This window comes from Chelmon rostratus, chromosome 17, assembly GCF_017976325.1.
Source record: "Chelmon rostratus isolate fCheRos1 chromosome 17, fCheRos1.pri, whole genome shotgun sequence".
Taxonomy (NCBI): domain Eukaryota; kingdom Metazoa; phylum Chordata; class Actinopteri; order Chaetodontiformes; family Chaetodontidae; genus Chelmon; species Chelmon rostratus.
Window position 1 is genome coordinate 22895364 of NC_055674.1, and position 121223 is coordinate 23016586.

Below are 121223 nucleotides of genomic sequence, written 5' to 3' on the forward strand. Positions count from 1 at the left end.
GTGCCACCAAGATAGTCTCTGTACACTTTACAAATCAGTCATCTGTTTTCGTCAGGATTTGAAAAGAAAAAACAGTCTTTCTGGCAGCAGTAGCCAGTGGAATCCACAAATTAACATTATTTTTGGCAAACTTTACAGCCTGAAAGTGCAGCTTTAATTGAGTAAACGGCATTGAAAACGACACTGGAAAATCGAGGTGAACGAGTTATGGAGGGGATTCCTACGACTTTGAACGCAACAGCGGACTGGGGTGAGCTCAGCCCTCCGCGCTGGTCTGTATCGATGAAGTTGTTTCAAAGATGGCGGACTTCCTGCCGTCCAGCTCCGTCTTATCTGTATGTTTCCCTAACTGTCTCCTCACAAGCGGTGAGGTAGAACAGTTGCGGAAATCTAAAGAGATAGATAAGTGTATTAATCGAGATAAAACTTATGTAAAAAGGTTAGTAAAGATCTTATTACTTGGAGCAGGCGAGAGCGGCAAGTCCACTTTCCTCAAGCAGATGCGCATTATCCATGGGCAGGACTTCGATCAGAAGGCCAAAGAAGAATTCAGAGCCACGATTTTTAGTAATGTTATAAAAGGTAAGGCTACACTTTTCACCCACTGTATTTCATATGTTAAAGCTGGCTTGTTTTGACCTCTGCGTTGGTCTACTTTCGGGTGTGAGGAGTATTGAGTGGGAAGTTGGTAGCCATGCTAGCTGCAGCTGAGCCGAATGAGGGGCACTTTTCTGTGTTCGACAAAGCTAGTGTGGTTAGCTGGTGAGGCGACCAAGAAACGCCCATGTTGTTTGTGTTTGTCTACACGGTGGGACCGAAGGGGACGGTGGCGCGTGCAGGGGGGGTCATTTTGCTGTTTGTTCAGAGCCTCTCAAAGATTCCTTATTTTCTTCATGTTAAGTCACACACAGCGTCCTCAGTGTTTGACATTGCCCTGGTGTTTTCCTCATGGCTGCTGTTAGCACCGTGCCGCTCTGTCTTGCATCTAGAGAACATGACACCAGAATCCTTTGAGAAATGTGCTTGTTTACTGTAAACTTCACTATCGTCAAATAAAAGCAGGGGCAGACCGTCCTAACGGAACCACAACGTGACTGCACGCTGCGAACCTCCTCTGAAAGTTGACACATTTAGGAGTGAAACTGCACCCTGAATCAGTGTGACACCGAATGAGTTTTTAGGAAACCGTGCATCATCTCACAACTCAGGATATGCGTGTGTTTGCAGGTTGTGCGTGTGTTTGCAGGTTGTGAGTTGTACAGTGCTGAAATGCATAACATGTAAAGTGCTTTTTGAATTACGTGTGGTTTCAGTTGTAATCCTGGTCTGGGTTTCTGAGAAGTGTGAAATGTGTGGCGGTTATGTTCTAATACATGACAGGTTGGTCTGCAGTTAATACCGCCATAATCGCTTCACCAAACTTTCCCTCTTCATCAGCATTTGGCAGTCTGCTGTGTCATCTGCTGAGACACTCTATTAATGAGCCAGTGAGGTTGCACATTGCTTAGGGTTGCACCCACAACAATGCACATGTTGCATTATGGGACAGCTGGCTTTTGGTGTTCAACCAGTTAGTTGTGGAGAGAAATCACATACAGATACTTAAGCTGTTACCTTAAAGAGTCAGAATAACCACAGATGATCATGACCAAAGTATACCTACTTGATGAATCTGATCATTTAAATTATGGTGTCACAGATACTGTTAGGGTGTCACAGATCAGCCATACTATTTGACATATGAATGTGCTCTGCTGGGGAAACCTGGTGATATTGAATTGAATTGAGAAGGTGCACAGCCTGATCAATGTTTTTGTGGCTTGTTGGTTTTTTGCAATATTGAGCTGTGTCACGGAAATGACTGTTCATATAATGTGGGTTGTTGTGTATTTTTTCATTAGACATTGACTTTGAGAGTACTTATGAGTGGTTGGTCTGCTTGTATGACAACACCCCTTCTCCTCTCACAATATCAGCAACACAGCTAACAGCATCGATTACCTGTTTTTGTATGTTCATTAAAGTCCTGCTGCTGTTTGCCTGTTTACATCACAATGAAAACCGTTAAGTTATATAAAATGTCTAAAATGTAGATGTTCTGCCAGCTTCCTGTGGCTACTTGGCACTAAATGACGTACACAGTTGTCTTTGCAAAAGAGCTTTACTGTGAAAATCAACACAGTACTTTAAAATGGGCCAACATTGCTGCTATGCTCTCTCATTTCTGTGTTTTTGCTCATGCTTCAGCCACATTATTTTTAACTCCTCGTTGGGTGGCTGGAAACAGCGCTGTGGTGACCCTAGATAGAGTCTACACAGTATACTGCATCAATAGTTTCGAACCATAGTCCAATGTGCTATGGCTGCTGATGTCTGTGACTAATGTCAGGTCCATATTAGGATTAATCTGCTGGATTGTTATGAAAATCTTAGTTGCAAGCATGTTGCCTTTTGCTGAAATTCACTGCTCTTTAAAAGAATAACATGGCACCTTCATCATGATTCATGTAGATCCACCAGGGCAGACACATTACACCCTCAAATTCTGCTAGAACGTTTAAATAATGCAACTGGCCTCGTGGCTACATAGTGTGTAACGGGGGACATGGGGGACATGGGGGACACTGACTGACCACTGTTCAGCGAGCATGGACAGAGCTAACCGGCACGAGAGGCTGCAGTCAGACTCTCTTTCTCCCGGAAAAACAGGGAGTCTGGTGGAGCTTTGACATCACTAGAAGCAAATTTATGGCCCCATGAGAGTTCAATGTACTAAACAGACTTGCCTGTTACGTCTCTGCTTCCAAACTTTCAAATCCATCTAACTTTTAGCAGAAAGAAATAAAAGAAGTACATTTGGTATAGAACTCAGAATAGCTGTTGATCTCTCCTGCAGGATTTTTGGCAAAAAAAATGATTGAATGTCATTTCTCTTTAAAGCCGGATCCTGATTGACTTAATGTTTATAATGAAGCAAGGGATGTCAGTTTTGTTTCTTTCTGTTTTTTAACTAGTGACTAGTTAATTCTGAGGTGAGGAGCCCACTGGACTGCATCTACTGGTCACGGATTCTGTAAGAAATATATTGGTGTGGGTCCATGTGTCCTGGTAGATTTCAGTGTTCTAAACAAATGGGACAAATTCTTGTATCATCTGTGTTTATGGACAGTTTTCCCATATTTTTGAGTCCAAGTGACAAATGGGGACAACAATTCTTGAAATTGATCCAGCACTGAGCAAGAGAGCTGCAGCCGGTGGCGGGTTTCTAATGTAATCCCTACACGCGTTTGTGCATTGTCAATGTACATCTGCTGAAAGTGTTTGTTTTTGCCTCTGACAGGCTGTGATTGTTATTGGAAGTGTCTGACAGCCCTATGGAAAGGATCCCTTCAGTAATGTAACCTTGTCAAAAGTTTGTTTGGTCCAGCAGCAGCAGTGGCGGTGCTCTGAAAGTGATGCATCATAAAGTGAAGTTTGGCCCTGTTCTCAGCACTGTCCCCGTTTTCCACTCGCTCCAGTTTGCAGGTCTGGAGAACTGATGTCAAACGTGCGTCCATCTGTACGAGCTATTTTTTTTAATTTATTTATTTATTTTTTTAGTTTTGCAGATATTTTCCCCAATTTCTTCCAATGTGGAACGTGAATCTGTTTGAATTTTACAGCAGATATTTTTTTTTCAAACAGATCATCTGACTTTGCATATACAGCCACAACGTCTTCAATGACTCTGTGTCTGGCATCTGCCGGTGTGGTTGCACTTGCTGAGTTTGTTGAAGTGATGAACTCTTGCTTGTGCGCTGCCTTTTGAAGTGGGACACCAGAGACACCAGAACATATCAGCATAGTTTCTTTTTCATGTTCATTCAGCCTGTGAAAAAAAGGCTTGGAATGGTAGAGAAACCCCTGATTTGTATTAACTGCATCCTCATTTTGGCTATTTCCACAATGCTCAGTGTTTTACTGTGGCTTCTGTTTTTGTTGTCATCAGTTTACCATCCATGTTTTCTGAAGAAATCATGGTCCCATAGTCATACCTCCCTGCCACCTTCTCCTCATACTTCCCTCCAAATCACGCCCACCCCTCCAACTCCCCAGACCTAGTAGATACAGAGTAAGGAAGAAAATGAAAGCACATTAACATGAGCAGAGCACATGCAAACCTATGTACAGATATGCAAAAACTAAAATCAGGACATGAAATAAACATTTTCCAAACTGTTGTCCTGTGGCTTGCATAGACACATTTGCTCGCTCCGTGTCGCCAGTCACTTCCTCCATATGTACACAGGAAATGCATGTTTGCAGGTGATTTAGATATCGTAACAGATGCTCTGTAGCTGTGCTTGAATACGACAACATTTGGGTGGCACATGGGTTGGTCTCATTCATCACTGTGGGTTTGTGTGAGGGGAACTTGTTGGTGGCAGATTACTTATCATGGATATGGTTACTCATCCTGGTAATGTTGATAGATGAAGATAATCTATATTTACAAGGCACAGTCATATTTACCCATATTTATTTCTAGACATGTGCTTTGAGTAACATGCACGGTGGAAGTCTGTTGGTGGGAGCATATTGAATCATCATGAAGTGTCATTGACCTTTTGATTTTTTCCATCATTGTTTATGGGCTGTGTACTAAGTGTGCCAACAAATATTCTAAATTCAAATATCTAATGAAATTGTTAAAAAAAAGAATCAGACATTGGATTGTGAAAATTAATATTCTGTTGTGGGAAAAAGCAGCTGTTCTCATGTGAGCCTTGGTAATGGCGCTGAATGCGAGTCACACAACCAGGGTTTCTGTTATCTGGTAATTATCCCTTTTTTTTCTTTTTTTAATACAGTGAAACTCTTTTAATGCCTGACATATATCAATCTCTCCGGTCATCATGTCCTTTGAAAAGAATTCCTGAGTTAGATGTGAAAATATTCCAGCTGCCTCTCTCTCGCTCCTCTCCTGATCTGGTGAATTAAGAGTTTGGACCAAACCAGAGTTAGTGATGATTGTTGAAACAGTGAAAGTCGAACCAAGAAGGTTTTGGTGAGTTTTGTTTTGTGTCTGTTGAGTGAAAATGAAGTGTGCTTTATGATTATCATTTCTGTTTCTGGTTAAACAAAAATGATCTGACTCTTTAACAAAAAGGGATCTCTGTAGGGATCCATTCCATAATGTCGCTCGACAGTAACAATCTGAGCGGTGCACACATGCCTGGAGGGATTACATTACTGCCCCTTTCAGAGGTGCTGGCTGCTGCACTCGTGCTACATACTGAAAAAAATAGTTGTCCCCATTAGTTACTTGGATATAGAAACATGGGAAAATAGGGTCCATAAACACGGAGAACATTTGACTGGAATTTCTCCCATTCGTCCAGGACATTGAAGTCTTTCCGGCACCAAACTGAAACTGCACACAACGTCACTGCCATTGATTGAAAAGGAAATGTAGGTCGATCTAGCAGGAGTGAATAATTCAACAACATGGTATAGGATGATTTTGTCTGTAGATCTTTTCAAAGACATACCTGTACAAGTAGAATGTCTCATTGCATTGGTTTGCCCTCTTATGGACATAATGTGCAAAAATAGATATTTGAATGACTTGAACCATGTGGGTTTTTTTTTTTTTTTTTTTTTTTTTAAAGGAATAATCAAACATGATTTTTGGCCAATTCCAATGTAGCCCCCACTACATACTGTGCCACCCAGTTACCGCAAAGTATAATAGGTCTGTTTCCACATTTGGACATTTGACTGTTTGTTTTTTGCTACGAGGGAAACTGTGCTCTCTCACCACACAGTTTAATAACACCTCTCTACTACAGCTAAGATAAGTAAGTCATCAGTCAGTGTAACTACTGACCTGTTGCATGTATATATGAGTTACAGTAACCAGGTTACTGCAGTGCATGTAAACATGTTTGATTACCTGCATAACTTTATTTCTTCAGACTGATTGTGGCCACTACCTTGGCACAGGGGGGTTGCCGATGCAGAGGCTCTGGCAAATGTAGGGTCATAAAGCAAAAAATGTTGAACCTGGCTCGGCTTTTGCCACAGCGCAATGCAATGTCTTCCAGCGAGGCTCTTTGTAAAGTGAAGGCTATGTGCTGCTCCGTATTGATCATTGAAATCATTAGTTTGTCAGTTAAGTCTTTGCTCTTTTATTAGCTACGTCATCATGCTGCAGCTTCAGTGCTGAATGTAGCAAAGTCTGCTAAAGTGAACCATGCACTGATGCTGCCATCAAGCATGATCAGCGAATCAGCTGACAGCACAGTTAGCAGCCGTGCGAAGAGACAATCCATAGTGTGACTGGTTTCTATGGCTGAACTGTGAACAGCACACACATTTGATTTCTTCCACTGAGTGGAAGGTTGCTGATTTCATATCACAGATGATCAAAACCTGGAGTTTCACCTAAAGCTGGAGTCTGTGGTGGAAATGAGCAGTGGGCATGGACAGTTTTTCTCACAGGTGAATTGTGGGTAAAATGTAATCAAAAAATCGTAAGTTTTGATGAAAGAATATCTATAAATATCACTTATCACTTATCTATATCACATCTTTCTTGGGTCATATTTCGGTAGCGGTCCTGACGTGCATATTGGTCGTCCGACCTGGGTATAGGGGCGAAAGACTAATCGAACCATCTAGTAGCTGGTTTCCCTCAGGATAGCTGGAGCTCAGAGTCTCTCAGTTTTATCAGGTAAAGCGAATGATGAGAGGCCTTGGGGCTGATCTCAACCTATTCTCAAACTTTAAATGGGTCAGAAGCCCGGCTCGCTGGCTTGGAGCCGGGCGTGGAATGCGAGCCGCCCAGTGGGCCACTTTTGGTAAGCAGAACTGGCGCTGCAGGATGAACCGAACGCTGGGTTAAGGCGCCCGATGGTCATATTTTATTCCATTTTATTGCAGGGCTGTTTTCATCTTAACTCCGGTAACTGTTTGGTGGCAGGTCCACTATTAAAATGTGGTCTGAGTTCCTCACATGTTGACGATTTGCAGTCTGCAGCGGCATGGAGTGGCCTGTTTCTCAGGCTGATCTCCAGTCTGATTGCTCCCTTTTATCTCTCCCCTTCTATATAAGATGGGTACCTTTGTGACAGCATTAAGTGTTTACTTATTGAGTCTTAATTTTGGTGAGGTGTATTAAAGCTTGCAGTTAGACTTAGTTTTAAAATGTTGAGGGAGGCAACAGTGCAGAGTTACTCCTGACCCATCACATGCTCCTGCCTGAGCTCAGAGGTGATTGGCTCTGCACAGTGTGAGATGAATAACAATAAGGCGATGACTTACCAGAGAGAGGAGCTTCTGTTTGTGCTTCCATGATGTCACAGGGGTTGTGGGGGGCAGTTGTGCGTAAACTCCCTTTGAGTGCTAAGAGGGAAGTATGATGTGCGAGGCTGGAAAGGCTTGTTCAGTTTCAGTTAGAAGCGACTGACGCTTGTGTGGTTGAACTGAAAAGGAAACTGTTTGTGTCAGTGTCATTTCAGTGTAAGTGTTAAATCAGGTGGGGTTAGGGGCAGTTTTGTTCACAAACGGGGGAAGCAGCAGTCGCATCTCTCTGTGACGCACTGTTGACATAATGGTTACGCGTTTAATTTTGTGTTGTAGCAGAGTAGTTTAAAAACAGGTGTTGATTTATTATGCTGCAGTGAGATCATCCACCATGGTGGGAGTGTAAAGAAAACCCTGTGATTAATGCAACTACAGAGGCCTGTTCCACACGTGACCATGTACACACAACGTAGACAGTTGTTGTGGGTAAATCAGTAGTTATGTACTGGCACTAATTTGCAAGACAACTAGTTTTAGTTGACAATTGGTGATTGAAAAGACAACAACCAATTTCTTTTCCCCGGCCAATTTTAGAATGATTGTTAAAAAGTATTTACTTTTTTTTGTCTTTTGAGGCAAAATGTATTTCTGAATTGTTAAGCAAATCCTTTGAATCCACTTGTTACTTTTAAAATATCTGTTTCCTATTCAATATTGTAATATAATCCAGCCTCAGTTCTCCTAGCCAGCCGCTGTATGTTGGTACTTCCACACATCTGGCAGCCCCAGCTGTCACTGGGGAATCACATGGCAGCCTGTTTCACGGGCGCTGGCTGTCGCACTCTCAAGCAATACTGAATTGAAGTTGTTGTCTCCACTAGTCACTTAGAAACAAAAGCGTGGGAAAAAAGAGTCTATAATCAGATAATAAGTGACAGGAATTCCCCCCGTTTGTCCAGGACTGCACCTATCACTGCATGCACTGGGCTGGAGGTCACCAGTCCATCACCGGTCAGACACTGTCTGGCAATAAAGAGTTTCTTGTATGTTAACTCAAAGTTTTGTGTGGTCTTTAATGAGGCAGCAGTTGGATTCATGGTCCAAAACAGTGTTAATTTCATGTTCTTACATTTGAACAGTTCCACACTCAGCAACAATGAGAACTGTAATAAGAGGATGTGAATTGAGATGCATAGTAGAGACAACTTCCTACTGGACCTCCTTATTGCACCCCACAGTGACTTTAGGTTTTGTTGGTGTGTAGCAGAAATATCACAGCTGACCAGGTGATGCACATGTGGATTGTTTACACAACGCAGTGTTGGCAGAAACACTCTGCAGTGGTAGTTGCATTAGTAAGAGATGTCTCCTTGTTGCACTCTTTCTTTAGAGACCCTTGCGACTCAATGAAGCCACTAGTGTTTGTTTGAGTTGGGCTTTGGTGCAGTGTTGTATACTACGAGCCTGCTGGCCCAAGCCTAATTATGGAGGTATAGTTGTAGTATAATACATGCGTTATTGTTTAAAACAAGTAGGACCTGATCTGCTTACCAAGGATGATATCAACATTTATATAGGGATGGTTGTAGAGATGGCAATTTCAATGAGCATCCTACAAAAACATGTAAGTCATAGGGGTGGCCTGGTATCCAAAACATTTAAGACACTGATCATGAACCCCACTGCCCTTAGGTCGCATCCGGTGGGGGATTGTTGTTGCATGTCGTTGCCCATCTTCAGCGCTCTCCCTCTGTCTCTCCATGTCTCCTGATTTCTGTACTGTCACTATTTGCTGTTGTCTGGGGGCATTCTTCTGTCCAGACAAGAGGTCAGATCATACACACTAAACCCATATACACACAGAATAATAGTTGTTTCTATTATCAGTTAATCTATGGATTTTCTTGATTAACTGACTGATATTATTAGTATAACTAAAGTATGAGCTGAATCTGTAGTTCCCCTCTGCTTTACAGATCTGTATAGTGAGTTTCAGCTCATTGTTTAAACTTTACTGTTTCAGTAGACTCTCCCTGCTCTCAGTGTTGTTTTCAGCCGCAGCAGGCAACTGTTTTCAAAGAAAAAGCCTTAAACAGCTTCTGTGAACTAGCTGCTCAGCAGTAAATAACAGACCAACACAGTCAGAACCTAGCTGGTGAACATAATCTACCATTTAGCAACTAAAGAGCCAGACAGAGCTAAAAGAGAGTAAATATTAGACTTACAATCATCAGGTGGACACAAACAGTCCATGTGATTGATAATGCTGCTCTGTAGCTGCTGGATGTGCTGATTGTCCATATCATTTTAAAAGGTCGTATGTCAATGTAATGCTCACAACTTGTTTCTGCAGCCTCCAGGTGGCCAAAAAAATCTGTTATTGCAGCTTCAATGTGAACTCAAGAGCCAGTTTTTTATGATCCACTTCTACAGTGTTGAAATTTTATTTGTTCAATGTTAAGCTACAATGAAATGCTGAGAAAAAAGCAAACCAGAAAAGAATACCAGATTAGATGTAACAATGAACATGTGGGGGGCAGGATTTGAACCCCCTGACTTCAAATATCATACTGTATGGTTCACCTCCCTGCTAAATGTATAGATAAAAGTTTCATTTTGTAACTTTGCCATTTTAGGAAATTTATTCCTCATAAAATCCAGCTGCAACAGTTGAATTGAACAGTTACCAGCTTAAGTCCGCTAAAATGAATGTTCCAGTAAAGCACTATGCAGTAGCAATCTGTGCCGAAGCCTTCAAATATAATAATTACAGATGATCTTGTTTTGAAGAGGGTAGAATGATAATTGAGAAAAAAAAGATTTTCTGTGTGTAGGGAATTGAGCATCTAAATGTATTTTAGATCACCATCGTGTGTAGAAATGAAATGATATAATCATTAATCGACATGAAGTGCTGGGGTTGTTTCTTGTTGCATGTCAGTATGAAGCACTGGTTTGCTCCAGCATCCTGTTATCTCCCCCAGTTGTGAGAGGAAAAAGTGTTTGACTGCTCATGTGTCGTCCAGTCCAAAGCAAAGACAGGAAAGTGCACGAAAGCTGCATCTCTCTGCAAAGGAACTGAGAACACACACACACACACACACACACACACACACACACACACACACACACACAGCTGAATTAACCCACATGTTGCGGACAGCCAAGGAATATAATGCATTGTCAGAGCAGGCCTGTTTGTTGGGGTGAAGCAGAGTTCACAGAGCGGCAATGTAAACTCACCTCAGCTCGCTGCTCATCTCTGCTCACTGGTGCTCAACCTAAATGAACTTTTTCTTGCCGTTCATCAGTATTTCACTGGATTTCTTGTGTAGTTCTATGTTTGTAGTATAGAAGTTCAGTGTTCTGATATCTGGGAGGCTTTGTCTTTGCAGTGTTCCTTCAGCACATGTCAGGACTGAAAAAAGCTGTCATATGCTGTAATATCATATTCAGGGTGTCTCCCAGGAAAGTGGTTATTGGAGGTGGTATGTGCACCCACCTTGATGCAGACTGTTGCCTAGTGATTATCAAACTTCAGTCTGGTGACCTGCAGTGGAACGATTGATTGGGTTTAACTTTTCCTAACCTGTTAGCAATCGGGAAGTTTTCTTCTTTGCAACGTGCAGCTCTTATTGTGAAGCCAACGTACCATGTGGTCAGTCACCTGCAGTGCCGAATGAGACAGATTTTCATCTTTGATCTTATTTTGTTTCAGTGGGGAACTTTTGTCATATCAAGGGCGGTTTAAATCACACTTTGGGTCAGTCAGTCTTTAGCAGAACTGTCTTTGCAAGTCAGTTTTGAAAAGAAGTGCTCACAGTAGTAGGTTGTCCCTAACAAAGATGCAGAAAGGCGTAGCAATATGTGAAATTCCTTTTGTTTACTTTTCATGTCATGAAACCTGTCTCCAAATGCCTGAAGGAGTTTTCACACTCAGCAAGTGCACAGTGTTTCCTCTTTCCAGTTGCACTTGCCACAGCTTTAACACTTCAAGCCATTTCTGATGATTGATACTTACTGTATGTGTGCCCGTGGCAATAAGCATATCATTTTTTCATTTTTCAATTTTAATTGTCTCATGTGACAGCTGCCTTGTTGTTGTTGTCTTCTTGTTGAGTAATGAGAATTTTGGTACTTAAATATGGGGCCATGGGCCACGAAAGATTGAGAAATCCTGCAGTAATCCTGTTATAAGCAGCTTTAGCCTTTGGGTAGCTTGGAAGCATGTATGGTGTTTAGCCTCTGTGTGTGGTTCAAGTGTTTGCATGTGATGTGGATGCCCAGTGATTTGCTATAATTGCACAGATTGTTGGTAATGTTACTCTCATGTAAATCCAACACCATCAGGATACCACTGAATCAGCAGAATTTTGGTAAAGGCAGAACTCCTCCCATGGCACTCCAGTGCATGTGTACAGAAACTTAGGCTGTCATGGAATCTGTAAAGATGTGGATGCTAGTAAATACATTACTAGAATACAATTCTGACAAGCGTTTTTCTCCTGCTCAAGGTATTCGAGTGTTGGTGGATGCTCGAGAGAAGCTACAAATCCCATGGGGCAAGCCATCCAACCAGCGGCACGGAGACACCATGATGGCGTTTGACACCCGATCGGCAATGGCCCACGGTCACGGCATGGTGGAACATAAAGTTTTCCAGCATTACCTGCCATCCATCCGGGCCCTGTGGGCTGACGAGGGCATCCAGAACGCCTATGACCGCCGGAGGGAGTTCCAGCTGGTGAGTGAATCTACACTGCGATGCTGTGTCAAGTTCAGAGGGCTGTGTGGCATCGTCCACATGTGTGTGAAGTGGATGAAGTTCTGCTGTTGCGTATTGATTTAGCCATATCTCTGACCCATGTAGCGTATGACGTTGCCTTACAACCCCACTTCACTGATTGCATAGTTTGACAACCATAAAGCTTACTTTTGCCGTTTTTGCATGTGACTCTGGGATGTCCAGTGGTTGCTTTTTGAGCGGGCTTTCAGTGTACAGAAGAGCATTGACAGTAAGCGATAAAGGCTCTTCCTCACAGTTGATGGAGCAGAGCTGCAGCTGCTGAGCACACACAGATGGACACAGACAAGCTAATGAAGGGCCGCTTCTCTCCCTGCTGTCCCTCTGCCTCCCCACACCCTTCCTTCCTCCATCTCTCCCTCACCACTCACCACAAGTTTAGATTGTGGTCTAACAGCATCTTGCTCACAGGAAAATGATTTGTGACTGTCCTGCAGGGAAATTACCTCGCCAAGCATCTGTTTGGAGGAGCTGAGATTCAGTTAGTCTTTCTAATGTCATTCAGTTACTGCAGATATTATCATTTTGAGATGTTGTTGTTTATAAGCTCTCCTCCAAATGCCACTTCACCTACTGATTTCCTATGTTTCCAACAGCAGTGTTTTATTGCACTGTTAAACAAGTCACATTATGGTCTGTAGAAGGAGAGAAGGAAGGCATTTGATTAGTTTTTCTTGTCAGCTTCTGCCAGCATGCTTTCACACTCTGCCAGCATGAATAACTTCATGACTGTTCCACTGTAGTTAACGAGGTGTATTCAATGTGCATAAAGTGTATTATATCAGAATATTACTGATATTGCAATGTATTTACATCAATATGTGACGGTGCTGATGAGTTGGTTGCATATGTGGGAGTGAGTTAATATAATTATTATTATTTATATATGGTAATGTTCACCTTTCAAGAAAAATAGCTGAGCTGCTACATAATACAAGAAAGACCACACACACTCTGACAATATGGCATTGAAATTATATCGTGATGTTGATATTTATGTAAAGCAGTCAACACCTGGTGACATTAACATACAAATACAAGCAACTGGTCAACATTTAACTTGAAACTAACTCTAATCAGCTCAGTGCAGACTGTGTTGGGTGAAATATGCAGGGCAGATTTTTTTTTTTACTCATCCATCAATCTATATAAATGCAGTCCCATTACCATTTAACATTTTCAGTCGTGTCTGTTATTGCCGAAAAAGGTCAGTTGTCAAATACATCAACATGTTGCGTTATCATGATATGACTTATTTTTGTCACATGAACATTGTATTAGAATGAAAATGGTTAACAGTTGGCTGCTCGTTCCAGCTTGTCAAATGTAAATGTTTTCTGGTTTTCTTAATCTTCTGTGAAAGTAAACTGAATTTCTTTGGGTCTGGGCTGTTGGTTGGACAAAAAAAAGACATTTTCAATTGTCAACATGGCCTCCTGGAACTTGTGATGGCCATTTTCCCCCATTGACAGGCGATTAAATGATTAATGGAAAAATAATTAGTTGAATAATCGCTAAAAAAATTAACCAGTAGTTGTGGCCCCAGTCTATAGACAAGCACACTATCTGTTGAGGTCTGATCACATTTCAACCTGACTGTGATGGATTGTGTCCAACTGCATCTACAGTATTTACTGTACCACAGCTCTGCACATTTAGAGCAGTCACAGTGAGTTTGTTTTTCCCTTAGTGGTGCTGAGGGCGTGCTGTCACATGACAAAGTGATGTTGATGCGGCTCACTTCCATACTGATGTGGAAGTGAGTTAGGATCACGTGATAAATGACATTAAAGGAGCTCAAATTCAGAATTGTGAGGAAAAGTCACGTTCTCCTTCCCTCTCTCTCTTTCTCTCAGGGGGAGTCAGTCAAGTATTTCCTGGACAATTTGGAAAAGCTCGGACAGTCGGTAAGTGCCTCCCACTGCAGAGGCTCCAGCAGCCACAGATCCCCAGCAGACAGTATGGCAGATGGCAGATGGGTGTGATAGCACACATAGTTTGTTGAAAGGAGAAGTGAAACCAATGGTCAGGTCTCCAACTGGTTTGTTCCAGTGTGCACACACTATATTAAGCACTAAGCTCACCAAATGTTTCCCTTCTCACTATGTATCATCCTCCACTCAGGTTCCTATTGGCCAATCAATGCCTTTTCTAAGAAACAAGCATAACTATTCCCAACAGAAGCAGTTCTCACCAGTCATCTCTATGGAAATATACATCTAGAAGTGCCTGAGGTGGTGCTTCCTGATACCTGAATGTGCCTGAAAATTGGTAAAAATAAAAGTTTATTTGACATCATGAGGACATTAAATCTCACGGCCACAAAATATCAAGGATGATGCAGTGAAGTCTAGTAAAAATGCTATCATATGCTCTAAATCTGTTCATGCACAGCAAAAAATACCATTACGTAGAAGTTAGAACTTTCCAATAAATCTTCTTTGGAAATTGTGGTGGTTGCACATCTTTAATGGGAAAAGGGAATTTGATCCAGTTCTGTTCACCATGCAACCTACAGAAACACATATCCATGTTGGTATTTTATCTGCAAGCATAAGTGAGCAACACCAGCTCCAGTCTGGTGGGTATGAGATCTTCTAACCCGATGAAAGTGGTCTTAGTGCTCCGACCTAACGTTTTTAATGTAGTTCAAAGAAAAACTCTGCTGTGTTCAGTTCGGTTTGCACTGGTGTGAATCATAGACTGTATGAAACATGGACCATAACCCACCCACCCACTCGTGAAGCTCAGTGACAGTGGCCCTGGCTGTCGCTGTCTCGGCGGTACCTGACTCCACCAAACTCCCGGCTAATCCAAAATGGGCAAAGAGGTGGAGCATGCGTGGAGCTGAGGCGGCCAAGTGAAGCCTGGTCGCTGAAGCGGCTAGTTGTCACTCAAAGCAGCCAGGCTCATAATCATGCATCACTTTAAGTCTTAATATAATTTAAACAAGTGAATTATATGGTGCATGCAGCTGTAACAACCTACACTGAGACAGAAGGGCAGCTTGTATGTTGTCTATGATCCAAAATCCAGGGGATACTCTTGGGTTCAATCCCAGCACCACTCTCATTAACTTGTCGTAGAAGATCTGTTTTTTATTTGTATGTTTTCCCCAGACATGTAAACCATGAACAGGTTCCTGTCCAGATAACTCAAAAACAAGAGAATTGGCCAACAGCCCTAAACTTTTCAATTCCACACTCTGTCTGACTGACGCTAAGACACATCCCAGAAAATGAACTGAAGTAACTTTTAACTACTAGCTTTAAGATGAATTTGACAGTGTCCTGAGTGCTTCCTAAGATAAGTAGCCCAGAAAGCATTGTTGGTATGCTTTCTCACTGCTGGATTTCCCACTTATGATGTCTCAGTAGCCGGTGCTCTTTTCCTGCTGCGTATGGACACCCGAGTCCACTGGGAGCACTGAGCGAGTGTGTCTGGAAAAAGGGGGGATCTGGGAAAATACCTGTTATTTGTGAGCGTGTTTGTGTGTGGACACGCACACACCAGCATGGTCTGTGTCAGCGATGAGCCGTCACCCCTGGAATGTTACGAATTTGCATCTGGTGTAGTCAGAGCACAGTAACACACACACACACACACACACACAGTCAAGCATGATTGGGAAGATTGTTCTGTCATGTTTGGCCCTGAATAGTTAAAGATACACTTGTTTTATTTGCCTTGACTTGATTGGCTAAGGCTGATCATCCCTAAGGAGGACTAACCAGTCACATACACACACACACACACACACACTCTACATTTGTTTTTGCACTGTGGTATTTCAGGAATGCGGAGTGTTAAACAGGGATGTCCCCAAAGCAGCAGCATGAACTCAGAGATCTGTCTTTCTTTCCCAAACTCTTTTATTTTCACTCATCGTGTGTGTGGTTTGAACTGTTTATATTTTTGATATCATTGATGAGTTTCTCTTGAAGATATGCATCAAGAAACAACTTGTTGAAATTAAAGATACTGGAACACATCTTAAACACATTGAATATTAAAGTTGTGATGCATATCTTTGTTGGAATCTGCAAAAAAAAATTGTCAAAAATACTAATAAATCTCTTATGCTTGCAGGATTACCTCCCCAGCCAACAGGACATCCTCCTGGCCAGAAAGCCCACTAAGGGCATCCACGAGTACGACTTTGAGATCAAGAACGTGCCGTTCAAGATGGTGGACGTGGGTGGCCAGCGCTCCGAGAGGCGGCGCTGGTTTGAATGCTTTGACTCAGTCACTTCCATCCTCTTCCTCGTCTCTTCCTCTGAATACGACCAGGTGAGTCAGCCGGAGTCTGTGCAGCGCATAAATGAACAGAGATTCATCAGCTCACTGTGCCGCTGCTGCAACTTTTCCAGTAACATTTCTGAAAAGCAGCTTTGTCTGGAGAAAGGATCCAACCGCACGTCTTTCAAGTGTCTGAAACAAAGCTGATAGGGTGGAAACACAAACAGGAACGCACTAAAGGGACGTTACAGCCCTTTTCCACTGCAGGGCCTCAAACTCAGTGTGTAACTTTAAGCCTTAATGAGTTCTGCTCTTTCTACCACTGTTCTCCACCTGACTTCCTGAAACTAAACTCGGACATTGTTCAGGAGGTAAAACAAATGCAAGTTCCAGGTATTTTTAGGCACTGACGGCAGTGCTGCCAAACATGATTTGTCACAAACCCAACGTCAGTAATCGCCATCTGACTGCTGCATCTGCATAGACCATGACAACCAATTCTTCAAAAAATAAGAACAGCGGACAAGTTGATGGTCTCACTGCTGCTGAGTCTCATTGTGGTTTGTAAAATACAGTGAAAATTCAAGTAACAAAACATCACAAGGTTATAAAAAAGTCCAGGTTGTGGGAAGCACCATGTACGACCCTGATGTCCAAAAAAAACCCCATATGTTAATCTCCTTTATCCAGTCATGTGTTCACAAAGTGGTGAACCTCCATCCTCGCTTGTGAACCACTGAGCCTTTCAATCATGATACTATCACCTGTTACCAATCAACCTGTTTACCTGTGGAATGATCCAAACAGGTGTTTTTGGAGCGTTCCACAACTTTCCCAGTCTTTAGTTGCTCCTGTCTCAACGTGTTTGAAGCATGTGGCTGCATCAAATTCAGAATAAGCAGATATTTACAAAATCGATGAGGCTGATGAGCTCAAACATTAAATGTATTCTCTTTGTAGTGTTTTTGATTGAGTATATGCTAAAAGGATTAGCAAATGATGACATTCTGTTTTATTTTACACAGCGTCCCAGCTGTTTTGGAATCAGGGTTATATGTGTTATATCCCCTCTAATGTGCTTTCAGTGTAAGTGATGGGGACAACAGTCCTGTCTTAAGATGCATTCAAAAGTTCAGCTGAAGCTCTTATAAGGCTTCAGCTGTCTGAAATAGACAAATCCAGTGGATAACAGCTCCCCTCAATGTGTTTCCCTGTTGTGCTGCAGTGGAGGGGGCATAACAAAAAGAGGGATTTTTAGAGCTGTGGAAGATGTCTAACTGAGACTACTGAAGCAGCATATGAACTTTCTCTAGATCTGTGATAAGACAGCTGTGCAATTGTTGAAAGGCAATTTTGTGATTGTGCACAGCACAGTTGAATGCAGCTGCTGCTCATACCAGACACACACTGTCACAATCACCTCTGACACCAAAACACATGTCTGCACTCCAACACCTGCAGGTGCTGATGGAGGACCGGCAGACCAACCGGCTGAGCGAGTCCCTCAACATCTTTGAGACCATTGTCAACAACCGGGTATTCAGTAACGTCTCCATCATCCTGTTCCTGAACAAGACGGACCTGCTGGAGGAGAAGGTGAAGCTGGTGTCCATCAAAGACTACTTCCCCGAGTTCTCGGGCGACCCCACGAGCCTGGCGGACGTCCAGCGCTTCCTGGTGGAATGCTTTCGCAAAAAGCGCCGCGAGCAGCAGCAGAAGCCGCTGTACCACCACTTCACCACGGCCATCAACACTGAAAACATCCGGCTGGTGTTCCGTGACGTCAAGGACACCATCCTGCACGACAACCTCAAGCAGCTGATGCTGCAGTGAGGGGACTGACCAGGAGGAGGAGGAGGAGGGATGGGTGGAGGAAAACAGAAAGTGGGTGTCAAGGTGCCTTTTTCCTTAACCCCCCCACCGCCAATACCACCACCACCACCTGCCTGTAAGGGGATTGGGTAGTGTCCCTCCACCCATGCATCCTCTGTCCTTGACATTGACGCGCTCCTCACTTTTGAACGTTGACTGTGTATTAAAGCCACCACTACTACCGCCATTCCCCCACGCTTGCTCTCGGCCTTAATGAGCTCGTTCACTGTGACTTGTAACAGCCGCCTTTGGCTCAGAGCCCCAGCCACCCTGTGACCTTGAAACCACTGTAAATGACCTCTCACCCCCACTCTCTGCCCCCGTCCACACTGTGCAGTGGACCTACCTGACATCTTTCCTGGTATTTCCTCTCTGCGTCGCTCTAATTCACACCCACACACTGTCTGTTCTTTCTACGCTGCTCTGACCACTGTTGCCAGGGAGGGAGAGGGGGAGGGGCTTGTTTTAAATTGTTACCGAGTAGCCGTCAGTCGCCTGCAGGCGCCAGCGACTGTTGCCAGGTGTTGCCTTCCTTTTCAGAAGCGCTTTTGTTCTGTCTCTGGTTTTACATCTGCTCTCCACTCGCGCTTGGTGATGACATCACTGGGCCGTGGTGGGGATTTCCTCTTCGGGAAGTGGAACAGGAATGAACAGGGCTAACACACACACACACACACACACACACACACAGATAGGAATTACTGTTCTGAAGTCCACTTAATTCTAGTTTTCTAATCATTTTGATTCGTTTGCTAATATATGAATATACTGTATGTACCTATGCATTTTTCTTTAACTTATATTTTATGGGGGTTTATACTTTGTGGATTTGTGACTGCTGATGGACTCTGTTACAGTTAAAGGGGAGGGGGGTGGGTAAGAGAGCACAGACACAAACACATGAACCACTTGTAGAAATGCTACACCATGCTATAAAGCTAGCTCGTGCAGGGTGAGAGTGACACGTTGTATTTTGCTGTTTCTCAGGGCACATTGTGAACCACTTCTTTGCGATTTGAAGAGAACCAGAACTCTAAGGCCTCTGCCCTTCCACATGAGTCACATGACAGATTTCATGGTGTCTTTTGTCTGTAAATGTTAGCAGAGAAGACTTGTGCTTTGAAAGCAAAAAAAAAAACTCTGGCCATCTTCAACCAGGACTGTATTTTACTATCTGGACAAACAGACCCACTGACCCCATTTGCACCTGTGGCCTGTATCTTCATGCACTCTCTGGATGATGAACTCTGCATTTGCACCTGGTGTTAACAAACCTTATTGTTCTCAATTCTGCCCACGTCATGATTGGATCTCATTATGCATACAGTGGTCAACGCACCAAACATGCATTAGAATCAAGAGCACAGTGAGTCAGAACAACCCTCGGGGCCAGCACAGTTAGTGCTCGGACCCTCAAAGGAGTCCGGCTTCCACAGACCATGATAACGTTTTTGTGTGCAATGAATGTGGTTTTCCCTATCCAGATAGCATAATATAGATACAGATTACATGTTAATAACGAGAGACATCAGGGCCATAATGTGCTTCTGGGTGAACATTTTTTTTATCTTGCTTGTTTTGTTGGGTTTTTATCTTGTGGGATGAAAAGTCTGCTCCAAATCCCCACAAAGAGACAGAAAGACGGCCATGAGAAGTACTCATTATGTATGTATGTGTAAAGCAGCTGACTGCAGCTGCTTGTCTGCACACCCCCCGCGTCAGGAGTGCAACCGAACACAGGAAACTCAAAGCATTGACATGTCAGGTGTCTGTATTGGACTCTTCAATCCTGCTGAGACCATCATTCCAAACAATGTTAAGATTAACAGAGATGCAGCAGTCTCTAAATATGCCAGGCTAAATTTTAGGTCATGTCTATAAACGCTGCACAAAGGTGGAGCCTGCAAACATTGTGCCTTTGGTTTGAAAATGCGCTGCAGTGTCCAGTGATGTAGCTTGTATGTTGGAACAGTGAATGACAAACAGCCAAGTAGCTAAACAGTGATGGATGATGTAGTCCAGGTTGAAAATGGCCAAATTCACACTGAAGCCCTGTGGAGTCTCCCATCCAAGCCTGTAGGTTTCATCTGTCCTGCAGGGATGAGGAAGCTCCTTCCTCTCTGTAGGACTACCACCTGAAGTGTTCCCTATTATACCACAGGTGATGAGGTGGCTCAGTCTTTGTTTTGTCGTCTCAGATCATTTTCTGAAAGGTACCGGTTAATGCTGTCCGTCTCCCCTCTCTTCCACACATCAAAAGGGATAAAGCCAGCCCGTGTGTCACTAATGAGCCTGCCCTCGTCCTCGATACAGATTATGTACAGTTCACATTGTCCTTTAAACTCTTCTTCTAATGTATCAGGATGGATTTCTCACACCAACCTCATTCTGGTTTGGAACAGCTGTAACCTCCCACACACACATCCGTGTGTCTGACCACGACTGTTACTTTTACTTTCTTTTCAGTTTTCGGATGGTGTTTATTTAAAACCGGCGGCCTGTCGTAAGGTGTTTTTTTTTTTTGGAGATGGCTGCATCACTCAGCCTCTTCCATGTGTGTTGGGGCTCCACTGCTCCGTGCTAACACTGCAGCACAGGTAGAGGGAAAGTCATTTTACTTAACTTTACACCAGACTCACACAACAGTTGTGTTGTCTTCAGTTGAAAAAAGGGCACAGTGTTGTGGGAGCAGACATTCTACACAGATCAGCGTCGCTGTGTGAGGTCATTGTTCACTCTTTATGGTTAGAGTTGTGATTTCTGATAGCAGTTGTCTGTCTCAGCCGTCTACACAACGTTTCATTGATGCATGAAGCCTCTAAGACGATCAGCGACAACTAGAAACTATCTGGTGAACAGCAGACGCTTGAAAAAAGACTTTGCTCGTGTTCCTTTAGGGGCTCAGCAAAGACCCAATTACTGCTGGTCTCATGCTCTTGATCAGTCTGATACCTGATGTAATTGCTGGATCTACAATTCAGTGACTGTACAAATGATCTGAAAGAGGATTTAATGTTAGTTACTGTTAAAGTGTTTTGTTTTTTAAAGTCTTACCAGCATATTTGCAATTTTTAGCTCCTTAACCACAAATCATTTGTACTTTATGTGTTATGTTTCTTTAATAGTTGATACAAATTGATGATCTATCAGTGTAGCACTTCCTGTCCCTCCCTCCTGTCCCTCAGCATGTGTGTGTTAGCATGGAGCAGTGAAGTCATGTGGCTGACTTTGGTGTGTGTGTTCCCGATTCCAAAAGAGGAAGCTGACCAACCAAAAGCTCCCTGAACTCATCAAACTGCAGCCGGTCTGGCTCGACACTCCGTCAGCCTGTCTGAGTGTGGGTGAGACACAAGCCCAGTGTCCCGCTCAGACGACCTCCAGCCCAGCAGAGGCCTCTTTGTTTGGATGCAGACTGTTATGTCATGTAATCAGCAGCAAGCCTGTTGTTGCACACATGCACCATGAAGTCACAGCAGAGCGGGTCTGAACCCTGAGCCGGCCTTTGTCCACGCTGAACACACTCGGTCGTGGTTGTTAGAGCACAGACAGCGTGGTGTCACACAGGGCAGAGCAGACGGCTGAGGGACGATGCCCCACATGCTGGTAGACTGCACACTCTTGAACGAAGCCCCCGTGAGGTCACGGTCCACCATCTTCCTCCGAGTTAACTTGGAGCCTGCAGCGAAAAGGAGCCGCGTCCTTCCAAAGCACTTCTTCAACTGTCATTCAGAGGACGACGGGGCTGTGTGGGACAGATTTATTCCAATTATGAAGAAAACGTTTGGATCAGTAGTATAAAAAGAATATCCAGAGATTAATTTCAAACTCTGAACAGGTTGCGGAATAAAATCTAAGATCAAAGTTAAGCATTCTGAGCTTTCATCCACATCTCACAGCCTTCTTCAGTGAATGGAGCGAGCTCAGGTTGTCATTCAGGTCTAACACCAAAGACCATCCTCTGACAGAGACCACCTGCTGCCATGGACCCAGAGTGACACCTGAACAGGCTCCAATCACTGATGAAGACCTGGAAATGTATTTGAAAGCTACAAAAAGCTAGTAAGCGTTGATTTGAGTGTCATCCTGAGATTCTGCTCTTGATTTGTACGTCAACCTCAGACCTCACTAGTGTTCACAGGTCTGATGCTCCTGCAGCTACAGACCAGTGGTGCTCTGCTGTTCGCTTCTCTCTAAACACACAAGCTTGTGCTCTCAGCCACGTCTTAAAAAGTGTCGTGAGAGCCCACACTGGAACACATCCTTCTCCATCTCTGTGTCGACACCATCAGTCACACCAACAGCACACAGTAGTCGTGTGAAGGTTGAAGAAAGAGAGCCGAGGCAGGAGTTCAGACTCCTCCACACACCTGACCAATCACTGCGTGAATGGACTCTATTGTCTGATTGTCTTTTTTTTTGGAAAGCCACGAAGGACGCAGGAAGCAGCTGCTCTAAGCAGTCTGTCTGAAAGGCTGGGACGAGTCTCTGGAGTTGTCTGTGGTCCTCGCTCTGTGATGGGTCACATGTTCACCAGCTGCCTTCCAGCTCCCGCACGGATCTGTCACCAGATCCCAGGGCGGCCTGCGGAGAGGAGCGCTCGTGTTAGTGCCATCACGCCCAGCTGATGGTGATCAGTTTTTCTGATCTGGGAACAGAGAAAAACTGGTTTTAGCCAAGAGGCCTTGTTTGCCCCCCCCCCCCCCCCCCGAGCAGTGTCTTACTCCTCCTTTTCTAAGACTCTGCCTTTGACTCTGCCTTCTAACATGTCTCATACCGTTTTTGCACACTGCATCTTGTGTATGTTCTGTGAATCTGACATTACTGCCGTGACTGTAACAGTATGAACCATTAGCCGGTGTTTTCTGGTGTGTTTGGTCGTATGTACCAGTGAGAGGAAACCAGTGTCACCGCACATAGTCCGAACTATGCGACAGCACTGCTCCACAGCCATTTGATTTGCTGTTATGTTGTTAAAAATAACCCTGATCGGACTGACTGATGATTCTCTTAACGCCAGTGTCTTCTAGAAGTTTGTCTTTAATCACATCAGGAAAAACTTTTGCAAATGATCTGCCAAATATACTGATGTTTAGTGCCTCCTTTTCCAAGATCTGCCTCTACTGTCCAGTCATGATACAGGTTTTATACTGTGTTTTAGGTTTTTTGATGCCACAAGCAGCTTGATGTCCTATAAAATAAGACATTTCTCTATCCAGTTTTTTTTTTAATTTTCAGATAGACAAGCTTTCAATGTACAGTCTAACTTATGCTGTCTTACCTTCTACTCTCCTAAATAAATCCAACAGTTTTTTAAAAAGCGTGTGTCAGTGTCTGCTGTCATTGAGTCTCTGCTCTGCACATGGCTGTTCCATACGAACCTGTTGAACCACTGTTTGGTGTATCATTCTAATGTGCTAAGCTTCAGAGCTGCAGCAATGAACCGATTAGTTCATCGCCAGACTAATTTGAAGCTATTTTGGTTCTCTGGTTCCATCTCCTGCAATTTAAGACTTTGCTGCTTCACTCTGTTTTATATCAGCCAGTGTAAGCTGGGCGACTGTTGGTCGTCACTGATGACTCACAGGAAAGCTGACGTTTATATATGTTTTGATATTTTGCAGATGAGATTAATGGAGGAATAGTGCAGATGAATTGATGATGAAAATGACTGAATTGATGAACTTTATGTAAATGGGCAGATATATTTCCATGCTGATCCAGCACCCACCAATTCTAGACTAACTACACCTGCAGAGTGTGTGACAGGCACCCACATTTTTCTTGAGTCAGTAAATCGTGACCCAAATCTTCTTAAATTTTGAAAGACCCAAATTTATTAAATAATAGTGCAGTAATACACAATGCTTTCATACGCTGTTAAACACATGAAATAAAAAAAATAGTGCAACCAGGGCTGAAATCCCGGTGAAATAAAAAGGCACTTGTCTTGAATTGCAGGCATACAGGCTTTTCTTTTCTCTTCACTTCAGCCTTTAACTAGCTCTGACTTCCTGATGCAGGCCTGAAACTTTTGCACTTTGCTTTGCCCTTATGCACGTCTTTTAAAACCTTGATTTTATACATTCAGTACACTCTATATTTAACTTTCTTTTATTACTATTATTCAATTTTACTTTTCATTTTTTGCTATGCCTTCTCTTTATTCATATTTTCACTATCATTATCTTGTGGTTTTTAATTCTCCATATAATTAAACAGAATTTCTTATTTATCTGGTGTGACTCAAAGTTATAAACCATGATTTTCTGTTTATTGTTGAGTACAAAGAATAAATAAGCCTTCATCGAGGTAAATGTGACATTTCATCATGACATTGATTTCAGGTGATGATGACCAGCCCGTCATCCAACGGTGTGACCTCGTAATCCACGGCGAAGTAATGACACGACATATTTGGCCAGGACAGGAGGCCATGAGTTATCCGTTTTTACAGAAGCTATCCAGTGAAATATTGATTCGGTTCAGCTGGGATAAGCTGGGATTTACACACAGCAATTTTCAAATAGGTCATTAAAAATGAGGAGGGAAGGAAGGAAGACAGGAAGAAAGAAAGTCTTCAGTTGCAGTTAGAAACTTTTTAATTTTAACATTTTTAAACAGGCAAAAAAAAGCGCTGCCACTTCCCAATGTGCCTTCCTGTAGCCAGTGACACTGAAAAAAAACCTGACAGACATGAAGAAAACAGCAGACTGTCACTGAAAAACACCTGAAAATCCAAGAATATCAAAAGAAAATGAAATTATTTTTAATGTTTGTGTTTCCTTTTTTCATTCTTGTGTGATGGTGTGAACATAATGTCACTCAGTCTTATGTCACATATGATGATATAATATGTGTTACTCTTTTCATACAAGCATTTGTAGAGCTTCACACAATGAAACGGCTACATGTACTGTACACTGTGTGTGTGTGTGTGTGTGTGTGTGTGTGCTAAATAGAAAAATAAAAATATATAAATCTATACATTCTTGTCACATTCTGCCAGATTGTGACCTGAATGAAATGTTAATATACAAAATGTTGCTCTCTGGTATGAATTCTGTACAATTGGAAATGGATCTCTGTCCTGCTACTGCTACATATTCAGCAGCTTTTTTAATAGAAATGTGTCCCCAGTGATCATTGTTTTAGATACCTCAACAACAGATCAGCCTCTGAATATCCGCCTGTCATCTGCTGCTCATGGACAGACGGCTGAGTGTCAGAGGCACAGCTGCTGTTCAGCCAGTAGAGAATGCTGTTCTCCTGTTTTTGGTATCATTGACTGACGTCCAGTCGATCAGCAGGTGCAGCTCTGATCACAGTTAGTGGAACTCAGCTCAGTATGCGTTCACACTTAAACAAAACACTTTCTTCTTACCTTCAGTGGCAGAGCTTTTGAAAAACTAGTCCCCCTCATGTCTGTTACTGATAAGCTGATTCTGATAGCACACAAAGTTATAGCCATGACAGCAGACGATGCTTCAAATATGGATGCTGCTTCATCTTCAGCCCGACAGCACACAGTGTCACCAATTCACTATCTGACCAAATGTGGAATATGGTCAAAAAATGATCAGAATTAACAGAGAAATTCTCACACAAAAATGTTTGAAATGTTGACCATTAACGTTCATCCTGACCTTTGTAGGAACTTGACAAAATATGACGGACTTACTAGCTTTTTTCTCCAGCTTTCAACCACATCTCACAATCTTCATTTCTGAAATGCTGCGATACAGGAACAAATTACACAAACATTTCCAAATCAACCCCTCACCTGAAGTTAAAGAACTATGTTAGCTGAATGAGAATTCATTGTATCTCCCAACCTCATGTTAGGGTTTAGGTGACAGGTGAAGGAAGTGTTTGAGTGTTTGATGGTAATGGTGAAGGGCGCCAGCACCATCAGCTTTGCATTTTATGAAATAGGTGACACATGATCAGATGGGTTTATAGCCTATTTATGTACACTGACAAACTCTCTCTGTCACACACACACACACAGAGTCCTCCACTCCCCTTGTAGAGTGTTGACCCAGTTTGTGTTGCAACACCAGTGAACACTATCAGAGACACAAAAAAGATGAAAGTTTGGAGGAGATTTTATTTAGAAAACACATCAGGAAAGCTGAACAGCACAGGCAGGGACCTGCCCATCACTCAATTAAATAAAAAAATGAAAAAGTTATATTAAAAAAGGATCAAACCATCATTGTAAACAGCTTAAATAAACGTGATGCTGCGATTAAGAAAAGGTTTGTGGACTAAACTTCAAGTCAGGTGGTGGTGGTGGTGGTGGGTGTGGAGACGATCTGAGGCTGCAGGAGGGACTCTGGGAGGAGGTACTTCACGTTACTGTCAGATCTGTCCTTCACACCTTTGCATACATATACCTGCATTTGACCATCTCTAGTTCTATATTTGACTTAGTTTACAGTGATTCATGTTCCACAGTTAACTAAGTTCTTCTGGTGTATCATGATTGCTTTTCAGTTTGTATGCCGGCACTTGTAACAAGGCCATTCCACAGTAAGTCGACAGGATAGTGACAACATGATAATAGATAGACAGTCAGTGCTTCCAGAATTAAGGATGTAAAGTTGAGGCTCATGCAAAATGAATCCCACAATCCTCCAGTACCACAGAATCATACAACACATGCTCCATGTACAAGCATGAACTGAGCTACAGCTCCTCAGTTCTTTCTAAAGCATCAGTGAACACTGCTGCAGTCTTGCTTTATTTGCCATAGTCGTGTATGAATGTGTATGAGACCATCAGAGAGGAGACAAACTGAGTAAACTGCATGACTATGTGTTCTTGTTCAAATCATTCTCCATGCATCAAACGCTTACAGGCAGATTGTCTGCTGTTCAAGAGGAGTTCTACTTTAAAGCTACAAGGTATGTGTGTGTGTGTGTGTGTGTGTGTTTGGTTGTGGAGCGTGAATTCAGCATGGGGAAAGAAACACACTGTGCAGCTCTTCAGGTGGAATGGATGCAGCGTTTCCTGCTGCGGACATGGAAAGTAGGGGTGCTGAGGGGGCTGTAGCACCTCCTGAAACCAGGTATTAAAGCCATAAATTTTCATTTCAAAAAGGTTTCATTTAGTGTTAAAACCATAGTGTTTACCATTTCTTACTGGAATACAGGCTGTGTGTGTTGGGCACAGGTATTTGTGGAGGGATATTGGTTTTGTTTTATGTCTGTTTTTATATCTATCTGTCCATTATCAGATTCCCGGTGATGCTGCCTATCACACACAAAACATGGAGGTGTTTCAGAGGAGGCCTCCTGTGGGAGGGAGGGGGAATGTGCGAGTATGGACAGTAGTCCAGTGTTACTCTGCAGCTCTCTGGTTTGTCAGTGAACTACACTGCAGACTGGGTTCTTTAGGAACAGACAGAATGACTGCTGACTCATGAGAACAGCATTTCTATAAACAGTGCTTTCAAAATGATCTACAATATTTACAATGTAACTGCCTCTGTAGTTACTCATTACACTACTTTCTACTCATTACGTTACTTACACCGACAGCAGATAATGACTAGTGTTAATGTGTCTATATATAAGGCCTATGTTATGGTTTGTAATAACAACAAATAATAATAAATAGAAAATCAGAATAATGCTCTACTATTGCCTCGGTGTTACCTTGTCTCTATGGCAGAGTCAGTTTACCTCATGATGAGTTTTGCTGACAGTCTTTATCTGTGCAGGCTCGCACCTCAGCGCTGTCTCACAGGTGTAACTGAAGTTCGTCTATTTTTCCAACCATACATCAAGTGATGTTGATACAGCATGTTTTTGTGCTGGCTTATTGTTTTAACCATCGGTGAGGTGGCTGGTACATTTCTTTACACCAGTTGTATTTAATCAGTGACTCTGAGGTCGTGTTCCCTTTGTGGAATAACATGAGAACGACTGAATGCACAAACCTGAAATCCCAATTATGAATAAATTACCCAAAAGTTATTTTAGTAATGCCTCATGTCACTTACTGAAAGTAATATGTTAGTGCACCCCCAACACTGTTTCTAAACTATGATAATCTGGTCATGGCTCACCCCCCCTCGCGTCCGGGTGCCGTCTCACCCCTTCTTCCTCTCCTTGGGGGAAAGAGGGCTGTGATCAGGCCCTGTGGGTACAGTCACAAGCGCGTTGCACAGCAACAACAAGTGGATCAGATGATTCATGGCAGAATATTTTAGTTCTTCTTTTGTCTTTGTTGTGGCGGCTAAGATTTTGCCATGACTGCCCACCATGACAAAACATTACCAGTGGAAGCACTGGAATGAGGAAACACGCCGTGACATGAGCACATCTCAGTCATGATGTTACAGAGGCTCCCGGCAGACATCGTGACAGCTTCGGGATCCATGACAACAACACTGCTTTTCTGAGACAGAGGTACTCCTGGTCAAACTGAAAACAACCTAATAATACAAAGAGGGCTGTGAAGGTTATGCACTAAGCAGCTGGAATAGAAATCTGTGGGAAATTGTTAGAGTGAAGGTGTGACACCATGTACTCAGTCTTTGGCCTCAGAGGAGAGACTGCTGCCTTCCAGGACTGAATTTCAAGCTTGTCAGAATGTGAATGAGTGACACCTGAGATTTGGAAAAAGCAGCAGTTGTGAAGACCACCCTGCAGCCTTTCGCAGTGCATCTGGTTTGTTGTTTTTGTCATCGGTGGTGTGGTTGGCTGGGTTCATATCACAGAGGCATTGTCCTGACCCACAGCCTGTCTGACCGGACTGTCCTCCAGGGCCAAGTCCACCTCCAAAAAGTCTGGCTGGTCGCTGTCCTGGGACATTTTCTCCTCTTCTTCTGTGGTCTTGCTCTGTCTTTGGCACATGCCTGACTTGGCCGGGCCGACCAGAGCCAGGCAGACGGCACCGAGGCCTATGCCCACTGCACAGGAGTAGAAGGCAGCACCATAGTTCTTTGTGATATCCACCAACACACCTGGAAGGAAAGATAAGACAGGGTTAGGATCTACAGGGAGGTTGACTGATGAGTGAAACAGAGGCAGTCACACAGTAAAGGATCTCGTACCTCCCAGTGGGGGCCCCGCTAATCCAGCAAAACTCTGGATGAAGACGTAAACTCCCACAGATGACGCCATCTTCTGGATGCCCACCACATCCTCCTCAGCCAGCAAGGGGATGTGAGTGGAGCCGACGGTGCCCATGAAGTAGCCGTAGAGGGCGCAGCAGACCACTAGGCCCCAGAATTCCCACACAATAGCGAAGGCCACCAGCACCAGGCCCATCAGAACCACACAGACCAGCAGCACCAGGGTTTTCCTGCAGCAGACTTTGTTCAGAATCACCCCGATGGACAAGCGGCCCAAAATCTCAGCCACAGCCATCACTGAGAGCATGTAGGAGGCCATGCTGGGCTCCACGCCCCGGCTCTTGCTCAGTTCGATGACGTAGAGCTGTGGGGCGAAGAAGCCAAATGTGGCAAACAAGCCAAAGAGGGAGTACCAGATAAAGGCACAGTCTTTAAGCACAGAGAACTCCAGGAGTTTGGGACTGGAGGTCTGGCGAGGACCAGCCTCTACCTTTGCTAATTCACTCTCATCCTTCTCCTTGACTGGGGTAGGAGATGTGGACAATGACAGCTCCAGGTCCTCTTTCTCCTGCACTTCCACCTCCATCAGAGCCTTGCCTTCAGCCCCTGCAGTCCGCAGGTCTACGTTTGAAGCAGAGAGGGAGGTGACACCCGAGTCCTCTGAGCCCCGGGAGACCCCTGAACTGATAGAGGTTCTGGTTTGTTCATTCTCCAGCTCGTAAACAGTCTGCAGCTGCTTCAAAGAGAGGGTCTCTTTCTCTGATTCACTGCCCTCCTTTACAGGCTCTGGCCTTATAATGATTGGACGAAGAAGAAGCCCACAACCAATCACAGAAGCCTGAAAGATGCCAAGGATGACCAGACAGTAGCGCCAGCCAATGTGCTCCTTCAGTGAAGTGAAGGCTGTGGAGAGAGGACAGCATAGCTTTTTGTTATTATCATGTACTAAATGTCCACTTACTAGCTTTTTCATGAGTTTTCAACTGCATCCTACTGTCATCCTCAGTGGATAGAGTTTGCTCAGTTGTTATTATACATGACAGGGGTTTCTACTACCTGACTACTCATGTCATACTAGTCATACTACTAAAACTACTTGTTGGCAAAGTGGGCAGGAGTTGACTGCTCAGTAATTAAACCACAAAGTCTGTATGTATTTACACAGTTTGTGATACATTCAACCAGGTGTGGCACCATGGCAAGTACTATGCATGTTATTGTCTGATGTGACCTATTGCAGGAGACCAACTGCTTTGCTTTGGTAAAGACAAATTCACTGTCACTACTAACACAACATCTCCTGCACATGTGTCTTAGTGAATGTGTTTTGATGTGGTAGGCTTTTACACTGAAACTACCAGCAAGTTTGATAGTGCTAGCAAGGTTAGCTGAGGAACGTTTTACACGTATCTTTGAAGTGCATTTAGATGTTTTTCAGCATTTTTGCTGGGCATGAACAGAACAGGTTATTACATCTCTGATAAAGCATGATGGTAATTCATCTCAGTGATATCAGCCACACTATATACTGTTCACTCTCCTACAGTATCAGAGCTGCTGATTCATGTGAAAAGCATTCACCTGGTGAAATATGGGGCAGCTTTCATTGTGAAGCCGTCAGGGATAACACGAGTGCTAACCACGGTCAATCACCAAAAACAGATCTACGAAACAAGGTGGAGGTCAAAACGGTCATTTGTGCCACTTTTGACAAAGGATCAGTTGTAAATCCTGCAGGGAGTAACGGAGGACTCAGGGCCAGCCACAGTGAGCTGTTAGCTCTACAGCAAGGTAGCCAACTATACCATACTCTGCTCAGGTCATATTATCACATGACCAAATGACAATCGAACCGTCCTCACGACAAGTGAGCAAACTCCATCCACAGACCAGATATGGTTTAAAAACCAGAAAAAGCTGGTACAAACTAACACTAACAAACAAACAAACACTAATCATTATTGTCAGTGCCACACCATGCAAGGCCTTAAAAGTCAAGATTAAAATTTGAAAATCAACTCTAAAATGGATAGGCAGCCACTGATCGGGGAGATATGACCATGATTTGGTTAAAAGTCTGCCGGGTGAACTCTAAATAAGGATTAGGGGATGAATTTCATGGCATTATATCCAATAAGTAATTATAAAGGTCATGTTTTGGCTAACTGCCCCTCTGTGACTGAACACTCACCTGGAGCAAATGCGAATATGGCGAAGGATTCTCCGGAGGAAGCGACAGAGGTGACGAGGGCTCGTCGTCTGGAGAAGTACTGGGCTAGGATGGTGACGGTGGGGAGGAAGGTAAGGCAGTAGCCAAGGCCTGCAAACAAAGAGGGGAAAAGGGGACATGACAGCCACTGGCCCGCATGGTAGGAACACTGCATGGCTAGGGTGGGTCAAGATCAAGGTGTCAGGTGACTCCTTTGTCAAAGATGGCAGGCTGTGTGAGATGATTCAGCTTTGTTACAGCTGCTGCTGAAAGACAAAAGGCATGTAAAGACAAAAAAAGAGAGACAGGGGAGAGAGAGAAGGGATTGTCAAGTTAGCTGCGGCCCATTTCAGAGGCAGACATGGTAATCACGGGGGGAGAGCTAGCAGTGCTTTCTGTCCAAGAAAAAAACAAGTTAATGTGCTCTGATACAAAACTCATTCCACCAATTTGTTCACCATCCAATTTCATTCAATCAATTTATCCCATCCTCCTCAGCCTCCTATTCCGTCAATCCTCATCTGAAAGGGAATTTAGTGTTTTTTGGGGAAATGTTTTGCTGATGTTCTGCCAGTCGTTCCTAGAGAGTTCAGATAGTGGAGTAGACCTCACTGCATGTTGCTTAGAAGAGGCTGATCACCTCTCAGTCATTGGACAGTGCTGGAAGAAATAGATTGGTTCAGATTTTGTTGTTCACACTGCTAGGAGTCCCTTTAGTTCTTTCATTACAGGCTGTTAAACAAGACAAACACATGTGGAAGAACACAACAGTCATTGTGTAAATAGTATATTACAATGACACACAGACACACAGACAGATAGATACAGCAGCAGACGGGTTGATAGATAGATAGTAGATAGATGTGGAGTGAATGAACTGATGGGGGTTGTTGTACCTGAAACAATGCCAATGGTGATGTACATCTCATTGATGGAGTTTGTGAAGGCGGAGGTGATGGTTCCCAGGCTGATGAGGAATCCTCCCATCATCACCACCGGACGATGGCCAAAGCGGTTGCTCAACATGGTGGACAGGGGGGCTGGGTGGGGGTGAAAGACAGTACAGTTATTTCATTAAAATCATTTCATCTCAGTTATATATTAGTTGCATAAACAAGTGATGTGTTGAACTGATCAGTTGTGTTATAACTGTGCAGGCTAGCTGCAGACATTCATCTGTCTGCGCTGATGACTGTACACGCACATGGATGGTGCAGTTTAGGCATAACTAGATTAAGGATAATTAGTCCAGTTGTAGCTGTTTTGAGCACAGAATAAATCTGGTACTACTACTACTGGTACTGAAAGAAATCAGGTTACTCAGGTCACTGGACAACATGTTTACATTAACAGTAGTACCTGGATACTGTAAATCATTAAATTAATTAACTTGAACATTATCTGGTTCCAGCTGCTCAAATGATGAATATTTGCTGTGTTTCTTAGTTTAAAGTTATAGTAAACTCTATCTTTGGGTTCTGGTCTGTTGGCTGGATAAACTTGAAGATGTCACTTTGGACAACAAAGGTATTATCTGGCAATTTTACACATTTTATAGACTAAATAATAATTTAACAGAGGAAATAATCAGCAGATGAAGTGATAATTTAACAGTCATTAGTTGTCCTACAAGGATGTATTGCTATATTTCTGAAGACTTTGTCCTGCACATGTCTACACTGTAAAAAGCGATTAGAAGCTTGGGAGAAATCAGGAGAAATCTGGCTGGGAAATCAGGATACAGAGACCAGAGTTCAGATTACTGTAGAAAGCTGAGAGCGACTCAGTCATGAACTGAACTGACTAAAAAGTGGCTTACTGTTTGCCTGATTTTTATTTTATTTTATTTTTTAGTGAGATACAACATCTTAGGGACTCCATTGTCAGAAGCAATGACTCAACAGTGACTTGGCCATCTGAGGTTTCTGGCCTGTGCTGTTGTGTCAGAAAGATACTCTGCTCAATGAACTTACACATGTCATGAGTTGCTAATAGGACAGAAATCTGTGTTATATTACATTATTTACTCTTATTTAATCCAATTTGATTAGCTTATCACATATGCATGAGTGTGAGTTACATGGAACATGCAAATTACTGCTTTAATGTTTTAGGTCTAAATATTTTCTAGTGTGTTTAGGCGCCAGGAAACAAGTGACTGACCAGTGAAGGTAAAGATAAAGACACAGATGGAGATGACCCATGACACTCGGCTGTTGCTCTCTCCAAACTCTTCCATCAGATCCTGGAGGAAGACACCCAGACTCTTGAGGGTCCCATAGGTGTAGACCTCCACCATGAAGAAGGCCACAGCCACAGCCCAGCCCCAGCCGCCATCAGGCACCTCTGGGTAAACATTTGGACCGAAACAGTGCTGGGAATCGGGGACCCTCATGGCTGCAGCAGGCCACCTGGTGGGAGAGACAGAGATGACATCAGTGAGCTCATTTTGATGTCCAGATGTTTGATGGCAGAAGAACTCCACAACCTGACTTGTTAGTCTAAAACAGCTGCTTATAACGGCAAAGTCCTCCTTTTCTGGAAGCCTTTCTCACATTTTACCATTTGTGCAAATCTGATGTGACTGATATATTAGATTGCATCTTATTTATTATTTTCCTGTTGTAGATAATTTGATGGTAGGGCCTGTCTTGGGCCACACACCTGTGTTAAGTCAGGTGGGGTCTATATATAGACCTTGTTGGTCACATGCTCAGTACCTCATGGATTTAATTCATTGTGCAATCACCCTTTTCTTCATCAAATGTGGACATGGTCTGTTGGTGGTTTAGGCCATCTTCGTCCCACACTTGGAAGCTCTCAGTTAGTCTCTTTTGATAGTCTAATTAGATTTTCATTTGTGTTTTTGATGATTCAGTAACCGTGTAATTTAAGATGTGGTGCAAGTGCAACATGTTAAGTTCTTTTCAAATTGATGGGTCATGTCAGTATTCTGCTAGGATCTAGTGATTCTGTGTGGCTGCAAAGTGAAAACCAACATGCTCAGAACTAATCAAATAACAACAACAAAATGTGCAGCAGTGCTGATGTTTCATCCTGTGGGTGTGGTTGCTGCCTAGAGCTGACACGGTCAGACAGGAAATGTGAACTGAATCTAATGTTCCACCCTGCAGCTACTCTGTCAGTCATCGCTGACTACTATGTCTGTAACTGTGTGAAAACTGCACACCAGAACAGTTTAGTATGTCCCTGAAAAAAGAAGTTAAGGATTGACAAGTCTTTTAAACTTCACTTACAGTAGACCATTATGTGACCTTGTCTCCAGGATAACAGTTATGGAATTTCATTAAGATGCCATACAAATCGACCGCCTTTCCTCCAGAGGCACACACCCAAAAATAAATCAGCTTTGGCTTCAGTGTCTCAAGGCCATGTCTGAACACTGTCTGCCTCTGAACAACAAGAAGAAAACATTCCCCCAAAGGAATCTCCACGAAGAACAACAATGTGAGCTGATATAGACAGTCACAAGGCTGTGTGAGCTGGAAAACACTAGCTTATCCCCTCTCACACACACCTGTGTGTACCCAAACACAATGCCTCAAACTCTTATCTAACATGGGCTGGGTATCCCTCCTTCACCTTGGGTTACTGCCTTCAGTCCTCCCTTTGGTTACATTTAATGTTATGTCATATCCAACAGACAATAGATAGCTTAACGACTCAGTTTTCAAATGGTTGACGTACAACCCGGTTTCTAAAAAAGTTGGGACACTGTGTGAAATGTAAATAGAAAACAGAATGTGACAGTTTGCAAAACACTGAAACCTCATATTTAATTAAAAATATGCACAAATACAACATGTCACCTTACATTTCATAAGGTGCCAAACATTTTCTATGGACTCCCGGACTCTTTTACATGCTGCTGGAATACGAGCAGAATGTGGTTTGGTATTGTCTTGCTGAAAAAGATGTTGTCTACTTGGCAGCATATGTTGCTCCAAAACCTGCAAATATCATTCAGCATTAATGGAGGCTTCACAAATGTGCAGGTTACCGATGTGCCATGTGCACTAACGCACCCCCAGATGATGATCCATGATTTCCAAAGCGAATTTCACATTTTGACTCATCAGACCACAGGACAGCTTTCCACTTTGCCTCGGTCCATCTAAAAAGAGATCAGGACCAGAGAAGGTGGCTGTGTTTTGTGGATGCAGCGATGAACTGTGTCCACAGTCGATGGTTTTTGGAAGTGTTCCTGAGCCCCTAGTGACGTCCACTACAGAATCCTGTCTGTGCCGGCTGAGGGCCTGAAGATCACGACCAGATAACCAATACTGGTTTTCAGCCTTGTCCCTTGTGTAGAGGTTTCTTTAGATTCTCTGACTCTTTTAATGACATTATGTACTGTAGACAATGAAATCCCCTAATTCTTTGCAGTTTTACATTGAGAAACATTATTCTTAAATTGTTGCACTATTTGCCAGCGCGAGAAATGAGCTAGAAACTCAAAGAAAATTATTTTTATTTAGGAATTTCATCTCAGTAGGCCGCAGGAGATGCAGGCAGGCAGCTCTAGGGATGAAGGTTATGGGCACTGGAACCAAATGATGGAGTGCATTTATTTAAAGGGAGGGAGGGCAAACCGCAGTGCAGTGTGCAGTGGAGAGAGGAGGAATGATGTCAGTCCCCCCTCACCGCTACACGTTACTGCAGAGCGCACACGCACGCGTTTGTTGTGTTTAGCCGATTTATCTGCGTCTGGCGTCACAACTTCGTCAGTGTGTCAATATCATCATATCAATAATAATAATAATAATAAAAATGTATTCCGGCTCAAAAAAAACCCGACTTGATGTTACTTCGCCTGTAACAAAGCGGAACAGCTTAGACTTCCGCTGCTGCCCCACAGAGAGCTCCGGCCACACAGCATCCTACAGCTGGAGGTGCCAAGCTGACATCTTACTTACCGGCAGCGCTGTCCGAAGGGTGGAGAGCAGCCTCCTGGTGTAACAAAGCCGGGGTCTCTATCTCGTCGTCATTGCATTATGGCTTTAGGGTAGCTAATTTATAACGCTAGGGCTGTTTTCCAAGATTGGCAGCGCAAACATTTACGTAGAAAATCTTTTCTTTTTAAAATCTAAAATCTAAGCCACTTTCTGCTCCTGCTGAAAAAACAAATAGACTAAAGCCGATGTGGCTTCTGTCTATTTTCGGTCTATGACTGCCGGCTGCATCTCTTCAGTGAATTATTTCCTGGATGTTTTGGCAGCTTTCTACCGGCTCAAGCCGGTATTTAAACGCGAGCGCGCAAATCCCTCGGCTTCATGAACGCGCAGGGCGTCCCTCACGAGACACGCGGAAATCCTCGGTTCTCTCTCTGTCGCCGCGCCCGCGCTGCAGCAGTGCCGCGGATTTTCCGATGCTGCGTTTTTGTGCACATGGCAAAAAAACAAAACAAAAAACACACACACACAAACAAAAAATCACCAGACTATAAAACGTTATAGCTAATGCCTTTGTGAATATAGTCGGTGATATATGCTAAATATTTATAAAACGAGCTGAATTTAATATTTTACAACAGTATTAACCCTTCTGCCAGTTGAAAGCTAATATGTATGCCTCTGTGAATGATGTGAACACACCAGGCTAACCCGGACAATATTTTTACTCGGTGTAGGCCATGTTTTATCGTCACACGTGAATGCAGCTCCAGTGCGTCCTGACGCTCGCGACAAAGCACATGCGCACACCGGGCGCGCCTCTGGGACGAACAGGTTTATTCCAGTTGAAGGGAGGTAATTCCAGTCAGGAGTCAGCATCCACCCTGCCGTGTCAGCCTGAGGTGTGTGTGTGTGTGTGTGTGTGTGTGTGTGTGTGTGGTGTTGACTTTCTTTCATAAACGAGGTGAAAATATGGACCAACTGAGGAGAGGTAAAAGAGGATTTTCCTCTTTTTCACAATGTCTCTGTCTTCTTTCATTTTTCTTCCACATCATCACGTTGGAAGGTTTGGGTGGTTTAAGAGTCATAACCAGTGGGGCAACATTTTCCCACACTGACCCAGATGTTGTCAGTTATATTCCCTGTTAGTCACCATTAATTCAAGGCAAATGTGAACACAGTATAAACCAACGGCACGTTATCACAGCCACCATGAAGCTCCCTGGTTCAGCAGAAAGTGCCTTGCTCCTGGACAGCCACTGGGGTGCAGGTGGTCCATTTTTGAAAATAAACCAGTGAAAACTATCCTATATGGTATTTTTTTTTTTCCATGAACACAATGACAATTATTCCCCACAAAGCAGACGAAAGCTCTCAAGTCAATGTATCTAATAAATCAAATGATATCAACCCATGTCTCACAGTTTAGGAGAAGAATGAAGCCAGTAATAGTTTGTCACCTTTCAAGTATTGGCAGAAATACCAAGTTATTTAAAATGCTGCAACCTCTGTGCCACATTTTCAGGCTGTGGCAAAATATTGGAAGGAACATGAAAAAGAGGCATTAGGAAGGAAAATGATTTAGATGATCATTGGCTCTCCGTTTAAGATCAGTTGAAGATTCATTTAGTCAGTACTGTGTAATTTATGAATGACTCACCTGACCCTCAGCTGTGACTGATCCTTTGACTTGTGTTGAGTGATTAGAAGTGCCCTGACCTGAAGTACTTTTCAGTTTGATGCATGGGTGTGTCTAAGGGGGTGGCCAGACAAGGTCCACCCCTGAAATCTGATTGGACCCCCAGAAAAATCAAGCACAACAACTGACTATAGGACCATAGTAGAGGTTGGCGAAACATACATCTCCATCCTTTGTGGAGACTGGGACAGTTTGTAGACAAGTATTTCCAAATGTATTTGGTGGTAAAATATGAGCACTTTGCTATTTAAATACAAGATGCAGCAATGTTTAATTCATTACCAGTCAACACTGGCATGCTGATGTTAGAACAAAATAGCCATCTGTCATATTTGGATGACTGTTCTATGTCTAATGGTTATTGTAGAGCTGTATTAAGCCTCCAAATCCTTTTGTTATATATTCTTGATAAGTGCAGGGTGGCAATATTCACTGGTAATCTCAAAACCAGTAAAAAGCCAAGACCATACTTTTTGATGTACACATACCCTACAATTCCCTCATGAGCAAGCACTTGAAAACTGAGAGGAAAAACCTCCTTTTAACAGACAGAAACCTCGAGCAGATTTAGAGAGAGAGACAGAGAGAGAGAGAGCAATATGCACAACAATGACAATTAGAATAAGAATAAAGCTATAATAAAAATAGATATAATAAAATTGTTTATGATAGCATATGGTATGTGCATGATAGTGTGTGTGTGTATATATATATATAAATATGAATAAGACTCATAATAATAAATGTTACAATGGTTATGCTTGCTTGCTGCAATTCAATTCAATTCAATTTTATTTATATAGCGCCAAATCACAGCCAAAGTTGTCTCAGGACACTTTCCATATAGAGCAGGTACAGAGCAAACTCTTTATCTACAGAGACCCAACAGCAAGCACTTGGTGACAGTGGCGAGGAAAAATGTCCTTTTAGGAGGCAGAAACCTCGAGCAGAGCCAGGCTCTGGGTGGGCGGCCATCTGCTTCGACCAGTTGGATCAAAGGTGTCGATTCATATACAAGGCGAAATACTTTGAATTTTCACCTATTAAGTCACAAATTGCTCACTGCCATTGACACCTTTGATGTCTACATCCTCATCCTTATTTATATCTTATTTTTAAATTATTATTATCAAGTGGGTCCTATTCTGCATTTTATGTTACATTAATTTGATTTTCCTGTTTTTAGGTTCATCTGAGTTTTTTTTATGTGAAGCACTTGAGCTGCAATTCTTGTATGAAAGGTGCTATGAAAATAAAGTTTATTATTATTATTAATATTAAGTTAATAAAAATCATTATTATTATTTTTTTGCATCATTTTGAGACATGATGTGCTTGATTTTTGCAATGTTATAGGTGAAAATGGCAGTCCTTGAAATTTGTTTTACATGAGCATTCAAGGAAATACTCTGATCAAAGATAACTCCCAGATCCCTTACAATTGTGCCGGAGGACCAGGGCAATGCAATTCAGATTTGCAACATAATTAAAAAGTGAGTTTTGAAGGTTTTTACATCCTTAAGACATGTTTGAAGTTTAGGTAACTGGTTTTATCCGGCTTCACTGATAAATATAAGTATAACTATAACTACTAGAGTATCATCTGCATAACAATGAACATTTATGGAGCATAACTTAAAAATGTTGTCCACAGGAAGCATAAATAGAGTGAATAGAACTGGTTCAAGCACAGAGCCTTGTGGAACTCTGTGACTAATTTTGTAGTGGATGGAGGAATTATCATTAACATGTACAAACTGGAATTGATCAGAAAAATAGGACTTAAACTAGCTTAGTGTGGTTCATTTAATGTCAATTCAGTATTTCGGTCTCTGTAATAGTCAAGTGATAATGAATGGTGTTGAATGCAGCACTAATATCTAACAAGGAAGTACACAGCCAAGTCCTTCATCAGATACAATCAAAAGGCCATTTCTCATTTTGACCAGTTCTGTCTGTGCTATAATGCACTCTAAATCCTGACAAAAAATCCTCAAATAAACTACTGTTATGTAGAAAGTCACACAACTGATTAGTAACTGCTTTCTCAAGGATCTTGGAGAGAAAGTGGAGGTTAGATATAGGTCTGTAGTTGGCTAAAACCCCTGAATCAAGAATAGGCTTTTTAAGAAGCTGTTTGATTACAGGTACTTTAAAGAACTGTGATACATAGCTTGTGGGTAAAGACAGGTTAATCATACCTAATAAGGAAGTGCCATCAGGAGAAAAACTTCTTAAAGCAGCCGAGTTGGAATGGGGTCTAAGAGACAGGTTGATGGTTTAGATGAAGAAATCATTGAAGTTTGTTGGTGAGGGTCTATGGGAGAAAAGCAGTTGAATCATGTGAGATTACTGAAAAGATATTTCCTTCCTCTGTTTGAGGTAAAGAGTGACTTTGTGTTGGTGGAGGGGACTGAAGTCTTTATTAAATCCTTTTTTGTGCCATGAGAAAAGGAAGGAAGAGGAGTGAGCACAAATTCTTAACTGTTCAAACAGGATAAACTCTTGGTTAATAGTGAAGTCAAGTTGCAGAGAAGCAATCGACACTCCCTGGTGTGGTTCTGCTGCACCACAGCATACAGTGCAGTGCAAGAGGAAGTGTCTTATTGCATTATTTTGTTTTCAAAAGCAAGAAGTCACTGAAGCACTATACTTGGGGGGCAGACACAGTCTCTATGGGTGACAGCTCTGAGGGAAGGTCAGAGAAGTGTCTTGGACTGCAGCTGCCTCCTGGTCTCAGGTCTTAGTTGTCATGGTTTTGGTTCACTCATAAACTCGGTCAGATATCGTGGACTCACTAGTAATAATGTAACACAAGTCCCAAGTCCAACATACAAGGGGTGTGTGTAAGAACAAAACTAAATCCAAGGTACTAGGTGCAAAGATCCTTCATTTCATCATACTGCAACACAAGGTTGTATAACAAAATACGAGCTGTCGTCCCTTTGTGCTACTCACAATAATAAAATTTACACAAAAGGATGAATGAACAATATGCACATGCTATGTTTGTAATGTTTTCAGTGACTTCTCTGTAAAAGTCAGTCAGTGTGTCAGTGAGAACTGAATTATTACCTTTCGTCACACAGAGTGTCTTTTCTTTCAGCTATACTGTTGAGATCCCAGTAAAATCCCAAAATAAAATATGAAATGAGATTTCACTATAGTATTCCCTGTTGATCAAATTCATAATGAGTCCCTGCAGTGATAAAGAAACATTTGTGTGTGCAGTACAAACTGATTTCTTATTGTTGCCCATCACCTCTGGGACCTGGGGTCTACTCTTCTACGCTCTGTGTTTAACTGTCAGAAATTGTTTGCTATTGTTTGTCTTCCTCCTCCTCCTCTCTGTGGGATCGTTTGTCTTTATCTCTTCTCCACATTGTGCTGTCCCTCTGGGTGTAAAGTTACATCTGGGTAGACTGGTGTTGCATATCGCTCTTTTCCCCGCCACCTCTATATGGAAGACAACTGAGACAACTGGATTTGGTGCTATGTAAATTAAACTGAATAGAGGGTTAGGAGTTAGGGGCCTAACTGTCTGACTCTAGCTTTACTAACTCCTGGGTGAGAGCAACCACAATGCCTTACTGATAAAAGAAATACAGTACACATTGAAAAGATGGGCTACAATAACATGTACACAGTGGTCTTTTCAGGGCTACTTACATAACTGCAGTCGACAGCAAGCAGCAGAAGTGAAGCCATAAAGTGCTGGGCTGGAGAACTTTAGAGTGGATGTACTGATGAAAGGATAAGCCTTAACGTCACCAGTCTTAATCTGGCCGAGTCAGACATAATGGTGATAATGATCCAATTTTCCCATATATGTGCTCCACTCCTGGAAAATTACTAATTTTAAAGTAATCATAGAAATTATAGAGTACAGACGCAGTAGCAGGATTTCTTTGAGCTGGCGTTGTTTTTTTGTGGGGAGAGTGACGACACTGAACTCCATGTAGGTGCAATATTTTGGGCTGTACACTGTTCTGATTTAAAATCAATTTCAACAAATATGTGTCCATGTATGTGTGTTATTAATGAAAATAACCCATCTTCCCCCTCTTCATCACATTTTCAGTGACCCACCACCCTCTCCCCCTATCAGAAATGAGACAGACCCCATGCTGCTTCCTTAAACATACCAGTGATCTGAAACAGCTGGTGGCATGGTCAAACACATCACAGCAAGCACAGACCATGTGGTACCTGTCTCAGTAACCTGAATGTGTCAGTGTTCAGTGTCTCCTCTCCTGTTACAGAATCCCTGCATCTGAAATTAGCCCCTGGGTTAATGATCTGATAGGTGAAAAGTAAATTGCATTTGATGCTTTTAGTTGAGACCTGGCTAAACAGCACTACTGGTGTGGCAGCGCTGATAGAGGCTTGTGCTCCAAGCGATTCAGGTGTAAATAATTAAATGAGTGATGGGAGTGATTCACCTGGTCTGCTAGTACTAAGAGAAGTCCTCAAAGTGATCTTTGGACTCTCCATCAGTTAAGCGGCAGTAAACTTGCTTGTGTAGAATGCTGTTGCATTCATTTTCATTTTTGAGCAAGAATAAATGGAGTGTGCTGACTAATCAAAGCCTAGAGAGGTCAGATTATTGACTAGATGACCGTTGCTGACATCTTAACACACCTGTGATTATCACTAGTGGCTGTACATGTTGTAAAATGTTTGCCGTGTGACCTGTGTTCAACCTGTTACTGACCTCACTTATATAAGCCAGGAACACTCATAGTCACCTACGTCAGTCATCAGAATCTTATCTATGAGCTCCTTTATCAGGAGAAAAGTGAAATACATGAAATCAAATTAAAACGAGACGAATGATGTGCTTTGCATAGGTTCGTTCTTACTCCACTCTCAGTTTATTTACTTTTTCTTTCACTTGTTTTGGTCTTGTGCAATTAGCAAAATACTTTGCTGTTTTACAAATGATAATAGGCACAAACAAACATACAGTACATACACGCCTTCTGAAACATGTCCAGGAGGCATACACAGAAATATTTAATACAGGTCAATGCAGTAAAATACAATACAAAATCAACATGGAAACAATTCAATTCTTTATCATGGACCTAAACTAAGATTAAAGATAAAAATAAAAATGTTGCTACAATAATGCAACTTAATAAAATATTTGTCAAGTAATAAAGCTATGGAAATTGTGGTTATATTGCGGCTCCAGCATGCACCTCGTACTTCCATGAAACACCCCTCAAAGATAAACTCCCTGATTTTTTTTTTCTTTTTAAGTAACCAAAAGCATCTACAAGTTCAGAAATGTCCTCTCCGCTCACAGTTGATGTTTTGAAACTCAACAGCAAGCTTGGAGGACGTTTAGAGGTACTACTGGTGCTGTGACAAAATCAGAAGTGTACCTTTAACACAATCATCGTGTAATCAGATGACCAGACTGTGGTTCTCTCTGAAATGACCACATGACATCTGCTTCTTGCTCAGTGTTCTGTTTCCCACATCAGCTTGAACATTAATGTAATTATGTTATTAATGTTATGTTAATGTCATTGCTATTTTCTCTTGAAGTGAAAAAAACTTGGCATCCTGAAAGACTTTTTTTTTTTTTTGCTCTTCATCTCACTTGCCAACGCCTGTCTGTCTGTCTGTCCATCTGTCCTTCTACCCACTCACGAGCGCCTCGCCTGGCCGCCTCCAGTCCCATCGCGGCACCAATTAATCTACCAAAACACATGAACAGACCTGTTAGTTTTGTCTGGAGGGTTTGTCAAATGCAGCTCACGTCCCAGTTTCTGGCACACAGTTAAAGGGAAATTCCGGTACAACACACACAAAGCATTCAAAACCTTCTCAGGACATTTTTCTGATATGTGTTTACCTCTGCTGAAATAGAACCGTCCCATATACAAAGAGTCAGAAATGTTTTGTTATTACTGCAGATAAACAGGAAGCTAGTTTGGTTGGCTGGCAAGTTGCACTGGAAGCAAATCAAAACTATGATTGCTAGTAAAACTGGAAATCTGCAGGAGGAATGCGCTACTTTTACCTATGGACGTTTTTTGCCGTATCAGTCATTTCCTGCATCTCTACAAGGAGGGTGGAGAGTGTTGAGTTAGCAGGACCCGTAGACAGAATGGCCACGATAATGAAAATAAGACCCAGGTTGAAAAATACCGGAATTTCCCTTAAATGTAAGGAAATATAACGTGGTATTGTCCACAGCTCATTCTGCTCATAGTAAGGTAGCTACATAGTGTGGAGCCATAGACCCTGAGTGTTAAAAATGGCTGACATAGAGGAAATCTGCATGAGCAGACAGGAGGCCTTTTCTTTCCTGCAGATGGCAAATGATGACTGGAGCTGCTACACAGCCTCCCAACTTAGGTCTGGACATGGAATATGTGACATTGCTGGCTTCCTCTGTTTGTTTAAGCGGTGGTGATTCAGACGTACGTGTCTTTTATGTCTGTTACGGAAAGATCCACGATGCTGGTGCAGTATTTGCCATCTGGGGCACGAGAGGGAGCGGTGTCACCGCTGGAGAACAGCTGTGACGGAACAATAAGATGGTAGAACAGTGTTCTCCTTTCTGTCACAAGCTGCATCACTGCTGGATTTAAATATGTTGATGCTTTAATTAATGGTCATTGCGAGTGCAGGGGTGCTCGCCTCCTCGGCTCACACTGTTTCATCATTTCATCACTTCTGATAATCCCACTGTCTGCTTTGTAATGTCCAATATTGCACAAGTACAGAATGACAGCAAGTTTACTTTGGACTCCTGTATTCCTGCTCACATTTATCTGGATATTCATGTATTCACCCATGGAGTTGGCATGTATGAAAATCAGATATATATGGAGGGAGTGCACAGTGCTTCCAGGTTTAATTATTGATTTAATAATCGTCACACATAAGAGATGATATTTAAGTGATCATTTATAACAGTACTTTAGATTAGACTTTATTGATCTCACAATGGAGAAATTCACTCTCAGCAACAGTTCAGTCTTTAAGCACTGCTGAAAGCAAATGCATGATTTTTAATCTCATTCTGCATATTTGATCTTGTGCTTGTGCTTTACAGTAATCTGACAGGATTCAGGTCAGACTTGTGTCGTATCCAGAGTGATGGGGAAATGTTACGGATCATGACCACGTCAGGGGGTCATCATGACGTTATGTAAAACTGACACACATGCGTATTCAGACACGACACCTATGTGTTCAGTTGTCATGTAATGAATGTAAAGAGGTACATGTCTGAATGGGGTATTAGTGCTTATGAGGAAAATGAAAGTAAACAAGAGAAAGTCAATGATTCCTCTGAGGATGAGGGGGTCACCTTTCTGCCATTTTTGACTATTTCTGCTCTTTTAGGATTGGTGAGTTCCACAAGCACTATGGCCGTTGTTACTGCCAGCTCCTTTGGCTATTTTGTTCGCTCTGTTTAAATCAGTGACAGCAGCCTAAATATTAAAAACACCCATCAGTATAACATTATACAGTTCAGCTGCCTGCAAAATGATCATAGAGTTGAATCAACAGCTCTCTGGAACAGTTTCAACAGAAACAGAACAGTAGAACTTTCATGAAGGGAGGAATTATTGAATTAGACTGCATCACTTTTAGCTGGTTAGACCTAATAAAAGGACTTACTGAGTTAGAAGACTGCTGCTATTTGATAGTAAAATAAATGCTGACATGTGGGACAGTGCTTTCCTCAACTGTGCCAGAGTCAGTCAAGCTGCAATCGCAGTCTTGCTTGTTTTGTCACACATATAAGTTGGATGTGTTGAGGGAGAGCTACAGCTAACAGTTAGCACTTCTGAATGCTCACAGGAGGAAACTCGTTCTCGTCGTCCAGACACACAGGTCCAGCAGCAAACTCGTGTTCTGGAATGACTTCGCCTTTCTTTGCTCCACCGTCTTCAGAGTAGCCTGGGTAGAAAGAGGTGAAGGAGGAGCATGGTCTTTACTTCACACAGGCAGACCTCACGCTCACAGCAAAGCTTGTGTGAACATTTAAGAAGTTCCCATCAGGTCAGCTCATGATTCAATTCCATTAAGGCCTAAGTGTGCTCCAAAAGACAAAAGTCAAGCTGAAGATGGAGAATGGCCTCATTGGAAAGTGGGCTGGTACATGTGGGTTTACGGGTATAGGTTTTTGTTTGACACTGGGAGCCACAGACTTGGTGGAAATCAGCTGGATTGCTTTAGGTACAGCAGATAGTGGAGGCAGTGAAAGTAAAATGTGGCCTTAACTTGTCTTTTCTGCAATACAGTTAATTAAGATAACGGACATCCTGAATGAGTCGAACTGAGAGTGAAGACTAACCCTTCCTGTTACACACACTGCAGATGTCCGAGGCTACTAACCGGTGAGGGTTGCAGTGACGGGACCAGAGGCTGGTAAGGCAGCGGTCGCAGCGTAGGATGGACAAGCCTGTGCCGGGCCTGTGACCTCTGACCCTTCCGGCTCTGTTCCTTCACCCTGGTCATCATCAACACCGAAAAGCCTAAGAGAGAAGAAAAAGACTCTTGAGTCGAGTCAATATTTGTGATGAAGCCATATTTTGCATAGTGTACCACAAGAAATGTCACTCAAGGTGGTCGAGCTAGTTTCGGATATTATGGACTGCACAGAGTGGAGGATATGTAGGAAACATCTATACTATGAGATGAAAATCTATTCTCTACTAAATCTGGCTGATCCAGACTCACTACACCTGCCAAACCAAGAGACAAAAACCTCATGAAGCTCTCTCTCTGAACAGTGGGAGAATCTAATGAGATAACATCACTGCGACTGTGATATGTATTGATATGATAAAGTAAAAGACGTACATCCATCCAACTAAAAACTCTGCTGTTTGAGGAAGAAGAGCTTTGGATTTGTAAATGTATCTTGAATAAGGTCATAGCTGTTGAAACGCTGATTTATGAATTAAAAGATTAACTCAAGGATTAACTCAGGGCCTCTCCTCCCTCCTTCTTGTTAAGCCTACTGCTCAACACCCAGCCGACCCCACCCCACCCCTGTGCAATCAACTGTGGCCTCACCTGTGTTTGTGGGCCAGCATGCACTCGCCTCCATCAAGTGGATCCACGTTGTAGATGAACAGCTGGCCGTCAGCCGTGGCCACCAGCAACCGTGGAAGCTTCTGGATTCTGAAACATCAGAGTATCCATGTCAGGTTTGGTCCAGCCCAATAACGAGTCTCAGACTGCTTGAAATCTCATCTCTCCAGGTCTAGAAACACAACAACTTCAGTATACAATCCACTGACAAGAACGCCAACACAGAACAGCTGAGTGTAATGTAAAGATGCAGCCCAGGGAGCACAGAGAAGCTCACATAGCCAGCGTGCAGACGTTCTTCTGGACGGATGTGAGGAGGTGAACGGTGGCGAAGGCCCGGTCCTGGTTCATCATGCCGGATACCTGAGCAGGGAAGTAGCTGCTGGCTGCTGAGAACATCTTCCCCACGTAGGCTGTCCAGGTGGCAGCGTCGTCCCCTCCGCTAGAGAGAGGGCAAGAAGTTCCTTTAGAACAAGTTCATCGCTCGACTTGATTTAAACTTTTGTGAGTGTGGTGAGTTCAAAACCAGAAGCAAAACCTCAAAAAATAAAAGCCAGGTTGTAACAAATTGTACTTTTCCTTAAGCACAGCCCCCAGTAGGGGACAGGTGTACAGGTTCTTGACACATGGTTAAATTCATTTGCTATGTTTTTACTGTGTGCATGCCCACCTTGGTCCCAGTTGCTCCAGTTTAAAGATATGCACCGTCTCTGTGTTGCTGGATGCGCAGAGGAAATGGCCATCAGGGCTGAAGGACAAAGAGCTTATATTGACGTACCTGCAGACAGACAGACATGCAAAGGGTGATTGAAAGTGTATAATTAACTTGAACCCTTAGAAGTCTTTTAGTTGAAACTCTGACACCATCAGTGTACTCTTTGGGATCACAGCCAGCACAGATCATCAACTAGAAATGAGTCATCAGTGTGTGATAAAGCCTCCAGGCATTAGTGCATGCATGCCAACGTGCCCGCCAGGCCGCGCTGCAGCAATGACTCCATATGCATTTCATATGATTGTATAGGCTATTTGGCACACGCAATATGATGTGTTTGAACTCTGACCTCTTCATGCCCCGGCGGAACTCAAACAGACGCAGACCTTCAGGAATGGAGAACACCCGGATGACGGTGCCCTAAAGAAACAAACAAACAACCAGTGAGGTGCCAACTTCACAGTGGTTTACCAGAAAGACATGCAGATGCTTCCTTGACATGCAACACACACACACACATATATATATATTTCTATATGTTTATATTGTGCCACATTCACTTGTAGGTACAAGAGAAAATGGAAGTGGTGACAGTGGAAGAAAAGTCCCAGAAATCACTAGATATCATATGAGAATTCATCCTACGGGAACCTTGAATATCCAAAGCAAACTGAGTGGAAATTCAGCCTTAGCACCTGAACTCCCTGCCATGGAAGCAAGTGCTCGTCCGAGAAAAATGACGGCCTTTTGGCGACAGAAAAGAAAGTACCCTCTCTGAGGCGCTGGCAAGTTTGGTGGCCGAGGCGTTGAAGGTGAGAGCTGCCAGAGGACTGTCGTGAGCTGGGATCATTGTCACTGTGTTCTGAAACAACCAGGAGGATGAGACAAGACACAGACAGACAGAGTGTTATTCCACACTGTTCAGTACGACCTGCTGCATTTCCATCCTGGTGCTGTAGGTTTATTGCCACGAAGAGGCAACAAGCACCATGTGTGCTGCCTTCTTTCTCTCTGCTATAGAGGGATCGCCGGCCACGCTGATACACTGGATGACATGTTCTTTCATTACCATAAACACACACACTGCAGTTCATTTTCACTCAATCCCTCATCCACCATCCTAATGCCCTAAATACTCACTAGAGCATATTATCAATATAATTGGACAATATTACCTTCTTATCACAGACATATAGGAGTATTGGTGTTTGGGATGGGTATGGATGGAGGCATCAAGAAGTGGCAGTACATAAATGTTAGGAAAATATTAGTAATCCTCGTCAAAATGTTTCTTTACATTAAAAATATCATACAGGCCGATCTATTTGGATTATTATTATTACTGATTAGATCTAGCTCAACATGGCTCTGGCCTGTTTATTCTTATGATGTATCTGTATACTACTCTTGTCTTCGCAGTCAAAAACATGACACAGTTTTGGGCGAGTTGGTCAAAACTTGCTGTGTTGTATGAAGCAACAGAGAGCGGGGGGAGTGTTTTCCGTCTGGCTGAGTTCACATGAACAGCCAGCGTGTGGCAGAGATCAGCTGACGTGTTTCCAGGTAAGAAGACACCTGAGGCCGTCTGAATGTGAGCAATATTCAAAACATTGCATGGTTTGGCCTGGCAGTGGAGGAACAATGAGAGCTGGTCCCACATACTGGAACGAACAGAGAAACTTTACACGTTTTTATGAAAGATGAGCTTTTCCTGGTGTCCCATGTCTTACCTCACAGTATCACAACCACTGACCGTCAGACAATTATATTTGTCAGAAGTTGTGGGTCCAAAGAAGTCTCTTCCTGCCTGAGTCACATCATTAGCTCAGTGATACCCTCCCTGCTAAGTGTTCAGCAGCTCACTGATACACTATACTGTATATTTTAGGACGTCCTGAAACCTCAGCATCAGTTCTCAGACATTGTACAAAATGGCCCAATTCCCCAGCCCAGAGGGCTTCAATAGACAGGAAAAATATGCTGAAGTCTCGGGTGTAGTACAAACAGACGGCAGGGGAGGTGCCGTCAGCGCGTCAGACAAACAAGTATCAGAACATGGAGAGAGGAGAAGACGAGCTCAGAGGAAGCAGCATCACTACGTCCCCTGAGTCAACCTGCGTTCTGACCCACAGCGTTTTCTATCTAAAGGAGGAGTCGAGACTTTCACTAACAGCAGACTTGATACATAATAAAGTGATGTGGTCACGAGTGGTCGCAACTAGAACTACATGTAGAATTATATGTAAACCTTTCAAACCTTTATGTAAACTATACATAAACCTTTGTGCATCATATGTAAAGACTGCCCGTAAAACTAAACTATACATAACAACATGTAAAACTATATGTGAATTAAGTGTAACATTATATGTACAATTAAACAACATGTAACTACAACACGTAAAACTGTAAGCCTATATGTAGGAAATGGAACGACTCAAGTGTCCTAACATCAGCATATACTTCATGCCAATGTTTAAATTTTAAAACAGCCTTCAAATTCGGACTTATCATACTTATATTATGAATTATGTCATCCCAATTGATGCTGTGCCTCATTCAAAGCCATGTAAAAGTCACTTTTTCTAGCAACTGTAGACATGTGATATATGTTGGTAATAGCTGTAATAATGAACAGTACATTAGCTAAAAGATTTAGTGACGTAATGGCATGTTGTAAACATAAAATGTTCGTACTGTGCATTAATGAGAAAGTCTATTGACTCTATGGACAAGATAGCAACATATTGTTCGTTGTATTTTACCTAGATACGTTATTACTGCACAATTTTCAGAACATGTATTGATCTAACAAGATAAAGTCATACAGTGTTATAATGAGAGGCAGTTTGTCTTAGAATAGCGTCGAGGAAGCTGAGAAGATGCTTCGTCACGGTGGCTTCAACACGCTGTTACACTGATGTTGTCATTTTACCACCAACAAAGTTATAAAGGGTGTTTGGCTGCACTTAGCCGCTAGCTATTGATTGTTTTTTTTCCTTCCAAAAATTAAGCTTTAAATATCAATTCTACTGCACATGCTCAGTGTGTCGACACTGAACTATAAACAATGCAAAATTAGCCGGCTCAATTTTTCATCACTGAGGGTGGAAGCCTGCAGCGTAAGACTTGAGGGGTTCTGTGATGCTTTCTTACCAAACTGTTGGCATCATACACTATGATCTCCCCGATAGTGGCGCTGCCGGGGTATGCCAGGAAGGAGCTGGAATGGTTGATAGAAAGAGCACAGAGACCTGCGAAGGACAAAGAAGAATTGTCACCTTTAGTTCAAGCAAAACAAGCAAAAATGGAGTAAATTGGATGTGAAAGAGGGATGAACAGGCTCAGGGCTCCATGTCTGTGTGATTACAGAGATCCAGTGGAAAGGACCCAGAGCTGATGATTTTCCACTCTAGTGACTTCCATTAGCCCCTGATTACATGCAGTGTTGTGTCACGCTCATACTGTGCAAACACTAACACATACCACTGCTGACAACTGGTATGCAGCCACTGTGTGCCAAATAAAACCAGCATGCTTGTGCTCCACAGACTTCCACCAGCAGGCACTGTGTGCAACTGGTAGCGTATGTTAAATGACATTATACGGGAAGATAACCACGCATTATAGGCAGCTATCACTAATTTTATAAACATGGTAGCTAGAAAGATAGCTAAGCTATCTAGGTTAGCTGTAACTGTATATTACCTCTGTATGACGAGCATAACATCAAGAGCGACAAGTACAGCCTTTATTTGATTGCTAAAGTTTGACTGCACATTATCAATATTATTGCTTGTTGTTATAGTGACACATCCAGCAGTTATGGAACAACAGCATCATTCATCTGGAGACATATTTGTGTCCAGCTGGTGACAACGGGTCAGTATTCATTCTCTTTTTGCTCTGTTTTGGACTCCACCAACTCCTGAGGGTCATTTCTGGCTCTGTAGCAGCTAAATGTTCACCAGCTAGTCTCTAAATGTGTCAGTCTGTCGTTTGGTGCTGAGCGGGTGGTGTACAGTGCTTTCTTTGCGATTTACTGATAAAAAAAAATTCCTGCTGGGGCCAAAACTGAAGCTATGAAAGTCAACCAGAACAGTAAAGTTGTGGGATGGAAAACCCAAACAATGAGTTAAAAGCTGCTATAAAACTGGGCAGAGCTGTGGGAAACTGCAGAGCCGGGTGATTTCTCCCTACGAACGACCTCTTTCACATACATCGTCGCAGAAATACTGATTATCGCTGCTGTAAAACAAGCTATATGCCAGGGGGCACTTCCCATGTCTTGGCATTAACGTCTCACCTGAGGGGTTGGACGGAGTGTTCAGAAGAGTCTTGAGCAGCTTCATGTCTTTGATGTTGTGGATATAAATGGACTCTTCAAGGCACACCACGAGCCTCTGCAAGACAAAGAGCATTACACGCCAATGAAACAGTCAACCCCACAAAGGCAGCTGAAAGCAAACCAGACATTTGGATTTTTAATAATGATTATGGAATGCGTCTATTTTGACTGACATTACACAAACACTGATTTCGTCATAGCACTCAAAAGCTTTAAAACCTTAACAGGGTTTGGGCTCTTCTTGGTGATATCACAAAGTCAGGGAGTTTATCTTCCAAAAATATCAAATTTAAAGCTATTAATTATCTGCATATAATATGCATAATACAAGAACAGCGGTTATCAGAATTGGGGGCTGGAACATGCTTCTCAGGGTTATTCAGAGATGCTTTCACACCTTCTTTAATACTTGTATGGATTTGGGTATGATGTGTTTTGTCCTTTCTGTTCTTGACGCCACCTGTCAAAAGGAAGCTATATCAGCTTGTTTAAGAGCCTGCAGTCACCCTTAATACCCTTTCCTCTGAAACATGCACACGCACAGGTGGGTGTCTTCTGACATGGCGTGCTTTTGCATGTGTCGTAGCTCACATCAAACTCAGAATGCACACAGGTGAGCAGGTTTACAGAGCAGCAACACGGACGCTGTCGACTAAGAGGCTCAGTGTGTGAATTACTTCCCACATGTGATCAATTCTACAGGTACATGAACACGCAAAGGTTGTGGGTGTGACGCGGACTAGCTCACCTGTCTGTTGAGCTTGACTGCCAGGATGTTGTTGGGGTAGCTGTAGTTGCAGATCTCCGTCCCCTTCTTGAAGTGGTAGATGTTCATGCGCTGCGGCGCGGTGGCGCTCACCACGACTACCAGACTGCTAGAGAACAGACGCTCCACGATGTAGACATCTGGAGTCTCTGCTGGCGGAGGACATGGGGCAAACAGACAGGCAGCGATGGAGACTTTAATGTCCAAACTATCACTTATACCCAGGAGGCAGCAGCAAAGCTCTCCTCAGGAGAAATACAGCCTTTCTAACCTCTTCAGCATCAGGTCAGGGGAAACACCTTTCATACTGCATAGCACTACAATTTATCAAGACACCATGTTTTTCTAGCAGCACAGTGCCCAGTTTTATCAAATGGTAGTATCCTAGGAGTCACGTGATGCAGGCAGTGGAGATGGCAGCCTAGTCGGAGGCTCCGCAGTCAAGTAGCTTGTTTTATTTAAACTAAGGGTTACATAGTGCTTTATTCTGAAGTCTTAGTGTCACATTTCATGCTGGAACACTCTGAAACTATATTCATATAGTCACGATGCCCAGTCAGCAGCAAAAATCCGCATCGCGACGCCAGGATGCTAGCAAACCTGGCGAAGCTAGCAAGGATAACACAGCTAAAGCTGGCGGCATAGATAAGGACAACTCGCCGTCGCCCTCTGCCAGTCCCAGCACTGGTGCTACCCCCACCGACCAGATGGCCAAGGATATATCGAGCATCTATGAACTCTTGAAGGTAACCTCAGAGACTCAAGAGCGCAAGCTGAATGCTATTCAGCTAGCAACTCAGGCTGTGGAAGCCAAGCTAGCTGAAATTGCTACGCGCATGAACAACGTTGAGTCACGCATAGATTTCCTGGAGGACGCAAACCGGGCGCTGGAAGCTAATCCTCCTGCTACTCAAAGTGAGGTGGAAATCTTGCGACAGAAATTGGACGATTTGGAAAATAGAAGCCGGCGTAATAATCTACGCTTTGTTGGATTTCCGGAGGGATGCGAGGGCTCGGACGCACTCGCGTTTTTACGCAAAGTTATCCCACAGATGCTGAACATTGATTTCCAGGGAGTCCTCGAAATCGACCGTGCGCACCGGTCCCTTGCCAGACGCGGACCCGACGGTCAGCCCCCCAGATCGATCATTGCTAGATTCCTGAGATTCCAAGACAGAGAGCGGATCGCCGGGGCTGCACGGAAGATGGGAAAGGTGCAGTGGAACGAACACCGCATTATGGTCTTCCCTGACTACTCCAAACTCGTCGCCGACAAACGGGCCGCTTTTAACCAGTGCAAACGTCTGCTACACGAGCGCCAGATCAAGTTCTCCGTGATGTATCCAGCTGTGCTCAGCCTGAGAGTGGCGGAGGGCAAACGTGAGTTCACAGACTCCAAACAGGCTCTGAAATTCATTCGCTCTCTGCCCGCGTGAGAGTATACTGACTCTTCTATCCGTAAAGTTACAGTTAACAGATACCAGTTGAATTATACAGTTTCTCATTTGCACTGCTGGACACACTTGAATATGAAAGACTGTTAAGTTACTCAAATTTAGCTTACTTCTCTTGGTTACTGTCCTATTACTCCCATCACTCTAGGTTTCGATCTGATTTTATTGTTTTTGTTTAAACACTACTATCATTAAAGTTACAGTGGGAGCAGGGGCATCATATCAGAAAGTTTTATCATTTTCCTTACTTACTGATTTGCCTTTTATAATTTACTCTCCTACTCCCTGCCTTTTGGGATGAGAAATTCATTTGTTTTGTTCTCTCCTGCTCCTCCCCATCATTTCCATTTGCATTATAAATCAACCTGAAGTTGATGAGGACCTAATGGGAATATATCTCATCCTAGGTAGAATGTACTATGCATCTTTAACTGGATGGGGGGAGAGATGTTTGATACTGACTTGCTCCAAGTATTTTGGCTATGTTTGATTATTAATCGCATATAATCCTTGTACAGTTTTCTGTACTGATGTAGCCCATACTAGCTAGTTACAATTATAGCTGCTTGGCTGCCCTCTTCGTGGGCTGTTGGACTGTTCAGAGTCACGGACCAAGTTTTCTGTGTGTTAGGTTTGGTGCCTTTTGAGCACCTATTGGTGACGACAGTTCATGGTCACCATATAGTTGTATGTATGTTTATGTGCCTTCTTTTTTCTGATTGCTTTGCCCCCCCCCCCCCCCCCCCCCTTATTTATTTATTTATTTATTTATTTATTTATTTTTTTACATTTTTTATTTTTTGCCTTTTTTTTTCCCCCTTGCTTACGTGCATGGTGCTTATTGCTCAGCAATGGTGGTCTTAACGATGGGTTATGCCTCTTATATATATATAGATATACATATGTATATCGGTCACTAGACCTACTCGATGATGCAGGCTGATAAAGGAAGGACTTTGAAACTAATGACATGGAATGTGCGAGGTCTCAATCACCCTATCAAAAGGAAAAAAGTCATAACATTCATTAAGTCGAAAAGATGTGATATAGCATTTCTGCAGGAGACTCATTTACTAACTCAGGACTCTAGGAAGCTCCGCAGAGATTGGGTCGCTCATGTCTCTGCCTCATGCTGGAATAGCCATAGTAGGGGGGTAGCAATTCTAGTTCATAAACGAATACAATTTAAATGTATCAGGGAAAGCATTGATGATGCTGGTCGGGTTCTGTTGCTTCTCTCCGAGATTCAGGGACATAAAGTAATACTAGCTAATGTTTATGCTCCTAATGTTGTTGATCCTACATTTTTTGGGCAACTAGAATGTAGACTCAATGATATGGGAGACTACCCGATTTTGATGGGCGGTGACTTTAATCAGGTCATGGACAATATATTGGATCGTAGCACCCCTTCACAGCATCAGTACAAATCAATCTCCATTATGCACAAATTGTGTAAAGCTTCTGGTCTAGTTGATGTTTGGCGGCTATTAAACCCTACTACAAGAGATTATACTTTCTACTCTCCGCGCCACAACACATTTTCTAGGATTGATTATTTCTTTGTTTCTGGATTTGGTACCTCCTCCATAGTATCCAGCTCTATTGGTAGCATTATACTCTCCGATCACGCCCCTGTATTTCTTTGTGTGGCTCCTTTCTGCAGTACCCCTAAGTCTCCCAGGTGGAGACTTAATTCCAGCCTTTTGCTTGACCTGAGTTTCAAAGAATCACTAAGAGCTCAAATTAATCTTTTTATAGAAACTAATTTGCCCTCAGCACCATCTGCTGGTGTGGCATGGGAAGCACTTAAGGCTTTTATTAGAGGTCATATAATACAACACGCTTCTTTCAAAAAGAAGTCTAACATAACAAAACAACTTAACTTGGAGAAAAAGATCTATGCAGCTGAGGCTGTATTTAAGCAAAATATGACCCCTTCAAATTTGACCAATCTGACTAGACTAAAATATGAACTTAATTCCATTTTGACTCAGAAGGCTGAGTTTTCCCTCTTCAGAGCAAGGCAAAAACATTTTGAAGAAGGCGACAAAGCAGGAAGACTACTGGCAAGATACATTAAACAGAGAGAGGCTCAGAGCACAATAGCAGCAATTAAGACAGAAGGCGGGGCCCTCACGCGTGATCCCACTGAGATAAGTAAGACATTTAGAGAGTTTTATGCAACACTTTACTCGTCAGAAGCACAAGTTGACCAACAGGAGACACAAGCATTTTTGACCTCTCTTGCTCTCCCCACCTTATCAACGGACCAGGTAAACTTACTTGATGCGCCAATCACAATTCAGGAGATAGCTGATGTTATTAGAGGCCTTCCATCTGGCAAGGCGCCAGGCCCAGATGGCTTCACAGCAGAATTTTTCAAGGCGTATGCTGAAGAGCTGTCTCCTTTACTTTTGCAGATGTATAGTGAGGCTCTGGATAAGGGCAGTCTGCCCCCCACACTTTCTGAGGCATTAATCTCTCTCATTTTAAAAAAAGACAAGGATCCGTTAGACTGTAGAAATTACAGGCCAATCAGTCTGATTAGTTGTGACAGTAAAATTCTTGCTAAGATTCTAGCTGTAAGGCTGGATAAGGTGATCACAAAACTGATCCACCCCGATCAAGTTGGCTTTATTCGCACTCGAAGTCCTGCTGATAATATCAGACGTTTAATTGACATCATGTGGACCTCTCAAAACGTGACCTCTCCTGCTGTAGCCCTCTCATTGGATGCCGAAAAGGCATTCGACAGGGTGGAGTGGCATTTCTTATTCTCCACCCTTGAGGCCTTTGGTTTTGGTAGGATATTTATCAGCTGGGTCAAACTCTTATACACCAATCCCAGGGCTTCAGTGACGACAAATAGCATAATCTCGCAGTCATTTGAGCTCCGGAGAGGTACTAGGCAGGGATGCCCTTTGAGCCCATTACTTTTTGCATTGGCGCTGGAACCTTTAGCAGCAGCTATCCGTAGGGACCCTGACTTTCCAGGTATCCAAGCAGGCAGTAGTACTCATAAACTTATGCTTTATGCGGATGATGCCCTGGTCCTGGTAACAGAGCCAGAACGCTCTCTCCCTGCTTTGTTTAAAATTATTCAATCATTCTCCAAATTATCAGGATACAGAGTGAACTGGGCCAAATCAGAGGCACTTCCTCTGACATCCTACTGTCCTAAGACCTTATTCCAACCTGGGGATTTCTCCTGGCCCCAGTCAGGTATTAAATATTTAGGTATCCTCTTTCCTCCGTCGCTGAATGATTTGGTCCAAGTTAACTTTGAGCCCCTTTTAAACAAATTTAAGATTGATATAGAACGGTGGTCTCCACTGTTACTTTCCCTCTGGGGCAAGGTTAATGTAATAAAAATGAATTGCACCCCCAAATTCAATTACCTTTTACAAGCACTCCCAGTGAAGATCCCCCCAAAATATTTTAAGCAGTTCGACAGGTTATGCAACAAATTCCTATGGAACAATAAAAGACCAAGATTAAACTTGAAAAAATTACAGAGGCCAGTAGATCAAGGTGGATTGGGTGTCCCAAATTTACTTTTTTATCATTATGCATTCAGCCTTAGGCACCTGATGCACTGGACGCTTCCTCCTGAGAGAGCACCTCCATGGTTTGGTCTAGAGAGTGGTCTGTGTAACCCACTTCCTCCTATACAGTTCATCACCATTAAGCTTTCTTTAGAGGCACGGACTCACCCTGTTATTTCACATTTGCAGTGGGTGTGGAAAAGATTGGCCTTCCTGTTCGATTTTAATGCAAACCTCCACATAGCAGCCTCCTTATGGAATAACCCTAAACTCTGCATAGGGAAATCCCCCTTTCTCTGGAAGTCATGGGCCAACAATGGAGTCCTGGTCCTTGGAGATCTGTATAATGGGAATACTCTCAAGTCTTTTTCTGATATTAAAACACAATTTCATCTGCCCCAGAATCAGTTTTGGAAGTATTTACAACTCAGACACCTGCTGCTTCACACATTCGGGTCTCTCTCAACACCTCCCCCCACCGCAACTTTTCTTACACAAATAATGAAAATTTTCGGTAGAGGTCATGAAGCTTCAGTGTTCTACTCTATGATTTTAAAACACTCAGACAAAGGTGTGTCTGGCCTTAAATCGATTTGGGAGGGAGATCTGATGGTTACTTTTACAGATAGGGAATGGAGCAGGATCTTACAAAACATGAAAAAGATGTCCAGAGAACTCAGAACCAGGCTTATTCAATTCAAGCTTCTGAACAGAGTCTATTGGACCCCCTCCAGGTTATACAGAGTCAAGTTAAAGCAAGACCCAAACTGCTGGAGATGCCAGAACGGGGAAGGTACCTTAACTCACATGCTTTGGAGCTGTCAAAGAATACAAAACTTTTGGTTTGAAATTCACAGTAATGTAACAAAGATTATAGGACGTGACATCCCCTTCTCCCAGAGTCTGTACATTCTGGGGGACCCGTCCCTACTTGATGACCTCCCACCCCATGTCGCAGAGTGGGTTCAGGCAGCACTGATGCTGGGGCGCAAGCTTATTATTTCAGAATGGAAGGCATCTTCACCCCCCCCAGTCAGCCTCTGGCATACTCACTTAGCCCAATTAGCTGCTTTGGAGGGCCTATCATATAGACTAATAGATAGAGTGGAATACTTCAATCTGAAATGGGAACGATACCTACTGTCGCTGAGCACGTAATCATGTGAGCTGTTGGTATTTTTTGCCCCCCCCCCCCTTTTCATTTTTTCTTTTCTTTTCTTTTATTTTCTTTTATCTTTTTCTTTTATTTTTTATTATTTTTTTTATTTTTTTTTTATTTATTTTTATTTTATTTATATATATATATATATATATTTTATTATTATTATTATTATTTTATTCTTTTTCTCTCTCTGATTGTCCTTGTGCTGTTTTGTCCTGTTTCTTGTTGGGTTGCTTTTGTCTTATTGTTGCTTTTTTTTTTGTTATATACTAGAGCACAAACACTGTACAGTATTTGCTTACTTTTTATATCCAATTCTCAACATTGCTGTATTGTCGCCATTTACAACATGTATACATGTATACCTGTTTTGTGTGAAAAACCAATAAATTGTGAATCATAAAAAAAATGGTAGTATCCTAGATGTTCATGCATCATTTTATACACATGATATGCAGTTGTTCTGAAGGTTTGAACCAATCTCACCTGCACAAAACTCTAAAAAAATGGGGACAACTGTGGTTCCAGTAAAGCTGCAGAGGTTTGCTAAGTTCAGGGTTCAGACTCAAACAAACTTGTACGAAGAATCTCTGCACACTTATACAGCAAAGTATTGTATTGTGAGTAAATCTGTTCTGACTGGCCACACTCCAAAGCGAGGCGAAAGGCTTGACTGACTACGCAGCGAGTTGCAAGAATAGGGATAACAAGACGCGCTGTCAAACAGTGTCTCTGTGAAGACTCTATGGTACTGAAGCTTAAGTGACAGAAGTAATGAAAAAATAAAACAAATAGCTAAATAATGACGGCTATTTTTTTCTTTTTGAACTGAGGTTACCATTACCGCGTTACATGGGTGGATTACGAGACAACAGGTCCCGTGACACAGACATGTAAGAGGCCCCACATCCCTCGTACATGAGAGCAAGACACAGAGAGAGAGACACAGCAGGACTCTTTCAGCAGCAGTCTGCAGATGAACCGCAACATTACGTGCTGCTGTCGGCTGAACTTCAGCATGTGGTTCAGAGAGGCGAAAGCTTCCTGTCACAGAAAACCCACACTGACACTGCACTGATACAATACGAAACAATACAGCACACTATACAAACTACAGGAAGCCATCAGGGAGCTAGAGATGCTATATATGTATAGATGTATGTTAATGAAAGGTTACAGGTAGTATTTACATTCTTAAGCAATAAACCATGCCGTGCCATAAATGTGCAGCAACGTCAAGCTTTCACAGATAATCTCCCCAACATGTCAGGTTGTATGTCATACAGCACACCAGACTGGACCCGACACTGCAGACTGCAGCCCAAACACACCCGTTCTGAGGAATCTCTCTTCTTCTTCGTTGCCACGGGAGGCTGCTGCCAAACACCAAGAGCACCGTGTAATTACAGCAAGCTCGGCCTTGTCTGAGCATCCAGTCACAAAAACCCCAAAAAGGAGCCTGCGAGCGCTGTGATGTGGCGCGGCAGACGTCTTGGCGGTCTCACGGCTGAGATAATCACTGCTTCGTGCACAGAGAATTCCCTTCCTCACCCAGTTATTTACGGCGTCTGGTTGTGGGTCAACACACATGCATCATAATTATGCTGAGCTCATATTGTGATGAGGTCATAAGTTTGATTTAGCAGCAACCCGGTTGAACTGGGGGCAACAGCTGTGTTTCAATGTCGGCGTTGTGGGGATGTTAAGAACATTTGCAGACGTTGGTAAAAAACAGTGCTGCACCATCAGCACTACGTGGGCTATTGAGAGAAATCAAACAAATAATATGGATGGAGAGTGCAGCTGCTCCTCATCTGTCGTGAATAGTGACGGATGAGGAGCAGGATGGTGTGATACGATGAGCAGCACTTACTGTTTGGCTGCTACATTTCACTCACTTTTACTGAGGTTAAAATTATAAGGCAGAATGAGGGTAAAATACAAAACACCCATCCATTTAACTCTCCTGCTCTTTCACATGCCAGCACGCATACTTGTTACTATGGTTACCAAACGCTCTTGCATAGCTGGCTTTGCCCAAACATTGCTTTTCTCTTGACATCTTAAAAAAACCCTGCATCTTTTGACTCATCACACAATGGGTATATTTGATATCAAACAGAAATGTGACTGAGAGAGGTATCTAGTGTCATTATGGAGATCATTCACTTCCTTTGCGTCACCAGCAAGCGTCTGTTATGGAGACAGATGAGCCTCAATAAGAGCTCAGCCAGAGAATGAACAATAGAGAGATTATACACTGAGGGTAAACGTAACCAGTGTTTGGCTCTTTCACAAACTCACGGTTCCTTTTAGGGAAATGTGAGGAGACGTGACGTGGCCTGACACGTGAGCTCATCCACAGCAGACGGGTCAGTCTGGGACTGATGAACTCCTGCCACAGCTCGGTTCAAGTAAATGCAGAAGGTTTTCACCTGGTTTCTCGTGTAAACTATTATGAATGAAACTCAGCGAACCACCAGGGACACATGGATGCTGCTCAGTGCCACAGTATTGGACTGTGTTATATGATTAGCAGGGAAATCGAGCATGTGTTCAATGACTTTCACACTCAAATGTATTTACTAACGAAATGTGGATGAATGTTTAGTCCATACTGACCACTCTCATGGATACAGTCCAGCTTTTCCACCATGGTCAGAGAAAACAGCTTGTAGCCAGTCTTTGTTCCCAAAGCCAGTGACCTGCAATACACACACACACACACACACACACACATACACACACACACACACATTATTATCTAAATTATATCTACCATCAGTACAACTGGAAAGCATCTATTCTATGTATTTCAATTATATTCTGAGCAGGGAGAAAAAATTAATCTGTGTCTAATTTTGTAGCAATGGAAAATTTGACATGGTATGATGTAAAGCAGGCATCTCAGACCGGTTCCATAAAGGGCCGCGTGGCTGCAGGTTTTCATTCCAACCCAGGAGGAGCACATCAGGCCAACCAATCAACATCAAGGGATCACTTAGTTATCAGCTGAAGACTGAGATCAGCTGATTAATTGATTCCAGCCTGATGTGCTCCTCCTTGGTTGGAATGAAAACTTGCAGCCACGCGGCCCTTTATGGAACAGGTTTGAGATGCCTGATTTTGTAAAGTGATGCATTCACTTCCACATCATCACAGTCTTCCCTGGCCCCCTAGTGGTGAACTTTGCTCTTCTGGGAACAAGGGGATCAGCTGAAGTTGGAATCAAGCAGCCGTCTTAACAAGCATAAGTGAAGTGTTTTGACGAAAAATATCAAAAACATCAACTCTTTTTGAGTACCTAAACCTAACCTAACCTAACTGTCTTTCTTCACAGGAAAACCATAGGGATACAGCTGAAAGCAACATGAAGAGTAGACCTTAAGTTAAAGGGGCATTGATTTTACACATGGAGTTCGGTTTACTCATCTCAAGGAGATCCACTCAGCCTTGGAGGACACTAGTATAATGTCTTCTGTGTAGTAGTGGGCTTTAAGGAGGCAGCGAGTGTTTAATGAAGGCAGTTGCATTATGAGAAAGGTAGGATCCAGTGTTTGGACCTTGACTTATAAAGGGGACTTCAAGTCAGGATATCTGGAATACACCTTTAAGGTTTTCTTGGTCAAAGCACTTTTTCCAAGGCCAAAAATGAACTTTCAAGCACACGGACTTGAGGAAAAAATGAACATGAGTGCTGCAGCAGGACTGAAAGTCAGCACTATTAGTAAAATATTAGATATAAATAAACATTCTGCAGTTTCCTTTTCCTGACAGGGTCTCAGCGTCATCTTTATGACTGCAGCTGACGTTTCTAATTTAAATCATGAAAAGGTTTCAGGTCTCTTTTTCATGACCTGAATGAACAATGAAAGCACAAGATTCCCAAAACTTTATTTCAACCCTCATATTTAATTTGTAGGCAGGATTCCTCACATCTACACAATCATCCTATGCAGCCTCTTGTTGCAGTGAATTGTGGGATGCACTGCTGGATTTCCAACTGGACAAGGCAGGTTTGTGTGGTTTACTATGTGGTGATTTGTGGTAATTTTATGACCTGTAGTTTTGTTTGGGACTGGGGGTGACATGCACTCCATGATAGCAGCTGAAATGTCAGGTGCCTTAAGGTTCTGCTTTATTACTTCATTCTGATTTCACCATATCAGAAAGTGTCCTACTGGATGTCTAGAAAGTGGAACTGGAACTGTAGGACACATCAGCAGTGGATGATTTCTGTATTGATCCATATTTAAATGGACCACATGAAATATTTCATTGAGAAAAGGATCTTCAATCAGTGCTGACCACAAGAGAAAAACCAGAATAACATATCGGCAAAGTGGCAGCTTTGTTAACACTCACCCGTTGTCAGAGCCCCAGTACCACTCACTAAACGTTGTTTGTTTGTCTTGTCAAACAAGCTAATAAACGTTCTGCAATTTCCTGTCTCATACCTGCTCACATTTCGCCTTGTAGAGTCTGTACGGACTCAACTACTGCTGTAGTCCTAACCACCAGTTTAACCTGTCTGAGACATTTTTCATTTTTACAGCGGTCATTGCTTTAATGTGCCTTCATTCCCCACCATGAGATCTGTACATTCCTCTCCTGCCTCGTCCTGTTTCTGAGCAGGAGGAAACCTGCAGAACTCCAGAGAAAATATAGAGTGTTTTCACTGCCCCTGCAGAACAAAGTGATAGTGTGACTTGCAGCCCTCTCTCTGATCTCCTCCCAATTTTGTAAAATAAACGAGGGTTGATTGCAATTTTGGGAGAGGAAATGAGATATTGGGAACAAGTAATTACATGCTGGAGACAAAGCATGAAAGTCCTGAGTTTGCATTCTTCTGCTGTCTGAAAACTGTTGGTGCCACATGAACAGGAGCTTAGCAGATACCTAGACAGATACATCTCAATACCTACAACCCTTCCTTTCACAGTATCTTATCTTGGATTACTCAGCACTTAAATGTGTCAGAGGCAGGCCTGTGTGTGGCATGCTGTTCATTGTGCAATGACTGGAGCTCAGCCTGCTACACATAAAGCAGCTTTCTGTACTTGTATGTCTACACTGCACTGCTCTTTAAGAAGGAGGCCTGTAGCTTGAATGTCACTGGTTTGAATCCTTAACAGCTTTTCGAGGAAGACTGGTTGTTGCTCACAGCGTAATACTCTGTGGAATATGCACCACACCCTGGATTTAGCTTTTGGCAGACACAGCCCTTGAGCAAGGCACTGAGAATACCCCAGTGATCTGGTGGAGCTGCTGTTGCAGCCGTCAACAAATGATCCCGTGGCTACACTGGGCAGTACCCAGAGGGCTGTGACTTAAGGACTGCTCCAGCAATCCAAACCTAATTCCATAAACCGAGGGCACTTGTGAGAGAAAATCACTGGGACTTGATGACTCCAAGGCCCAGGTTTGTAGCGCAGGCCTGGTGAAAATCCGTGCAGGAGCGGATTGCTTTGAGCATCTAATATAATAGGACATCATCAGATGGAAAGCTACGGACTATACAGCCCGTGATTGATGATTTTGACATGGAAAACTGGTGGGGTGTCCCTTTAACTGTGTGGACGTAAGGCAGGGTTTATCTGCGTAACAGCTGACTCCATTAATGTGGCAACAACTGAATTCCTATCACACGCTGCTGTTTTAAAAGACTAAATGCATATTCTGAAGGCAGAGTCGTATGCATTCGTCTAATTCCAGGCAGAAAGCAAGCAGGATGAGTCCTTCTGTGACTCATCCGTTATCTGCCGGCTCGCTTACGTGGAGTCTTGGTTGAAAGAGGCGCAGCCAAACCGGATCCCCGGTCCGTCCGGTCCGCCAGGCCCGCCAGCACCCTCTCCGGTCTCCATCCCGATTCCCAGCGACCTCCTTCCCTCCCTCCGCCCTGGATTGGAGGCCTGGGATCGGCTGCACCTCTTCGCTCGATGTCGGCGGAAGACGGCTCCAATTTGGGAGAAATGTGGACCGGCTGATGTGTCGGCGAGGGGTCGAGGCAGAGCCGGTGGTTTCCTCCGCTAGAAACGACTTCAAATTCAGCTTCAGGGCGGTTATTTCAGAGGTCGGTTACTCGGATCCTGGAGGAAAAGAAGGGGCAAAAAGAAGCAAAACAAGAACAGCTGACAGCGCTACGTCTCATGTCCGGCTCTTACGATTGGCTCGTGGTGAAACCATGTTGACGCTGGTTCCTATTTTGATTGGTTAGACCCGCAATAGTGTGTTTTGATTGGCTCCTGCGGCAGAGTGGGCTTTGTTTGTGTGTCGTCCGTCCATTCATGTACTTTCATTGTATCCTCAACATTTTTGCGAGAACAAAACACCACAAAACTCTTTTCAGAAAAAAAACATTGAATGTTTTTATAGTTATCGTCAGTGTAGTATTTTTTTCGTAAACCATTTTAAGATTTTTCAGTTTTGAAAATTCGCTGAGACGTGTCACTGCCTAACTTTTGTTTGATTAAATGTCAGCTTCCACAGTTGGATCGGTGGCTACAAGACGTTTTTGCACCGGTGGTAAAATTATCTGCTTTAATGAAATGACTGACTGTATGTGCCGAACTTATCAAAAGATCCTGCTGGTCCCAGAAAATGTCTTTCTTCGTGTTATTCATGTATTGGCCATACGCACGTCAACAGTATAAATGTCTTACCTTGTAATGACGTTTCGAATGTCTCTCTGTAAAGAAATTAAACATTTTCACAATAAAGCGACTGTACTATGACCAGCTTAATGAAATCTGTATGTCTTCTATAAATCTATATATCTTCATTATCCTGTGTTGAAGAAATCAAGGGGTCTTGCTGGGCCTCCCACTGCTGTTGTGTGAACAAGAATGCAGAGGAGGGTGAGCGGAGTGAATCCCCAGAAACTTCAGACACTGAAATACTGCAGTCTGACTTTTCAGGGGTCAGGATGGAAACAGTCCTTTACACCAGTGAACATCCAGGGAACCGACACTGAGATAGTGAACTCCTAAAAGTACCTGGCTCTTCACCTGAGTGATAAAATGAACTGGGTTGACAATACAAATGCACTATAAAAGACAGACTAGAGCAGACTGTATCTGCTGAGCAGACAGGTCCTTTGGAGTGCAGGGAGCAGTCCTGAGGAACTTTTTTGGCTGTGGTGGCACCAGCCGTCTTGTATGGAGTGGTCTGCTGGGGCAGCGGCATCTCGACTGCTGACTGGTTAAGAAGGCCAGCCCTGTTCTGGGCTGCCCCCTCGATCCAGTGGAGGTGGTGGAAGAACGGATGATGATGGCAGAGCTATCATCCCTGATGGAGAACATGCAGGACAGCACCGACAGCTCCTTCAGCGACAGACTGCTTCACCCGCAGAGTGTGTGAAGGAGAGATACTGCAGGTCCTTCCTTCCTACTGCTGTCAGGCTTTACCACTTGCTTTTTTATATACTGATGCCTCTTACTAATACACTCTCTCATTTTCTGTTCTGACACTGCAGATTTCTACTCTGTGGGATTAATAAAGGATTATTTCAAATTCTAACCATGATGACTTTATCAGGGTTGTTTTGTCAGACTTTGGAAAACTTCTACAGAGCTTCAGAAGACATTATACCACAGTTTTCATAGGCTGAGTAGCACTTGTGCAAACTGATGAGTAGTGATGACACTTGTGTCAGTTCAGTGAAGTGGCCCTTTAAGAGGAAGTGAAATAGCAGCAGTAGAATAATGAAACAAAAATAACGTAAGAACCCACAGAAGCACGACAAGAAACAGGAAAGTATGTAAAACTGAGAAATATGTCAATACACAGCACAGAAATGTGACGAACAGGTCATTACACAGCATTGTCGGGCCTGTAAATATCCTCTTTATTTATTTTACTGACAAATATCACAAAGCTCTTGTGCTGACATTGTTTCCCAGTTGCTCAAAAGCACATCAGTAGTTCCATATTTATACACATGGGTTCACTGTATTATGTTTCACAGAGGAGTGGTCGATACAAGTTGGTGTTGGTTGGTTCAGCTCATAGTTCAGCTTCTGAGACCTCAAGGACCGACAACTTCGGCGTCTCAATGCTGCACAACAAGAGCACAAACATGTTAGAATTGATCCTACACAGCAGGCAGCAGTGGATGATGTAACAGTGTGTTTGTGTTGCAGTTAATAGCTGATACTGGCCGCAGACATTCAATACCGATCATTTAATCAGTGCTCCCTTCAGGATGTTATCAGCATGAAAAAGCCTCTTTGAACCATGTTGGATATCATGGGTCTTTTCAATAGCATTATTCATAAAACACGCTTCACAGTTTGCAATTCCAAACTTCTGAAGAGTGCTGTATCTTCAGCATTTGACAAAACAATCTTTACTCAAGTTTCATCCACTGTTTCCTGAGCTTCCACACATACTTCATGATCATTATCAGTTTATATCACAAAAATTCAACTGAGTGAAAGTGCTTCGAGTCGAGTCTTCGTGTTTGTATTGACACATGTACCTTAAAATCCCAGACCACCATGACGCCATCCAGGCCCACACTGCTGTACTTCTCCACTCTGGCTTTTTCTCCGGACACAACACACAGCTGCCTGCGTGACACAACACAGCACATGCACATAGGGCTTAAAAGCTGAACTTGTTTTATATTGCTGTTTGACATGAAATAGTAGCTGCTGGGCATTTTGAGGAGGGAGGAAAAGGAGGAAGAAGAGGAAGAGGAGGAGACAAATGACAAGTACATGAGGGTCCATCAGAAGAACGGTCCAGACCATTAAAAATATCAAAATAATCATGTCTCTCCAGTCCAGACAGCACAATGTCTGATGGGTATTAGCAGATTTATACTTCACCCAGAGCTAAAACTCGCAACTTTACTTCATCTGCACAATATGGTATGTCTGTAGTTTACTTTTACAAAGACTGATTACTCCATAATTGACAAACTAATGTCTACATCTTCAAAAGTTTACATGAGGATAGAATTCGAAGTACTGGCAAAAGTTGTTTTTGTGAGATACACTCCTAAAATTATCTACACAGCCACAACACACAACAACATTGGCAACAAGTGTGTCTGGCATCAGAGCTGAACACTCAGCCATAGCTGTTCCAGTGCAGAACAGTTCTGCTTATTGAGATGAAAGAAAAAATCAGATAGATCGGAACGCTTGTTGTAGTGTGGCTGCAGAGACATAAAGAGATGTTCACATGTTGCCCCAGACACAAAGAATTTAAATATGGCCGCTAAAGGGAGCATAGTCCAAAGCTGTGTGTCAGAAATATGCTGATAGCTGTTCTCCTACTAGAGCAGTGGGGCACACTGCTGTAACAGAGACAACGGACCAAGACAAGTTCACAATTGTACACTTTAACATGCACAGCAACAAAAATCCATATACTTAACCTGGGATAAGTACATCCTGATTCATGTTTTTTAGATTCGCTAACAAGAGTCCCTGATGTTTTGTAGGATCAGTAAACAAGACTTTATCAACGCTGCACGTTACTTCAAAGCAGTCAGAGAGCTCATACCTCCAGCAAGGCCATGCAGTCTTCTAAAAGCTAGTTTAAATAACAGAAACTCTTTATTAAAATGCTTAATGTGCATGTGGAACCACATGGAGAATTCCCACTTTCTGCGTGGGAAAAAGTAAAACCTGTGCAAAATGACAAGTGAGTCATGATACGTCATGTCAAATTTGGGAAAGACTTGATGAAATTTGTGGATGGAGCGGCAGGACAAAAAATCTAATGGGCAGAAAATCTGGGATTTTAGAGCCAAAAAGTGACCACATGGTGGTGCTATTGGGTCCACATTCACAAGAAAAAGTTTCCACTTGTTCTTCAATGCATGGCTTAACTTTTCACCACGGTCTACAACCAGACCAGAACCAGGAGCTTTGTGTTGTATGGTCAGTGCGTTAACCTCCAGGCCACCAGGGTGCAACAACCTTTCCAGCAAATTTGCTCTGGACTCTGTCAACACATATTTGAAATATCCTGCTACAGGTAGCAATATAGCCTCCTTGGTAGAGCTGGGGGCCTTACGTGATGCTGTTCTGGTGAAGGGTGCCCAGCTCGTTGCTGTCTTCGTCGGTGGCCTTCTTGTCCAGGTTGCGAAAGTGCTGCATGGCTGACATGGTGCCCCTTGACGCCTGCTTGGGGATGTCCAGCTTCTTCACAAACTCCAGAGCACCTGGACCCTTATAGCTGAACTGGTAGGGGCAACAGTCATGACCCTGACAGAAAAGAGATTAAGGATATAAATATAAAGAATTCTATTCAATATTTGTATTACATTCAAGTTGATTATGACTGTATCTGTGTCCTTAAAGCTGCATTAAGCAGTTTGACAAAACAAAATAACAGCAAGAGCAGGAGACACATTTTGAGGACTTCATTCCCCTTTAACTCTGTGTGCTTGACCAAGCGGAGGACAAAGGTGGGCAGAAATGCGACAGTGATTTGCACCCACTACAGCAGTGTGTCTAGATGACAAACTTCAGTACAATAATAAAGGTTTAAGGTCATCAGGCTCTTTAGCTGCTAATAGTATGCTGTTCACCTGCTAGTCTCTAAATGTGTCTTTATGCTGTTTTAGTGTTGAGCAGCTAGTATACAGAAGGTTTTATGGGCTTTTGTTTTTAATTTTTTTACTGAAAACAGCTTCATGTGTGGGCAAAAACCAAACAATTCACATTGTACATACAGTCGACATTTGATCCATTGTTAATCTAAAAATATTGATTACTGCATCTTTAAATTAGGCTGCAGTATTCATTGATATTAATCAGTTAATATTAACATTAATCAATACATTATTTTTTGCTGGATACACACACACACACACACACACACACACACACACACACACACACACACACAGAGCAGGTGGTAGTTACCGCAGCAACAATCTCAGTGGGGCTGACGTAGAGCACGCTCAGCAGAGGTAGGTGATCGGTGGTCAGCTGGGTTACCCTGGATGGACAGAGGTTAGAAAGGTGCTGGTGATATAATGTCGACAGACACCCACATCGAATTAAGTACAGGAGCTCATATGGAACAAGAGACCTGGCCAGTGAATAGCAAAGACAGAAACAAATGAGGCCTGGGTGGAAAACTGTGTAGTGCTGCTGTCCTGGTTTATGTTGGAGAGGGCAGATGTGGAGGACACGTTCAGTCATAATGGTGGACTAAGTGGCTTGGCAGCTGTACTCACTCCTTGTCCTGGGCAGCGTCAGCCACAGTGATGCTGCTGTTGTGGGCCACCCAGGCCAGCTGGTCTCCACTGGGGGAGAAGGAGACACTGTGCACCCAGCCTCCACAGTCTTTATGCTCCAGCAGCATCTCCCCAAAAGGCATTTTGGCCCCCCAGGCAGTGGGCCCGGGTTTGTCCTCGATGTCCTTGATGTAGGCTGAGAAAACCCTGAGAAGTACAGCATGGAGATCTGTTATAGTTACAGCTTTCACATTTTTGGCAGTTGGGCTTAATGCTTAGATTAATGTACTGATGTACAGTTGTTTGATATACTTAAAAATGTCTTTAAATATGTCAGAATAATTCTGAAGCTCTCTTTTATGGCAGTCTGACTTTTCATATATAATCAAAGCTGTGCTAATCCATTATGACAACTCCAAATGAATGTTACTGTTGCTCTGTGTGTGCTGGGTGTGTAAATAAACCATAGCTGGCTGCAAGTTTGCCATTATAATTTGTTGATAGTCCATGTAATGTTCTCAGCTTGCTCTGTTGCCCCAAAGGGAGTAAAAAAATGAAAACAATATCTACTAATCTAATCTAATTTATAGGCGGACCCTCCATTTACACACAAGCACTGTTGTGTTAACTTACATATACAGTATAAGCCTATCATTATTTTATCATATTGTCAGTGTCAACAAATCCTATGAAAAGAACAAAAACAATGTGTCTGTCAATACTTTCTGACTTCTGTAAGACAAGTCAACTGGTTCCTACAGATGACATAAACCTTGAAAAAAAAGTAATTGCAGTAATTTGCTAAAAACATCCACTCACTGTAGCACTGTATGAAAATAGTGTGTAAAAAGTGTGTTTGTTGGGGACTATTTTCATTGGCGGATTGATCCATATCTGGGGCTCTAGTGAGTATTTGGGGTAGCAGGACAGTCTATGTTGGATTGCGTTAATACAACAGAGCTCTATGGCACAGAGGAATAAAGCATATTAGCCTTTGATACACACACAAGACTTGTCAGTAAATACATTCAGCTGGTTTTGCTCTTCACATGGGAACATATAGAATAATATAGATTACTGATATAGAGTATTGGTATGATGTGCTACCATTCAATGGCACTCCCAGAATTGGAAGAGTGAAAAACAGCTTGGCATATGCCTTATCTGGTTCACTTGGCCACATGCTGTCCTCGTGCAAATTCAAAAGTGAACTGTTTTAGTTGCTTACTGATAATTAAACAGAGCCCTAAAGTATGACTCCTTTGCTATTTGTAAGTAGAACTAAGACTCCTGTCTGCTTCCCCTCCTTTACATCACAGTTTTGCTTGTTGTCTCACCTGCAGTGGAGGTCTGCAGACCCAGCAGCCAGTAGGATGTTGTTGGGATGCCAGTCCAGACTCAGCACTGTGGAGCGAACAGACTTCTTGATGTGCTTACTCAGCCACCTGAAAGGGAGGTAGAATGGTAAAAACCTGCATTTGAACGTCCTTAGCAAATATCATGGCATGGCACGTCATCTGTGTATCAGGTAAGAAGTGACATCATGTCTAGACTGTGTTGTTTGACTTTCTTCTCCTGTCTGTTGACCTGCTGACAGGTGTCACCCTCCTCAGGCTCAGACACAATTGAGGTAAATAATCTTCAAAACCAGCATCAGTTTAAGTCTTATGTACAAAACTTGAATATTTCTGACTGATCATGCACTGCTCACCAGTCGTTCTCCTTCTCAAAATAGCAGACAGAGATGATCCGAGCTCCGCTGCCCAGGGCAAACTTGTTCTCCAGTGGTGACCACTTCACACAGGTGGCTGCACGGTTGATGCGCACCAGGACCAGGGTGGGCTTCCACACGCCATCCTTCAGAGTCCACACGTAGGCGTTGCGGTCAGAGGCACATGTCACAATGCGGTTGGACTCCGGGGCCCAGTCAATGCCTGTGCAAATAAATATGGATGCATGGATGGTACATTGCAATGAAATTACTATATTCAGGCATAACAAATGGAGAATGTGTCTAATAAATTGTGGATGATGCCAAGTGGGACCTGATTTAAGCCTTTTTTATTGAATCATTATTCCCAAGGTCAAGAATGAACTTTCACTTTCAAAACTAAAATTCATTAAAAAACAGCTGACACACAGTAAACTTCTGGCTTTTCAGGCTCTGATGTTCACACCTCATCACATATCTCTCATTTTCTCACATTTTTCAGTAGGGTATTATCAAACAAGTCACACCCTCCTCTCCTTCAGTCACTTGTTGGCTGATATAAGTTACTGTACCGGTGATTCGTCCGCTGTGCTCGTTCAGTTCATGGATCTTGACCCACTCTTTGCCTTTCTTCTCATAGATGTTCACCACGTTGTTGTTAGGACTCACTGCAATCTCTGTATAGATATATTAGCGCAGAAAAGTTAGGCACCGTAACCACTTTGTTATAGTGATATAATAAGACAGAGCAGCAGTAGTGACTTGATTACAGGTTCATCAAGTCATCAGATTCAGGGAGGTTATTCATCTGAGGAGTACGACTGTGCTCAGCAAATGTCATGGCTATCAGTCAGTTAAAGTTTATACAGAAATACAATCCAAACGTATTTATTGGCAGACAGCAGCAGTGATCATAGGGTCAGTCCTGCTAGAACTGTAGTAAAAAAAAAAGTGCATAAAACAAGTCAATGACAATTCACTGCAGTGTTCGACAACAGCTGTAATGTCAGGCACAAAAGCAGCAGTAGACATCCTGCAACTGAAACACAGTTAGATGCATGAGGCAGCGGCCTTTCAGTCCATTTCCTTTATTGATAATCAGATTCCCTGTGGTTCCCCAGGCAGCATTAATGCAATTAGAGGAGGGAGAAAATGTATCTACTCTCTGCATCATCAGTGTGGTCCCACCCTCTATTGAACCCATAGGTTATGGAGAAGGAATACAGGAATGTGTCTATGCATTTATATCCACATGTAGGTGCACATATCTATGCTTTTCTTTATAAGGAAATGCAGCCAGGCTGGTATGTTTGCTGTTTCACTTACGGGTCCTGTCTTTATTCCAGGTGTGGCAGGAGAGCGGCTCCAGGCCAAAAGTGTAGAGCGACATGTCTGAACAGAACGGGAGAGGCTGGTGGAATGTAGCTGCTGTCACAACAGCTCTGCAGATGTGCTGCTGCAGGTCCAGGGATGAGATTAGGGAGGAGGACAGTGAGACACTTTGCAAAGAAACACAGTCAGTTTGGTGTGTTTGGCTTGACAAATGAAGTGGACAATGAATTTTAAAGTTGGTGTCACACTTTTCATTTAATCATACAATCCTTAATTAAGTCATCCTAACACAAAATTGGAAAGTGGGTAAATTTACTTTATGGGCACACTGACAGTATATGTGAATGAGTTACTACCTGCAACAACTCTCCCTGTAACTGATTTGTAGCTAGGTGAGTAATGACTCTGAGATAAGAATACACCTTTATCAGGTGTGGCGCACACTGTGCAAACATGCTTTGACTGTTACGTCTGTGGTTCTCTCTGCCCTCGAACGCTAACCTGATCCTGACTGGAGGAAACAAACCTTGGGTTTTTGAATCCAGAGATGTCAGTTTGTTACAGTTTTACATCACTAAGGCAGAAGAAAGAAGTTAGTTCCTAACAGGTTGAAAGGCTTTGAGCCCAAGGAGACACTACCTCAAAATTTGACAGTACATTCCAAGCATTGCTGTTGGTGCTGTATTTGTTTTTACCCTGCCTGATCAAACAGACAAAGGCGGAGAGAATTATTGATGAGAAGCAACATCCGATACATCAGAATGTCTGAAACTGAATAATACTTTTCTTGTGGACCAGATGGACAGCGTAAATCAGTTTTACTAGCAATGAAATCTAGGCAAGCTGATCAGATGTGATAAAAACAAGGAGAGCGGAGCTCGTTTCCTACCTTTGCTGTACTGTATGTATGGGGTCAGGTTGAATTTGTGGTGGTGATGGGAGGTGCAGGGCTGTATCCGTGGACTCTGGGCAGTCGACACGAATGAAGCTGTGCAGTCTGACTGGGTGAAGGAAGTGAGTGTGGTTTTCCTGAAGGAACTGAGATAGGTGGGTGTGTCTGCTAATAGCTGTTGAGCAAGCACCTCCTCTGGAGCAGGTTTGTTGTGATAAAGCAAGATCTCTGGTTGTCTATCACCATACAGCCAGCAACAACCATCATATACATGCACACGCTAATGTGTAAAACAACCCCTTCTAGATGTAAATAGTAAAGATATAGCCTGTAATTTAGCAGGCTAATTTATTGTACTTTCAGTAATTTATCTATTCTGAATTTTGGCTATAGAGTTTTAAAAGTGGTTTAGCGCTGCAACAAGCAATAATCAGTTAAAAAATTCTTTAAAATATCACAAATACTGACAAATACAATCTTCCAAAGCATAAGGTAATGCATTCTGTTTTTTATCCAAGCAACAGAACAAAACAAAAAGATATTCCACTTTGTCTACAACAATATATAATAGAAAAGCTGAAAATCCTCACATTTAAGAAGCTGGAACAAGTGAGTGTCTGGTATCCCAAACGATTTGCTCTTGATGACTGATGAATTTCTTGACTGCTCGAAAGTAGATAAAAGAACAAAAGCTAAATAAGTGTTTCCTATAGGTCACATTTAAGGGCCTGTTGTGATCGTATAAAATGTGCATTTGTAATTTGTTAACAAATAGCTTTTTCACACAACAGGAAGTTACGGTGCCCTGAATACAATTTTTGATGGGACACTTTATTCTGAAAGAATCCGGCCGGAAGTGACAGTTCCCTGCTCTGAAGAGGAAAAACAACGAAGTCACCCGTCAGTTAATGTTTGGTGAGGATTTTCGTGCAGTTTGCAACGTGAATAGTTAGCGTTAGTTGTTCCACATTTATGGGTGCATTTGGTCAAAGCTTGTTACTTCTTTTTGTCTGTAAGGGTGTGTTTTTCGCATTGTTTTCATACGGGACTGTGGATGGCTAACAGTTAGCTCGCTACGCTAATTTAAGTGTTGGGTTAGTTATCCACTATGGCTAATCATGAAATCCTCAGGTGTAATAACAGTAACTTTTCTTTAGCATCGCATTGACTGACGTTTCGTGTACAGCCAACAAGCTGGTCGCGTTAGCCACGAAACTGTTGCTGTGTTAGCTCTACGCAGAAACAAAACGTTAATCAGATAACAGTGACATGACCTAATGTTAACTAGTGTAACGTTAGGTAACTGTTCAGTACGTTACATTTAACCGTAGCTAACGTTTACCCACTCAAGTAACTCAAGTAACTGCTAACGTTGCTGTGCTAACGTTACGGTACCATTTGGAGGTAAGGTTACCTGCACTTTTAATGGTTGGCTAGCTAATCTTAGCTACTTCCTCTGCATCTCAGGGAAAATGCTCGACCTACAAAATGTTGGTACTTTGCTGCGGAATATTTTGCATGCAAAAAGTGATAAAAGAAGTATTCAAATCCTTGAACAAATACGTCAGCGTTACCACAAAAATGCCAAATAAAAGTTCAGAATTAGAAATATGAATTTATTTAAGTAAAAGTTAAGATGTATCTGAACAGTGTACTTAAATATCAAAACTGAAAGTGACTTTACTCATTATGCAGAATTACTTTTTTCAGGTTGTTCAGATTATAAAACTTACTGATGCATTTCTGTATTGGCATTTTAAGTACAGGACCTTAGTAAATGAGTTCACAAATTCGTTGAATGATCCTCTGATTCTAGCGCATTTTAGCATGGTGACATTGAACTGTTCGTGTTCCCCAGGGCTGTTCCCCTTTGACCCACTCTCTGAACACTGTGCTTTGCGTATGCTTTCAATCAAGTACAGTACTTACAGCGAATTTGTTAACAACTTTACAGGTAATCAAATTATTTGCAGCCAAATGACTGAGTGAACCAGGGACCTTTGAGGGTCCTATAGGTCTGACCCCCAGTGCAGTCCCCTCTTTATCCAGCTGATAGTCAAGCCTTGCAGTGTTACATCTCTGTTGCCACGTGACTTATTGTTTTTACATTTTGTAGTAGACTTTTGTTTGGAGTCACACTGTACACTAATTCACAAAACCACTGATTTGTGGAAGGTATTTTTTTCAACTTAGTCATACAAACAGTATGACTAAGTTGAAAAAAATCATCATCCCAGTCTTTTGTAGAGGAGAGCACTCTTCTTTCCTTCCTTCTACTCTTTAGCGTGTTTTTGCTCACACAGGAAAGGATGGAAGTCCTTTCCATATAGATACACAACTGTTTACTTTCATTGATTCAGTTTGAGTAGTGTGTTGGGATGAGACTTGTCTCATGCTGAAAGAAAGAAGTAGAATTCCATCACATAGCTTAGATCAAATTATTTAGCTCATTGTATGCCATCATCTAGAAACAAATATAATAGTCATTACTGTTGTATCAACTGGCAGTATTTGGCAGTATCAATTCTTATAATGATCCTGGTTACATTATTTAAGGCATCAGTGTAAGTCAAAAGCATTTTCATATCGAATGCAGTGTAGCATATTCCTCATCTAAAGAGCTAAAGGGACTCTTGAGATGCTTTGAAATCCTGTTAGGAAAACCGGCATGAAACCACTGAAGCAAAGATTGGCATGATTTTCTCCTCTGATATTAAGGGTAATGCAAACTGAGGAAGAGCTGTGGTATTCTCCTTTTCATACTTGGCATGCTATTTGTAACTGTTACTTGGTAAACTCCCAAATCCACAGGAACAATTTAGCTATAGTTGCACATTAGTACAGAATGGTACCTGACAGCTTCCTGATTCAGTGCTCTTCGTTTTCATCTCCTTCCAGGTCACAAGACAAAGATGGCATCAAGCAGCGAGGAGGAGCGGAGTCTCCGGGAGTGTGAGCAGTATGTCCAGAAGCACAACGTCCAGCAGCTGCTCAAGGACTGCATCATCCAGCTGTGTACGGCCCGGCCGGATCGGCCCATGGCCTTCCTCAGGGACTACTTCGAAAGGCTGGAAAAGGTGAGCTCTGTCGGACATTGGTGTAATGAGGAACCTGTTTAGATTAAAAGACTTATTTGATTTTCTATTAATGTAAAGTTTAACACAGTTCATTAATGGAGGTTTAAGGATCCATTATGAAATTCATTTTCTGAGAATTCATGTTTTCTCTACAAGTAGTCTATTCTTCTTAGAGTGCCTCAGGTGTGGTTTCGTTTACCTGTTGCCCAGCAGGAGGAGGCCCAGCAGGTGGCTTACAGAGTTGGCTTGTTTTTTGATCTTTTTGGTTGTTTTCCTGTTTTGTTTGCTTCTTGAAGGAAATGTTTGGGTTTGTTTTCCTGCTTTGTTTGCTTTTTGCAGGAAATGGTAGGGTTTGTTGCTTCTTGAAGGAAATGTTAGAAGAGGCTGTTAAATCTAGTCTGTGGTTTAGGCCTCCACCTTCAGCACCCTCTAAATTTTCCACCCCCTACCCGAACAAGGGTCTGTATCCAATCCCTACTTTCATCTTTTGACTCTACCTCTTTATTTTCTACCCCCTACCCGAACCAGGGTTTGTATTCCCACCCTGCTTTTTTGGTGCAGTTGGTGAGAGGCAGGTGTAGATGATGGTAGTGTGGCAATCGGCAGTTACATGTGGCATCTAGGCCTGTGGTAGCATTGTAGCAGCTAACAATAGCTAAAGCGGTGGTAGTATGATAGTATCTTAGCAGTTAGTACTGGTAGCTAGCAGTTAACATTAACAGTATAGGTGAATCTAGCTTTATTGTCTTCTTCTGTTCCTCTTAGCAGGTAGCGGTTAGCACGTAACATTAGCTAAATGGTAGCATCGGAACTGTATTGTCTTCCTCTGTTCTTCTTAGCGGTTAGCATTAGCATTAGCAATAGTTAAATGGTAGCATCGGTACTGGCCACTACCTGGAGCATCTCTGGGTCAGTTGAACGTGGCGGTGCTGTTTGGATTGTGTAGGAGCAGTGTGAACTGGCACCAGGGGGGGGTGACTCTGGGACGCCGGAGTTCACTGCCTAGCCTCCTGGAGGTGTAGTGGGACTAAGTAGGCGAAACACTGTTGAAGGGAGGTTTCCACCTGATGACCCCCAGAGACGTGTTAGGAATCACTGCTCTTTGGCAGGTATAGAGGCAGATTAGAGCTCCAAGGTTCTTCACTGAGAATGAATCCTCTTTTTGAGCACAAGTATCTTGTGTTTAAATTAACATTAATGGAGGTTTAAGGATCCATTATGAAATTCATTTTCTGAGAATTCATGCTTTCTCTACAAGTAGTCTATTCTTCTTAGAGTGCCTCAGGTGTGGTTTCGTTTACCTGTTGCCCAGCAGGAGGAGGCCCAGCAGGTGGCTTCACAGCACAAATCTAGCTCACGGTCAGACTCCCGTGAGGATGAAGTTTCTCCACCCATGAACCCTGTGGTGAGGGGTCGCAGCCGGAGAGGAGCCATCAGTGCCGAGGTGTACACTGAGGAAGATGCTGCCTCCTATGTCAGAAAGGTCAGTGGTGGTAACATCAGTGTTTTCATTCACACACCTTCAAGGACCTTCATACTGTCTTCAAAGCAGCACAAATAGATATTTTTATACTGTCAACTGATGACATGTGTAATTGACATGTGTAATGATGTTTGCAGTGATGAACCCACAGCAAAATCTCACCTCCTCTGCAATGACCTTCAGCTCAGCTGAATATTTCAGCCTTTTCCTGCTCGTTTTTTGCATTTTGAGGAAACTGCTCTCATCAGCATTGTCTCCAGCAGTAGAAGGCAGCTGTTTCACTTACAATTTCTCTTTAACCCTCTGTACACTACCTGCTCAGCAGCAAACAACAGACAAACACAGGTAGAGACTAGCTTGTGAACATAGTGGAGCATTAGGCAGCTAAAGGGACAGATACCAGAGCCAAGAGAAGAGTGAACATTGAACTTCCATTCAGCAGGCAGTCATAAACATGACTCCAAATGAATGCTAATGTTGCTAATTTTGTCTGCTGTGTGTGTATAGGTAACTGGTTGCCAACACACTAACCTTATAAACGTGATGATATATTAGTTTTTGTGTATTCCCTGAAGTGTACCAGAAGAATATAAACAAGCTTTTTTTCACTCAAGGTCATCCCAAAAGACTACAAGAGCATGGCTGCCCTGTCCAAAGCCATGGAGAAGAACGTACTGTTTGCCCACTTGGACGACAATGAGAGGAGGTAATGGCACCAGTTAGTTTGATGGTAAACAGTTCTTTTCGAAGCATTTCCAGCTAATCAGCTTCTTTTCTGCCCCTCCAGTGACATATTTGATGCAATGTTTTCTGTCAACTACATTGCTGGAGAAATCGTAATCCAACAAGGTGAGTTTTCAAAATGCAGCACACGGTGATTGTTGGGTTTTTCTTCTGCTCATTCACTCATGAGACTCCTGTTCCTCCTGCTCCTGTTTCAGGTGATGAGGGAGACAACTTCTATGTTATTGACCAGGGAGAGATGGACGTAAGATCTCTTTTTTGTGTTTTTGTGCAGTTTTGAAATCCAGAAAACCACCAGTGTTTTTTTAAGTTTGAAAATGTGTCTCTTTACTTTTTAATCTGTATGTGCTTCAGTTGTTCAGTGAGGGAAATGTTAAAGGATAACTAATGAGAGGAAAACCACCTAAACCAACAAAGAGTTTATTTTACTAAGAACTAATGGCCTGATGTAGCATATTGCTCCAGGGAGTTGTCTTTCAGCTTGTTCTGCTGCCCCTTAGTGGCCAGAAAATATATTAGTATTTAACTTCAGCGTTGCACTTTGCTTGCACAGGGTTCTCCAGATACGCTGTGTAATGGAAATAGTTTAACCATATAACTTCAGGTTCAGTCTCTCTTAGCAATTGCCTGTTTGTTCACTGATATGTAGAATGAGTTCATTAATGGAGATGAAATAGATTAATTAATTATAGAAATACATTAACTTGGTTCCCATCTTCAGTGATTTGTTGCACCAGTCATATTTGTGATTTTCAGTGTCATATAAGGTTGGGGGCATATGAAAAACTGAATATTTATCACTTAACTGGCTTTTGAATGTTTTTATGTTGTGTCCTAGAAGAACACACGCTTGCTGATACATAGACCAGTATCAGACTCAGCCCTCCACCCGGACTAGCCTCAGTTCATCATGTTGTAGCGATAATAGCTTGTTGTCCCTGCCATGTCATGGGAAGCCTGGTCAAACCTGGTTCTGGTCCGTCTCTTTCTAGGTTTATGTGAACAATGAGTGGGTGACCAGCATTGGTGAGGGAGGCAGTTTTGGAGAGCTGGCTCTGATCTATGGGACGCCTCGTGCAGCTACAGTCCGGGCCAAGTCCAATGTCAAGCTGTGGGGCATCGACAGAGAGAGCTACAGGAGAATACTCATGGTAAGTTGTGCAATTCTGGTAAATGACAAAACTGACCAGAGAATTGTGGGAAATAATAATAATGTTTAGAAAAAGTTAGAATCAGGTTCTTAGTTGATTTGTTCATGTATTTATTTTTTAGGGGAGCACATTGAGAAAGCGCAAGATGTATGAGGAGTTCCTCAGCAAGGTGTCCATTTTAGGTGAGAACGTGGCTCATCAGTTGCTCTTCATCATTATGACTGACTGGCCCGTCCGTAAAGGAAAAGCTGCCATTGACCTCATGTATCCAGATGGGTGGATGTGTTGACCCAAGTGTCTTCTGAACAGAGTCTCTGGATAAGTGGGAGCGTCTGACGGTGGCTGACGCCTTGGAGACGGTGCAGTTTCAGGACGGCCAGAAAATCGTAGTGCAGGGACAGCCTGGCGATGAGTTCTTCATCATCCTGGAGGTACACACCACGTTCTGCAAGCACTAGGCAAACCAAACTGGTTGTTGCAGGACATTCGGTTTTGGAAAAGTCGTGGAAATTTATTTCATTACTATTGTAATGATTTTCACAAATCTGTACTTTTGCAGTGAGATTGCAAATTGCAGCCAGTGGAATACCCCTCACCTCACCCTCTCCTTTGGCAGCAACTGAAAATGCAAAGGCGCTCTCTAGAATCAGGGTTTGGTTTGTCCGTTCTGGGCTACTGTAGAAATATGGCAGTGCAACATGGCAGACTTTGTAAAGAAGACCCACTCCTTCTTTAGATATAAGGAGCTCATTCTGAGGTAATGAAAACAACATTCTTAATTTAAGGTGATGAGACAGGAATGAAAATATAACTATGAGTATTAGATTCCACATCTGCCAATAGTCCCCCTTAAATCCTACACACTGGCTACAGTTGTACCTTTTGTTCTCCTGTCACTTAACCAATATTTATGCAAAGTGTGGATTTGTGTAGAGAATATTTCAGCATTTAGAACATGTGAGAGGACTGACCATGGATCACTGGTCAGATTCCCACTAAAGAGTCTTTAAAGAACCCAGCTTCAGCAGGAAAAACCTCTTGCTTTCCTCGCGCCATTGTTGTGCATTATTGAATCTCTCTCTCTCTCTCTCTCTCTCTCTCTCTCTCTCTCTCTCTCTCTCTCTCTCTCTCTCTCTCTCTCTCTCTCTCTCTCTCTCTCTCTCTCTCTCTCTCTCTGGTTTGTGAAAAGGGATGCTTTCTTTTTACCTTTGGGCCACAGTTCGACTAGTGGCTGAAACAAAACTACAAGGTTTAAGCAATTTTAATAATTAGAATATTTTGTGTGAAAACGTGAACAATTTAACCTGCAACAACTGAAGGCTGCTCCTTTATCTTTTCTTTCTTCCCCCTGCCGTTAACATAATAACCACTACAGTAGATTTTTCCTGGAGAAACTGGGATGTATAATTCATTGTTCACAGTCAATCTGTGTTGAAAATTGCTGTTGATTTCTGGGATATGTAGTTGAAGATGTCTCTGTTGTGCTGTCAGGGGACAGCAGCGGTGCTTCAGAGGCGGTCAGAGGACGAGGAGTTTGTGGAAGTCGGCAGACTCGGACCATCAGATTACTTTGGTAAGTCAAACAAGCACAAGACCCTGACAGACACCTGTCATTGACAGTGCACACGCGTTTTCAGCGTGACCAGGTAGCTGCTGACAGCTTGCTGGATGGGCTGATTCGATGGATGGTGTGGATTTAAAACAGCCAGAAATATCCCAAATAAAGAGAATGACGAAGCAGGACACCAGCTGCGTTTCCATTACAGTTGTTCGCAAAATAAAAGCGATATTTCTGAAATTTCGGCAAAATGCGACTTGCAGGTGTTTCCATTGAACAGTGTTTTGCGAACCAGCTGAAATTCTCGTAAGTTCTCGGACGTCCCGCGAGATGTGTGTGCGTGCTGTGCGTCGGTAAAACTTAACACAAAGCCCTATAATTAAAAAGCACATGCATGCTCCTGGCCTTGTAGGATTGCGCATACTCTAATGCACAAATGCTGAAGGTGAAATAAAGAAATGATCTGTTAACTTAGAGTGATCACTGATTTTAATGGCCTATTATTGATCACTTTGTTATTACGCGAGGCTCGCTCTGACAGCGTCAGCTCGCGCCGGCGGAGCAGCAGCAGAATACAGGACTGTGAATTACTGAAGTGTCCTTTGAACATATTTTCTATCAGCATTATGTGTAAATATTAAAGTTAATGGCGTGCACGCGTGTCTCCCACACAGCTGAGGTGCACACACTCATCACAAGTTCATCTGACGATTAATGAAAATGGAATGATTAGATTTTGCAAAGTGCGCACAGGACGAGATCACAGCTGTCAGATTGTCTTTAACAGATCAGCCAGCATGACAGCTGGAACAGCTGTAGTGTTTTTGTCTGCTACTTATTGAGATCCAGAAAACAATAATTAAACAATTATAATTCAATACAAAATACACTACAGAATTAACAAGACGTTATATCTGACTGCATGCGGTGAGTCCGCTGACCTCGGAGACGTGTAAATGCGAAAAAGTGTTTCCATTACACTTTTGCGACACACCTAAATATCGACACGGCTGAAAAACCACCTCATGAGAGCATAAAATGTTTTTGCGATATTTGAAAGGATTTTCGAAATGTAGGTGTTTCCATTACCGTTTTTTTATTGCGATATTTAGGATTTGCGGATTTCTAGGGGCAATGGAAACGCAGCTACTGTCAGCAGGCTAATATGTCTGTGTGAACCTTGTATGACTGGTTGTCTTTCTATGTCCCCCAGGTGAGATTGCCCTGCTGATGAACCGGCCCCGCGCCGCCACCGTTGTTTCATGCGGACCCCTGAAGTGTGTCAAACTGGACCGGCCTCGGTTCGAGCGGGTCCTGGGCCCCTGCTCCGACATCTTGAAGAGAAACATTGAGCAGTACAACAGCTTCGTTTCTCTCTCTGTCTGAGCTCAGCACCCAGACCCTCCTTTCCTCCACTGCAGGGTCCACCAGTGCACAGCTCTGCTTCATTCTCTCACTTCTACTCTTTCACATGTATAACCACACCCACCTGCCCCCCACAACATCATTTTCTCTACACCTGTTACTCCTCTTTTTTATTTCTTATTTATTTTATTTTTGTGTATGTCCTCAGAAGCTGGGATTTGTTTTGCGTGAAGGGAAGACTTTTGAGGTCAGACACAGTTTAGAGTGTTGCTTCGTCACCTGAAGCTGTAATCACAATACCAAATAGACATTTGCGTGCACGTGTATAGCAGCTCAATGAAATAACGGTCGACATGTGACTGACTGTGCATTCACACTGTGATCACTGTTAGTTCAGAGGCCAGTGACAAGTTAAGAAAGATAGAATCTAAAGATGCCAAGTCAAGTCTATGTATATACAGAGCACATTTTAAAACATGCTGATAACAGTAAAATACATTCAGATAATTAGAATGGGAATATTTACATAAAATACACAGATGACATAAAATATTCTAAACAAAATATAAAGCACAATGAAGCTTTTATAGATGAAATAGCTGACATAAAAAAAGGTTAAATTAAGACAGAATATGAAAATATGGATGGGAGTAGGGGGGTGGAAGCTAATTTGTTTCACAATCAATGAAAAAATGACTGATATCGCCACATTAGCGGTATTGCAGTATTAAGTCAAAGATGCTGACAGTGTGAAAGCCCAGTTAGTTGCTTAGTGAGACCTTCACAGAGATGCTGTGGCAGACGCTTCCATGCTGACTGAGGAAGCTTTATGTTTTTGAAGCGGTACACCAAAAGGTTCATTTGTGTTTGTTGCTGCTCTTTCCTGTTTGTCCAGATGTTTTTAGCCATGCTAGCAGCAGGGTTCCAGGGATTGCAGAGTTTGTCAGTTGACCCAGCGCTTTGGTCTGGACTGAAATATCTCAGCAAACATTAGATACATTTGCCATGAAATGTGGTTATCCGCGCTCGCCTCAGGATGAATTCTAATAACGGTGGCGACTTTTCCTCTGGCGCCATCGTCCAGTTTAACAATTTCAGTTTGTCCAGTACTTGGGTTTATGACCAAATACCAGCAAAACTAATGACATTCCCATCAGCCTCGGCTGTACTGTTTAGCAAATGTTAGCATGCTAACTTGCTAAATTAAGATGGTAAACATCTGCTAAACATCAGCATACTATCATTGTCATTGTGACATGCTAGCATGCTGGCATTAGCATTTAGCTCAAAGCACCACTGCTGAAGTACGGCCTCACAGCTAGCGTGGCTGCAGACTCTCCAGTCTTGTTTGTTTGTGATTTGTCCTTTTGTCTTTTTTAACATTTGTTGTCTTGGTGTACCTTGTAGAAACACCTCTAGAAGGGTTGCCTTGACATTCATACATCACAGTTAGGCCGAAGCTACAGTACCAAGCATATAGCTACAGTATGGAGGATGTTTTTTATTCTAGAGATATGAGAAAACAAAATGCACAATTCATTTCCAGTATTCCCAGTTAAACTTAAGCATTTTCCATGTTCTGATTTATGGCTTTCCTTTACATTTTCATTAACATTTTCTCTCGCTCTTTAAATGTAATTATATTTTGGGGTATAATTCCTCATATGTAGTTGGCAGTTTTTTTGTTAAAGGATACTGCAGGTACCCAACAGACTTCAAAATGTCCAGGTGTCCTTTTAACTCTGCTGACATAGTGTGCTCTTATGTTGTTCTATTTACAACTCTGCTCCAGATCTATATATTAAGAGTAAATGACTGTACTTTTTGCACATATAATCAATGTTTATATGCTGTTAAGTTCTGATCCTGTCATTTAAAAGGGAGCACAGGTCAACACTTACGAAAGAAAAACAAAACCAGAACCAAGAACAGGTACCATACCTGTTGAAAGATCAGACTTTCTGCAGTAAATCTGAAAGACACATAACCAAACAGGTGCCAAATATGATGCTGAAATTTTCCATGTTTCTGTCTTATAAGGAACTTAATCAGAGTGTTACGGACTTTTCATTAGTCTTTTTACCTGGCAAATGAAAGGGACCTCAAAAGGCCTTATTGTTGCAAACAGTGTTTATGTAACTGAGAAACACATTCTCAATACAATGCAGAGGGGGACAAAGAGGATCGGAAACATTTTTTAAAATCCCGGACTGATAAACACACTGCTGAAGCCACGTTCACAGCCATGAATCAGGTCAAACGATGGCTTTTCATAAACGTTAAGTATTCCACAGATTTAAAAGAGAATCGTCAGAGGCTGAGATATCCTGACTCCCTGAATCCCAGGTATCCATGCTCCAGAAACACTGGATCCTACATTTCCCACAATGCAACACAGTATCCTCTTGTTTGAACCCTCTGTGCCTAGTAAACACCCACAACTTTTAAAAGCCATGTCTGCAGTTTGTACGACTATTTTTTAAATCCTTCTCCAGGCCCCAGATAAATGATATGACCCTGATGACATCAATATGATGCGATCCAGGTTTTTTTCTTTTCAGACTTGAGAACCACAGAAGACATTCTAGTGAATAATGAGTAAACTGCTCTTAATGTGTAAAATTTAGTGGAATTCCTATGTTATGAATCATCAGTTTGTAATCCAGCAATACTGTCCGTTATATCAGAAGTATATGAAAGTGATTAAATTAGCACTGGCCCATTCAGCACATCAGCTGTACTGCTCAGTGCAATACCTCAGTTTTGGTATACATCAAAAAATCTAGACTCATTTTTTCAGATATTTCACTTTGAGGACTGTAAACACATTTTTCTACAAAATCTGTATTGAAAGCAGCCAGAGTTGTTAAATGTCTGGACAGAAGCAGCCGCATGAACTTAAAGCTGAACATAGTCGAGGCTCAGTCAGAAACGTTCTGATCAAAAACATAAGTAAAGAACAGGAGGAGGATTCAGTGCAAACTTTGGGTACTTGACAGCTATATAAAGGGTACTGAGGTTTGATAGCCAGCCATAGCAGGAGGAGGGTAACAGTCCCTGCCTTTACTCACTGCTCATGCTTGTCACCCTGTTCTGCTGTTTTCTGTCACCTCTGCTCTCACATCTGCTCCCACAGTATTTTCCTGCATTTCTAAATAGATCATGTCTGTCCAGCCAGTTCAGACATCATCAGTTTTGGCTTTATTTATGTTGGGCTTGCAGTTTTTTGATTTGTTACATGTGTATGTTTCGACCAACACCCATCGTCACAGTCAGTGTTAATTACCTGTTATTCTTTACAAAGATGTCTTTATTCAGTAGTGTTGCACCCATCTGCTGTGGTGTCTCTTGGACTTGGTACTTCTGTTCATCAGCTGTGTCTTAATGATTATACAGAATTTCTGTCTTACTCGATGGTCAAAAACGAAATCAGCCAGAGCTGAGAGGTAGATATAGAGAGCAGTGTGCAGTCAGAAACCTAGCTTGTTATTTTCAGCTGTAGGTATACAGCTCGCTGTGCTCCGCTCAGTCAGACCATCAGTTTTTGTGGGAAGCCTGCAGCGAGTCTCTCCAGAGGACCATTCTTTTCTAGAGTTTTTGTGCCTTTCCTCAGATTGATTGATTGGAGTGATTGTGCTTAAATGTTGGTGTGTTTTAGATTTCTCTGTAGGATGTCCTTACAGCAGTTCAAGCAATAAAGAGATCACTGTTTTCATTGTGTGTCTTTGCTTGGTGCCTGTTCTTGGGGCCCACACCTGTGTAGTGGCCCTGAATTTAAGTAGTTTTAATACCTTTGTTTCAGTTGTGCAATAATGGTACAATATTTAAAGGTAGTGGTGGAAAAAAACTACATTTATTCAAGTAGTGGACTTAAGTACAGTTTGGAGGTACTTGTACTTTTAAACCCCTAATTTGAAACCTGTTAAAAAGTTACCAAGAACTTAGGAAGGACTTCCTGTTCTAAATTCATGATGGATTTGTGAATAGCTGGTGTAACCGAATCCTGGTCCAAACTCAAGAAAAACAAAACAACTTGTTCCCTTTTAGTTATGGTCCACTTCATCTTAAAGTAGAATTATAAAGAAACCTGAAGCTGTAAATATAAGTCACATAGACTGACAGCTGGAAGTCTGAACTGATGTACTCCATCCCACATAACCAGAGGCTCACCTCTTCAGACGGTGATGTGTGCTCTGCATCACGTTAGCACAGCTCTCACTAGTTTAAATGAATTAGACTGAACTGAGAAGCACTACAGACAACAACAAAATACAGCTGCACATCTGACCGAGTAAATAGAATATAAAATGTCCAAATTATAAAAAAAAAAAGAAACCCTTAAATGTCTAGGGGCTGTGGGCATTTGGGGGATTTGGATCTCACCATTTCTAAAATCCTGTCTATGGCTTCACAATGCTCTGGCTGCGTGCATCGGGTCATTGTCCTGCTGGAGGTGAACCTCTCTCCCAGCCTCAGGTCTTTTCCAGACTGAAACAGGTTTCAGCAGCAGTGGATGTAGGCATGAGAAGAGGACAACACGCCTTACAGGCTGCACGGCCTCCTGGTTTCTGGGGAACGATCACTTTTGGGCGCCACAGGTGCATTCTGGTTCCTGCCTGACTGCCACATAGCTAGAAGACGGACACGAACCAAAACCAAACCCAATGTGACCCCACCGAGATAAAACCGAAAGGCCTGAGTGCACAATGACCGATCAGTGTGATTTACTGCAATCCTCCTTTAAACAACAGAAGTGTTATGATGGGCGAAGAGCACATCCCTTATCAGTCTGGTTTCTAGAAGGCATTGGCCGGTGAAACACATCCTGTTCCAGGCGAGGCGGGTGTTTACTGGCTTTGAGAACCACTCTCACTCAGGGCTGAGTGAGGCTCACTGGCCCTTTAAATTCGCTCGTTCATCTCCGGAACACTTCGTGTGGGGCCGGTAGCTGCTCCGTTTGCCGCTCCAGCCCAGCAGCCGTGCACCACGAGCCTGCTTCTTACTACGGCTGCAGACAGCGAGGAGAGCAGGTGGAGGCGCGCCGTTACACACCCTGTGAACTCCACCCGCGGACAGCAGCGCTCTTCTCTCAATGCAGGCCATCAAATGCGTGGTCGTGGGTGATGGGTGAGAGTTGACTCGGTGTTTTGTGTTAGAGGGAATGTTTTCTTCAGGGAATTCGCGGCTGAGGGGGCAGTTGTTGCAGGAGGGGCAGGGCCGGGTGTGCGGGGGGGTGATGAGCCGACTTTCACTGCAGGCAGCGGGGCCTCCATCAGCCCTGATGGGTGTGAAATGTGATGTGGACTGGTGATGATGAGGAAATAAAGGGCAGGTGGGCGGTGGGGGGCACCGGCACTCAGGAGCACGTGAGGTTTTCAACTGATTTTATTTCGTGTTTTTTCAAACCTCCAGCTGTATTGATCACCTGTGTGGTGTGTGTGTGTGTGTGTGTGCGCGTGCGTGCGCGCTGTGCGCGGATAGAGGTGAACGCTGCTGGGGTTGTGCTCTTCTCTAATGATGTAATGTTGTCACACCTGCACAGCACACCGCGATGCTTCAGCAGATACTCAGTCCAGCCAGGGACCGCCGTGTGTCTGTCTCAAACATCTGCAGGCTGAAGTAGTGGAAGAAGTATTCCAGTCACTTACAAACAGCCTAACACTACTGTTAAAATACTCCATTACATGAGACATCCTGCATTCAGGATTCCACATCAGCAACAGAATGTGCTGATCTGAAAGTGAAACACTGTCAGCTCAGGCTGTTCTACCTGCAGACTGTTCTGTTGTGTACTTTAATTCAGTGTTATAAACGGATTAAATGCATTGTTCCACATTAAAGTACACAACAGAACAACTTCATTGATTCATTTAAACCAGATGTTGTCAGTCTCTGAAAGCTACGCTTTGTTATGCCCCAGCACTCGTCTCACACAGCACTGATGGACTTCGTTATGACAGACAGGAAAAGTGAATTTTTTTCGGAACAATAACTGGTATTAAGCATTCATCAGTTTTCTGTCTCATTATCTTGTAAATGTCATTTTCATGATATTGATTCCGTGTGTGCAGCATTTTGAATTTGCTCTGTGTCTGAAAGGCTCTGCAGAGATGAACTCGTCTCGCTTTATCTGCAGATCCCAAAGTTTAGCCTGTCATTATCAACAGAATGCAGTCTTCCTTTTCTCTGTCCTCCATCCTCCGGGCCCCTGTGTGTGCTGCTAGATATATGGAGTGGACAAACAAAAACAGGAAGTCCTTTCCAATGATGAAAAGCACGTCAACAAAAGGGATCATTTTGTCCTTAATTTAAAAAAAGTGATGAAGACATAATCATATTCATTTCTTTGCTTGTAAAAAATGACACAAGCCCTTAATGATCACAGTTAGTATTGAATCCTTTACCTCAGTTTTATCACACTTTTCTGTCACAAACAGGGACCCGGGCTTAGTCCCTCACCGGCCTCCCACCCACCAACTTTGCCAGCAGTGTTTGATGGATCGTAAGACGATGCCAGTAGCATCACCTGTGCATCGCACAGTTTAACTGGATTTCAAATTAAAGCCAATATTCACGTAATGATAATAATAATGATAATAATAACAATAATGCCAATAATAATAATAATTAAAGTAAGTAGCTTTTAATAGTATTTCATTTTTTGACTTCCATCTGCTTGATGCTTTGCTGTGTCCATTCCCTGTATACTGCTCTGCAATCAATTGTACTAAATCAATGGATAACTGTTGCAGCATTTCTAATTAAGCTCTAGTGATTATGTATGGGTTATTATTCTCTGCTTTCTCCAGTGCGGTGGGTAAGACATGTCTGCTCATCAGCTACACCACAAATGCCTTCCCAGGAGAGTACATCCCCACCGTGTGAGTACTGAGCTAATGCCTCCGCCTAATATAATGGAAGTGTATCATTTGCATTTAGGAGTAAGAAAGCAAGACCACATGCAGGATTACACTGTCTGTATCTCTCTAAGCTTTGACAACTACTCAGCAAATGTGATGGTGGATGGGAAACCAGTCAACCTGGGCCTCTGGGATACAGCAGGGCAGGAGGACTATGATAGGCTCCGCCCCCTGTCTTACCCTCAGACGGTAACACTCGCTCACACTCACACACACACACTTCTATGTTGGTGGTTATTATAGAACTATTTTTGATATTTAAAAGTTCAAATAAATAATACAAACCTTAATACAAGTATATGTTCTTATATCATTAAAGCATCATATGCATACTAATATCTGATTGAATCATGATACTGGATAAGATGGCTTTGTTTCAGTATTTAGCTGTGTAATTAGTCACAGTTTCTTATTTCCTTATTAAAAAGTTACTAAATTGTTTCCACCAAATAGTAAAGTGCTACTGTGATAAGTACCCTTTTAGTATTGAGTCCATTTTAAATTCGGTAATGGTGTAATTGTGTTATTTAATTAGAGAAACTAGCTTTATTTGTAGCATGCAAATCAGCCCAATACTCCCATACAAAAATCACAGAGTTGTTGAGTTTGGGGAAACATTATAAACTTTGTGAAACACTGTCAGTGACAGATCCCCTCCATACATGTTTAAAGATATAAAATACTCTGGATTATAAATTATGTCTGATGTCCAAAGTTTGACTGTTGGACACAAGATGTCTCCTACTTCACTGAAAAGTCAGCTCTCTGTGTTTGGGCACTGGAGGCTTCAAATTTTCACATCACTCTTGTCTCAGCTGAATCGTGGACCAGGATCAGCTTCCAGAGTTGTGATGTCCATCCCTTGAAATCAGATTTTTTGCCATTTTCAGTGGATGAATGTGAAAAGTCAAATGTGCCCATACATCGTGTGGCCTCCCTCACTGTCCTCTCCTTCATCTTCCTGCATGGTAGTACCTGTCTGTCTTTCTCTGGCTGTGTTTGAAACCGCCTGCTGTATTAGCAGTACATTCTGATTTGGCCAAAATGTAGCATGTAGTGTGCAGTTTGCAAACAAAAGCAAACTCTGCAGCATGCCCAAAATACCCAGATGTTGCACTGATGTGCAGTGAGACCGATTCATTAGACCCAACAAGGATACCATTACGCTTCCAGACAAACAGAAACACCAGGAGGACGAGCTCCAAAGCTTGCGTTGCATTTGCGGTGAAGTAATGCAACAAAACGCTGGTGAATCTGGCTCCTTGCAACTGTCAGATACGTGTTACCCATCTTTCAGGTTTATAAATCAACATATATCAGTTTTTTTAGAGCATAATGGGATGCTGCGCAGTTGTGGTGGTTTGCCATTAGCCGTGTTATTGTTTACTTCAAATGTCCAAAGCCTGACCTCACATACTGCAAAATAAATGAATTTAACAGTTTCATACTGCGCACTGCTATGAAAAGCAGCATGCCGTATGTACTACACACTGCATACTTTGTCAGTTGTGTAGTTGGTGGTTCTGAATACAGCCCCTGTCTGTCTCTCTGTCTGCACATCTACCCATCTGCCGCTTTGTATAACCAATGAGAATATGCTCCCTCAGTGGCTCATTTACAGCCAAATCAAGGAATTCATTGCAAACCCGGATATTACACAGGGTTTGAAATGATAGATGTAGAAATATATATACATGAATGGCCACAATATAAAGATATATGGCCTAAATATAAGTATGGATACTCAAAATACAAATATAGCTGGCCTAAATACAGTTGCCTGAATAGAAATATAGATAATTATCTAGATAATTACAGGGAATGGGCTTTTTGCTTGAGAACGTCTCGGCATACTGTAGAAAACATACAGAAAATATTAATTTTCTGTGGTATTGTGAGCAGTTTTTATTGAACTTGGACTAGAGCAGCCATGTCCAAACTATTCAATAAAGGGCCGTGTGGCTGCAGGTTTTAGTTCCAACCAAGGAGGAACACACCAGGCTGGACTCATTTAATCAGCTGATCTCCCTTTTCAGCTGATAATTAAGGGATCCCTTGATGTTGATTGGTTGGCCTGGTGTGCTCCTCCTTGGTTGGAATGAAAACCTGCAGCCACACGGCCCTTTATGGAATAGTTTGGACATGCCTGGACTAGAGACTTCATGCTGTAGTCCCAGTGCATCCCCCAGCTAGTAATGCCAGATATTAATCATCTACAGACATTTGTTTCCAAAAATCTATTCAGGCAGAAATCCCTGTGTGATACAACACTTAGTGATTCTGACAGCTGATGATAAATCATCAGGGTGTAACATTTGAAAAGCGACCAAAAACCAGGCATGTACTCCAAATGGTTCAAGAACAGCTGCCAGTTTACTTTGGGGTTGCCTTACATGGGCATTTTAGTGCTAATTCTTACAGGAATTGGATAAAAACCAGGAGTTAATGGGGGGTGACTGTTTTAAGCTGAGTCTGATGTTTAGAAGGACTCCCTACCAGCAGCTCTTACCAGGCCGTCTGCCAGTGACTGCGTCTCTACCTGCTCGGCATGTCAATAAGGCTGCTTTCACAGGACAGCCAGATCATTCCTGGTGAATGGTCCGTTTCCATTGTGCCCCTCTCTGGCTGGCATGGTGACACAGTTGAAACCCATGCTGGTGATCAATCTGAATGGTTGCTCTGACCTGGCTTTACGACCCTCCTCCTGGGTTAGATGATAGTCAGACTCTGACTTTGTTTATTCTGTTATTAATGTTTAAATGTACATAAGCTCAGAGAAGCTGTGCTCACATTTCTTTTTGAAATCCCCTTCTCTGTTTAGCTGAATGGGACTTTGAAATACGGGTCCTGAGTCTGTAGAACAAGATGTAGCCGTGTTGCTAACCAGAAAAATGTCCAAAATGTACTGTGTTGTTGTCATAGTGCGACTCTTTAAACCTGACTGTGAATTGTTCCTCCTGCTTGATTCTTTGTCCTCCCTGTGCAGGATGTGTTCCTGATATGCTTCTCTCTGGTGAGCCCGGCCTCCTTTGAGAACGTCCGAGCCAAGGTGCTGATCTCAGCTCAGTCTCAGCTCATTATTAGTACGTTTTGGACTGCATCTTTGCTCGCCATGAGACTCTGACCCCTGCGTCATTCTTTGCAGTGGTATCCAGAGGTTCGTCACCACTGCCCGAACACACCCATCATCCTGGTGGGCACCAAGCTGGACCTGCGCGACGACAAGGACGCCATTGAACGGCTAAGAGACAAAAAGCTCTCTCCCATTACCTATCCACAGGGCCTGGCCATGGCCAGGGAGATTGGTAGGTACAGACTGTGTGTGTGTGTGTGTGAGTGAGTGAGTGAGTGTCTGCTAAAGACAGGTAATGCTGAATACACAGTGTTTGTTATTATACATGCATGATACACACACTCTAAATGTAATCCACTGTCAGCTTTCACTCACAGGACCATACAAGTAATTCTGGATGTTTTAAAACATGAACATCAAATCTGGTTTATCTTTACATTAATTTCAGCCTTTTTACGAAAATAATGTGCATTTTAGATTGATTAGCTTCTGCCCAGGCAGTCAGTGGTTCATTTCTTTTCCGTTTCCAAATGAGACTGCAGACATTTGAGAATGGTTGGCCATGTGAGTGAAGGAATTTGGCCTCACTCAGTCTGTGTTTTGGTCTTTATTTGTGTTCTTGTGGACTTGTGAAACTTCGTCAGCCACAGTCCACATCCAGCCAAGTTCAGGCAAAACGACCATAAGTGTTCTCGGATTCTTTGGGACTTGTGCTGACTGTGGGCAGCCAAATAGCCCAGAATGAAATGTAATTGAAAACTGTCTTTTATATGAAAATGTATGTAATGCATATGTATTGTGAATGTGGCATACATCAAAAAAGCTGTGTATAAACGGCAGAGAAATCCTGAGGCATGTGAGGGCACAACGATTCTAAACATTTTAGAGAAGTTGTGTGGCCGCAGGTTAATACAGGTGGCAAAGAGTGACTGCTTTTAACTCTGCAAGGAGGTTCATGCTTTCCCTCACCAAACAGTGGTAAAGCCGAGGGTTTAGTTCCTGTCAGTTTGTGTCTTAACTCAACACTTTCCACGTTAGTACGCTCAATACATTTTCAAAACCAAAGCCCTCATAACTAACATGAACAATGAACTGATGAATCTCTCACTGTGACGGATTGCCTCATCCACGCTTGAATGGAGAGAATGGAAAGTAATAACTGCAAGGAGATAAAACATGCATGGTTTTGCTTGTTGTTCCATGTCCCGTGTCCTTGGCTGTCACTCCGGCAGGTGCTGTCAAGTACCTGGAGTGCTCTGCGCTGACGCAGCGAGGGCTGAAGACGGTCTTTGACGAGGCCATCCGAGCCGTCCTTTGCCCGCCGCCTGTCAAAAAAGCAGGCAAGAAGTGCAACGTGTTCTGACGGGGAGGGGACAGAAGGTGAAGCCACCGGGATGTGATTACTGTGGTCAGTCACACACGGATGGGATGCTGCCAAGTCGGGACTGCTCTGAAACAAAACAGCAATCTACTGCTTGTACATAAGGAGTTTATCTTAACTGGTTAAAAGCAGGCTGAGGATTTCAGCTGGTGGGTTAAAGATGGTATATACAAGCCTACTTTCAGAGTGCAAAGATTAATTCTGTGTGGTGTAAGCCTTAAAACGGTGCTATAAACTTGTAATGGCCTGTCTCATACATATAAATAGAAAAGATAAATAAAGGACTTAATTCATTTTCAGGTGAATATACAAAAACACTTTGCACTCTCCAGTTCAACCTTGAAACCTGTAATTAAAACATAAATTTCATACAAAACAAGGAAACAGACTAAATGTATTCCCCTTTTGCACACCTAATATTTTTTCTAATGCAGGCTAATATATGTGGATTTTGTGGAGATGACTTTATTTTGTAATGTCTTATTTGTTTTATTTTTAATGCACAGTTTGAATAAGTGGTAACCTGAAAATGCATGTGATGAGCACCCTGTTAGTTAAGCACTGTCAAAGCAGCTGCGGAGCCAGATCCTGATTGTGAGGTGATGAAGGTCTGAAGGTCCCTCATATGTTTAGAGTTTATTGTCAAATTTGATACATAATGACTCTGAGATTTCTTTCCTTTTAGATTTGACTCAAACATAATATGTGTAACTTTCAGGAAATCTTTGTTATTAATGACATCGGCCATTCAGTGAACTACATTTTACATCTGGTTGTTTGTGCTCGCATTTAAGATTGCAAACATCATCCTGAGAATTAGCCAAAAAAGTGTTGTCGCACACACGAGACTAAGCGCTGAAATGGACTGAATCCTGGAAAAAAATACAATCAAATAATAACGTACAGTTTGATGTTCCTGTATTTTATTTGTACATTGTCTCCATAGCTCAGCTTGCCTTTTCAAATTGCTCAATCAACTAATGTTAAAAAAAGCTGTGTAGCGGTTACGGCTAACTGGCTAACCTTGACTTAGGTTGCAGTTAGCCAGTCAGTTACAGCTAGTCACTTAGCTAGTTGGCCGTCCATGCCTTGCATCGCTCATAGCTGGTAGAAAGCAGTCGTTAGTTATACAACATATATGATAATGTTTTTGCAGTAATGCTAGCGAGGAAGCTAAGGTTAGCCAGCAAACTAATTTAGCTATGCTCATGTGGTGTTAGTTGCTTCGTAATCTTAGTTGATAAAATCATTTGCAAGCATTATGCTAGCCAATTTACCAGCCAGATCACTCCCAGGGCTGATTGACATTAACCACTCAAGACAGTATTTTGCTGTGTTAGCAATTCATTTACGTTAGCAAGCTAACGTTAGCTAACATTAAGCAGGTAAAACCACAATATCACAATATATTTTCCATGCTTTGCAGTAATGTTAGCTTTGACTGTAGACTTCATTTTGGGTGCTGGTCATTTGTGACGTTAGCAGACTCAGTTTCTAAGCTATTATTCTTTTATTCTTTTAAACACATTATTCTTTTAAAAGATAGATTACCAGAATGGCACCAGTTTGTACATTACAAGCACAGAAGACACACTCTTTCCTCAAAGGCAGAAGCTGCTTCCTGCTTATCTAGTGAGAAATGTTAATAATGTGTCATTAGTGAACTGTTTTTTGTGGAACTGTTATGCCAGATGTGAAAAACAGGACCCAGACAAGGCCCCCTTGAAAGGTCCCGACAGGGCACCCACATGCACTTACATAGTGAATGACTGAATAGTTGTTTTAGTGATTTATGCAGTTTAATTTTATGTGATTACATTTGAGCAAATGAGACAGGGGCAGCAAAAAAGTGACGAATTAAGTGTTTGGGATTTTGTATTTAATTGTTAATTATAATGATTCTGTATTTTCTTAAAATGTTTTAATCAATAACAACAAAGATGCATTTAACACCTAAAGGGGATGATTTGCTTTGAGTGCCTGTGACAATGCTGCCAAAAGTGTACATACAAACGCATTAAATATGTCTGAATGGACTAAAAGAATCTGCCCTTTCTTATTTTGTGTGTGTGTGCATGCACATACAGTGGCTTGAAAAAGTATTCATACCCCTTGAACTTTTCCACATTTTGTCACGTTCTGAACCACATCATAAATATATTTTATTGGCATTTTATGTGAAAGTCCAACACAAAGTGGCACACAATTGTGAAGCGGAAGGAAAATTCTACATGATGTTCAAAAATTTTCAAAAATAAAAAACTGAAAAGTGTGGCATGCAAAAGTATTCAGCCCCCTTTTCTCTGAGTGCAACTTGCCAGAAGTTGCCTGATGATTTCTGAATGATCACACATTGACCTATTGAATAAATAGAGTCCACCTGTGTGTAATCTAACCTTAGTACATATAGATTATAAACATCCAAATCCCCTACTGCAGGGCAAAAGCCTCTTTAAACTCCACCCTGTCAATTTCTCCATTGTGAGGTCAATAAATTCTAATCTAATCTATAAATACAGTTGTTCTATGATGGCCTCTGGGTTTGTTAAGAGGACGATGGTCAGCAAACAGCATCATGAAGTCCAAGGTACACACCAGACAGGTCAGGGATAAAGTTGTGAAGAAGTTTAAAGCACGGTTAGGTTACAAAAAGATTTCCCAAGCTTTGAACATCTCACAGAGAACTGTTCAATCCATCATCCAGAAATGGAAAGAGTATGGCACAACTGAACACCTACCAAGACATGGCCGTCCATAAACTTACATGCCGAACAAAGAGAGCAGTGATCAGAGATGCAGCAGAGAGGCCCATGGTAACTCTGGAGGAGCTGCAGAGATCCACAGCTCAGGTGGGGGAATCTGTCCACAGGACAACAATTAGTCGTGCACTACACATTTCCACCCTTTATGGAAGAGTGGCAAGAAGAAAGTCATTGTTGAAAGAAAGCCATAAGAAGTCTTGTTTGCAGATTGCCAGAAGCCATGTGGGGGACACAGCAAACATGGTGAAGAAGGTGCTCTGGTCAGATGAGACCAAAGTCAAACTTTTTGGCCTAAATGCAAAATGTTATGTGTGGCGGAAAACTACCACTGCACATCACTCTGAACACACCATCCCCACTGTCAAACATGGTGGGGGCAGTATCATGTTGTGGGGGTGCTTTTCTTCAGCAGGGACGGGGAAGATGGTCAGAGTTGATGGGAAGATGGATGGAGTCAAATACAGGGCAACCTTGGAAGAAAACCTGTTGGAATCTGCAAAAGACTTGAGAATGGGGCAGAGGTTGAGCTGTTTTGCAAAGAAGAATGGGCAAACATTTCAGTCTCTAGATGTGCAGAGCTGGTAGAGACAAACCCCAAAGGACTTGCAGCTGTGATTGCAGGGAGAGGCACCACACTTTTCAGTTTTGTATTTGTAAAAAAAAGAATTGAAAATCATGTAGAATTTTCCTTCTACTTCACAACTGTGTGCCGCTTTGTGTTGGTCTTTCACATAAAATGGCATAAAAATTTGTTTATGTTTGTGGTCGGAACGTGATAAAATGTGGAAAAGTTCAAGGGGTATGAATAGTTTTCAAGCCACTGTATCCATGGCTTTAATGTGGCATTGTTGCATAACTCCAGTTTATGTAATTTATTTGCCAATTAACTACATCAGAGTGTTTAGGGCACTGTCAAGGAAAATATCTGGTATTTAGCTTGTTGTGGCTATGGTGGTCATCATTCAGAAAGGCCAAGTGATGCAGATTTCAAAATACTCTGACTCCTCGCCTTCCCTGCAAAAACAAATACACACCCACATACACATATGACTAGTTTAAACCAGTTCAAACCACACACAGGCATAAGAAAAGCAGCATGTATTTTGATCTGGCTAAGCAGAAGAAATAGTAAAATTCCCTAAACACCCACATGTCCCTTTAATGTAAAAAGCACTGAAATATTCATGAATCACCTCCTGAGAAATGTTACTGTGGATAGTTTCATTCATTCACCAGGCTCCAGCACATCTGTTGCTCCTTTATCATTTATCATCTCCACCTCATTCAGTGATGAATGACTCTGTAGTGTATCTGCAGTGTGCTGTCTACGTATGTCTGTACTGTCACTGCAGAGTGTGTATTTCTACTGTGCATAATTCATAGTTTACAGTAACAGATAGTCACAAAATATAACAAAGTTTGACTAAGAAAAACCCATTAATTTTGTAAGAAAGTAGTTAATTTTGTAATTATTAAACAATAACAATAAAATAAATATTTTTTGTTAAAAATAAATGATTTTTTCAATTTTTTAGTCGGGCCCCTACAGACAAATTGTGGCCCTTGGACAAATGCAGTGGATAGGCATCAATATGTTATGAAGTGTAATTTTCTTTGGGCAATAATTTGTTACAGATGTTGTAGCTGAATGTGATTTTAATGTGGGATACCATGAAAAGCTCTTCATGCAAAAGTACACAAAACACTTCATGCAGGTGTTTCCACTATTTGTAGGCCTACATATAATTCTAGTTGTGTAGGTGTTTGTGTGAAGTGGTGGGCCGTCTGATATTTTCAGAAAGGGTTGATCTGTATTGTGCATAGTGGTTGTGAATAGGAAAAATAATAATCTCTGTCCCTCAAATCTGAGGTGAAGGTCTGGGAAGATCCCAATGAGGCCAGGGTCCTCATCAGAGCATCAGATTTGTTGCATGTTCATCTGCAGGAGGCCAAGCTGAGGCTCTTCATGATGAGCAGAGTCTGGGATGTAATTATTGTTCATTAATGTAATGTGAAGGGTCAGTTACATCCTGTAGTAATGCTTCTGTCTTATGCTGTACCTCACAACTTTGTTGTTTTACCCTCTGCAAACATACAGGCTGCCATGACAGGGAAAGCTCCGTCATTCCTCGAAGGAAAAAGAGGACTACCAGGAAGGGATCCCTCACCAAGCTGGTGGTCACAGGCAGACGAGAGACAAATGGGTGTTGCAATGTTTGTGAAACCTTCAACAGTAGAATCTAAAGCAGATGTCCATGAATGTTGATCCCATCCAGCTCCTGAACATTTCAGGGAAGGACTGTACGAACCTCGTGAACAGGTCTTATGATGTTTTAAGAACCTGGGACTGATGAGCCTAGCTTGTGTTGTACAGTATTTGTAGTGAAGTGCGTCACATATAAATTGTAATAATGTGGGAATCTTCTGCTTAGTTGCCTGGCTTGTCGTCCTCATGGTACACTGACTGTGCTGCCATCCACCCCACCAACACAGTCGTGAAGTTTGCGGACGACACTGTTAATTTAAACACAAGATACTTGTGCTCAAAAAGAGGATTCATTCTCAGTGAAGAACCTTGGAGCTCTAATCTGCCTCTATACCTGCCAAAGAGCAGTGATTCCTAACGCGTCTCTGGGGGTCATCAGGTGGAAACCTCCCTTCAACAGTGTTTCGCCTACTTAGTCCCACTACACCTCCAGGAGGTTAGGCAGTGAACTCCGGCGTCCCAGAGTCACCCCCCCTAGTGCCAGTTCACACTGCTCCTACACAATCCAAACAGCACCGCCACGTTCAACTGACCCAGAGATGCTCCAGGTAGTGGCCAGTACCGATGCTACCATTTAACTAATTTGCTAATGCTAATGCTAACCGCTAGGAAGAACAGAAGAAGACAATACAGTTCCGATGCTACCATTTAGCTAATGTTACGTGCTAACCGCTACCTGCTAAGAGGAACAGAAGAAGACAATAAAGCTAGATTCACCTATACTGTTAATGTTAATTGCTAGCTACCAATACTAACTGCTAAGATACTATCGTACTCTCACCGCTTTAGCTATTGTTAGCTGCTACAATGCTACCACAGGCCTAGATGCCACATGTAACTGCTGATTGCCACACTACCATCATCTACCCCTGCCTCTCACCAACTGCACCAAGAAAAAAGCGGGGTGGGAATACAAACCCTGGTTCGGGTAGGGGATGGAAAATAAAGAGGTAGAGTCAAAAGATGAAAGTAGGGATTGGATACAGACCCTTGTTCAGGTAGGGGGTGGAAAATTTAGAGGGTGCTGAAGGTGGAGGCCTAAACCACAGACTAGATTTAACAGCCTCTTCTAACATTTCCTTCAAGAAGCAGCAAACCCTACCATTTCCTTCAAAAAGCAAACAGAGCAGGAAAACAAACCCTAACATTTCCTTCAAGAAGCAAACAAAACAGGAAAACAACCAAAAAGATCAAAAAACAAGCCAACTCTGTATCTTACCACGCAAACTCACCTGAACAGGCCGCATGGTCCCAAAGAGAGACTCTAGCTGGCCACACCCCCACCTTATCTAAACTTCCTGGTTCTCTTCCTATTGGCAGCGCGAGAAGATGGGGCGGGGAAAGCAGAGCAGAGGAGAGGTGTCTTGTTCAGACTTTAACCTCTTCTCTTGCCGGGTTAGGCATGCATGTCCTCTGCCCCCTCCCCCCTCCCTCACTGTCCCTATTTCACCCCCCAACTACTATTATTTCTCCTGATCCATATCCACTGACTAGACCTAGCAGCCTCATCTGACATCTCCCTCACTGTCTTTCTTAAATTTTGCCCATGCACTCCCAGCTCCCTCAACAGTGAAACAGCTGACCCTGCAACAAAACCTCTACACCCCACTTCAACCGGACAGACCCTGGTCTTCCATCCCCTCTGCTCAGATTCTGTCTTTAAATCTGCATACTTAGTCTTCTTCCTTTCATAAGCTGCCTCCACTGAATTTTCCCAAGGGACTGTTAACTCAATAAAATACCACCTGACATGCCACCATTAGGGGAAGTGGAGCAGGAGATGGATGTGAGCCCACCTAGGTGGAGAGAAGTGGTGGAGGTGGTTAGGCGTGCAAAGGCTTCTTCGGCCCCAGGGCCTAATGGAGTCCCCTACCGTGTCTATAAGAGTGCACCTGGCATCTTAAGGACACTATGGAGATACCTGAGAATAGTTTGGGAGAAACAAAGTATTCCAAGAGCATGGCGCAGGGCAGGAGGTGTCTTCATCCCTAAGGAGAAGGAGTCATCGGACCTTAGCCAATTTCGGATGATTTCTCTCCTAAATGTTGAGGGAAAGATTTTCTTTAGTATCGTAGCACAGAGGCTGGCTAAATACTTAGAAAGGAATGGTATGATAGATACGACAGTGCAAAAAGCAGGGATACCAGGATTTGCGGGATGCTTAGAGCATACTAGCATGATTTGGCATCAGATTCAGACAGCTAAGAGGGAGAAAAGAGACTTGAATGTTGTATTTTTAGATCTGGCTAATGCGTTTGGGTCAGTGCCACATAACCTTATTTGGAGTTCCTTTGACTACTTTAAAGTGCCGGAGATAGTTGTTAACTTGGTGAAAGCATATTTCCAAGACATCAGACTGTGTGCAAGTATCGCAGAGCTCACAACAGGCTGGCAAAGATTGGAGGTTGGTATTATGGCAGGATGTACAGTGTCCCCGCTAGCTTTCACAATGGCTATGGAGGTAATTATTAGGGCTTCCAAGTGGGTCGTAGGTGGAGAGAGACGGCAGAATGGAATGCGTCTTCCACCAATTAGGGCTTATATGGATGATATGACACTGCTAACTTCAACAGTGCCATGTACAAGGAGGTTGTTAGATAAAGTCAATCAGAATCTCAAGTGGGCTAGTATGAAGATTAAGCCTAGTAAGTCAAGGAGTATTTCAATATACAGAGGGAAAGTAAGTGATAGAAAGTTTGCTATAGATGGTGAGGAAATCCCAACAATTAGGGAGAAAGCAGTTAAGAGTCTAGGACGGTGGTACAATGTGGACCTGAATGATGTTGAACAGGTTGTGCAATTTAGAAAGGATGTTGCAGAAGGGCTGGAGAGAATAGATAAATCAGGGCTCCCAGGAAAACTGAGGTTGTGGTGCTTGCAGTTTGGCTTGTATCCTAGGTTAATGTGGCCAATGTCAGTATATGAAGTCCCATTATCTGTAGCAGAGAGAATGGAAAGGCTAGTTAGCTCTTATATTAGAAAATGGTTGGGTGCTCCCAGGTGCTTAAGCAATGTAGCTTTGTATGGGAAAGGAATGCTTCAGCTGCCAGTATCCAGTCTAACAGAGGAGTTTAAATGCACTAAGGTTAGGACAGAACTTTTATTATCTGGGAGTAAGGACATGTTAGTTAGCAATGTGGTTCCGAATCCTTCTGGGGGGAGGAAATGGAACCCAAGGGCAGCAGTGCAGGAGGCAGAGGCAGCTCTTAGGCATGCAGAAATAGTAGGAAATGTTCAATTTGGCCGGGGAGGCTTGGGGCTTGGCCCAGGCAAACCAGTGTGGAATAAAGCAGGTCTAAAGGAGAAAAGAAAGCTTGTAGTGGAACAGGTGCGTAGGCAGGAGGAGTTGTTAAGAGGGGCAAAAGCAGTTGGTCAAGCCAAACAGGGACAATGGTTGAATTGGGAAGGTGTTGAGAAGAGGAAACTTAGTTGGAGGGACCTGTGGAATATGGAGGAAGGCCGTATTAAATTTCTGATAGGGGCGACATACGATGTGTTGCCAACCCCGCAGAACCTAAGTCTCTGGGTACAGGGCGATCAATCGTGCCCACTCTGCTCAGGTACAGCAAGTTTAAAGCACATTTTGTCAGGTTGTAGAATTAGCTTATCACAAGGCCGGTATACATGGCGGCATAATCAGGTGCTGAGAAGCTTAGCCGCAGGCATTGAGGAGAGAAGGAAGCAGGTGAATTCTGGAAGTTCTAGAAAGGAGAGGTTAGATGTGCAGTTTGTTCGAGAGGGGGAGAAAAATAAAGCTGCTAAGTCAGGGAGAAAGCAGGGAGGTGGCTGCCTGGTAGGGGCTGATGATTGGCAAATGCAGGTCGACTTGGGAGGACAGCTAGTTGTGCCCCAGGAAATAGTTTATAGTAATCTGAGGCCAGACATTGTCTTATGGTCCATGAGTAAAAAGACTGTGTATTTTATTGAGTTAACAGTCCCTTGGGAAAATTCAGTGGAGGCAGCTTATGAAAGGAAGAAGACTAAGTATGCAGATTTAAAGACAGAATCTGAGCAGAGGGGATGGAAGACCAGGGTCTGTCCGGTTGAAGTGGGGTGTAGAGGTTTTGTTGCAGGGTCAGCTGTTTCACTGTTGAGGGAGCTGGGAGTGCATGGGCAAAATTTAAGAAAGACAGTGAGGGAGATGTCAGATGAGGCTGCTAGGTCTAGTCAGTGGATATGGATCAGGAGAAATAATAGTAGTTGGGGGGTGAAATAGGGACAGTGGGGGGGCAGGCAGAGGACATGCATGCCTAACCCGGCAAGAGAAGAGGTTAAAGTCTGAACAAGACACCTCTCCTCTGCTCTGCTTTCCCCGCCCCATCTTCTCGCTCTGCCAATAGGAAGAGAACCAGGAAGTTTAGATAAGGTGGGGGGTGTGGCCAGCTAGAGTCTCTCTTGGGGACCATGCGGCCTGTTCAGGTGAGTTTGCGTGGTAAGACACAGAGTTGGCTTGTTTTTTGATCTTTTTGGTTGTTTTCCTGTTTTGTCTGCTTCTTGAAGGAAATGTTAGGGTTTGTTTTCCTGCTCTGTTTGCTTTTTGAAGGAAATGGTAGGGTTTGCTGCTTCTTGAAGGAAATGTTAGAAGAGGCTGTTAAATCTAGTCTGTGGTTTAGGCCTCCACCTTCAGCACCTTCTAAATTTTCCACCCCCTACCCGAACAAGGGTCTGTATCCAATCCCTACTTTCATCTTTTGACTCTACCTCTTTATTTTCTATCCCCTACCCGAACCAGGGTTTGTATTCCCACCCCGCTTTTTTCTTGGTGCAGTTGGTGAGAGGCAGGGGTAGATGATGGTAGTGTGGCAATCGGCAGTTACATGTGGCATCTAGGCCTGTGGTAGCATTGTAGCAGCTAACAATAGCTAAAGCGGTGAGAGTATGATAGTATCTTAGCAGTTAGTATTGGTAGCTAGCAATTAACATTAACAGTATAGGTGAATCTAGCGTTATTGTCTTCTTCTGTTCCTCTTAGCAGGTAGCGGTTAGCACATAACATTAGCTAAATGGTAGCATCGGAACTGTATTGTCTTCTTCTGTTCTTCCTAGCGGTTAGCAGTAGCATTAGCAATAGTTAAATGGTAGCATCGGTACTGGCCACTACCTGGAGCATCTCTGGGTCAGTTGAACGTGGCGGTGCTGTTTGGATTGTGTAGGAGCAGTGTGAACTGGCACTAGGGGGGGTGACTCTGGGACGCCGGAGTTCACTGCCTAACCTCCTGGAGGTGTAGTGGGACTAAGTAGGCGAAACACTGTTGAAGGGAGGTTTCCACCTGATGACCCCCAGAGACGTGTTAGGAATCACTGCTCTTTGGCAGGTATAGAGGCAGATTAGAGCTCCAAGGTTCTTCACTGAGAATGAATCCTCTTTTTGAGCACAAGTATCTTGTGTTTAAATTAACTCACAACTAGCTTGGCTAGTGACTGTTGTGAATAGAGCAGCTGACAACATGGGAAAGACCATGTGACTGCTTGGAAAGACAGCTGACAGGAGGGAAAAGACCCCACAGGTGCTGGTATGGGCTAGCAACCCATGGCAGCAGTGGCAAGCCTTAACCTTGCTACAACCAGACTTAGCTACAACCAATATAAGGAAAATACCCCAAGAGTCAGCGAGAGCAGGGGTGGAAGATGACTCACAGGTGGATTGCATGGTAACGAACAGGATAACGGATATGACTATGCCTTGGATACATGACTCAGTGAGGGATGGGGGCACGGACCCATCTCTTAGGGCCAGAGGTAGCAGTACTCAGGTGACAGGGAAGGCAACTAAGGAGAGCAAAAGTTGTGCAGCAGAGGATAAGAAGCTTCAAGTTTGCCCATGTGGCTGGCAGAAAATAACATCAATCCGAGGCCTTAGAACTCATCAGGGAAGGAGGAAGTGTTTAGCGGTGGAAGGGCAGAGTGGCCGCATCGACCAGTATTTCTTGAGAAGTCAGTCGAATCAGTCGGATGAAGTCCAGCGACAGGTAGAAAACCACAGTTCGCAGGATATCAGTAACACTATCCCTGGAGAGGAGGAGGTACGGAGAGGGGATGCAGTTGGTGTTGAGGGCAACAGGCCAGCCAAGGAGAGAAGCATGGAGCAGAAAGCTAGAGTTAAGTGGCCGAGGGCTAATGATAGCAAAGAGTGGGAGGCAGTTGATAGAGATTTATCAGTCATATTAAGCAGGCTTAGAGGAGATGTAGTGGAGAAATTGGATAAAATTGGAGATGTGATCTACTCCTATGGTCGAGAGAGATTTGGGGTGCTTGTCAAAAGGAAAGGCGAGAGGGTGCAGGTCGGCAAGTCTAGGCGGCAAAGAGAAATAGAGAAGTTAGTAAAGGAAAGGAGGCAGTTAAGAAAGCAGTGGAGGAAGGCGACAGAAGAAGAAAGGGAGGGAATTAAGGTGTTGCAGGAGGAACTGAGAAGCAGGTTAGCAGTACTCAGAAGGGCAGAACACCTTAGGGAGAAGAGAAAGAAGAAGGAACGTGCAAGGTCAGCATTTTTTAGGAACCCCTTTAATTTTGTGAAAGGCTTGTTTAATCAAGAAAAAGGAGGGCAACTTAAGGCAACGAAATCAGAGATTGAACAGTATTTGAAGTCGACGTATTCAGATTCAAAGGAGAATAGGAACATAGGTCTTCCACCTGACATGCCACCATTAGGGGAAGTGGAGCAGGAGATGGATGTGAGCCCACCTAGGTGGAGAGAAGTGGTGGAGGTGGTTAGGCGTGCAAAGGCTTCTTCGGCCCCAGGGCCTAATGGAGTCCCCTACCGTGTCTATAAGAGTGCACCTGGCATCTTAAGGACACTATGGAGATACCTGAGAATAGTTTGGGAGAAACAAAGTATTCCAAGAGCATGGCGCAGGGCAGGAGGTGTCTTCATCCCTAAGGAGAAGGAGTCATCGGACCTTAGCCAATTTCGGATGATTTCTCTCCTAAATGTTGAGGGAAAGATTTTCTTTAGTATCGTAGCACAGAGGCTGGCTAAATACTTAGAAAGGAATGGTATGATAGATACGACAGTGCAAAAAGCAGGGATACCAGGATTTGCGGGATGCTTAGAGCATACTAGCATGATTTGGCATCAGATTCAGACAGCTAAGAGGGAGAAAAGAGACTTGAATGTTGTATTTTTAGATCTGGCTAATGCGTTTGGGTCAGTGCCACATAACCTTATTTGGAGTTCCTTTGACTACTTTAAAGTGCCGGAGATAGTTGTTAACTTGGTGAAAGCATATTTCCAAGACATCAGACTGTGTGCAAGTATCGCAGAGCTCACAACAGGCTGGCAAAGATTGGAGGTTGGTATTATGGCAGGATGTACAGTGTCCCCGCTAGCTTTCACAATGGCTATGGAGGTAATTATTAGGGCTTCCAAGTGGGTCGTAGGTGGAGAGAGACGGCAGAATGGAATGCGTCTTCCACCAATTAGGGCTTATATGGATGATATGACACTGCTAACTTCAACAGTGCCATGTACAAGGAGGTTGTTAGATAAAGTCAATCAGAATCTCAAGTGGGCTAGTATGAAGATTAAGCCTAGTAAGTCAAGGAGTATTTCAATATACAGAGGGAAAGTAAGTGATAGAAAGTTTGCTATAGATGGTGAGGAAATCCCAACAATTAGGGAGAAAGCAGTTAAGAGTCTAGGACGGTGGTACAATGTGGACCTGAATGATGTTGAACAGGTTGTGCAATTTAGAAAGGATGTTGCAGAAGGGCTGGAGAGAATAGATAAATCAGGGCTCCCAGGAAAACTGAGGTTGTGGTGCTTGCAGTTTGGCTTGTATCCTAGGTTAATGTGGCCAATGTCAGTATATGAAGTCCCATTATCTGTAGCAGAGAGAATGGAAAGGCTAGTTAGCTCTTATATTAGAAAATGGTTGGGTGCTCCCAGGTGCTTAAGCAATGTAGCTTTGTATGGGAAAGGAATGCTTCAGCTGCCAGTATCCAGTCTAACAGAGGAGTTTAAATGCACTAAGGTTAGGACAGAACTTTTATTATCTGGGAGTAAGGACATGTTAGTTAGCAATGTGGTTCCGAATCCTTCTGGGGGGAGGAAATGGAACCCAAGGGCAGCAGTGCAGGAGGCAGAGGCAGCTCTTAGGCATGCAGAAATAGTAGGAAATGTTCAATTTGGCCGGGGAGGCTTGGGGCTTGGCCCAGGCAAACCAGTGTGGAATAAAGCAGGTCTAAAGGAGAAAAGAAAGCTTGTAGTGGAACAGGTGCGTAGGCAGGAGGAGTTGTTAAGAGGGGCAAAAGCAGTTGGTCAAGCCAAACAGGGACAATGGTTGAATTGGGAAGGTGTTGAGAAGAGGAAACTTAGTTGGAGGGACCTGTGGAATATGGAGGAAGGCCGTATTAAATTTCTGATAGGGGCGACATACGATGTGTTGCCAACCCCGCAGAACCTAAGTCTCTGGGTACAGGGCGATCAATCGTGCCCACTCTGCTCAGGTACAGCAAGTTTAAAGCACATTTTGTCAGGTTGTAGAATTAGCTTATCACAAGGCCGGTATACATGGCGGCATAATCAGGTGCTGAGAAGCTTAGCCGCAGGCATTGAGGAGAGAAGGAAGCAGGTGAATTCTGGAAGTTCTAGAAAGGAGAGGTTAGATGTGCAGTTTGTTCGAGAGGGGGAGAAAAATAAAGCTGCTAAGTCAGGGAGAAAGCAGGGAGGTGGCTGCCTGGTAGGGGCTGATGATTGGCAAATGCAGGTCGACTTGGGAGGACAGCTAGTTGTGCCCCAGGAAATAGTTTATAGTAATCTGAGGCCAGACATTGTCTTATGGTCCATGAGTAAAAAGACTGTGTATTTTATTGAGTTAACAGTCCCTTGGGAAAATTCAGTGGAGGCAGCTTATGAAAGGAAGAAGACTAAGTATGCAGATTTAAAGACAGAATCTGAGCAGAGGGGATGGAAGACCAGGGTCTGTCCGGTTGAAGTGGGGTGTAGAGGTTTTGTTGCAGGGTCAGCTGTTTCACTGTTGAGGGAGCTGGGAGTGCATGGGCAAAATTTAAGAAAGACAGTGAGGGAGATGTCAGATGAGGCTGCTAGGTCTAGTCAGTGGATATGGATCAGGAGAAATAATAGTAGTTGGGGGGTGAAATAGGGACAGTGGGGGGGCAGGCAGAGGACATGCATGCCTAACCCGGCAAGAGAAGAGGTTAAAGTCTGAACAAGACACCTCTCCTCTGCTCTGCTTTCCCCGCCCCATCTTCTCGCTCTGCCAATAGGAAGAGAACCAGGAAGTTTAGATAAGGTGGGGGGTGTGGCCAGCTAGAGTCTCTCTTTGGGACCATGCGGCCTGTTCAGGTGAGTTTGCGTGGTAAGACACAGAGTTGGCTTGTTTTTTGATCTTTTTGGTTGTTTTCCTGTTTTGCCTGCTTCTTGAAGGAAATGTTAGGGTTTGTTTTCCTGCTCTGTTTGCTTTTTGAAGGAAATGGTAGGGTTTGCTGCTTCTTGAAGGAAATGTTAGAAGAGGCTGTTAAATCTAGTCTGTGGTTTAGGCCTCCACCTTCAGCACCTTCTAAATTTTCCACCCCCTACCCGAACAAGGGTCTGTATCCAATCCCTACTTTCATCTTTTGACTCTACCTCTTTATTTTCTATCCCCTACCCGAACCAGGGTTTGTATTCCCACCCCGCTTTTTTCTTGGTGCAGTTGGTGAGAGGCAGGGGTAGATGATGGTAGTGTGGCAATCGGCAGTTACATGTGGCATCTAGGCCTGTGGTAGCATTGTAGCAGCTAACAATAGCTAAAGCGGTGAGAGTATGATAGTATCTTAGCAGTTAGTATTGGTAGCTAGCAATTAACATTAACAGTATAGGTGAATCTAGCGTTATTGTCTTCTTCTGTTCCTCTTAGCAGGTAGCGGTTAGCACATAACATTAGCTAAATGGTAGCATCGGAACTGTATTGTCTTCTTCTGTTCTTCCTAGCGGTTAGCAGTAGCATTAGCAATAGTTAAATGGTAGCATCGGTACTGGCCACTACCTGGAGCATCTCTGGGTCAGTTGAACGTGGCGGTGCTGTTTGGATTGTGTAGGAGCAGTGTGAACTGGCACTAGGGGGGGTGACTCTGGGACGCCGGAGTTCACTGCCTAACCTCCTGGAGGTGTAGTGGGACTAAGTAGGCGAAACACTGTTGAAGGGAGGTTTCCACCTGATGACCCCCAGAGACGTGTTAGGAATCACTGCTCTTTGGCAGGTATAGAGGCAGATTAGAGCTCCAAGGTTCTTCACTGAGAATGAATCCTCTTTTTGAGCACAAGTATCTTGTGTTTAAATTAACACAGTCTTTTTACTCATGGACCATAAGACAATGTCTGGCCTCAGATTACTATAAACTATTTCCTGGGGCACAACTAGCTTTCCTCCCAAGTCGCCCTGCATTTGCCAATCATCAGCCCCTACCAGGCAGCCACCTACCTGCTTTCTCCCTGACTTAGCAGCTTTATTTTTCTCCCCCTCTCGAACAAACTGCACATCTAACCTCTCCTTTCTAGAACTTCCAGAATTCACCTGCTTCCTTCTCTCCTCAATGCCTGCGGCTAAGCTTCTCAGCACCTGATTATGCCGCCATGTATACCGGCCTTGTGATAAGCTAATTCTACAACCTGACAAAATGTGCTTTAAACTTGCTGTACCTGAGCAGAGTGGGCACGATTGATCGCCCTGTACCCAGAGACTTAGGTTCTGCGGGGTTGGCAACACATCGTATGTCGCCCCTATCAGAAATTTAATACGGCCTTCCTCCATATTCCACAGGTCCCTCCAACTAAGTTTCCTCTTCTCAACACCTTCCCAATTCAACCATTGTCCCTGTTTGGCTTGACCAACTGCTTTTGCCCCTCTTAACAACTCCTCCTGTCTACGCACCTGTTCCACTACAAGCTTTCTTTTCTCCTTTAGACCTGCTTTATTCCACACTGGTTTGCCTGGGCCAAGCCCCAAGCCTCCCCGGCCAAATTGAACATTTCCTACTATTTCTGCATGCCTAAGAGCTGCCTCTGCCTCCTGCACTGCTGCCCTTGGGTTCCATTTCCTCCCCCCAGAAGGGTTCGGAACCACATTGCTAACTAACATGTCCTTACTCCCAGATAATAAAAGTTCTGTCCTAACCTTAGTGCATTTAAACTCCTCTGTTAGACTGGATACTGACAGCTGAAGCATTCCTTTCCCATACAAAGCTACATTGCTTAAGCACCTGGGAGCACCCAACCATTTTCTAATATAAGAGCTAACTAGCCTTTCCATTCTCTCTGCTACAGATAATGGGACTTCATATACTGACATTGGCCACATTAACCTAGGGTACAAGCCAAACTGCAAGCAACACAACCTCAGTTTTCCTGGGAGCCCTGATTTATCTATTCTCTCCAACCCTTCTGCAACATCCTTTCTACATTGCACAACCTGTTCAACATCATTCAGGTCCACATTGTACCACCGTCCTAGACTCTTAACTGATTTCTCCCTAATTGTTGGGATTTCCTCACCATCTATAGCAAACTTTCTATCACTTACTTTCCCTCTGTATATTGAAATACTCCTTGACTTACTAAGCTTAATCTTCATACTAGCCCACTTGAGATTCTGATTGACTTTATCTAACAACAGATCACGCCCCCCTCCTCATGGACGGAGAAGTGGTGGAGCGTGTGGACAACATCAGGTTCCTGGGCCTCCACATCACATCTGACCTCTCCTGGTCCATGAACACCTCCCGCCTGGTGAAGAAGGCACAACAAAGGCTCTTCTTCCTCAGGAAGCTGAAACGGGCTGGACTCTCCTCTCGGTTGCTCGTTAACTTCTACAGGGCCACAATTGAAAGCATCCTCTGCCTCAGTGTGACAGTGTGGTATGGCAGCTGCACGGCACAGGAGAGGAAACAACTGGCACGGGTGGTTAAAACTGCACAGGGCATCGTGGGCTGCCCCCTTCCTGACCTAGACTCTATATATGAAGGTCGGGTCAGAAAGAGGGCGAGATCCATCGCCACGGACCCCAGCCACCCGGGCCACAGACTGTTTGTACCGCTTCCATCAGGAAAGCGGTACAGGAACATCCGCACCACCACCAACAGACTGAGGGACAGCTTCTTCCCCAGAGCTGTTAGAGCTATCACCCCCAGCAGCCCCTCACTGCAGTGAGAGACTGTGTGAACTGTGAACACTGCACTTTACACCTACACCTACACCTCTACCTCCACCTGCACCTTCTGTGTACTTGACTTTTATGTACACACATATACTATAATTATATACATTTTAGTATATCAGCACATTTCAGTTTCATTGGCACATTTTATTCTGTCGGTACATTTCACTGTGTATATTTTATATTTTATTCTGCTTGTATATTTTATTCTGTTTGCACATTTCACTTCCATATTTTATTGTTTATTGTTTAGTATATTTTATTGCCTAAGTATATTTTCATTCTGTTATATTTTTAATTGCTTCACGAATATTTTTTTTATTGCATGTTGGTTTATTTTATTTTATTGTAGTTATCTTAATTTTATTCACTCTTTCTAGTCTTATCTTTCTTACCATCTAACATGGGGGTTGCAATGAAAATTTCATTGACATGTGCAATGACAATAAAGACTCTTGAATCTAAAATGTCTCTGCAGCTTCACAAGTCAAAAGAGGGGTCCTGGCAACTCCAAGATGCCATGTCAAAAAGCTAATATATGCACAGTTTTGTATAAAATGCAATATGATTAGGCAACAATTTGATTACTGAAATATCTTCACTGGTTCTACATTGACATACATTCATTCATCGACTTCTGCCTGCCTCAGAAATGTGGTCTGAAAAATGTCTGGTGCCTAAACAATTTCGATGAGGAGGGAATTCAAGTTGCAGTTTGCAGTAAGTATTTGTAAGCGTGTGTGTGTATCTGTATGGTTCTTGAAGCTGGTCTCATTAATGAGTTTTAATAGCAGTCCAGTCATAGTATCAGTAAGAATTGGAAGCATTACACATTTTTATTCATCCTCTGTAGCAGCCAAGTCTATATTTTGCTATAGGCAGCCAGATGACAGACGTGTGTTTGAGGCAGGCCTTATTGGCTCAGCTGATTATTAACCATCAGATTTTCTTCTTAATAATCGGTCATGCATTTCTCTTATGAGGAGTGAACCATTTCCGTGGAGGAATATTTGCATATGGAATGTTTCTTCAAAGGGAGATGTCAAAGAAGGCAAGTGTTACTTTCTTTTCCAGGCAGATGATCCTCACTGGCGTATAGCAAACCATCACTGTGTTTAAATTGCCTGTGCCGCAGTGATAGTAGCCATTTTATTTTCATTTCTATATTGTTGTCATGTAAATTAGAAATTGGTCTTTGTAATAGTCCCAACATGTTGCTTCTGCTTCTTAGCTACTGGCCATACCTGAACAAAGCAGCCGAGTGGTTAGCAGAGCTTTGACACATCCGTTGAACTGGGATGTTGTTTTCCCATCCAAATATTCCACCACTCATGTTATTTTCCAAACATATTGTTGAGAAAACACACAATTTTTAATGATTTTTTAATGTTGTGCATGTCATAATTGGGTTATGTTATATCATAAATCAAAAAATAATGCTACATACCCCTTCTCAGTTGCAGGTGAGATGGGGCGGCAGAAGCTGGGGTGGAGCGGGAGTCTAAAACACTTACAATACTGCCAAACTCCCCAAATCTTTATCAGTGCTTAAATATCCATGTAGTGGTGAATGTGTAGATTGCATCCTGCACTCCTCACCCCTCCCTTCCCAAGCTGGTGGAGAGCTGTGGTGGCTGACGAGAAACGTGAACAGCTCCATCTCGAGCCAGTGTTTGGTTTGTCTGTCCTGGGCTGCAGCACACTGCTCATATTTACATGACAGAGGTCCCATTCTAAGGTAATTCAAATACCACAATTCTTATTTTTGGGTCATTTCACACTAACAAACGTGTTTATATATATTATATTTCATTTCTGTGAATAGATCGCCCTAGATCATCCTACATGCTACACACTGGGCCTTTAAGTTAAAGATCTATGATGTGTTGTTAATATTATATTATAATGGAGAGCAGACATTAATTTTGACAAATAAATAACAAAATACATGACAAGGATAGGCTGGGTTATATTTACACTCCACACTGTGATAAACCTGCACTAAATACTGCTTTTCAGATGAAATGTTTCCCTAGTCCCTTCTTCTGAAAGTTCTTACTTTACTGTAATTACCAGTTTAACAAACTTTTAACGATTGGGTTCAGCCATATCTATAGTTTCTCTCTCAGTATTGCCCTTTTAATGTGAAGTCTTACTTGTGGATGCTTTTTTTGTTTTAATTCGTTAGAGTGAACATGCTCACCCAACAGGCAGTTGGTTGGAACAGGACAGACAACCTCCACCCTCCTCCGCTACATATTGATGACAAGTAGGTGGTTTTGAATCAACAGCAACACCAAGAGAGACCACAACCTTGATCATGAGACCGCACAGCAGCGGGTGTGTGATGTCAAACAATGGGCCGTCACAGGTAAAACGTGCGCAGTATGTCTTTTCATATATACATCTATTAATGACTGTGCCTTTATAATAAGGCTGTCAAGCAATTCAAAAAACAATGTTATCAATTACATGCTCTGTGATTAATCTAAATCAGTATCAACATTTACTATGACAAGCATTTAAAAGCCTCTACCCCTGAAACTGGCCTTCAGACCATTGCAAGCAGCATTTTGTCATCTGTGGACAGCTCGAGTTCAAACAGCCACAAGATGCATCATGATCTGATCACTCAGGCAGCCTGACGAGGTCGTGCAAACACAGGAAGTGTCCTGTTGTGTCGACAACAACACACACACAGAGGGTGCGGCATTGATGTGTGACAGACACAGCTGATAAATATGTGGAATAAGACACACTGTAGTGGTGTAGAGCATTGCATTACCTGTGTTTTTTTCCTGTAATTCATTAAGGTGTTACTTTAACAACCCTAATTTATACAAATAACTGAAGGTGGCTATATGTTGAGAATGAGATTGTCACTGTATCTCCTCTCCAGTGGTTTTTCACCATGGGAGAGGCATGAACATGGTATGATAATCGCTAATTTTACTTGTTCTTTTAGTCTGTGTCCACAATCTATGCTAATGGTACCATTGTACATTGACCATATTTGCCAATTTCATTTTGTTTCCTTTCATGCAGTGACACATAGTGATGGGACAATATTTTCAAATTAAACATATCATGATACTAAAATATAACAACATTTATTGTAGCTATGTTATTCTGCTGCAGTAATAACAAATGAGATGGTTGACCATCACTATTTCACAGGCTCTCCACCCAAATGATACCGCTGTCGCTTCGTAATGATATTTCTATTCTAGAGAACAAATGTTATCACTGCAAAGACTTGTGTCTTACACAGAAACCTCATTCTGTTATAATATAATAATGAAATATCCCTTTTCCACTGCTCCTTTCCTTTCCTCAGCCTACAGGCAACATGTTGAGGTTGAAGAGGGCTGTCTTTGACCAGGTTATGCTGCTGAAGCGCTTGGAGGAGGAGCAGAGCATCCTGGTGAAAGGTGGAGGCACTCAGAGGACAGACTGTGGAGAGCATCAGAACCAGCACTATGTATGAGATCTGGAGTCTTCATCCACTTTGCAACACTGTGCATGTCTCACATGAGTAGAACTGTCTCTCACTGTGTCAGGCCGAAGTTTTTCTTTCCAAACCTTTCTGACAATAATATATCTTTAAAAGGAAAACCATCATTTTTCAGCCTTATCTCTACCCGTCTGAGTTCTGGATGCAGTGTGGAAAAACGCCTGCAGTTATTGCCAGTTTCTCTGTGTCTGTGTGTGTTTTAATTTAGCATATGCAGCATTGTAGAACGTGAAGACATTATCAGTATAGTTTGTGTATGCTGAGCCTTCTGAAGGTGTGATGTATCATCCTTGTGGATTTTTAGCCACAATTCCTCTGCAGATTTTGGCCCTACGTCTGTCTGTCCTAGTTAGAGATATGTGAAAAGCCTGCAGTGTTTGCTGACCCCTCTGTGTCTCTAGGTACAGCTCAAAATCTGTTGCACTTCACCACATAGAAATAAGATATATCTGCATCTATGCTTCACAGCTCCACTACGATGGTTTTCAAATCACTGCAATACTCCGATGATGATGCATATGATGCTTTTTCCTAGCCTTCTATAACAGCTGGTTCCATGTCTGTAGCCCCTTTTATTGCTGAATTATGAGAGTTCAAACATGCACTGAGGTCAAAGGTCAGTTATGTAGAATCTCCATACTGTCAGGTCGAGACCTTTCCAACGATGTATTTGGTTTAGTTCTTTGACCAATTTAAAATTTTCTCTTTTCATTGACACAAGCACCTCAAAATCTGTTGTCCCTCCTTGCTTCCAGTGATGTGATATGATGCTTTTTACATTATTGGAATTGAAATATTGATGTAATCAACTATAAAGAAAACAGTGAGAAATGCTTAGTATTAAACTGTTTGGGGTCTGGTGAGTGGAGACAATTCATATGTTTCCTTTCATGGTACCTCGTCAAAGTAATATTGCTGAATGCAGTTTTTTTTTTTTTTTGACTAACAGAATTTCAGCAAACGTGTCACAAGATAAGATACAAAGATTAAGAAGACGTGTTTTTAAGGGTTTATGATGTGCCGTAGCATGGATATTGTACTGTGGAGAGGTTACTGCACATGATGCACACTGACTTGTTGCCTCATTCAGTTGCAGCTGGTGATTGGGGAGCTCCACCCTGTCCGGGGCTTGACCAGGTGGAGCCACTCCAGACACATCTTGGCATCTTCTGCCAGCTGTTGCAGGCTGTTCAGCTTCTCCTTTAAAGAGCGTGGATAGTTCATCCAGATGACATCCTGTCCTACCAAGACCGTGGTCACATCTATTCTTTTCCCCATTATAATAACGTAATACAGTCCAAGTCAGCAGTCAGTTTGAGTCAAGCTCCAAAAAAAATGATCCTACACGTGCAGCATATACAATAGGTGTACAATAGGTAAAATAGATGAATATTCATCATAATCATATTCTTTTATTCTCCACAGGCTAGTTTTCTATCTCCACTTTAAGCAGAAAAAAGTAAGTACATCTTATTATAATGTTTTAGTTTTCCAACCAACATTAAATAATAATAATAACTTTATTTATACAGCAACTTTAAAAACCGAGTGCTTTGACAGGCAAAGCAAAAGCAGGGTTTGCAGAAGGCAACATAACCAGAGAAAGCTAGTCAGGCCAAGCAGATGCAAGAAAAAATTCAGGTAAAACTGCGTTCTACAATATTCTCTAAAGGTTGTCTGCTGTGGTTTCACCACAAGGTGGCGCCATTTCCTTAAAAAATACAAGACTACTGGCTCAGACAGGTCCCAGGATCCTAGAACCTTCGTCACAGATACTGAGAGGAACAGCTGACTCTTGTCATGCCCTCCTAACCAGCGGCCGACCTGAACCTGTTTCACACAGTGATTCACAGACCTTGTCTCTCATGTCCTCTTAGAAGCTGAAACAACTCTCCCCTGAATCCTGACAGCCTGGAAGCATCAGACCACCCAAATGAATCAGATTCACAGACCTTTTTCGCACACAATGGCTCCCTTCCACCAATTATTGCAGTGATATCACTTCCATCTGTGATTGACAGGTCAAAAAACTGTATTCACCTATCCAACTCATCCAAAGCTTCCAAACACATTTTGTCTTCTTTCATTGGCAGAGATAAATTCCTGGCAGAGTTTTTTCCTGTCCAAGGCGTCAACCCGTTCTTGGTATATGTGATTTTATTTATTTATTTATCAGCACTTTAAAACTCACAGACACTTTACAAGATTATTGAGAGCTTTGTAAATGATGAGGACGATCTTGCAGTGGATGCTGCTTTATTGGGAGTTGAAGTGAAGGTGTTGCAGGATAGGCAGCCTATAATTTGAGCAACTTACACTTTGACTTTTAAAGAAGTCTCTAATGTCCAGTTTCCCTTTTTTGACATCCTGCTGCGCCTATTTACCACACACGCGCGCGCGCGCACACACACACACACACACCACACAGAGGCACGCCGCACGCACACACGCGATTCACAACATAGATAGCACATGGACATAAATTAAACATAAATGAAATCTCTAATATTACAATCCGTCTTGCTGACGTGACCCAGGCAGAACAAACGTCCAACATGATGTTCAACAACTTAGCCTACAGGCAGCGGCAGATTACCGGGAAGCTCAAGTCGGGAAGTGTCTCGCCGGTGTACACAAATCCTGGCGGTTTACAACTTGATTGAGTGACAGGGGGGACGGCCAATCGCACAGAAACGGCAGAGCCAGTCGAGGAGTGTGTGGGCGGTCTAAACAGGCTTCAGCTTTAGCGGCCGTTTTCCGCTTGGTCCTAGTGCCTGACGCGTCTCCTAGTTTAATGTAGCGTAACACTGTTTTCGGTAATGTAGACATGTCCCCCCCCCTAAACTTACGTCCGTGCATATATGAGTTATGTAAGCAAACTTTAACATGAGACATAAACGAGAACCGAGAGAGAGATGATGTGAAACAAAACACGAGTTTACAATCAAAGCAACTTTCACGGAAAAAAAAGAAACGGATTGGGCGGAGCAGATGGATCGAGTGATTTCAGGAGATGAGCTGGGGTGAACGTTGCCGGGGGGCAGAGCCCCGCAGACACATGTCAACGTATCCAATTACATGTTTCTACACGAACGCATTAAGGTACCGGACGTCGTTTGCACCGCCCAGCACTAGCCGAGAGAATTTTCTGAGAAGCAGTCCAGAGAAAAGTCGATTGTTGTTACTCCGTCATAGCGGGTTTTTATCAGTCCATGAGGAGCATTCACTTTCAAAAGACACTCAACGTTTAATATATTTTTTTATTTCAGAAGGTGTTTTTTAGCGCCGTCTGAAGTTCCGGAAGTGAAGAAACAGAGTTTCGGTGGGAAGTTTTCTCGAGAAGGAAGTTTTTAACCATGGCATGTGAAGGAAACGGCATGTCAGGTAAGCTCTATAAGTCTCCTCTGGACGTGAAATTCAAGTCAAATCAAAGTATTGTAAGCTAACAGACGTGTTTTTCACTGCTGCATCTTCTCTGTCGGCTGTGTTGAGTAACACACTGACACCATTCAGACGCTGAAGTGTAACTAGAGGTCACTTACGTTGGTTTTATTCCTCCACAGATGAGAGGATCGGGGAGGCCCTGATCAGAGAGTGAGTTTCCTTCCATTTACTTTATTATTCATTTTAAAATTGTTTTACACCCTCATGTTGTCTTGATTGTACTGATGGAAAAAGCACGGTCCAAAACACTTCATATCAGGGCGCCAGCCAACGTTTGTTTCCATGGTCTGTGTCCCAAAGATTTCCCCAGTCAATGAATTCACCACATATTCAATTTAAATTTTTCAATAAGAAACATTTCCATTTCCTGGCATCATTCGTAATGACATCTGGCTGGATCCACATATCATATATCATGTGATCATGTATCATATCATGTCAAATCTCATACCATACTACCATACTGCACCTGAAATGACTGGTCAGTTCATTGATAAGATGAGCTCCACAAAATTCATCAGTATTCATTCATCATCAACTAAGATAACTGTTCATACGTTTTTTCAAGAAATCTGCATCATAAAATTCCTTCCTTCAAGCAACTTTCGGTTTCATTTTACAGTAAGAGCTACCCGTTTACAGTAAACTACATGTTGTAGCGGTGACTCGTGTACAATAAAGAAGTCAAAATGTAAAGTCTCGTGAGACTGTGTGCTGCTGCGTGAGGCTGTGTCCCTGTCAAGCCCTCAAATGTTTATTCTTTCGAATTATATTAAACATGGCAGGATGCATTGAAATAGGCTGCATCAACTTTAGTTATCTAGTTCCATCAGCAGAACTTTAGCTACTCCTTCCAGGTCTGCAGGTCTGTACCCAGCATTAAACTAACTTCAGCTCAGTGCAGACCATTGTCCAGCTGGTGATTGTGAAACTAACTTCAGTCTGTTGTTTGACCTGCAGCGCTGTCTGGCCTCCTCTGCCTCTGCAGCGACTTTTTCTTCCCTCAACCCCTCCTGACTGTAAACTTCTACTTTTTCAAACTTGTAAACCATCGTTTTCTGCCATGCATGTTGCTGTTGTAGGTTAACATGTAATTGTAGCATGATGTCACATCAGGATTTCTACTTATTCCCATGAACATTATGATATGCCACAAGCCTCTCATTGACTTTAAGTTGCTACACACATTCACCTGTCACAGTCTGCTTGTTGACAATCACTGATTTAATCTGACATCAACTCCATATGATAGTTACTCATAAGTATGTACAGAATGGTTGAAAAGCAGCCTGCAGCCATGATGCATGTCAGTCATGTTATATAATTGTTCCAAGCTCCATCATCTCTATGCAGTAATTGGATGTTTACTTTTTCTAATCAACATACCAGCTCCTAACGTTATAACAAGACATGAGTATTGTTCATTGCACTGATTTTGTCTAATAATGAGAAAGTTTTGTAATATAACAGAATTAAGTTTTGTGTTGTGTCAAGAGAAGTTCATTTGGGATGGAGTAATAGCATGAACAATGTCTTGATATAATGTGAAAAGGATCTTGTTTAAATGAGACATGCATGACATTTAAACAAGAAACTGAGGAACTATTGTTGTCACGGTAGCCGCAATACACTTCTGTAAAAACCCCATAATGTGCAATACAGTAAAAGGACAGGACTGGACTACAGTATAGAGTTAGTGAGTAGGGGTCAGTTTGGGAAGGGGCCTGTGTTTTAACGTCCCGTTCTCTTCCAGGGTCATACAGGAGGAGCTGCGTGATGTACCGTCCGAGGATGTCCCGCCTCTCACCCCGCTGGCCAGGGACGTAAAGTCTGCGCAGGAGCAGAAGATGGTGACCCAGCTGGGCAAAATGATCCGCATCATCGGCGACAGGGTCAAAGACGACAAGGAGTTCCAAGAGTGAGTCTCTCAGAGCTCATGTTAGAATCCTGAAAAGGTCTACAAGTGCTCTTGAGTTCCTGAAGTTTTTCAGCAGAAGTTTTTAAAACCTGAGCTGTCCGCATCCTCTCCT

The 121223-nt window shown here is 42.8% G+C and overlaps 7 protein-coding genes across 13 annotated transcripts in view; 4 read left to right on the plus strand and 3 right to left on the minus strand.

Moving 5' to 3' along the window:
• Positions 1–290: 290 nt before the first annotated feature.
• Positions 291–23512, plus strand: gna13b (guanine nucleotide binding protein (G protein), alpha 13b). Its single transcript, XM_041956489.1, has 5 exons — positions 291–582; positions 11802–12031; positions 13948–13998; positions 16181–16381; positions 17792–23512. Exons 1-5 carry the CDS (start codon positions 300–302, stop codon positions 18161–18163), a joined length of 1137 nt encoding a protein of 378 aa, XP_041812423.1. The 5' UTR covers positions 291–299; the 3' UTR covers positions 18164–23512.
• A 2777-nt stretch (positions 23513–26289) lies between these two features.
• Positions 26290–36739, minus strand: slc16a6b (solute carrier family 16 member 6b). Of its 3 annotated transcripts, XM_041957796.1 has the most exons (6): positions 36432–36739; positions 33658–33905; positions 32391–32534; positions 31477–31605; positions 29265–30188; positions 26290–29174 (listed from the first exon to the last, which is right to left on the minus strand). In XM_041957796.1, the coding sequence occupies exons 2-6, from the start codon at positions 33887–33889 to the stop codon at positions 28918–28920; spliced, it is 1686 nt and encodes a 561-aa protein (XP_041813730.1). In that variant the 5' UTR covers positions 33890–33905; positions 36432–36739; the 3' UTR covers positions 26290–28917. The 3 variants fall into 3 exon arrangements, with proteins under 3 accessions (XP_041813730.1, XP_041813731.1, XP_041813732.1); XM_041957797.1 differs by lacking the exons at positions 33658–33905; positions 36432–36739 and having other exon boundaries at positions 31477–31757; positions 32391–32525; XM_041957798.1 differs by lacking the exons at positions 33658–33905; positions 36432–36739 and having other exon boundaries at positions 31477–31760; positions 32391–32512.
• A 6223-nt stretch (positions 36740–42962) lies between these two features.
• On the minus strand, positions 42963–65296 carry wipi1 (WD repeat domain, phosphoinositide interacting 1). 2 transcript variants are annotated; one of them, XM_041956384.1, is made up of 13 exons: positions 64944–65296; positions 61791–61873; positions 52987–53153; positions 52197–52293; positions 51047–51144; positions 48660–48752; positions 48240–48310; positions 47846–47953; positions 47453–47617; positions 47158–47265; positions 46474–46613; positions 45935–46035; positions 42963–43814 (listed from the first exon to the last, which is right to left on the minus strand). In XM_041956384.1, the coding sequence occupies exons 1-13, from the start codon at positions 65030–65032 to the stop codon at positions 43764–43766; spliced, it is 1371 nt and encodes a 456-aa protein (XP_041812318.1). In that variant the 5' UTR covers positions 65033–65296; the 3' UTR covers positions 42963–43763. The 2 variants fall into 2 exon arrangements, with proteins under 2 accessions (XP_041812318.1, XP_041812316.1); XM_041956382.1 differs by having other exon boundaries at positions 52987–53156.
• A 1701-nt stretch (positions 65297–66997) lies between these two features.
• On the minus strand, positions 66998–74435 carry zgc:86896 (uncharacterized protein LOC415190 homolog). 2 transcript variants are annotated; one of them, XM_041956812.1, is made up of 10 exons: positions 74301–74435; positions 73406–73532; positions 72652–72756; positions 72080–72302; positions 71706–71813; positions 70369–70575; positions 70052–70127; positions 69198–69388; positions 67648–67738; positions 66998–67224 (listed from the first exon to the last, which is right to left on the minus strand). In XM_041956812.1, exons 2-10 carry the CDS (start codon positions 73467–73469, stop codon positions 67219–67221), a joined length of 1071 nt encoding a protein of 356 aa, XP_041812746.1. In that variant the 5' UTR covers positions 73470–73532; positions 74301–74435; the 3' UTR covers positions 66998–67218. The 2 variants fall into 2 exon arrangements, with proteins under 2 accessions (XP_041812746.1, XP_041812745.1); XM_041956811.1 differs by having other exon boundaries at positions 73406–73535.
• Positions 74436–75132: 697 nt separating this feature from the next.
• On the plus strand, positions 75133–84770 carry prkar1aa (protein kinase, cAMP-dependent, regulatory, type I, alpha (tissue specific extinguisher 1) a). 3 transcript variants are annotated; one of them, XM_041956888.1, is made up of 11 exons: positions 75133–75218; positions 77202–77380; positions 78693–78863; positions 79478–79569; positions 79651–79712; positions 79805–79851; positions 80600–80758; positions 80880–80940; positions 81068–81189; positions 82250–82331; positions 83530–84770. In XM_041956888.1, the coding sequence occupies exons 1-11, from the start codon at positions 75212–75214 to the stop codon at positions 83700–83702; spliced, it is 1155 nt and encodes a 384-aa protein (XP_041812822.1). In that variant the 5' UTR covers positions 75133–75211; the 3' UTR covers positions 83703–84770. The 3 variants fall into 3 exon arrangements, with proteins under 3 accessions (XP_041812822.1, XP_041812823.1, XP_041812824.1); XM_041956889.1 differs by having other exon boundaries at positions 78696–78863; XM_041956890.1 differs by lacking the exon at positions 75133–75218 and adding an exon at positions 75578–75707.
• Positions 84771–88677: 3907 nt separating this feature from the next.
• On the plus strand, positions 88678–97091 carry rac3a (Rac family small GTPase 3a). The gene is made up of 6 exons (XM_041957825.1): positions 88678–88808; positions 90491–90562; positions 90673–90790; positions 93588–93650; positions 93747–93906; positions 94907–97091. Exons 1-6 carry the CDS (start codon positions 88774–88776, stop codon positions 95035–95037), a joined length of 579 nt encoding a protein of 192 aa, XP_041813759.1. The 5' UTR covers positions 88678–88773; the 3' UTR covers positions 95038–97091.
• Positions 97092–118849: 21758 nt separating this feature from the next.
• Positions 118850–121223, plus strand: part of LOC121621474 (apoptosis regulator BAX-like) — a 7846-nt gene continuing 5472 nt past the window's right edge. The window contains exons 1-3 of the mRNA XM_041957952.1: positions 118850–119133; positions 119313–119343; positions 120947–121111. Of these exons, the coding sequence (XP_041813886.1) occupies positions 119106–119133; positions 119313–119343; positions 120947–121111 (224 nt within the window). The 5' untranslated portion in view covers positions 118850–119105. The remainder of the gene's footprint in view (positions 119134–119312; positions 119344–120946; positions 121112–121223) is intronic.

What these genes read in the sequence shown, in the direction of transcription:
- gna13b (XM_041956489.1), top strand. Translation starts at nt 300, where the DNA reads ATGGCGGACTTCCTGCCGTCCAGCTCCGTCTTATCTGTATGTTTCCCT. An exon ending in GCCGGAGGGAGTTCCAGCTG is followed by an intron (nt 12,032 to 13,947) that starts GTGAGTGAATCT and finishes TCTTTCTCTCAG; the next exon opens with GGGGAGTCAGTCAAGTATTT. An exon ending in TGGAAAAGCTCGGACAGTCG is followed by an intron (nt 13,999 to 16,180) that starts GTAAGTGCCTCC and finishes TTATGCTTGCAG; the next exon opens with GATTACCTCCCCAGCCAACA.
- slc16a6b (XM_041957796.1), bottom strand. Translation starts at nt 33,889, where the DNA reads ATGAGGGTCCCCGATTCCCAGCACTGTTTCGGTCCAAATGTTTACCCA. An exon ending in CTTTATCTTTACCTTCACTG is followed by an intron (nt 32,535 to 33,657) that starts GTCAGTCACTTG and finishes ACCCCCACCCAG; the next exon opens with CCCCCCTGTCCACCATGTTG. An exon ending in AGCGGGGCCCCCACTGGGAG is followed by an intron (nt 29,175 to 29,264) that starts GTACGAGATCCT and finishes CTTTCCTTCCAG; the next exon opens with GTGTGTTGGTGGATATCACA.
- wipi1 (XM_041956382.1), bottom strand. Translation starts at nt 65,032, where the DNA reads ATGGAGACCGGAGAGGGTGCTGGCGGGCCTGGCGGACCGGACGGACCG. An exon ending in CACTCCGTCCAACCCCTCAG is followed by an intron (nt 51,145 to 52,196) that starts GTGAGACGTTAA and finishes TGTCCTTCGCAG; the next exon opens with GTCTCTGTGCTCTTTCTATC. An exon ending in ATGCTGGCCCACAAACACAG is followed by an intron (nt 46,614 to 47,157) that starts GTGAGGCCACAG and finishes CTTCTCTCTTAG; the next exon opens with GCTTTTCGGTGTTGATGATG.
- zgc:86896 (XM_041956812.1), bottom strand. Translation starts at nt 73,469, where the DNA reads ATGTCGCTCTACACTTTTGGCCTGGAGCCGCTCTCCTGCCACACCTGG. An exon ending in GCACAGCGGACGAATCACCG is followed by an intron (nt 72,303 to 72,651) that starts GTACAGTAACTT and finishes TTATTTGCACAG; the next exon opens with GCATTGACTGGGCCCCGGAG. An exon ending in CCACTGAGATTGTTGCTGCG is followed by an intron (nt 69,389 to 70,051) that starts GTAACTACCACC and finishes CTTTTCTGTCAG; the next exon opens with GGTCATGACTGTTGCCCCTA.
- prkar1aa (XM_041956888.1), top strand. An exon ending in ACTTCGAAAGGCTGGAAAAG is followed by an intron (nt 77,381 to 78,692) that starts GTGAGCTCTGTC and finishes CCTGTTGCCCAG; the next exon opens with CAGGAGGAGGCCCAGCAGGT. An exon ending in CGGACCATCAGATTACTTTG is followed by an intron (nt 82,332 to 83,529) that starts GTAAGTCAAACA and finishes TATGTCCCCCAG; the next exon opens with GTGAGATTGCCCTGCTGATG.
- rac3a (XM_041957825.1), top strand. Translation starts at nt 88,774, where the DNA reads ATGCAGGCCATCAAATGCGTGGTCGTGGGTGATGG. An exon ending in GGAGAGTACATCCCCACCGT is followed by an intron (nt 90,563 to 90,672) that starts GTGAGTACTGAG and finishes TATCTCTCTAAG; the next exon opens with CTTTGACAACTACTCAGCAA. An exon ending in GGCCATGGCCAGGGAGATTG is followed by an intron (nt 93,907 to 94,906) that starts GTAGGTACAGAC and finishes TCACTCCGGCAG; the next exon opens with GTGCTGTCAAGTACCTGGAG.